This window comes from Boleophthalmus pectinirostris, unplaced genomic scaffold (assembly GCF_026225935.1).
Source record: "Boleophthalmus pectinirostris isolate CB_2022bp ecotype Guang Dong unplaced genomic scaffold, ASM2622593v1 HiC_scaffold_12, whole genome shotgun sequence".
NCBI lineage: Eukaryota > Metazoa > Chordata > Actinopteri > Gobiiformes > Gobiidae > Boleophthalmus > Boleophthalmus pectinirostris.
Window position 1 is genome coordinate 17021593 of NW_026571018.1, and position 144179 is coordinate 17165771.

At 39.2% G+C, this 144179-nt stretch overlaps 2 protein-coding genes and 2 long non-coding RNA genes across 6 annotated transcripts in view; all 4 read right to left on the reverse strand.

Moving 5' to 3' along the window:
- LOC129407472 (uncharacterized) overlaps nt 1-22882 on the reverse strand; it is a 46625-nt gene extending 23743 nt beyond the window's left edge. Inside the window, exon 1 of the long non-coding RNA XR_008631559.1 lies at nt 22410-22882. This is a non-coding gene — a long non-coding RNA (uncharacterized LOC129407472). The remainder of the gene's footprint in view (nt 1-22409) is intronic.
- Nucleotides 22883-39942: 17060 nt separating this feature from the next.
- LOC110169002 (uncharacterized) lies at nt 39943-41902 on the reverse strand. 3 transcript variants are annotated; one of them, XR_008631533.1, is made up of 6 exons: nt 41369-41902; nt 41258-41285; nt 41089-41158; nt 40816-40899; nt 40477-40754; nt 39943-40394 (listed from the first exon to the last, which is right to left on the reverse strand). It is a non-coding gene; the product is annotated as an uncharacterized LOC110169002 (long non-coding RNA). The 3 variants fall into 3 exon arrangements; XR_002319037.2 differs by lacking the exons at nt 41258-41285; nt 41369-41902 and adding an exon at nt 40971-41043 and having other exon boundaries at nt 41133-41242; XR_002319036.2 differs by lacking the exons at nt 41258-41285; nt 41369-41902 and having other exon boundaries at nt 41089-41247.
- A 1305-nt stretch (nt 41903-43207) lies between these two features.
- usp25 (ubiquitin specific peptidase 25) lies at nt 43208-64959 on the reverse strand. The gene is given in 27 exon segments (XM_020934511.2): nt 43208-43993; nt 45022-45096; nt 45099-45210; nt 48207-48330; nt 48748-48827; nt 48921-48999; nt 51533-51711; nt 52318-52413; nt 53053-53220; nt 53390-53529; nt 53648-53914; nt 54000-54228; nt 54312-54382; nt 54462-54691; nt 54823-54987; nt 55088-55183; nt 55257-55384; nt 55544-55695; nt 56212-56285; nt 56388-56464; nt 58129-58266; nt 58532-58618; nt 60009-60171; nt 60620-60743; nt 61439-61586; nt 62029-62106; nt 64764-64959. Coding segments are annotated over 27 exon segments (3495 nt in total). The 5' UTR covers nt 64806-64959; the 3' UTR covers nt 43208-43820.
- A 12776-nt stretch (nt 64960-77735) lies between these two features.
- nrip1b (nuclear receptor interacting protein 1b) lies at nt 77736-118328 on the reverse strand. Its single transcript, XM_020934557.2, has 2 exons — nt 118027-118328; nt 77736-83379 (listed from the first exon to the last, which is right to left on the reverse strand). Exon 2 carries the CDS (start codon nt 82992-82994, stop codon nt 79473-79475), a length of 3522 nt encoding a protein of 1173 aa, XP_020790216.1. The 5' UTR covers nt 82995-83379; nt 118027-118328; the 3' UTR covers nt 77736-79472.
- Nucleotides 118329-144179: the final 25851 nt, after the last annotated feature.

Below are 144179 nucleotides of genomic sequence, written 5' to 3' on the forward strand. Positions count from 1 at the left end.
TGCATAAAGTGAAAATGTTGATATTCTAAAAGAATGAACGATAAAATTAAATTAAACTACTCCACAGAACAGAGGATCCTAAACATGTTTGTCTTAAATACACCCTTAGCTTTATATTACACTCTTAATAGTCCCAAATTCTGATACTATGAAAATAAATCTGCTTGATCTAATGGTATTGTAACTAGCAACTAGTAGTATACTGTAATTTTACCTATTATATTTTATTGTTTTAATGATACTGATCCAAACCCCCAAACCCCCCCCCCCCCCCCCCCCAAAAAAAAAAAGATTCTGCAAAATTCAAATCCCATTCATTCACCTTCTTTGAAATACCAAGAACCGTCGATGAAGTCCCTGTACCTTCGCTTTAGAAACACTGCTCTATAAAAACTCTTACTTGCCATAAATGTATCTGATTGCTAGCCTCAAGGTAAAGAGACATCAATGGAGAGCTCAACATAGTAGTAGTGGATCCATTAAACTAGCAGGCCTGGACTCCCTGACACTCACAGATATATGAGACACGTGTAGACCTGTGCATGTGTGTGTAAGCTTGGATGTACAAGAGGAGTCTGCTCTTTAAATCATATGCAGCTGGCCAGAGCACAATCACAACGTGTGTTTTTAATTTACATCTTCCCAGTCAGCACACTGTCCATCTGCTTTCATTAGACCAGACTTGTGCTCAAATAAGAAAGAAGCAGACCAATGTTTAACGGTGCATTGTGTAACTTTTCTGGAGGAGAGTCCCTCAAATGCTTTTCTTCATGGAGATGCTTAGTCTAGATTGTCTAACAGCATGGCATTAAGCCAGATCTGTGGAGAGACAACTCTGCTCACAGCCAGAATACATGTTTTTCTAGGTATTTTTGAGCTATAAAATCACCTGTAATTTAATAAACGTAAGGTGGATGTGAGCAAGGAGGATGTTTAATGTCATACTGTGGAATGTTCCAGATAGAGCAAAAACATATCAATAGAAAAAAGCAGGTGACAGACCTCCAAACAAAAAGTTACATATGCACCTTTAACTTGTACTGTTATTAAATGCTCTTTTAAAACTGGAGGATTGAGAAGCAGACTATATATATGAAACTGTGTCACTGCTACAATTTATGAATGTGGTACCATGTTATAACACATTTTACTAGTATTTAACTTTAATAAAGTATGAACTGAAAATGAACAAATAGTTTTTAAGAATGATTCAGGCTTCTATGGTTGGGGTATTAATTAAGTGGCTACTAATCTTGAATCATTCTTAATAAACTATTTCTATAGAAAGGAGAGTAGTAACCCAAATGTAAAAAGTTTTAAAAATCTAATACAAATCAATATTAAAACCAGTATCAAAACCATATACTCGTTGAAGCAGGTATTGATATAAAAAATCACACTGAAAGGACAAAATTTGACATTTCCTAAACAGTTTTAAAGTTACCTTGACCTTTACCACAATGAGTGTAAGTTGAAAATGTCTACTGCATCTCTAAAGCATTTTTTATCATCATTGTGGTATTGATATTGAGAATTTATCTTATTAGTATCAAAATTAAGTTGGAAATTTTGGTATCGTAGCAACACTTTTTGAGTCTACATTTTTTCATCATAATTTAAGTCTTTGCTGATGGTTTATCAAGGTAAAAAAAAAAAAAGTGTAGTCATTATAAAGTCTTTGATACTTTGGTTGTGAAAGCCCAAAATAATTCAATATAAAGGCATCTTTTTTCTAATTTATTCAGTAGATTACATTAAAAGAATATTTATGATGCAAATGGTCTTTTTCTCAACATATGACCGTGTTAAATGAGGATTTTTTTTTAATAATGCTCAAAACAGATGTTTACAAATTTGTACATAGAGTATAACAAATTAATTCATGCATTGTATTTTCTATTGTGTAATCTGCCAGGCTGAATCTGTCATGTCATGATCACTGAATTCAAATAATAAGATAGGCCAATCTGTCTCACTGCTGTCATTATAACTGGACAATTTAATAATAATAAAAAAGTATACAGATAACAAGATATTAATTTCACATTTAATTTTTAAGCAATATAATCTGAAAACTGAAACTATCTGCATACATTTTAAAGGCAGGGTTAAACCGGAAACTGTCGCCTCTTGTTCTAATATAAGTCTGTATTTTTCATGTTGACGAAATGAAAACAGAAAGATATTTTTGTTTGTTTTCAGTAAGATAACATCAAACTGGAAATCGTAAATTGGGACTGATCAATGTGAGGTGAAAACTTGTGTTTATTTTTTTTATCATATCACCCAGCCCTATAAGGTAACAGGACCTGTTCAAGTCCCTGTTCAAAAAGTCTCTTATGAACGATTTGCGAAAATATTTAATTATGATTTTTCTGATAAGTATTGCAAATAGATTAGTGATTTCTGTTTTAATAATAGTCTTCTGTTCGAGGTTCATATTTTAAACAGATCCAGAAGAAGAATTGACAAAGAGACAATGTAATTCAAGAAGCACATTTTAGAACATGTTTGGACAGATCTAAATCACAGGGTTAGCCATTTTTATGAAGAATAAGACAAGCTATTTTGTTGTTTGCGGCATTATCATTCTTCAAAAATAGCTGCTTTTGCTGTTTACTAATTATGTCTATTCAAATTCAATTGCGATTAATCTTGCAGCCCTCCTATGGACCAGCCTGTGCTTTGAACAATGCTTAGCTCCAGTGCATGTTCTCTGTGGGCAGGGAAGAACATGTGGTCTATGTGAGTGAACACAGCATGTCCGTCAGCTGCCAGTCTGACCACTGCAAACAGGAACCAGGACCAGGACTGTGGATTAAAAACAGCCCTATGTTTCCACTGGGCTCCCCCCTGCCGGGCTACATGGTCCCTACTCCCTTTGTCTGCTGTTAACCCGTTAAATCCCGCGGAAGAGCCCATTCACAAACGTGTAACACACTCCGGGGGGGCATTTTGTGTAGAATAATGATCTTAAAGGGGTTACACAGCATTGCCACTGATCCCCCACCACCACCTATTGTAACCTCCTCATACACTTTCAATTGTTTCCTGGGGTGTTGGCGTTTTCAATTACTGTCAACTCTTGTTTTTAAGTTCTTAGGAGGACTTCAAAACAACAGGAAGATGCGTAACAATAGGGCTACTTAATGATCTTCTAAATAAACTCCTGAGGCTCTCTAACTGGGCTCTGTTTAAATTGCATATGACATGTTACACTACTCACTTCATTACAGCATAGTTAGCATAATTTACTCAAATTACCTGCCTTGTGTTTTAATTCTGATGAAGTTTATAATTTTACTTACTGGTTAGACATGTGCACAGATATGACATGCAGCCTTATAACTGTTACCTAGCAACTATGTTAACAAGAGCCTTGTCTGACTTGCACAATAGTTATGATTAGACTTGTAAATAATAATAATAATAATAATAATAACATCATGCTATTCTGTTAAATCGATGTTTAAAAATGTCTTCCTTGCACTAAATTGTCTCTTTTTTAGTAAATTTTGATACTAGCTTTCGACAACCCTAATAGAGGTCTAGAGGTATTTTGTTTTAGAATTGGTGCTACTTCCTGAACTTCTTTTCCCCAAGCTGCTTTTAAAGCGATGCAAAAATTATGATAAAAAATATTTACCACTGGTGCTACTCCGCCACCAAACCAAGTTATAATGAGAAAGACATACAAAACCTGACTTTAAGAAGGATATTACTTTAGTTATTATTTCCTGTGGTTTCAAAGTAATATAGCCCGCAGACATTGGCCAATAGCAAGCGTTTAGAGCAGTGTGCAGTGTTAAAGAGCCGGAGCACATGAGCGAGGAGAGCTGCAGGTTCACAGAGAGAAAGTGTAATTAGACTGCAGTAATGCCTTCCATGATTAATGATGTGGGCCTCTGGAACCAAACCATGGGCCAATGGCAAATTACCACTATAAAAATAAACTCTGATGTGAATGGGTCAGCAGGCCGGAGCATACATGCCTCATAGTACTGCGTGTATTTATATGCAGTGTACTACAGAAAGGGGAGTAGTAACCCAATTAAAGCCGAGCCACTGTTACACATATTAGGACTGTCAAAAGTATCAAAACAGATACATCAAATACAAATTAATACTAAAACTAATGTCAAGAGTAGATACTAATTTGAGAAAGCATTATACTAAAAAAAAAAAAAAATCACATAAGAGGATAAAACTAATAAAACTAGAGAAAATAGAACAGTTTTAAAGTTTTTCATCAGAACTAGTATAAGAATACATGGTAACACAAAGACAGTTGTTATTATTATTTTGTGATAAAAATGATCTAAAAAAAGAGTATTTTTCAAAATCAATTCATTATTAAGCCTATTTTTTATCATCAAAGTCAAGCTTGAAATTTTAGTCTTGTGACAACACTATTGGGGGCTTCATGGTGGTAATGCGTTTGTGAAAAGGCTATCATATACTGTATTAAAATTACATAAAACATGTCTCAAATACATTTTAATCAGAAGAAAGAAAACAATTCAAACCAAAACGCCACAAGAAACAAAAATGCAAATTTCTCTTAACATTATACCATCACTGTGAACCTGGAAGGAAATTTATTGCAAATAAATATGTATGCTGTAATCCTTATGGTTTAAATTAATTGTATAAAAAACAATAGTGTAGTGTTTGGCTTGGTCTACAGAGCACAGTGAAGCTATGCCTGGAGAGCTCCATGCAAAATTCCTGGAGGGTCTCAAGAGAGGGCCAGTCAAGTTCACATTTCTTGTCAAATAGTGACTTCACTGCTCTGCACGTAACCACATCTGATTATTTCTCCACTGCACTGAAAAACGCACACACAAACACACACATGCACACACACACACACAAGCATACGCATATACTCTCTCTCACAAACACACACACACCGTTTTCAGATGAAGAGCACTTGACTCAGTCCCAGTTTGAACTCTTATGCACTTTTCTTTTATGACAGATAATACCCTGTAGTAGCCAGACAGCATGAGTTGGAGAGCCAAAATAGCAAGCAATCAGGGAACGGTGTGGTTAGGAATCGCTATAGGAGACGCCGGAGCTGCACGCTGTCAGAAAAGTGACAACTAGACAATTATTTGTCAGTGCATAACTATAGTGTCTCCTGCATATTTATTTTACTTATGCAGTGGGTTCAAATTATGTGACCATATTTTCCATCATCGCCTGAAAAAGGAAGGAAGTCTGTAATCCAGTTGACTGTGATTTGTTTATTATATTCTTTTTTTTTTTTTTTTTTAAGGAAAACATAGGGTTAACAGTGTAACAATTTCAAAATCTTGTACAATCTTTTTAAGTTGTATTACATCTTTGTATACATATGTGAATTTTCTTGTTATGGCTAGCTGTCCAGATTTCATGCTAAACTCAGCCTTTGATCAGTGACAAGTTAGAAGAAGAATATACTTCAACAGTCAACCTAATTAATCAACACAAAATGCCTCCACAACGGGCAGCAAGAAATGAAAAAAACAAAAGTTATAGTTAAAATATATATCTCTTTTTGTTGTACATCCAGACATAAAAATTCACAAGTCATTAAACACGTGGCCTATAGATCTTTACCATTTCGAGTGTGCTATTTTCTGCATTCATCAGACCAAAAACTGACAAACACTTCTTGTTTAAGAGCAATCAAGTGAAACATGCACGACTCCAGATCAGTTATACTAATGTCTCAACTGAAGATTTACTGTTTACACTTAAAACCATGCAGAAATACAAACCCACTCTCCACATCTATTAGACAAAAACAAGTAGCTGTTTAAAAAAATCTTGAATCATGCACGAGAGAGTCCATTTTGTCCTATTTCTCTTCAAGTAAAAACAGCCTCAGCGGTGTGCAGTTCAGTCCCAGTTAGTTTTCATGCGGCACTTCTTTCACTTCTGTTTAATCCAGTCACATCAGCTCCCTAAGCAGGTGAAGTCAGCCACAGACTTTCCCACGGTCTGAGAGCAGATCCAGCGCCCCGAGCCCTTCCTGAGGGCCGGCCATCTGTCCGTTCTGTTTGGAGTGTGTTAGCGGCCAAAGCGTCAGCTGCACCACCACATTCAGCGTTCCAGCACAGACCTCCAAGACTGTAGACAACATGCACACACACACACACACACAGCCTGCAACATGTACACACACACAGCCTGTGTCGAAGCACAAACATATCAACAAACAAACACACATGTGACCGCTGTTACACACGTTTACGACAACTGTGCAGACACTGTTTAAGGCACACAGTACGCAATTATAATATTATAAAACACATCCCTGTCAATGTTTAAGAAGTGTTTAAGAAATAGAAAATCTCCCCTGATTTAACATGAGAGTTTGTAGTGCAGAGAATGGTCATTAAGGCGGCCCCCTCTGCCTCTCCACAGAGCAGTTGACCACATAAACCTTGACCTTTGCTCCCTCAGAGCATAAATCATCTCTGCCTCTGACTCACATACAACAATGACAATCTGCATGCAGCATTATGTGGACACACTCTCAGCACGATGCTGTAAAAATAAAACACAAAAATCTTAGTTTGAATTTGGTTTCGGCGTGATCATGTGACGCACTTCATTCTCAAAACATGCTACCGCCCCCATCCCACCGTCCCACAGCTTCGCCCTCCTCTTTTTGCTTCCCCACACTGAAATCCCATAATTTTAGTTTCCTTCTCAAAGAGCCACTCTGCTGCTCACGGACCTGGTCGTCGGAGCGGCCTGACGCATTTTTAAAATGCGTGACATTGCCTCTGTGGGAGCATGAGAACGGAGCTTCCTCAATAGTAGGGTCCCCATACCCGGCCCGTAACCATGGAAGCAGATGCTTGCCCTCCCGGCCCTCCTTACCTCCTGTCGATCGTGGGCTGTGAGCTGCTCCTCCAGTGAAAAGCCTTTCTCCTGGCTCTGACCGAACTTGCCCCACTCCTCAAAAGGAGCCATTGAGCAGGTCACTGGTCTAGACTTGTTTGCACGGTCCAGGGAGCAGCCTTGATGTAACCCCTGCTCCTCTCTCTCTCCCTGTGTGTGGCTGCCACAGCAGCCGCCCAGCGACTGCAGACTGTGGAGGGGCGCGGGGGGGACATTGGAGACGTGGATTTGAAAAGGAGCCCGTCCGATTTTGCCATTGTGCCTTTTCATTCATCGATCGAATGAATATCGAACCTTCTGTCCCTGCGTGTGTGAAACGGATAGCTTAGCCAGCATTTTTACCCTCTCACTTCTCAGGTCTGTGGCCTAGAGCATTACTCCTCTGTCACAACTTGTAAGAACTTATATTTTATATTTATTAATATTTTAAATTTTTTACACTGTTTAAAAAGTTACACTGGTATTTTGAAGTTCTGTCAGTATTATCACAATTTACTCAAGTAGTACATTAATATAACATCTAGAGACAATATTTTACTTCTGTAAAAATAAACCTTATAATTATTACACCTACAATTAACATGATATACTTTATTATGAAATGTGTTTAATTAATTGAATTAATAGACAGATACAAGATTAAGTCAAATTTAATTAATGACAAAATTACATTTACAAGTTATAAATATATATAAAACAGTGAAAAGGATGAAAGTTAAATCTGGGTTAATTTAAACAAATGCCATACTCTATCAGAATTACAATTTGGCATTTCATATAAATTGTACAGTTCCATAAACACACAGATAAATTTTACGTTCCATGTTGTTATTGTCAAGTGATATTTGAGGACTGAAGTGTCATTTGTGTTGATAAAAATGCTGTGTTTCATGTTGACCCCCCAGATCTGAGCCTAATGCATTTGACTGAGGAGAGGAAGAGGGCAGTGAAGGCTTCAGGCTTTAGCAAAAAGGTGAGACGATCAATGTCAACATATCAATAATGTTCAATCAGACAAGACCATATTTGTTCTGTCTCATACAACAAGCTCAAACTCATTTTTAATCATTGACAAATATACATCTTGAACTTACTGATATTAACATCTGTAATTCAAAAATAACGTTTGTTAACATTTTGTAATAAGAATACTCAAACAATTTTCTCTTACAAAAGACATTAAATCTCAGACAGAAGCATTTCAACAGTGCGTTAAACCACATGCCATAAAACTAAGTAAGCAGAGCCTGATGAGCGGATCTGTTTCCATGCTCCGAGTGACAAGTTGCTATGCAGGGGCCAATCAAAGGGGGCAGTAGGGGGAACAAAACGGGGCAGAAAATGAGCAAATTCAAAGGCAGAGGCAGAAGAGCAAAAGAACCAGTGAAGTAAGAAGGCTAAGGCATTGTATTCACCCCACAATCAAGGCTACACCCTTGCTCTGCTCCCACATGCCCGAACCAATCAGTAATAGGGCAACATGATACTGCAAATAAGCCAGCAATGATAATCTCAATATTCACTTACCAATAATGAAGTATTTAGTCCAAGTATAACTATTCAGTAAGTAGTAATGACATTTTAACATGCTTTTACCATTCACAATCTAAACAGTAAACATTTTTTACTTGTAAACATTTTGGAAACAGTGAAAAAATAGCGTGGTGCATTACAATTGTTTTATTTTTCTATTTTAAATTTGTATAGTAATTTTGTTACAATTGCTAAAACTAGTAAGTCAAGACTAGATACTCCTTTGAAAAGGTATCAACACTGAATGAAATTGCATAAATAAGACTAAATCTGACCTTTCCTGTTTAGTTTTAGTCTTAATCTACAAAAAGAACAAGGGCCTAAGAAACTATTGTGTGATGTGTTGTGTTGAAATTTACATTACAAAGTATAAAAAACAAGTAATTTTTTGAATGATCATTGAGGTATCTAAATCAGCTTTGAGTGTCAAGCCTGTTTCCTTAGTATTGAAAGTAAGCTTGAAATTTGACTATTGTTACACTAAATGCAGCAAAAAAAAAGAAAAAAAAGAAAAGAAAAAAGAGCAGAACTCCGCAAATGCAGGTTCTTATTATAAACCCCATATTGCTGTGACAGAGGTGCCATGGTCAAACATTGGGGGTTGATTTGAACAATAGGGAGGAGGGGTCAGGGGTCTAAGTGCACGGACAGCGCTCTGACAGGGACAAGGCGGCCAAATGAGCCACAAAAGCAGCTCACGTTACAACTTTGCACGAGCCCCCATTTTACACACATCACGTACGCTCCATAAAACACAGGGAGAAAACTCTGGCCCAGTACACCGAGCGACGCAGCTATTCCCAATTACTGTCATGTAAAAATATTTGTATGGCTTAAATTGTACAATATTAAATCAAATGTGTGAGTCTGAATGTAAGAGACAGACTTAAAAGATAATGAAAATAGTTAGAAAATAGTTAGAAATTTGAGTGAGTGACAGGAAATTATGGGAATAATACTATAACAAATGTTTTTGATTACTGAATACTGGCATTAACATGTATTTTGTAACATATTGAAGTACATAGTCCAATCAGAATACTGTTTTCTGACTACTTAGAATAATTTCACAATGAGATGAAGTATATTATAATAACAGAATTGAAACAGATTTATTTGTTTCACAGTTTGTATGGATTTATCATAGAAAAAATAAGAATCACACATGCACTTGCCACAAGAGCAGTATTCTTATAAGCCTATACTGTGTGATCAAGTAGCACAGAGTATTCCTTTGATTTTAGGAGAAGGAAAAAATCACTGTTTTCTGAATGAAAGAGTAACTGTACCAGAATACAGTTTCTCAAAATTAGTATTCTCAATATGTATTTTTTGCGCATGAGTTTAGTTTAATTCCACACTATCAGCAACATCAGTCTCGTAAAACATAGTGGAAACCAAATGCCATACACACACTTTTTTTTTAAGGTGGAACGCAGAATACTACAGCCCCATTTCTCTTCCAAATTCTCCCTCTCCTCCACCCTGATCCACAGCTGTCCTGGTTTTGGGGAAAGCAGAGTGAGCAGGCAGCACAGCGCGTGACTTGTGGCTTAGGAGAGATGTAGCTGGAGAACCGACATCTGGTGTGATGTTACAGACACTGGCAGAAAAGGCAAGGATTTTTGGAGACAGTTAGGGCCAATCCCAATTCTTATTTAAAAAGATAATTGCAGAGTGGAGAAAATTACACAGAAAGAAACACAATCTATAATTATTCAAATTGATGATTATTAATGCGCAATTTTCGAATTTCAGTTCAAGCCAAAATTCACACGTAGAGGCACCATTGGACACAAAGAAATTTTGAAGTCACCAAACTGAAAATCTGTAAAAATCAAACCCTAACCCAATGAAGATGTTTTGTTTTTTTAATTAAATTTGAATGTAATAACAAAATGTATAAAATTGTAGTGCAGTTCATGCCAAAATTACATAAGAGTCAGTAAAGTGCAGAGTGAAATTTTGATATCACCAAACAGAAAATCTGCAAAAATCAAACCCTAACCCAGTGAAAGATGTTTTTTTTTTATTGAAATTTAATGTAATTACACGTATAAAATTGTAGAATGAAAAAATAATAATGTATGCAACAGTGGTTAAAAAGAAATGTTTAAAGGGTTACAAACCGACGTTCAATAATTACAATAAATCCAATCTAGTCCAGCTAACCCAGACAGCCTTGCTCCTCAGGGTCGAAGGGCCATGTGCCTCCTCCCTCAGGTCAAGCCCATTGGCAGCAAAGCAGAGTCTCTCCCATAATCTCCTAAATCGTCCAAGTCACCACCACTGCTCAAAACATCTTCACTGCATTTTGTTTCATGTCTACGTTACAATATTTGCTCAAAAAATGCAACAATTGATTCAAAAAGACAAATTTTTGATAAATGTTGGACCTTTTCACTTTATATTTGGAAGGTTTGGGTTAACGAATGGAACACACTGAAAGATAGTACCCTAGGGAAAAGGACAGACATGGGCAGGTTTTTATTTCAATTTTTGTATTTTAAGTTATCATATTGTTTCAGTGTTACATCTGATTTGGCTCCTTTTTGTTAAAAGGAAGCAAAATGTATAGGTCAATGTCCAAGTTCATAGATGCTTCTCAATAAACAAAAATCTCACCTTTTCAATTAAACATCTAGATTGTGTTCATGCTAGAATAGAGAAGACGAGAGATCACACGTCAGGTTTGTTAATGACTATAGACATACAGTAACATCACGCTCCGTACATTGCATCTCTTATATGGTTGAATCAAAGCCTTGTAGATCACCAATCAACTCCTGCGGAATCCTGCGCTTTGAGAGACAGCGGTGTGTTTACGAACAGCACGTCAGGCTCATAGAAGATTTTACGTTCGCAAGGTGCTTAAGATGGTAACACAAAACAAAAAGCCCTTCGCTCTATAACTACTCCTCAAAGCGCTATTTAATTAGGTGTAGAGCAACAAATCCTCCCCATTGAGAGGCCAGACACTTGCGCTGAGGAGAGAGTGGACTGGTGAGTGAAAGAGTGCCGTCATAACACTAGAGGAGTGTCCCCTCCTGGTGCTCTAATGCGTGTGTGTTAACAAGCCCAGTGTCTACGGCTGGAGCCATTGTTTGGTGAATGGGCTGCTAATGGACAGACAAAACAACACAACGCTCTGAGGCCCCGAGACTGCTGCTCTTTTTATAGACAGGCTTAAACTGAAGCTGCACTCATCGTTATTATTGAGAAAAAATAAACATTGTTATTGTAAAGGTGAGCACATAAAACACACCTAATTTATAATGTGTTATTTTTTATGAGTTATCTCTGAATATATATTTAAAAAAAATATTGCTGGTGTCAAAATGCTGCCTAATTAAAAATAAGTCAAAGAGCTAGCATAGCATTAGCTGCACTCATCGTTAATATTGAGAAAATATGAACATTGCTATTATAAAGGTGAGCACATTATATGAATCTACTTTATAAAGCATTATTTTTTACAAGATACATTTAAATAAATGTGTATATTAAAAAAAATAAATAAATACATATATAAAAAACATATTGCTAGTGTAAAAATGCTCTTTATTTCAGAATAAGTCAAAGACCTAGCATAGCATTAGCTCAACATAATGATGGGTCAAATTAAATTGTTTATTTTGACTTTAATAATAACTAAAAGAAAATGAAGGTAAATGTGTTATCAGTTGAATTACATCATTTTTTTGCAATCTAAAATCAATTCACATTAGTCAGAAAATAAATTGTAATTACATAAAAATTAAATGGACAAAAAGGATGAAAATGAGAAAAGATATAAAAATGTATTAAATCTGGAGAAAAACTTTATCTTACAAAGTGTTAAAGGGAAGAAAGGCTCAGACTGGCAGGAACTGGGAGGTGGACTCTAATCCCACAGAATAAAACGGCACATCCAGCGAGACAAATCTGGTTTGATGGTTCCCCGCGGCTCGACCCAGGCACAGCAGCCCGGTCTGGGAGGGCCTTTGTGCGGAGGCTCCCGGAGAGGAAACACACTCACTTTTTATTAGAAACGGGACTTATCAAATACAATATTAATTCACAGACAGCACGGCAAAAGCAAATTATTCTAATCCAGCATAGAAAAGAAGCAAGGAGAATTGATCTAAATTTTTAGGAATTAATTTACTATTTATAAGTACTTCCAATGCAATTTAACAGTTATTTCATAATTACAAATAAATGTTGTTCTGTTGCTTTGCTGTGAGTAACAACTACAAAATCATATACTCTTAATAGTAGTAATAATTAATAATAGCTCTTCATAATTTTAGTGGATCGTTTTGATTTTTTTCTCCCATCAGTAATTAATAAAAAAATAACTAAACATTAAAAACATTAATTGTCAGTAAGTGGTAGGTTTCAGCTTTCTGATACAAGCAGCATTTTGAGGACTTTTCCCATGCAAAAGATAATATTTTGCCTTAAATTGTTAATCGCTATAGCAACCATCTTAATATTTTATCACTCTGGAACGAACTGATAAAGTAATTCCTCATCCTCGGTGAGTGAGTGTGTGAGACGGAGCTGCTGACAGAAAGTGCTCAGTGTAGCCAGTTGTGTGAATGTAATTATGGCCATCTGCTTGTTTTATCTGTAGTGTAAGGCTATGTAAGAGCGCATGTGCCGCCACTGACAAAGCCTCGTGGTCTGAGGATGGGGCTGGCCACTGCCTTTAAGCCGACTCGGGGTCAGTCCAAACACTGGCAGCTATTCATGACCAGATCAAGTTGATGTGAGATTCTGTCCCTCCTCTGCCCCCCATTTCCATATGAATGCCCAGTATGCTAAGCAAAAAGACAAGCAAGCTCTCGGTCCCACAGCCACTACCGCAGAGAGAAAACACCCATATTATCCGACTATGCTAAGCATCTCCGTTCAGTCTAAATAAAATTAAATCCACATTTTACCACATCTCCCCTAAAAAATAAAAAACGTAGGTATTACAATTTAAACCTATCATCTCCGAACACACTAGTCTCCAACCAAGGTCAGGCTCTGTCGGCCAATCTGCTACTTATGAATCAAAACACACACACGCACACTGCAAAAAATTAACATCGAGGTGAGTTAAAATTTCATATTAAGTTATTTTAAATGATTATTATTAAGTAGATTCAACTTAACAAGTAAAATTATCTACCAACAGAATATATACATATATATTTTAATTTCAAATAAGAGAAGATTTTGTTAGTTACTTAAGTGTAACAAGATGTATTCTCTTAGGGACCAAAAGTCTTGTTCAAGAGGCAGATCATTTTACTTGTTAAGTGAAATTGACTCAAATCAATATTTTTAACTTAGCTAGAATTAACTTTTTGCAGTGTAGTAATGCTTCATCATAATGTTCTGTACACACACACACACACACACACATCTCAGGGCGGGCTACACCTCTGTCTCTCTGCAGTTACACAAAGACTCGCTCCAGAAAGGAAAACAGCAGGGAACGCACAAACGCCAATGAACATGATACAGCCCCGGAGTAAAAGGGAGCGTTCAGGATCAGTCCGATGCTTTCGCAGAAGAGCAGCATGGATGTGCGTACCATGGATGTCCTCTAGTTCACTCTGTCTGATATCTGGCAACAGAGGTGGGACATATATCAAAAACGGATACTATTGCGATTGTTCTGAGATATGCTAAATTAAAGTGTCCATTATATCTTGCATAATTAAAACAATTTGAAATAACAGCAAAAAACACAGAAACTCAGTGTAATGTCCCAAACAAAGGTATAAAGTGATATAACAATAAATTTTTGGTAAATTTTATGGTTCATTCATGGTTTGTGCTAGACATGAAACTCAACCAAGACATTACAAATACATTTAGCATTATCTGAATACTGTTATCAAGGTAATGCAAAAAATAAAGATTGAGATCATTTCTGTCAATCACCTGCCCGAAATGGGGTTCACTATCTGGCAGTTTTGGTTAAAGCATCAACACACCATTGTCACGTGTTCCAACATGTGTCAGATAGATGTGGGCCTCCTAACACACACATGCACACACACACACAGACAATACCACACACTCCTATTGTTTCCTGGTCCAGAGACAGACCCCTATAGTCCCCGATCGAGCTGTTTAAAGGTGGGCTCAAAACCAGAGCAGTGAGGCCATCTATTACCAAGAGGGAAAAGGGGAGAGGGGAGAGGGGCAGACAACACGAAATGGGGAGAGCTTATAACCAGCAATAAACAGCAACCTCAAGTCTAATGCTGACTTCTGAGGATGGTAAGTATTACACCGACATTTTAGTCATAGACATGAAGAGACAGTAAAGCTAGATAATTCTTGCATTCAGAAGTGGGCAAAAACTATCCATTATATTGTGAATGTTGTTTTGAATTTTAACACTGAGTAAACTATTTAGGCCTATAATAAGAAATATTGCAAAAAGAGCTGATTCAAAGTGAAAATGGAAAAAACATATGTTGTAAACTTTCGAGTATCAAGTGATTTTTCTGTTCTGTCTTGGGGAGTTTTACTGTAATTTCTCATTTGTTTGAGATAAACATAAACCAATACATTAAAGATATGTTTGAAAACCTTTTCGTTGAACTGACAAAATATTTAAGTTAATAATCAGAAGTGTTAGTGAAAAGTTTATAAAAAGATCAAGCAAAATTTGCCAAGTTCTCTCTGCTAATGGTTCAATCTGCACGGGTAGTGTGCCGCAATTACATTACAACCAACTCACAATTTGCACAGCTTCTAAGAGCAATTGAATTATAGGCCTTCACTGCTCCGGCTAACAGTGTTAATGTAAATACAGTCAGTAATAATCAGTCAGAGACCTCCTCATCTGTCAGTCTGTCTCCACTTTTCTAACTTTGTCGTCACACTGGGCTCTGATTCTGGGGTTTTTAGGTTCATGAACACAGATCTACTGCCCAGAACTGTCATTATTAGTCTATGGCATTTTGATAGATGCAACAGTGTATGCTTTTATTTTAAAGAGAACCAATCAGACAGTGAATCATGTCTTCACAGTACTAGCACTAGCGCAATCTTATATTTTTATACATAACATGTCATAGGTGGGTCTTTGCCAGAGAGCACTTATCTACAAAAGCTCCTCACTCAGCATGGATCAAAAAATTATAAAAGCAAAGATTGCCGTAACAAAATATTACATCATTTCAAAAGAACACAAATCAAACATACACTTAAAGGGCTGGGTGATATGAAAACATTTGATCAAAATTGTTATCCTCATATTGATTGATGGCCATTTTCAGTTCTATTTGATATTTTTTCTTATTATAAACAAATAAAAATGGCACTGAATGTGGATTTTCTGAACATAAACAAGATGGACTTCAAATGGCATGGTTTTACTGACAAGAGGATTGGCTGTGGAACCCTCGATTAAAAAGACTTATCACTGACAATTGGAAATGACAGTATCTCTATCTGGATTAAAATTTAATTAATTGCACCACCCTACATAGACTAGATGAAAAAAATATGTGAGTTTGGGCCATTGTCAATAGCTCAAAGCAGTGACAACCCGAGCCTCACTGCCAGCTACACAAACAGTGAAGGAGCATGACATCACTCCTTTATCATTTACTAGATACTCTCAAGGCTCCAGTTCACCAAGTTCACATGCTCTATGCAGATGGGGCTAATGCAACTTACTGAAGCAAGATATCTGTCGCATTATAGGCACCTTTTTCAAATCTTTCCCAGCGGGCAGGCCTGCTTAACAGACGCTGCCAGCCATTACAAGAGGATTGGGTTACACTTTGGTCTCTGGATGTTTTTCCAGTACTGTTACTGTTCACCTCAATATTTACAACAGGGAATCCACGAATATATGAGGGGTTCAGTTAGAGCTGCAGGATTTTGGGGAACATTTTTAATCAAGTTTTTTATGATAAGTATTGTGACTGCAATTAGATATGCATTACATGTTTTAAAAGTATGTTTCTAGTCAGAGTGCACATTGTGAACAACGCCAGAAGCATTTTAGGGCTGAAAGACTGAGATATGGACTGATAAACTAATGCAAGAATCATATGCATTTCAGGACATGTTTGTAGAAATCTAAACTACAGGTATAACAAGATTTCTTCTATGAAAAGACAGGATATTTTGTTCCTTGCAGAGGACATACTGTTATCTAAATAATTGCAGTATTTGTGATGTGCTAATAGCTCCAGCTCAAGTTACAAGTTTCATTTTCATTCACCTTACAACATGAAAACCGTCCACTCTGTAGCATTATTTTTATGAGCAGGCCTCAGTCCTTATAACTGACAGTAACTAAAAGGACGTGCAGTCATTTTAAGTCTTAAAATGGGTGTGTCTTCATCAGAAAATAAAATTGTCACAAGCTTAAGTGCTATTTACCAACAGCATAAAAAAGAGCTGTGTCAGACATGAAAATATCTCCTTTTCTGAGTGGGGAGGCACAAAGGCCGACGGAGCAAGTGCAAGGAAAAAACACTGGTCCACCATTTGGGCTGCGATCTATTCATTGCTCCCGTTTAATTTCTTTTGGGTGCATAATCCTTTCAGTTTCAATAGCAAATTTAACAGTCCCCAAGGCCCAAGCACCAGACTGGTCAATACAAAACCAGACAACTAATTACTGAGCGCAGCGCACTCTCTCCTCCCTCGGCCCCTGCCCCCTCCCCTCACCAGCAGCTGTGGGGTTCATGTACACAAGAGCAGCAGTCAGCCAGTATTAGGTTTCCACTTCCCAGATCTCCCTTAAAAGCCTGTCCCATAATGGCCCTTCAGTCACACAAACACGCATAGGGTTTCATACAAAAACGCACACACACTTGGACAACCACATGTGAATATATAGACATTCACTTAAACCGTTTTGATGACTCTTAAAATAGGGCCCCTCTGGTGGGCTAGCAAAGCTCACAGCACTTGGCTTTGTGTATTTTCGCAGGTTCTACTCACAGGTTTACTGTTAAAAATACATTTAATTAATACTTACATTTAAAGACAAAAAGGTGTTGCTGTTGAAAATCCTACATAAAAATATTTTTACTAAACAGTTAATTGTATAATACTATTGTTCTTAAACACCCTAAAACAACAGCTTACAGGTAGGACAATGATATACATGTCCATAAAGCCGAGCTGTTAAGTAGTAGCTTTAAGAGCGTGTAATTACCGTGTAATTGATGCCTTGTTTTTCAAGTCATAAATTACAGCACAACTTGACAGGCTGTTTGCCTAATAAAAAGGGTTAAAAGCTGACCTACATCACAGCACTCAAGTGCTTTGGCCTTTTATCATTCCAGCATCATTTTTCATGGATGGGTCCACTGATGAAAATGAATAATTTCACAAACATGTCTAATATTAATTGCTTTGGACGATAAATAACACAGTGATTAAGAGTATGTTTAGTACTTATTGTGACATGTAGCCTTTTAGTGTTTTTAAACATAGACAAGAATGTGGAGTAGTATTTCAGTACATATATAGATAGCTTGCTCCTGATACATAGAGCCTGTAATGCAGTCATGTTGTGACTGTCTGGGGTCTATAAACAGGACGCTGTGATCATGACCGGCCACACACAAACTCCTAATTTGCTGACGACTTTAAAAGTCCTGCGGTTAAGATCACTTCCCTGAAATAATGGGATGAGTTACCCCCCGGTGACCCGCGTGTGCTGCCCTTTGTCTCACTGATAATGTTTGTCTTTGCCCATTGTGTCTGCATCAGCAGCCCCCAGACCCCCAAAGCCCCCCAACCCCCCCAGCTCACAACGTCGTCACAGGCCCCAAAGAGGAAATGCTAAATGTATGGAAGCCATTTCCCTGGAAGCCCTGTGCTGTGGACCTGTGCACCTGATGGTCTTCTAGTGGATCTCATTTGCTCATTTCACTGATCGCTTAAAATAAAGACACATGAAAAATTATGTATTGTCTAAATGTTACAAACAATAAAACAAACATTAAAACAAGCATTTGTGTTATTTATGGAATTCTACAACATGCTTTAAAACCTTTGGATGTTAATAAGGACTAAAACAGCTTTAGAGGAGTGACACATAAAGAATGGATTAAGTGGACACACTCTCCATCACAGACATGACATCACCCACTTTAAAATCCAGCCCAATGGGGACCACTTCAGCTAAAATACAATGTCTTGGATGTGAGCTTAGAGAAATACGATGTTTGATACCCAATAATTTGTAATACAAAAAAGCTCTAATGCCAGGTGATACTAACTTTTATATAATAAACAAAATCACAAGTTGATTATAAGCGCCTTGTATAAATCTGACTTTGAAAAATTAAACTTATATTTATACAGAATACAGGCATATGTTGCATTATGGCAAACAAGTGAAAATCTGCTAACAAATACAAAATATTAGGCTTGCAACAGTACAAATTTTGCAGAGTCTTGGCCATACCTCATGCATTTCTAGCAATAAATAGGGCATTTGATGATTCAACTAAACAAAAAGCCGTCGGACTAGCATTGAGTTTTCTAGTGAAATATGAATCACTAGTTTTGCCCTCTTTTGCACTTGAACCCTCTACATTTTAACAATTTACAAATAAACAAAATATTCAGTAAAAAAAGTAAAATAATGTTTTATTCAGTAATTCCAATAAGCTCTGCGTGCAATTCATTTGTTTAGTTTAGAGTGAATCTGATGCAACACAAAGGCAATCCAGTTTTAGAGCACCTTTGGGCGCAGGTGGCAATATTACAATATTATGTTTTAACATGTTCTTCAAGAGCTTGTATCAAACAAATGACAACAATCTCTCACATGTACATCCCAGGTTAATTGGAGCATTCAGATAAATCTTTCCCAATTTTTTCTATATTTGAGCAAAATTTGTAAGCACACAAGCAGCTCTTGTGGTGTCAAAAACATCTACTTTCAACTGTCTGCATCTAATTATAAAGCATTTTGTTTGTCTAATAATCAATAAGTGCACTGTTAGCATGCTAGCTGTTAGCTTTACTGTGACAATGAACTCTGCTCTAGACCTCTGAGAGTTGTGAAAAAGCTCTTTTAAGCTCATCATGGGGAATAATTAAGATGTTCTGAATGCATAAGGTAAGCCAGGAATAACTGCAAACTGTTAAAAATGAACTAATTCTGTTTTCGACATTTTTAAGACTGTAAAAATCACACACAGCATCATTAACTTTAGGAGAAATATGCCATCAACAGGTAAATCAGGTCGACAAGTAAGTATCTAACACTTAACACACCACAGGATACCTCTAAAAGCCAACATTTTCTTTGGAGAACACTGTTAAAAGTAATGTTTAAACTTCTCTTCTCGCTGAGTCGCGGAAAAAGAGACCATTTCCTGAAGCCGTCAGTGGTTGCCTACATTTGGGAGTTTTTGTTTTCATCCTCAATGGCACCTCTGTCACTCACATGGCAGCAACAAACTAACAACTAATAAATCACTGCTTTTAAGTGCGCTTTCGCTTTCACTGCTCGCAAACAACTGGACTCATTTATAAGCACGGCTCGTGTAAGGGGGAGGCTAAAAGAGAAGCACGCCGAAGTCACTGAGGTTAACGGACCATGTGTTTTCACCTGGCATTAAGGGCAACAAACAAACCCCAGCTATCATCTATGCGAGGAGGAAGCAGCGCTAGCTAGTCAGGCTAACATACTCCCTGGTTTAACGGAGGAACTATGTGCAAAATTTAACTCTTTAACTGCAGATGAGCTGTTCAAGAATAAGATGAGGGACACAGGTGTAATGTTTTTCTGTTGATAAAATAATCCACACAAGATTACTTCACATTAGTATATTGTGGACAGTCCATGGGTTTCAGAATGATGAAAAATTAGGACCATTGCCATAGCAATTGTCAAATTAAACCAAAATATTATATCTTTAGAACTGAGAAAAGCCCTAACAGGAAACTGGAACTATTTTTACACTCTAAAATACAGTGGTTCCTAGCACTGGTCTTGTCCTTTATTAATGTGATCTACTTCAGAATAAGCTATTTAAAATATAGTCAGTGAAATGTAATGTTTTTTTTGTTGTTGTTGCATGAATCCACACAATATGACTAAGACTCACATGCGCCCTGGTTCAGCTGAAGAACTGTGCAAAATATTTAACTGTTTAACTGCAGATGCTGGGTGATCAATATTTAATGATTTCCATACAAGATTACTTTAAATAAGTACCAGGCCAGTCAACCCTTTTCTAAATGCACCATATTCTTAAAAATGACTAAAAAGACAACACTATTAAACTTCTACGTAGTACAACTCGAATCTGTTGTACTACAAAAAAAGGAAAAAAATCCCACCAGTGCACAGAAAATACATACGTAATAAATACAGAGCCTCAAAAATATAGTTCCAGCTTTTATTTATTGAATAAGTTGAATAATTATTGTGACATACTGTATAGAGATTAGGATATATCTATCTCTTCATATGTAGCCCTACAGTATATGAAACAGCAGCATCTGTAAGCATCAATACTACAGCTACAACTTACATCGAAACTTTGAGTCCTAATAAAAATAGTGGCTACTGGAATAGGCTTTGTTAATGTGACCCACTTGTCAAAAATAAGACGGCTGTTATAACTGTAATGTTTTTGTGTTGACGTATAGGTCCAAAGAAGATGACGCCAGATTCGCATACACAATTACAGTATATGAAACAGCAGCATCTGTAAGCATTTGTAATATGATACCCCTTTTATATATAGAGGCTTCTGGTATGGGTCTTGTGCTTTATTAATGTGACCCACTTGTCAAAATTAGACCTCTACTACGAGCTATTTTAACAAAGGCTACACTGCAAAATACTCTCTAAATAAAACGAAAAAGTAAAAGTTGGACTACTTCAGGCACACTGTACTTTAGCTCCTGCAAAAATCCAGTTTTAATTACATGGCCACATAAGAAAGGAGCGCATTAATGCCAGTGGAGACATTTGATTCCCAAGCTACTAATGAATGCAGGGAACAGGGGAGACACAGCAAGTCCATTTCAGAGAGGAGAGAGAGAGAGGGGTCAAAACCTCACTGAGCAAATGAGCCCATGAGGTGAGACGTAGAAATCGCAGCCCTCGAGTTTTCTAAAAAGAGATCTTAAATTCACTCTGGACAAAAAAGACTTTACAAATACTAATACAACAGCCATCCATAAGCCAGTATCATTTGTAAATGTGAACAATTGAAACTTGTGAAGTGAAGATTTTGAGGGGACAAAAAACAGAAACAAACTGAGATTTTTCTAACATGTACTACAATTAGATTTGAGATATATGTTTAAAAAAAAATTGAAGTGCATGGTGTAAACAACCCAGAAGACAAAACTGAAATACAGACAAACTAATAGAAATAGCCCATGAATTTCAGATGTGTTCGTTGAGGTCTAAACTAGGCATAATAAGATTTTTCTATTAAAATAAACACAATATTGCACGTAGAGGACATTCTATTATCGAACTGCAGGCTTCACAATTTAACAATGATGCCAACTCAATACCCGATTTAAATATCTTGTGCACCCCATCTGAAATAAATAGTTAATACTTACGAAATAAGTTCTATTAACTTATAAACATGTTGTTTTTCAGACCTGAATTCACTCTTGTTTTGCCTGTTCTGGGTAATGCTAAAAAATGTCAGATCCATTGTGCTGTTTGGGCCAAGTGCCAGTCTCTTTGACCCCTCCAGACTCCCTTCCCCCACATGGCCCCAGTTCTACCTTGACCCTCTAAACTTCAAATTCAAAAGCACAAAGCCTTCCCCTGCTTCAAACTGCGAAAAACTTATCAATTGTTACAAATAAAAATCTAAACTAAATATTTTCACAAAGAAACCAACATCAGCGGTTTTAATGAACGGTTACAAAACAAGGAAAGTACAAAACTGAATGCTTACTGTGTGAAATAAGGTGTATCCCAAAGCGAACAGACTAAGTAACAAGAATTTAATTGAAAAACTTACCGCAAAGAGCGCAAAATCTAAGCCCGTGAACTGTCTATCCACTTCCATTTTTTGGAGCTCCCATATGGCGCCCCCACCTCCCAAAAGAGGCAGAGTAACAGGCACACGCAGGGAGGGAGTGAGGGGGACATTGGTCCTGGTGTAGAGATGGAGGGGACGGCTGCAGCTGTGCGTTCGCGTCAGTATCTTCCAAATCCAACTGGCTTTTCCAAGTGCGTCTCCTGCACAAAACATGGGGAAAAGCTGCTGAACAAAGTGGCTCACTGACACCGGAGAAGGAGGAAGGGAGGGAGAAAGTGAGAGTCCTGCGCTCCAAGTAAACGACAGGAAAAGAAAACAAGAAGCTCGCGGAGGACTCGCGGAGGGCCGAGGCAGGCAGCCCCACAAGCGCAGGTTCAAGTTTGTAGCATTTCCTTCACTTGTGTCCAACTTGTGAGCTGTGAAGGAGGAGGGACCCCGGCTGCACGGACGAGGAAATAACACATAATACCTTCCAGCTTCTTTTACCCCCAGCGCTCCCTCCCTCTCTCTTCTCTCACTCTGGATCACTCCTTCCTTTGGTCGCTCGCTCGGTAATAAGCCTGGCTGTACAACCCCCTCCTCCGGGCGCTGGAATGCAAGGCAAGAGTTTCAAGAGGCCCAGTTAGACGAGCTTCGGAGTCAGTGCACCTTGACCCCCGGGTCAGACGCAGTGTGTGCGCGGAGCATTAGTCCTGTCTGTGTGTACTTACATCTGAGGGGCCAGCCAGGGCTCCACAGATCATATAACCATAGAGGGGCAGCCACTTGACCAAGAAGATTGCTGTTGGGCCTTTACAGCACAAAACATGTTGTACATTTAGAGGGTTTTTATATGATGGTGTATGAACAAATTTACAGCAACATCTGCATTCAGGAGAGGTCTCATAGCATTTTCTATAAAGCTATTGTAACGGACAAGCTTTAGTTCTTTGTTAAACCGTCTTTTACCAGATTCCGTGGTGAATGCAGGAAACTGTGATCCATCTTTAAGTGACAGGATGAATTCAAAAGAATTAGATAGAGTTGGTTAATAGAATAATAGAAGTAGAAATGCTTTTTAGATACTAGAAACATTATTTGGCTATTCTAATTAAGTTCCCTTGAAATCAGGATTTATATTTTCTTTAAGGCAAAATATTCACTCATTTGAAGCATGCACTTTAATTATTACTATCATTATTTTTTTTTAATCCACAATTTAATTAAATCCGGGTATCGGTTGGATTTGAAAAATGCGGCGGTTAATGGTACATTGGCGCCTTTGCTTTGTTTGGTTGCTGGCAATAGAAGATTTTAAATCCTTCCAATCAGGCAGGTGTGCGTCATTTGAAACAGAGAGCTGGTACTGTCTGCCAGTCAGAGCTCAGTATTGTGGCTGTTCTGCATGTAAAAACCTATTCTTCAAATTCATTCAAGTGTTCCTGCTAATACGGGTCCCTCCTGCCCTCTGTCTCCAAAAGTACACTCTGTGCTTTTCTACTAAATAGTCGTTTGGGACGGTTATTTTCATGCCAAGCCAAAATACTCAGCTTTACACATTTCATTTGATGCTTTCACAGCCCAAACTAAAATACATAAATCTTATTTACTTACTGATATGGGGAATAATTACGTAGGTAGAACTCCTTGAACCATTCACCGTAATTTTTCATTTCAACATCTCCTAAAAATAATAAGAATAAAAAGCATTAAGCACTTCTTTGCACAATCGAGTCAGGCTTCCAGCGTGCACGTACATGTAACAGATGATAAAAGCTATAAAGTAAAACCAAAATTAACACGCAACACACAAACAATTTTTGTGACAGGCCTACATTATTCCTTATTGTAAATATTTTTTCAGTTTGGTAACAGATGATTGATAAAGTCTATTAAGGGCAATTTAGTCCCAAGTACTAAAGTAATTAAGTAGTAAAGACAAATTAGCCACAGTTTTAGTGGTCATAAGTCTAAACCCAAGAGGGAATACAGCGTGATCTATGGAAGATAGTTAAGACAACTGTAAATGTGTCATGCAATAAATGATAGACAAATGTAGGTTTGTCTTGTAGAACAAACACTGATCATTTTTCTTGACAATGATTACTTTGTTGGGATAATTTATTTAAAGTCATACTAATTGTCTCTAAAATTAACCATAAACACCAAAGTAATGCCCATAGCATAGCAAATTGTGTATATTGCCCTATATATTAACCTATGGTATGTTATCTCATTTATATATCAAATAATATCATATAGTTAATTATCACAATTTTAAGTTTTATTAAATGAATGCATAAAGCAATGACCCTGTGATTCTTCCTCGAGTTCACGTTGACTGTATAACACATACGTTAACAGCCTGCTGCTGCCCCCCAAAGGTGAAACATGGACATACATCAGTATGTATTTATGCTATAGTCAAATTCATCTGTGACATTTACAATTTAAACCTATTTGCGACCGTTGAGTGACTTTATTTTTGCTTTGCTTTAGCCAGTTTTCTATCATTTGTCCATACTGTGCAGAGCCAGAAGCCTCACTTCTCTAATAAAACCCACACGCTGATAAAAAAAAAAAAAAAAAAAAAAAAAAAAAAAGGGAAAAAAAAGAACGAAAAAAGAAATCAATAGCAGCAGGTTCTCAGAGTCCTCGGGGCCTGGGGTTTAAGATTGATAAATTAGTTATTGTGGTACAACAGAGAGCCAGCTCTTTCTGTGAAAAGATTTTAAATGTAATAAAAGTGAATGGCAAGAATTTATATAATAGTGTATGTAATAATATGTATGTAATAGTAGTATGTATGTAATAATAAATAATAGTGTATGATAAGACACTATTAAGACAATGTAGGCCTATCTGATGTGACCTGAAGGTTAAAATAGCCTACTTCATTGTTCTATAAGAAGGCTAAGTCAATGATTCTCAAATATTTTACATTACCACTTAATAAAATATTTAACCATCTGGGTACCACTAGATTTAAGCTAGGTCTAACACAGGACTATTATAGATGTATACTAGGACAAAACCACAAAAACCTGGATTAAATTGACTCTAGAGTAAATTTTGAAGGCGCTTGTGTATCACTGGGCTAAGTAAACAGGTCCAAGAGAAAGTATATACACATTTGTCATCTTTATAAGTTGCCTATTTTGTCATTAGAAACCGGATTTCACTCTATTTATTATTCTATTGTCACTACATTTGTTTTCAACTGCGAGTAACACTGGTACACAGGCCAAACGACATTAATCAATGCACTTCCTACTTACCCAAACTTCATCCAACTTTGACGATAGAATCAAAAGGAGAGTAAAGTTCACCAAGCTGGCTCACTATTTCCCACAGGAACACATGAAGGAAAGACAAAAAAAAAATATTAACACTGACATAATTTAATACAACACAAAAACTGTCACGTGGAAGCACAGCTCACCATTGTGTTGACTGGGACAAGCTGATGGTTTACCGTAGCCAATTAGCGATAATGAGAACTTCAAAACACGCACACAAAAAAATGAATTCATAAGATTACACAACGTATAGGTATTAACTTATTAAGGTATATTCATGTATCTTCGTGTATTTAAACTACACTTTAACTTGTGTAAAGCTAGCATGCTAATAAAGTATCGTATGAACTTGATCAGAAAAGGCTAACAGTGGCTACATTTCCGGACTTGCTTTCCAATTAACCAAAACGAATCAATAACTCAAACTGTTCCCTTTTAAATGAATAGCGGATTAATAATTACACATTTTGTAAATTTTTGCTAATTTGCTTTGTTTTTTGCACTGTAATAAAACTGAACACAGAGCCTGTACCTGCAGCAGCTCCTCCCTGTGCTAGGGTCCCACGTGGATACTGGACCGTAACTTTTACTTGATAACTTTTTCTTTTTTCTTTCTTTTTTTTTTTTTAGGACCAAAAATAAATAAATACAAATAAATAAAATAAATAAATAAATAAATAAATAAATAAATAAATAAATTAGTGGATTACAAATCTAACTGTAAATCTGTAAATTTTAAAGGTGCACTATATAACTTTTAGGTTGGGGGGTCTCTCACCCCCATATGGTCACCCCCTTGTTTCTATGGATATGTCATTGCTCTGCCTGGAATGTTCCACAGCTCTACCTTACTTTTTTTTTTTTTTAATTACATGTAGTTTTATAGCTCAAAAAATGCATTCTGACTCTGAGTGGGGTCGCCTCTCCACAGATCTGATGTGTAACTTGGCCTGGTTTGATCTTTATGATGATAGAAAGTTTAATACCATACTGTATAACATTCCAGACAAAAACTCCATCCAGAGTATTTTACAGGATAATTGGACATGTTTTTAACACTTTTATATCTTTAATCTGCAAATGATTTACTGTCTTATATCTCTATTCACTGTTTCATGTTATAGTTTATGTGTAAGTGTTTTCTGTTTGTGTTTTTGTTTTATATTGCCTCTTGGTCAGGTTGTCATTGTAAATGAGAAAGTGTTCTCAACTGACTTTCCCTGTAAAATATTGAATAAATAAAATAAATAAATTAATTAATTAATTAAATAAAGCAATGACATCTAAATGGAAAAAAGCATTTGATAGACCCTCCACCAGAAAAGTTACACAATGCAACTTTAAGTAATACATAACCATTTCTTTTGTAATTTCAAAACCAAAAATTAGGGGCAAATATAATATAACTAAACCTTTTGCACATTTTGTTTTGTACTGGCCTCAGACACTAAAAAATTGTGACCTATAGAACAAAGTTATAACATAAGACAGAACAAGTCCATTCTTTATAATCTGTGCAGAGCACTAGACGCAGGATTGACTTTCAACCCCACAGGCTTAAGTGAATGGTGGTATATGTCACTTTTTAGGCCCATTTTCCTGGACACAACTCAAACTTTGACAGTGAAAAGTGAAAACCAGCTCAAAGAGGATTTTCAAGGAATGTGAATGCAACTGTAGACAAGTATTAGACTATTTTAAAAACTTTAATGGTAGAATGTCCAAAGAGTATTAAAAAGCAGGTAAGATTAGGGCAAGTTTATTTTTAATAATATGCCTGTGCAGGTTTGGGCGAGCACAGTAAGCCTTTTATCACATGATCAACTTAATAAATCTGTAGCAGTGGTGGAAGAAGTACTCGATTTTTGTTAAGTAAAAGTACAGAAACAAAAAAAATACTCAAGTAAAATAAGTATCTATTTAAGTTAAAGAGTAAGAAGTAAAAAGTATTGTGTGCAGAATCTGAGATAAAGCTTAAAATGTAGGGATTTTTATAGAAATTTGTGCTGAATTTTGATCAGTAGAAACTATGGAATTGATTGTTTTTTCCTACCTATCTTTATTTGTATATGTTTGTTTGCTCAGACTACGAACATTAAAAAATAAATCCAGACTTTTCAGCAGGTCTCAGACAATGATAAAATACTATTACTTTTTGGTCCTGTTCAAAAATGTAGTGTACAGATACCTGCTCTTAAATGTAGTGAAGTAAAAGTAAAAAGTTCTTCTTAGTTACTTTAAAATCTACTAAAAAAGTACTTTAATAAGGTACTTTTCTACTTTTACTTTGTACATCTTCCTTATTAACATTGTATAGACTTTTTCAGAAATCTTAATTTGAATGGATGCATTAACAAATTGCTAAGGCTGCAATTTTTGAAGCACAAACATTTCCTCCACAAACAATAAAATATCCTGTCTTATAAAATGCTAACCCTGTAGTTCTGATCTGTACAAACACGCTCAAAAACATGATTGTTGTAGGCTATTAGTATGTCAGTTCATATTGGGTCTTTTTGTGAATTCTTCTGGAAGCTTTTAAAATGTGAACTTTGAACAGAATCCTAATATTAAAACATAAATCACAAAACATCACTATGATTATCAGAATCACTAATCAAAATAGTAATATCCAGGTAATTTAAAATGACTAAAATTAAGAACATTTTAGTTTATTTGAGCAGATTCAGCTTGACAAGTAAATTATCTACCCATGGAATGCGTGTTTTTCTTAATTTAAGCAACATATGATTTTGTTTCATATTTTAAGTTCAAAGATTTGTTGTTTTCTTATCTTAAATGTAACAAGATGCATTTTCATTTTTAAGTTTAAAAAGTCTTGTTCCATTGGCAGATAATTTTACTTATCAAGAGAAAATTACTCGAATCATGATGAAACTTTCTTAATTTAAGTGATGTTAAAGGTGCACTGTGTAACTTTTCTGGTGCAGAGTCCGTCAAATGCTTTGTCTGGAAAGTTTTCACCATCCCACGTATTAAACCTTTCATGGAGACCAAACTAGACCAAGCTACAGGTTACAGGCTGGATCTGTGGAGAGGCAACCTGCTCACTGTCAGAATGCCTGTTTTTCTAGGTAACTATCTGTATTTTAATAAATGTAAGTTAGAGCTATTTAATGTCATACCATGGTACATTCCAAGCAGAGCAAAGACATATCCAACAAAAAGTTACACAGTGCACTTTTTACTTGCAGTGTACATATTTTTCCCAAATTGTTCAGCAGAGCAATAATCAATAATTAGATGCCATTATATTGATTGATTGAGTTGTGGCGTCATTTCACAAACTTGCGTCTTGAAACTTGGTGTGTCTACTCTTACAAAATGAATGAATATTGGCCCAACAGTGATAGCCACATTAGTCAAGTTGTTCACCAGCTGCCAGCATGGCGTTCACTGTCACATACATTCGTCAAACTGTTGATATAAAGCGAGGCTCTCTGAGGACAAGCCCATAAATGCCTTTAACACCACTTATTCGCTCCTTCTGCCAAAGAGCCCTCAGGTTTGAAATAAAACTAGATATGCCAAGTGAGCTGGCAAAGGGAACAATGCTCTTAAGTTCCTCAGTGAACTATAAGGAGGGGAGGGGAAATTACAGGAGGAGAAATAGAGTGGAGGCTTAAGGTAATGATTTATGTCCTGTTTCAAAGGAAGTTTCTAAATACTAAATTTTTTCTCCTAATGTAATACAAGTCAGTACTCTTTTTGCTGATAAGAGCTTTTCCCCTAACCATTAAACTATAGCAAACTTCCTCAAATCTGGAGCTGGTCTACTTCTTTAGAGTTCATTGATTCTGAATTAAAGTTCCGATATTACATAAAATGGCCTCTTGAGAGCTTTAAGCCATGTTATAAAGTTGTTACTTCATCAAAAACGTATCTGCAGTTGTATTTTGTTTCATTCTCACGTGTTTCTGTAGCTCTTTATTAGTCTGTCTACATCTCCAAGCTCTGTTTCACCTGGTGATGTCATGAAGTTGTAATTTTCAAGTTAAAAGCTACCTTTTATCTTTAGTTCAGCAGAGAATGGCAATTCCAGGGCTGAAATGATCAAAATTATTCTAGTGAAGGTGCATTGACTTTAAAAACACAGTGGAACACCTTCTGTATTATCATGTGACATACGGTGGAACAGAGTGTGTTCGGTCTGAGAGAAGAACTCATCCTAAATATGCAGGGTTTCTGTTTTAAATGTGTGAACGAAACAAAACATAACTCCAAGTCTGTTTGCGATGAGGGAACAGTACAAAGATCCGAAAATAGCGCAACATTGGCCCTTTAAGGATTGTTGGTTCATAAGTCCAATGTGTATTATTGAAAATGTATAGTGTCTGTAGTGTTGACAATGCAAATTTAAAAAACAGATTATTGTTATTGACCCAAATCACCTTTTTAATCAGATTAATTTTTCAGGCCCAGTGTATGGCTCTTTGATGGCATCTGTTGGTGATACTGAAGATTGCATCAACACGTTCCAGACTGTGGTTACCTATGGAAGCCCAGTGCAGCATTGATAAGGGATCATTGGGAATACCAAGCTCTAGTGCAAACTGTTGTTGAGTCCTTGGGCAAGATGCTTCACCAACAATGTCTAGTATGAATGTAGTGTGAGTGAGTGTTGGTGGTGGTTGGAGGGGCTGATAGCAAAAACCGGCAGCCTTGTTTCTGTCAGTTTACTCCGGAACTGAATCCTGAAGTGAATGAATAAAGCAATTTGAAGATCTTTGGGTGTCTTGAAAGATGCTATATAAATCTAATGCATGATTCTTATTAAACACTAGTATTAGTATGTTAGACTCTTTGCATTTTAAAGGTGTGTTGTGTAACTTTTCTGGTGGAGGATCCAACAAATGCTTTTCTCCATGGAGATGTTATTCCTTTGTCTGTAATGTTTCACAGTATGGTATTAAACCTTTCTATCTTCACAGAGACCAAACCAGACCAAGTTACAGGTCAGATTTGTGGAGAGGCAGCCCTGTTTATAGTCAGAATGCCTGTTTTTCTATTTTGGGGCGATAAAAAACACCTGTAATGTAATAAATGTAAGTTAGAGCTGTTTAATGTCATACTTCGGACCATTCTTGGCAGATCCACAGAGGAGGTGACGGGCCCCCCAACTAAAAAGTTACACCTTCAATCATATGTATAAAAATATTGCACACATTTCAGCCTTTATAAATTCTTCATTATATTGTTGATCTTTGCTGAGTAGTGTCCTAAATATCCATAGTTGGCGGTGTTTGCAGCTATACTCCCCTTGACGGTGGCTTGTGTCTGTGATGTCCCGACCCGTCATCCTGTTCAGTCTTATCAGTGCAAACACATGTGGAGCTCACCGGAACGCAGGTCATTTGTCACTCTCTGTCCTAAATACAAAAAAAAAACAAAAAAAAAAAAAAAAAACACATGCTTTTTCAGATACAACATATGAAAAATTGTTAACTTGCTTTTTTCATTTAGCTATTACCGATATCCGGTAGTGTCTTACTGCTGTGTCTGACAACCAGTTTTATTTTTAATTTTTTTTAAGATTTCAATATCCAATTTATCTTGCTGTGTAACTTTGTCCAACAGGGTTCAACACCTACAGTTTCCATTAATCCATGTTTTGCTTTGATTATGCCACTAATGAACTTGGTAATAACAATGGAGACAGGTTAAAGGAGAGATCTACGGAGAAGTAAGCAAAAAATTTACATATTTTAAGGTATTTTTGAGCTATAAAACACCTACAATTGAACACATATAAAAGACCTTTGTTTAATGCCTTACTGTGGAACATTCCAGGCAAAGAAATAAGTAGCTGATCTTGCAACAGAAAAATTACACAGCGCACATTTAAGTTATAGTAAAGTTCACAAATTAACTTATTACAGATATTTTACAGAATTTGCTAATTTATAATATTACCGAATAATTTGTTGCATAATTGGTAAAAATACAGCATTTTTTCTGTTTCTATTTTTACTCATTACTCTGTTTAAAAAGACAAATCTGATACATTGAGAACAAACTGGGAATGACGCATAATGGCGCACAGAGACGGGGGCTGCTTGGAAAAAATATTGCTGCCAAATATCAGCATGATATCCGATATCTTGGAAAACCCTTCAATAACAGCAATAGCAATATTCTAGCTGAAATACCCTCGATCTTAACTAAACCTTAATAAACGCAGTAACAGAGTGAAATTTTCTTCCTTGTTTTTCATGTCATGGACTCAAATCAAGAATGCAAAAGATTTAGGGGGAAAATCAGTGAGGCAAATAAAGTGAAGGAAGGCTGATGTCTGGTGGAGAGAGAGCTGCTTATTTCCACGGCAACTGAGCCGACGGCAACCACCAACAGGAGCGATCCCACGAGAAGAGATTTATGCTTGGTATTGGTCATTACAGGGGGATGTTGATTAGCTGTGCCCGGGCTGTCGGCTCAGAGCAGCACATCTCAGCAGTTCAGTGGCGGGTGCTGGGCTTCCATTAATGAGGCAGTCAGATGGGCTGTCTCACCTTTTGTTTGTCCACTGATGGAAGTCTTGTTTGGCACAGCTGCGTCTCCATGGAAGTGGCACCTTGAGAGCCCCCCCCCCACGCCGCTCTTATTGCAGTGAACCCCCCCTTCTCCTCTCTCTTTTCCTCTCTTACTTACGTTTCCTCTTTCTCCTCTCCAGTCTTCCATCTCCCCTTCTTCCCTCTGTTTCGCTTCTTTTCCCTCTCATTACCCTCCTCTTTTCTCTCGCCTTCTCCTTTCATCTTCTCTCCCCCTCTTCCTTCTCCTCTCTCTCCTTTCTTACCTCTTTTCTCTTCTCTCCCCTTCTCATCTCTTGCATCTCTCCCCTCTCTTCATTCCCCTCTTCTGTTATTCTCTCTTCTCCTCCACTCCTCTATAATCTCCTCTTTGTCTCCGCTCCTCTCTTCTTCCCCCTTTTCCTTCCCCTCTTCCTTCCCCCTTTCTCTCACCCTCTCCTCTTCCTTATCCTCACTCCCCTGGCTGCCCTCGCTGCCCACTTACTCATCCTCTCTCTCCTCTCTCCTCACTCTCTCCTCTACCATCTTTTCCCCACTCCTCTTCTCTCTCTTCTCCCTCTCCTCTCCCCTCCACACTCTCCTCCTCTCTCCTGTCTCCCCTCCTTTCACCCCCTCCCCAGTCCCAGTGTGAGTCGGTATAGCTGCTATTAAACACCAGTCCTTGGCACAAAGCCCAGATGGCATTTCTCCCCGCACAACGTTCCTCTGCCCATAAAACACAGCCTAACAAGGGCAGGGACCTCAGAAAGCACTGTTAAGCGTTGAGGTACCCAGGCGATAATTTGAAATAACTTTTTTCTCATAGACCAGGCCTAATTTTGGGGGATGTTAATTGATATCCATTCTAAAGAGATTAAAGTCTAGAGTGGACAAAGATGCTAAATAATGACTTGAGAATAGCTGGTAAGTTGCCGGGGGCGTACACTGCAGCTGCACATTTTCAAAGTAACTGGACATTCCTGGACAACACAAAAGAGCTGACTCAACTGAACGCTGAGTCATTGAGGTTGAAGAAAATACGGTTTATTGGTAGCGCTGGTAAACCCACATGGTTTCTTCTATGCAATTCCAGATTACATTGTGTAGAGTAGTTTTTAGGGTGCATTCCAGAGACCGTGTAAAGAAGTGAACAAAGGGTGTGTCACGTCACCCATAGCATTTGTCTCCAGTCAAATGAAGCTCAAGAGGCCGACAATTATTGGGCCGAAATTGAAGCCGAGTTCCATATTAGGAATAGGAATAGATTTATGAACAAAATAAATAAAACGGGATCATATAAAGAGGGTTAATATGGACATTTTAAGATCAAAATGAAGAGTCTCACTGCAGCGGTTACAGAGAGAAGTGTGACATTTTTTCAATGTAAAACAAACTGAAGCCAGAGTCGATGGAGCCAGAAGTGCTGCCATGCACACTTCCTATTTGGAACGGCAAATAGGAATCATAAACATACCTGGAGTTGTGTTTTGTTTCATTCACACGTTTAACACACAAACCCTGAATATTTAGACTGAGAAAAGGTAGCTGTTAACTTGAAAACTACCACTACATGACATCACAAGGTGGAACAGAGCATTTTGAGCTTTGGAGATGTAGACAGACTAATAATAAAACATTCCTCTAACATGTGAATGAAAACAGATCTCTGAGTATGCTTTTAATGAGGTAACAACATTCTAACATGGCTTAAATGTCACAGTCGAATTTTGTGCAATGTAGGACTTTTAATGGAAATGGAAACACGTAATTAGGAATGATGGTTTCTATAACTTCAATAAAAGTAGTAAAAAGAAAGTATTATTTGATCTATTTGAATGTGAACGATGCAGTCTGGGAGTTTAGTGGTACGGCTACTTTTTCAGAACACAATTTCCTCGAAATCCAACCACAAGCGCTTGGCACAAAATATATTACGAGCACCCATCATTTCTTCAACAGTACTTAAAAAGACATCATTTATATTTGGATAAACATTTGTGAATGTAATTTAAGCCTGTAGATTTTTTCTCCTGCTAGTCGAAAGCCAGCCAGCACATTCTCACAGCGAGAGGGTGTATGTGAAACGCAGGGCTACAAAAACATATCTCCAGCTTCACAGAGCAGCCATAAAAAGCTTGCATATACATTACAAGACCATTTTACGTTCTCGACCTTTCAACAAATTTACCACCGCCAAATGCAACTGCTTTTTACAATTCTTGCAAGCTTATTGAATTCACGGTAAAATGGAAATTGGCAGTGGTGTGTGCTCTATCTCTGCTGCTTTTCTGCACTGACAATAGCAACAGGGGCGGCGGACTGGGGGGGTAAAAGGTGAGGTTCACCCGGGGCCAGTGCAAGAGGGGCCCCACACAAAGACTGTAATGTGCGTTTTTCATTGGGCAACATGTAGTGAGGCCCCCTCCAACACAATGATTTAGTCCTGGTTTAGACCTGGTTTAGTCTTGATTTAGACCTGGTTGAATCTTGTGTTATTCCTTGTTTAGGCTGGGCTTAGTTTTGGTTTAGACCAGGTTAAGTCTTGTGGTAGTCCTCGTTTAGACCTGGTTTAATCTTGAGGTAGTCCTGATTTAGACCCACTTTAGTCCTGTTTTAGACCTGGTTAAATCTTGTGGTAGTTCCAGTTTAGACTGGATTTAGTCTTGGTTTAGACCTGGTTAAATCTTGTGGTAGTTCTGGTTTAGATCTGGTTTAGTCTTGAGGTAGTCCTGGTTTAGACATGGTTAAGTCTTGTGGTAGTCCTGGTTTAAACCTGGTTTAGTCTTGAGGTAGTCCTGGTTTAGATCTGATTTAGTCCTGGTTTAGACCTGGTTAAATCTTGTGTTATTCCTTGTTTAGACTGGGTTTAGTTCTGGTTTAGACCTGGTTAAGTCTTGTGGTAGTCCTGTTTTAGTCCTAGTTTAGACCTGGTTAAAACTTGTGTTATTCCATATTTAGACCTGGTTTAGTCTTATGGTAGTTCTGGTTAAGACCTGGTTAAGTCTTGTGGTAGCCCTGGTTTAGGCTTGGTTTAGACCTGGTTTAGTCTTGCATTAGTCCTGATCCAGCAGTGCGGCCCCATCAACATGATTTGTACCCAGGGCCGAGAATTTGGAGCTAGACCCCTTGAAAGCAGGTCATGAATTGGTTCTGGGGCTCACATTTGGTTCCAATGGGAAAAACAGGTCCAAACCACAAATTAGGCCTGTCCATCAGCATCATGGCTTATATAAACTGCCCAATGTCTGTAGTCTGTAATCATCCCTGAACTTGGCTGCAAAGCGCACTTCAAGTCAATAGAAATAATGAGGAAAATTAAAGGGATAGCACGCCAGTAATGATAATTAATGTCCCGTAAACAAAGCAGGAACGTGTACTTGGAACGTCGATCATATAAGGCCAAGGAAAGGTGGTTTAACAGACAAGCTGCAGACTCGAGATAACTTTGGTCTTTTTGTCAGCGTGAAGGTGAAATCGGGACAAGAGGCAAGCAGATAAATCTTGTTATATTACTTGTGGGTCCCAGACTACTTAGAAAGACAAAGATAGATTGATTTCTACAGAGATACAAATGGTGTTGGTGGAATAAAAGTGTGTTGAATGACAAATATTCTTACACAACCTTCTGAAAAATGTGATAATGGATTACAGTGTCCAAGTGTTTTTGAAAGAACATAATATGAGCCAGGTAGACAGCTCTGCAACAGTATTTGCGGCTAATATTAAAGGGCCCATATTATGTTATTTTCTGATCTATGTTATAATTTTGTTTCCTCATTAAAAACATATCACTGTATTTTTAAAATCCATACAACTTCACTAGAATTATTTGGATAGATTCAGCCATGGAAGTGCCATTCTCTACTGAAGTAAAAGTAAAAGGTAGCTGTTAACTTGAAAACTACCACTTTATGACATCACAAGGTGGAACAGAGAATTTTGAGCTTTGGACATGTAGACAAATAATAAAGGGTTTCTCAAACATGTGTGAGGAGGTAACATTATGTAACACCTGTAATTCACAGGTAGCTTTAATAACAAAGCAAGCCAGTCAGTGTATGGGTCTTACAGCCATACGGCAGCGTTTATTTACAAAAAATATTAAAAGGTGCTTTTAACAAGTGAGGATACTACTGCAGGGGTGCGGCTCCACCCTAAAGCTGGGGTGAAGGAGACATGCTATAATGTGAGAAAACAAACAAGATTAATACAAAGAAAACCATTACCACAACTGAAAACACCCATTTACAAGTGCCACCATCACCAATAACTATAAATAAGGTCACCCTCTATGTGAGCCCCCTCCACACCCAGCGACCTCCAGCCCACACCCACTGCAGAGCTGTAATGAATTAACAATCAAAACTAAAACTCAAAAACGGCAACCAGCACTGAGCCTCTCTCATCTGGACTGTTAAAACCCAGAAATAGCCGTGTGTTAGGCCTGCTCAGGAAGAGGAAGTCACCTAGTTCCCCTCTGACCTTTGTAGTCTCTGCCATGTGACACCTGTGTCACATGGCAGAGACTACATGATCAGCTACCTTGCCACAATTATAACATGGCTTATGGCTGAAAGATGTCAGGTTTGTCTAATATAGGACTGTTAAAACATTTCCAACAGAAATAAGCAGATGTGATTAAACAGATAAAGAAGTAATAGTAATAATATAATAGGCTAATAATAATGTAATCTAAACATTTAAAGCCTCTTATAATTTCCTGCATTACTAATTCATTCTTTACTCAGTGCTAAGCTCCTGCTGCAGGCACAGCGAAGTGCCTTGCCTAAGGACACAACAATAATCTCCAATCCCAGGGCTAACCAGGTCCCACCCTTATGAGATCAGACAGAACTGTATGCAGGCTGGGGCAACCTAGTGCCGCCGCTCAGTTTAATTTCTCTCCAGCGACTACATCAGAATTCGGAACACTAGATGGTTTGCAAGAACCCCGGAAGTTGCAGACCACACACCGCCCAATCAGCGAAGAACTGTGAAGCCATAATGTCAAACTCAAACTGTCTGGGACCCAGACAGGCGTTTGAGGCAGGTGACACAGCACAACAGTAAACAAAGTGGTCAAGATGGATGTAGACTAAGACATACATTCTATGTTGGCAACGACTCCCGAGACCGAGGATTTAAAGCCGGAACAAAGAGAATGTTTGGTGAATTTTATCAAGGGGAAAGATGTTATTGTTCTTCTTCCTGTGGGATTTGGGAAAAGCTTAATATACCAATTAGACCCTTTGGCGGTGCATTACATACGTCACGACCAAATAACATAGGACCGAGCATAGAAAAGGTTGTATGGTAAAGTATAATTCAGTGTGTGAGGATCTAGTATCTAGCCACATACATTACTCGAGTAGTTTTCCACAAGAAACCACTAAAAATAAATGGAAAAATGCCAAGGATGTTTGTAAACTTATGTTGATGGATTTACCTAATAGCTCAAATATATGAGTCAGCAGAAAGAAGATTAAATCAGTTTGTGGATAATTTAATATTCCTCTCAGTCATCTCTGCTGCAGCTCCATCTTAAGACAACAAGAGCAAAGGACAAAAGGTGACTGGAGACACAGGCACCTATCTACAAACATATGTTTAACTTGTCAATAAAGTTGTACAGATTTGTTTTGAAGTTCTGAACACCACTCAATGCTCTTGAAACATGAAGGCCCTGACAAGACTAGCTGTTCGTGTCTTTCTGCACCAGTGAACCACATTGAAGAATGCACGAGCACTTTTTACCTGCCGATACAAGTTCACCCAGGGTCAATGCCAGACAAGAGGAGAATGCTGGAATGAGCAGTGGAATTTACATTTGTGTACAAAGTTAGAAAATCATTAAAAGAATTACAGCTACAGTGAAAACAAGCCAGTCACAATAACGCATTCTGAAGAGTGATATACAGTATTGGTACAGAAAAAATTATTATAATATTGAAACGTTATGCTATGGTCATAAAAACCCTAAAGCAGGACAATCCCAATAAACCCTTTTCTAAATGAGTTGCAGTAACTAAATAGCAGAATAATCCACTTTAGTACGTTGTGTGTATTATTAGCTCATGGATTTATTTATAACACATATTAATAGTGACCATTAAAAAACATTGTTACAACTATTATTCAGTGAACAATAGGTTGATATACTAATTATTGGGATTGGCCTAACTGATAAATATAGCAATTAAATGGCCAAAATTACACAAAAATGACAAGCTTTAATCCATATTAGCATGTTTTACCATATCAAAAATATTCCTAAAGATGTATTTTGATTCATTCACATAAGTTTGAGTAATCCTTCATTATTAGTCTATCTACATCTCCAAATCTTAAAATGCTGTTCCACCTTGTGATGTCATGACACGGTAGTTTTCAAGTCAACAGCTCCTCTAACTTTTAGTTCAGTAGAGATGAGTGATTCCAGAGGTGAATTTATCCAAATGCTTCTCATGAAGGAGTGTGGAGTTTTAAAACACAGTGGAGCATTTACCACATGACATCACAAGGTGGAAGTGTGTGGAGTGTTTTCTGTTTCAGAGACGAAAAACATGTAAATTAAACAAAACACAGCTCAAGAAATGTTTCTGATGAGAAAACATTACAAGATCAGAAAATAGCATAATATGGGCCCTTTAAGTGATCTGGTATAATATAATAATTAAAGTTAAATCAGAAACACACCATGCACTATGAAAGGTTGTATAGTAAAGTCTTAGGCAGGACAATTAAACACATTTTAAATAAATAATATTTTCCTATTTTGACTCCTGTTGTGAGTGATCAGTGTTGCTGGAAATTAGAATTAGTTGAGGAAATGAGTTCAAAAGAGCATGATAAAAACAAAAAGTTGAAAATCACAGTGTGTTTTTCATTAACGGGGCCACATGCTGGAAGCCTTAGACTTTATAGCGACTCTCATTAAAGTCTGATTCAATAAGGGTGCATATTAACGGCTCAATTGTCACTGCAGGGGAGGCTGTTGGATCAAGGTCGCTCTCCTGCTTCAGATCTAAAATTTAATGGATGTGTTACTGGTGCAACTTTACACAGGACACTGAATACTGACTTACGTTAATGCCAGCCCCTCAGGTGGTACAGCCCTAGTCAAGCTTCAGTGTGCTTAAAAATATCACAGGTACAAGAGGTGGGTAGTACTTTATATTTACTGGAATAACTTTTGAGATATATTGTACTTTTCTAGAAGCATACTTTTACTCCTACTTATTAACAGTTTGAGTTTATGTTGCTTTATGTTGACAATATTAAATGATACGAGCATTTAAGTTCCTTGCACTGCTCCTTCTGATATCTTGTTTACCTCATTTTTGTGTCTATCCTTTGGAAATACCAGATTTTGTACATTATCTAATGTTTTGTCCTTCAAATTATAAAACAGGTGTTATATCCCAACAGTTATTAAAGGGCCCATATTATGCTATTTTCTGTTGTTTCGTCATGATTGAATGAAACTAAATACAACTGCAGGTATGTTTTTGATGAGGTAACAGCAATATAACAATTTTGTGTAATATAGGAAAGAAGCGATTCCAGGTAGAGAATTGAAAGAGGCTCTTTATCTGGTATCAGAATAGTGAAGTAGGTGCATGCATGTCTTACAAAGCAGCTTCCCAGTATACATACACTGGGGAAGGTGGACTTAAACTAATTCAGCATACTGTGCATACAAGGTCATAAATGAATATACTTTTAATATATGCCACAGAAAGATTGCTTGAGTTTGCAGAAAAGATTGTTTACAGGGGCCTCTTGTCCCAAGTATATAAATAGTTGCAGTCTGTAACTGAAGGAACTGGGTGCAGTGGAAACAATTACTCTTGTTATTTTACTCTGGAAACAAGTTCATCTCAATATTTGTAATACACAGTAAATAACACAAGTTTAAATAGCAAAGATACTAAATTATAACCAAAATTCATCCTTGCATACACTTTATTGAAAATGGCCTCTGGATAGGGGCCAAAATGTGTTGATCTACTCCACTTCAATAAAATCATCGATGTCCTCCTCTGACGATCTGATCAACATGAGAGCAGCGACATGAGCGTTTTGTTTTTCTCCTGCATCTTCTTCTTCTCCTGTGTCTTCTTTTTCCAAATCTTTTCCTCCTCAATCCCCAAGTTTTTCTGTGTAAAAATAAAAACAGACAATAATGAGTACTGTAAATTCAAAGTTAACATGAATTATTTTTATAGAAAATCATCTTACCCATTTCGTGCTGTAGACAAATAAAATACATTACTATCCGGCACATTCCTCCAAAATCTTCAGAAGATGGTCAGTCGTAACTTGGATGTATGAAGGTGAAATTTTACATGTTCCTGCAGAGCATAAGCAGTCACTTGTGTATCTTTGATTCCCAGCTCTTCTCGAAATTTAAACCATTTCTGGTCCCTGAACGTGGTGAAACCTGTGGGTATCTCAAACGTGTCTGGGTTGATGACTCGTTTTGGCTTTTGGGGGTTTGGAACGCCTCTGGAACTTGTCTAAATCAGGTAAGTGTACAATTAGATATCATAAGTAGACAAATATGCAACAGTGGCTTACGCTGATGTGGGGGCTCGCCTAGCAGAGGGACTGTCGTGAGAAAGGGGCTCGTCTACATACGTCGCTTCCACCAAGTCTCCACAACTAAAGAGAACAATCAAAATCATTAATCAATTAGATAAAATGTTAGACAAAATATGTGAAGGTTTGCCTACCTTGATGTTGACTCTGGAGTCAACATCAAGAATAGGTGGATGAGGAACAATGTCAAAAATTATTTCTCCATCTCTAAAGATGAATAAAATAAATCACCCAATTAGTGGAACAACTCACCTTTGATTAAAAATGCTGAAGATGTTTGCAGTAGCAGTACCTACTCAATGCCACAGGGTCGTAACATGTCCTCAGAGATCAAATGGTAACACAAGCGAGACAAAAAAAAATAACTCATGAGAAAAGAAAACAAACCATATCCATCAAATATAGTCCCATGTTTCCATACCTCTTTTACACGACCACAGGAGTAGTGCCTGGAGGAAATCAATAATCAGAAACCACACAGCCAGATTGAGTCAGAAGAAAAGTTTTTAACAGTTTGTGAAAGTTTGCCTACCTTGATGTTGACTCCGTGGCACAGTCAGTGTTAAGCCTGGGAGCATTACAGTTTGCACAGCGACCCTAGTGGTGCTGGCCCATCATTGGCTGTTGAGGCATCATTGGATGATGATGCTCATTTGCCTGCTGTTTGAAGGTGGGCAGGCAGTGCCCAGGCTGAGAACTTGCTTCTTGGCTGTAGTGTCCATTGGGCATAATCACTTGTTGCCGCCACCCCTCGAGACATCTGAGTGGTGAACCGTACTAAGGTTCAGAGCTGGTCAGATGCCTTTTAAGACTGGACCAAGGAGATTTTGGCCTGTAGTCGTCTGTCTCCTGGTCAACCACTGGTGAGGGGATGCAGTATTCTACAGCATGTGATGGACCAGGTTAAGACTTTCTCATGGGAGGAGAAGACAATGAAGTAGTCTGGCAGTGCCCAGCCTGAGGACTTGGTTGTCTCTGCTCTGTTAGAGGCATCTCAGTGGGTGAACCATTCTGAGGTTCAAAGCTGCTCAGATGCCTTTTGTGGCTGGACCCAGAAGTCTTTGACCTGTAGTCCCATGTGAGCCTCTGTGCAGCCACTGCTGTGGGGATGCTGCACTGTTCAAAGGTGAAAGAACCTAAAATGTCTTCAGGTGTTTGGTTGTCCATGTTGTGCAAAACTACCTGTAACACTGTATTAGTAGATTTAAACACTGGACAGTTACTTATGTGATGTTCGCTTTACATGCATTTGTAGTTGAGGCAGTAAAATGTTTACACTGACAAAGACAGTAGACTACAATACACTCAATTCATATTTCTCAATATTAAATTCAATATTTCTTTGGCGAAGCCAGTAAAACTTGGTAGATTGTATCTCAGTCACATCTCACAGGATGAAAGTGGACTACTACATGTGCTACACAAATCTCTGTTGGATAAAGTGCTCACCAGTTACTCTCAGAGGTGGGCAGATGTTCTGAGCGGAAGTTTGGACTTGTTTGGAGCTAAGTCTATGTAGAGACATGGAGAGGTTGTGAAAAGGTGGCTTTCTGTTTGCTGTTTGCTGAAAAATTGTACAAGTTTCTGTCACCAATATAATGACCCCGCAGTCTCTGATTGGTGGATTTCAGATTCTACAATGTGATACTTCCAGGCATGAAATATTGAAAAGGTAAATTCACAAATGTTAAATCTGTTCATTTCCAGTACGGACAAGACTCAAAAACTCACTGTATTACAACAAAAATCTGGATTCAAATAATATTATTTTTGCTGCCCCTGTATGTATTAAATATTTTGGTCTCTCGAATGTTATAATGTCATCTGAAAACCAACAATGAGAGAAATCCAAATAAGTACATTTAACCTACTCACTCAATAATTTAAACGAATAGGATAAAATATTTAATTAATAAATATTGTGATTGTAGCAGAAAATTATGTTGTGCAAGACTCTTATTCTCTTCGACCTATAAAATGGCATAAAAAAGATGTAATGATATTTCTTTCTTTTCCCTATGTTGTTTAGTTATTTATTAGGCTTGAGTACCACAGGCAACTGACTGTCTTCCCCACTCTTCACCCCAATTTTTACTCTGTATAATCAAACTGAATTAAATCTCAGGTTATTGCAGCACTAACAGTTTCAAAATGTGCAACACTCAAGAGTTTACAACATTCCACGATATTTTTTGTATTTCTTAACTGACCAGTAGTTTTCCCAAATAATTTTTACTCTTACTTGAATAATTTCTTGGACCACTAGTAATTTGAGTAACGTTAGTCTTACTGGACTAGTATTTTTGACTGCTATACCCACCTCTGACCAAATAATATGTCAATGTGTGAAATTCAACAACATACACACATGTTAAGTTGGCCTAAAGAGCCATAAATAAAACTTTATTCTCTCGAGTTATTAACAAGCCACAGGACGTCCATGGCCGTCTACCACAGCACTTAAAACATCTCACTCTGGCACAGTCTAGAGACGTGAGACCCATTTGAGATACTCTGAGCCGCTGACAATCTGAGGGCTCTCTTTTCATACTTGCTTAGAAAAATAAAGCAAAACATGGTAATACTGTACCAAACTGGAGGCAGAGCAGAGGGGTAACTGTTCACAGGGAGAGGGACCATGAACTGGGCTGGGGTAGAAGCTTTAACCAAACAACTACAATGAACTATGAAAAACTTCAACTGATTTTTTGCAAAGCTGTAATAATCTGTGTGGTTTCTTTTACTGTAAAATTGCCACCATTCTGAAATATAGTGTCCCTCAGGTCATTTTCCATCAGTCCATTTCCACCTCTTGTTTAGTTTAAAATAACAGTGAACTCATAACCATAATGATAAAAACTATAGCAGCAAAATAGTAACAGAGGAATAGAGCTAAAAGCAGATCCTGGATACTGGAGGAAGGCGTGAATTAAACAGGTCCATGGATTGGGGCCGTTGTCATTGGGGAAAAATTTCCTCAAAGTTCATCTGCCTTCGCTGGGCACCCTCCCCATGACGGACATTATGCGGCTGAAGCGTTCAAACAGCTCGAGGGCTGAGTAGCTGGGGACCTTCGGGGGGTCATGGAAGCTTTTGATCTCCGTGGAGCAGTCCAGTAACTTGGGGAGGAAGTCTGTGAGCTTCTCCTGGAGGTTCGCTGTAAAAATAAGGACAGACAATGCGGTCAATGTGTGGGCGTTTTGTAACAATGAACAGAGCCTAATCCCCAACTAGAAAAATCAAAGGGCAAATATTTTCACAATGATAGCTGGAGATGTCTGAAAACAAGTAGTATTGTAAAACTGATTCTAAACTAAATAATGTTGTCACAGTATTTGCCAATGCCATGTTTTTGTGGACTAAAACTAAATTAAAAGTAGCATGACCAAAATTATTCACACTTTTGTTGAATAAAACAATGCGTATATTTTTTTGTCAACTAAAAGTACTTATATTGTCGCTAGCTATTCAACATAAACATAGATGAATGAAAGGAAGGAACAACTAGAGGCCAAATCCAAGTTTCCCTTTTTGAACTGAGAGCCCCAATCCATAAACAAACTAAAAGGTCCATGGAACGTCTTTACATGTTCCACAAAGCAAGCCAATAAAATTCTTATGGTTAAAACAAACATATATTTTCTGCTTGACAAAAACTATTACAAGTAAAACTTGTCATTTTCATCGAATAAAACTAGTCAAGAATTAGTTGACTGAATTAAAAAAAATAATAATAATAATCCTTTTAGTTAATAGACTTGGAATAGATACAAAACTTGATACCAATTTCGAAACCACAAAGATGATAAAAACACTGTACTGTCTTTTATATTACTACGTGACCTTATATCTCTGCAATATCCCAGTTGTCCATGTACAGTATGTCCAATAGTTCATGGGCGTATACTAATCTATGTTGTTTGTACTTGTTACAGCTTAAGATCAGTCTAAAGCTATTCAGAAAAGGTTAATTTCTGTCCTGTTAATGTGACTTTTTCGTATTGATAGTTAGATAGAGTATCTGATTTTTGATACTTTGACATCCCTAATACAGACTAGAACTAAATTAAGGTTTCTTGTCAAGATGAACACCGATTCTTCTGTAAAATTTTGTCAAGCTGAATAAAACCATGGTAACAAAAAGTACCACATCTCCAAACCAAACCCATCCACTTGAGGCTTCACCTTCCATCTCCTGGCCCAGGTAAGAGCACCATCGGTTGCGCATGTCCTCCACGGCAAGCAGGTCCCTCTCCGCGTCACCAGGAGCAGAGGAATACAGGGCACCACCAGTTCATTCATGACCCCCAGACCTGTGCTCACGTCAGGCTCCTCTCCAGACTCGAACATGGCCGCCGCTTGCTCGTTTAGTTTCTGTGGAGAAGGATGTGAAATCATTAAAATTTTTCAAGCTGCAGAAAATCTCAAATAAATTGGACAGGAGTTTGCATATGTTCCACTGAAAATCTGTCTCCAGTGGCTTTGGCTTGTCATTATTTTATGAAATAGAATGTAGTGTATCTGAAAAATCTAAAAAAAATTAACACAAATACTATAGTATTTACTGTACTTAATCTGTAACCAGTACTTTTTGGATGAGCAGAGGCAAAAGCTGCCTTTCAGATGAGATCACAACATTCAATAGACCAGTCTGATTTAAAATCCTGTTTTTGTTGTAGTATAGCCAGTTTGAGGGGCTAGTCACTTATAGAAAGGCCAAATTTCCCCATTATATTACACTGTGTCAAAAAAATACGTAAAAGGTAAATTCACAAATGTTGAAGCTGATGAATGACTAGACCAATTAACTCCCCTCATTACAACAAAAACATGCATATTAAATATATTTATTTTAGCTGCCCCCTCCATGTATCTTACTTCATATATTTGATGTCTTCTGAAAGCAGAGGTGGGACCAAGTCGTCTTTTTGCAAGTCTAAAGTAAGTCTCAAGTCAAATACAGGCACGTTCACGTTGAGTCTCGAGTCACTGGCCCATAAGTCCAAGTCGTCTGCTTTGAGCTTCAAGTCATTTCAAGTCTTTAAACCAAAGTACTTACATTTTTGCAATTTATATTTACATAAATTGCAAAGTACTTTAAGATAAATTGTACTTATAAAGTCATGGTATATATATATATATATATATATATATATATATATATATATATATATATATATATATATATATATATATATATGAGTATTTATATAAGAGAGTAGTATATATAAGAGTAGTAGAAATGCAAAAATATCTTGACAAGCTCTTAGTGTGAAAGAATTCAGATTCAGAAGTTTTCTCAAGTCACAGACCTCAAGTTCAGGTCAAGTCCCAAGTCTTAGTCCATTTTATCAAGTCAAGTCAAGTCCTCAAAATTGTGACTCAAGTCTGACTTGAGTCCAAGTCACGACTTGCAAGTCCCCACCTCTGTCTGAAAGTAGTAAAAATATAGAAAAAAAACACTGAATGAGAAGGTGTATCCCAACTTTTGACTGATGTATATAATGTAGTGATGTCATCTGAAACTCAGGAATACACACATCTATACTATACCATGTATAACTTGCATTAAATAAAATGAGTAATAACTGGACCAGTCGTGCCACCAGAGACTAAACTTGTGGGAAACACTAGAACAGGATCTCAGAGACTTCTGGCAATAATTTAAGAAAATATCCTTTAACCAGCCTTTGCACGGCCTATCTTTCTTCTCTTTCAAAGTGAATGTTTTTTGTAAAGTTCTTGGCCAAACCCTTTTTAGCGTCACAGACAAACTCACTGACCTCCCTTTTCTCACCGGAGGGAACACGAAAGAAGGATAGAAGCCCTTTTAAACAAGTTTTGAATTAGTGGCTGCAAGGCTACATTTGCAACGCATCCAAGAGTATTAGCTGTGTCAATGTTGGTAGTGTTTTCAATTAAAACAAGAGTTGAGGTAAACAGCTGAGTGGACAGAGTCGAGGTTCTGGCCCATGCGTTTGTGCTGGGCTGAGGTCTGGGGTTGGATAAGGACAAGTCTCATGCTAATGTGTTTACACTCTATGGGCCTCCTGCTTCCTATTCCCACTCCAATGATTACATTATGAGCACAATGCTGGGGTAAGGTTACCGAGTGCAGCAGCAAAGAGGACAGCCCAAGACCAGTATAAGCCTGATCCGACCAAAATACCCACAGCACTAACCAAAAATACCATAGCAAGGCCCGCAGCTTGGTATTTAGTGGAATCAAAAGATATCACATCACAGTGCTCCAAAAACATCAGACAAAACTTCATAGGAATTCTCCGAGGGCTGTGGGGAAGTCAGTGCGAAATCTGAGCAAATCATTTGATTATTTAACACACTCATCAAGATGATGCAGAAAGTGCCCATGTTCATTTTGCTGAGTCAGTTTTGAAGTTTGAGATGTAAGAAAAGAGAGAGATCACAGAGTTCGGCATAAAAGCTTTCATTTAAGAGTCATTCTCTGCAGGGGACATACTCTGTTTCATGTAATTAAAGACTTAGAGGAAAAACCCTATCTTCTGTAATTTCACTCAGAACAGGAGATGGGAGAGATATTGAAAAATGGATGATATTGCAAATGTTGTTGGGTTACAACTAATACAGAATAACTAACACTATTCTGTATTTTTAAAGCTGTACTTGTAATATCTCAATGTACAAATAAAAGTTGAAATAAGGTGACTGGAGGCTTCTAGATAAAAGTATTTATGAAGTATATTACTGTGGAAAATCTGAAATTGTATATTATTTTAGGAGATTTTGATTTAATAATGCTGCTGTCTTTGTTATAAAAGGTCTTTTGGCATGTGTTTTAGTCTGTATGATCCAAATAACTATAACAACTGTCAAAATACAATGAAGATTATTTAAAAAGTAGACTAGTCAGTCACTTTTATTCAGATTGCAAGTTCAACAGAAGGGCTTTCATTCAAGAATCATTTTCTGCAGGTGAGATACTGTTTGATAATCACTATAATTAAATACTTATGGGAATAACCACACCTTCTGTCATTTCTCTGAGAATGACTAATTATGAGGTATTGGAAATGATCTCATAGTGTAATCTCTCTCTATAAAGTGATATTTCTGCACTTTTGTGGTTAGATTAAGTCTATTCATGTTTTGTGCGATACTTTAACCTAAACCAAGACACTTATAGGCACAGTTTAACACATACCTGATGCACTTTTAAAATATTGTCTAAATATTGACATTGAGATGATGAAAAGAAAATACATATACATATATATATATATATATATATATATATATATATATATATATATATATATATATATATAATATATATATATATATACACATTTTTGTCTTATACTAGCCACTCCACTCAGAACAGAACTCACCAACAAACACTCTCGTCTGTAATGTCCCAGGAGCTCCTCATCATGCCCCCTGTACAGTCCTTTAGTCAGAAGCTCTTTGTTGTACTGGTACGCATATATCAAATACATCAGAGACTCCACATAGCTGAAAAACAAAATACTCACATTAAAATACATAAAACAACACTGTTTAGGGTTAATACGAAAGTATGAGTTGCCTATGACAGCTGCTTTATAAACTCTGTGCTAGTGTTATTAATTGCTGCCCTCTACTGGTCACTTTGAGCTGCAGCAGAATTGATAAAAGCAACGGTATTCCAAGGCACAACTTAAAGCAGTGGTTCTCATAATGGCGGTCGTGAAGCACTGAATTAGGGTGGTATGTTTGGAAGATATAATTTACTTTTTCTGAGTTGAAAACTGAATAGTTGAGTTAAATTTGATCAAATAACACACTAAACTTATAAAAAATATATATATTGCAGGCATAATTTTCATTTTGCTCCAGGCTTAAAAGTTTGCGAAGCACTCACAGGAATAAGCACTGTTTAAGTTAACATACTTTGTCTTTTGAAAAAGCTCCAATCCAATCGTCATTAAGATGGTCGTCTCACGGAAATTTCTGTAGTCCTGATGCCAGATCTACGAGAGTGAAAATAAAATGTTACTACTACTTGAACATTTGATGGTTGAGCACACAAAATTTACATTGTATGCAAAGCAAAGCACAAATACCTCATATTCATCCATGTTGACCTCCTCAGGCTTGATGAGGTCCAGCTTGGCACGTGCCACGTTCATAATGCTCTTACATCTGCAGAGGAACAAGCAGGAATGTAGTTAAAAGAGAATTTGGCAATAGCACTGAGGTGGTGAGTCAGAGCCCTGGTTCCACCCTGGCCCTAAGCTTTAACAGGGCCTCATGACTCTTTCTAGTGCTGAATGAATGAAGAAGAGAACTAAGGTTAAGCTATGTATCGCAAATGAATAGGAATTGCTATTTGACTTGGCACAATTATCAAATCACAAAAGCTGCAATTATTTTTTTTATGATAGAATGTCCTCAGCAAAGAATATCAAAATCTTGTTGAACCAGTAGACCTCTACAAACATGTTCTGAAATCCATGGGATTCTTGATCTAGTTTATCAGTTCCTATTTCAGACTTGTCTCAAATGCTCTGAGTTTTTTTACAATCTGCACTCTGAACAAAAACCTACTTTTTACACATATAAATCAAATGCAATCTATCTAAATCTATCAATCTGTCTAAATTAAATTCACTTCTCATTCAGAAAGATTGATTTCAAAGCTGACCACATACTACAGAAATGATCTATTAGACACAACGATTGAAAGTGAATTAAGAATTTTGTTTTTGTTTAATCATGTTATCAATCTGTGACACATCTTTTCACAATAATCATAAAAATAAAATGTTATACAGCAACATCCCTAGAGAACAACAATTGTAGTTCAGAAGGTAGTATACAGTCCCTGACAAAAGTCTTGTCACTTATCCATTTTGTAGAAACAAAAGCTTATAACCTGACTTTAAATTAATTGATTGGTTTTAGAAATGTCTCATATTAAAGCTAAAACCCTCCCAAATTATGCTCAATATACTAAAATAAATTTGCTTCACTGAAAAAAAGATTGATCATTTAATGAACACAGAAAGGTCAGATTTTGGCAAGACAAAAGTCTTGTCGCCTACAGAAAATTGAACAAATAATTTACTTCAAATACAAAAATATGATGCATAACGTCAGTGAATTAAGTAGTGGTGCTCTGAGATCCATATTTAATATCTTGTATGACTTCCATGAGCTTGAAGGACTGCATCCATGTGGTTCGACAATGATTCATACAATTTGTTGATGAAGTCATCAGGAATAGCAAAGAAAGCGTCTTACATGCCTCCCAGAGTTCATCAAGATTCTTAGGTTTTGCCTTCCATGCTTCCTCTTTCATTCTACCCCAGACATGTTCAATGATGTTCATGTCTGGTGACTGGGCAGGCCAGTCCTGGAGCACCTTGATCTTCTTCGCCTTGAGAAGCTTTGATGTAGAGATGGAAGTATGCGATGGAGCACCATCCTGCTGCAAAATTTGACCCCTTTTATGATTGAGAATGTAAGAGGTAGCTAATACTTCTTGATATTTTAGGTTATTGATATTGCCTTCCACCCTGCAAATGTCTGGCACACCCCCATACTGGATGGAACCCCAGGCCATGATTTTTCTGCCACCAAACTTAAATGTTTTCTGGGTGAATCTTGGATCCATGCGGGCTCCAGTAGGTTTCCTACAATATTTGCGGTGGCTGTGATGTAATTCAACCGAGGATTCATCTGAGAAATCCACCTTCTGCCACTTTTCCAGTGTCCATCCTTTTAGCAGGCTGTGGGCCTTGGCAAATGCCACACGGTTTTTAATTTCCTTTTGTTTAGTGCTGGTTTCTGTGCACTGATTCGACCATGGAGGCCATTTCGAGACAGAATTCTACAAACTGTTGTGGTTGACACAGGGACTTGAGGTGACCAGGCCTGGTGGAGTCTGCTGCAGTGGAAAAGGGGCTGGCCTTGGATTTTCGAATCAACAAACGGTCCTCCCGAGCAGTTGTCTTGCGGGGTCTGCTGGACCTGGGCTTGTCAGAAACATCTCCAGTCATTTCAGATCTTTTTCTTATTCTTTGTACTTCACACTGAGACACATTGAAGGTGTCACCACCTCAGCAGTGGATCTGGTCTTCAGCCTCTTGATAATTAACGCTTTGGTCTCAGGGTGGATCTTAGGCATGTTGTCAGAGGTCAAGTTGCAGTTGATGTGAAGGTCTGGTGTGCTGGGGTTCTTTTTATACACACCCACTAATTGATTTATCAGTAACTGATCACAGATGAGGCTGTAATCTAGGATTGAGTGCATCATATGACAAGGCGACAAGACTTTTGTCTTGCCAAAATCTGACCTTTCTGTGTTCATTAAATGATCAATCTTTCTTCAGTGAAGCAAATTTATTTTAGTATATTGAGCATAATTTGGGAGGGTTTTAGCTTCATATGAGACATTTCTAAAACCAATCGATTAATTTAAAGTCGGGTTATAAGCTTTTGTTTCTACAAAATGGATAAGCGACAAGACTTTTGTCAGGGACTGTATAGTCACAAGCATTACTCACAACGACAAATGAACAATGGGGAAAAGTATTAAGCTAAAATAACTGATGACAATTCAGTAGTTTACAGGGTGAGGGCAAAATACTATAAAAGCTATTCATACCGCAACTCATTTTAGGTCTCTGCTGCCCCCTGTTGGGAACTGCACAAACCTTAAAGTTTTACCAACCTCTCATCAAAAGCCAGGTTCCTGTCTGCAAACTGTGTGAGAAGAGTTCTTTCGAGAATCTTCTTAGGAGCCTGGTTTTGAATGAAGTAGACGATAATGTGCTGTATTCGGTAGTCATTCTCTGGAGAAGTGTCCTCTTGAGCAAACCGCAGAAGTCGAGCGTATTCCAGCTTGATGGCCTATAAGCACAGAGACACAGAAAAAATATAATATATTATTACACAGCCATGTTAGCAAGCGCTCCCCTCTGCTGTAAGAGACAAAAATGCATTGTGTTTATTTTTGAGTAAGTTTTAGTTAAAGTTAAAAGTGCACTGTGCAACTTTCCTGTTGGAGGGTCCGCAACCTACTTGGCTGGAATGTTCCATGATATGACTTTAAACATATCCACTTCATTATACTATTGTGTAATGACAAAGTCTTTCTATTCTATTCTAGGCATTCATTATGGGTGTTTCTATTTCTTAAAAATATAATTATTCCTTCTGTGAATAGGAGCAACTCTCCACAGATCTGAACTGTAATGTAGCGTAGTACTCTAACCTGCTTGTCTCCCTTGTGATAGATAAGTTTAATCTATACTCTGGAACATTCTAGACAGAGCAATAACATTTCCGTGCAGACAAGCAGGTGGCGGACCCTCCACTAGAAATGTTACACCTTTAAGTAAAAAAGTCAGTATTTTAGTTAAAAACTTAGTTTGTAGACCGCTGATATAATAACATATAAAAACAGAGTGTGGGAGGGGATGAGGGTGATAGAGGTGAACAAAAGGTAGGATGTACCTTAAAAAAGGCCGCCTCTGGCCCATTCTTTTCATATACGCTGCCGGATTTGCCAATGGCCATAATTATACCCTGCATGTTCGGGGTCATCATAGCCTGCCCAAGAAGCAGGAACCAAGTTAAACAGAACAACATGGGCATGGTCATCTATGGTCATCTACTGTTACGTGCACAACATGAAGCATACCACAGAAGGGGCATGCCAACCGCACAGCCGTCCATGCAGTAAGTAAGGGTGCCACAACAAGGGCAAAGCCTAAACGATGTGTTAGGACAGTATGGAAATATACCAACACCAGAGCTGGGTACCACAGACAGCAAGAAACTCAAAAATGACCATCTGACTTCCAACCCGAAAATGAAGCCATCTATATAAACCTATACCATAAACCCATTAATTTAGACAGAGTTGACAAAAGTATGGATTTAGTTAATTGAAAAGACCACACAGACCGAAGCGCCCAGCTAAATGTCTACCGCATTAATGCCAAGATGCAGTCTGGCTTGAGGAGAGACGTTCCACACTAGACCCATGCATGAAGACTAGACTAGAGGTCAGTCCATTGTGTGGCATTTCAGACCTCAAACCAAGCTTGGACCCAGCTGGCAAAAGGTGTCACATATTTGAGGTGTGAAAGATCTGAAAGAGCCAGGTGAATGGGGCAACAGTGCTCTCATTCAGTGTGTCAAACAGGCACGGAGGCTGAGCAGAGTTTAGCTTAGACAAAAAGCTACCTCGTCATCATATCCCCCTTCCTCTGCCTGTATGACAAAGGTTCCAACATGAGGGATGGCCACCTCTACTGTGCGCTGGCCAGGGCTCTGATCCTCTTTGACCAGGTCAGGGGAGGGGGCCGAGGGGGGGCTGGCCTCAGGCTGAAGGGAGGAGGGAGAGTGAGGAGACTGTAGAGAGAATGGGACAGGTTTTAAGAATGGATGACTGATGGAAAGGGACAGCAGCATGTTTTAACTTCCTACGTTCCTATAGATAATGATTTGTATTGAATAGGCAGTATATTATTTTTGTTTATTTGTTTAAAATGTACTTGACAGAATGGCTTGTTGTACGTACAGCATTTAGTAATGCTTCAGGGCTTCTTTCTTCCTGCTCAGCTACAGCTTTGGAAATGGCCCTCTCTGTGTCCTCCTGCAGGTGCTTAGAGTCATTGGTAGGCGAAGGCTGTTCCATGTACTCAGGATCCTGTTGAGGAACTACAGGAGAGAGAAGGATCAAATGACCATAAACGTGGCATAAATTAACAATATTTTGTAATTTGCATGATCCAGCAAATGCTCTTCACACAACTATCAAGACAAATACAAAACCCACCTGTGTTGTCTGGGGTGCTGGACTCGATGCTCATTGGCTGAGGGGAGGAAGAGGAGGTGGAGGTGCTGGATGCGGCTGAAGCAGCAGCAGCCGCAGCAGCTGTTGCCAGAGCCAGTTTCTCCTGCTGAGCCTTGCGGGCCTGCAGGGCATCCCACTCCATAATCTCCTTGTCAAACAACTCATTGTCCTCCTTCACGTACTGTTTCAAGTCTGGAGGGAGTTTATCCAAACCACTGAGTATCTGACCTGTTTCTTTATCAAACTCCTCTGAAACACCCCAAAAAATAAAGTTGAACGGACAAGTTAAATTGTATCATGCAACAATAAAGCACCACTCCAAAGTAAAATGAACCTTCTATTAGGAAGGGCTTCTTGTCATTGATGTACATGAGGCAGTAGGCACTGGCATTGCGGTAGCCTCCAAACGAGTCCCTCACAAGCTCTTCCCAGGATGACTTGGTGACAGAAATGTCATTGTACTTCATCCAGCAGCGCTGATGGGGGTCATAGATGTAAGCCCAGTAGTGGCCTGCATTGGCCTGGCCCTCATGCACAAGAACAGCATGGAGCCGGTATGGGACCTGGCACAGAAGGATTACAGAGCAAGTACAAATTAACACATGTATTCTCATGGAGTTTCTAATGTAGCAGCCAATGACCTTACCTGCATCATAGATTTGTCAGAGTACATTAACTCAATGGTTCTGTGGATTCTGGTAATACTGCCCTGCAGATCTGAACACAAGAAAAACAAATATAATTAGTCTGCATTTGGCCATGAGTCATGAATATAAAAATAGGAAGTTAAAAATACCACGAGTGTCATTCTCCACTTCACTCCTCCATCGGTGTAAACAGCTTTCAAGCACCCTCAGCTCCTCCTCTGTGATGTGGCGCGGAGCCGGGTGCATTGGGAGATCCGGAGGTAACCGCGACTGAGTAAAGGGTTTATGAATGGGCACTCTTTGCTGTCCCCCTGTGGAGCCTGATGATGCAGCAGGACACATGCTTTCAAGTGGAGCCACAGAGTCCTGCTCCGTTGTGCTGTATATTAAGAAGACAGGTGAACTTTTACATTACCATTTGATAGTTTCTTTAGATTCTTTCTAGTTGAAGATGTTTTTAATAAAAAGACAAATAGTAAATAATTGTACAATTGACAATTTGTAACTAACCTTGGTGGGGGCAACTGCTGACTAGTTGCACCTCCAGGGGCAGCAGAAGAATCAATGTCGTCCACAGGGGAGGTGCACACGGGCTTACTGGAGGCAAACTCCATGGCGTACTGGAGAACATCTGCCAGAGGAAACCTCTTGGGGCCAGAACCATAACTCAGATACCTTTAACAGGAAAAAGAAATGAAAGAGAACGATGACTATGACAAAGGATTCCTCTACAGGATAAGATGTGGGGAATTATGTTTGTGTTTCTATACAGTACCTCTCTAGTCGTTGTTGGAGTAATGTAAGGTGCTCCTTCAGCCTTCTGATCTCCTCCCTCTTGATTCTGGTTATTTCCCTGTTCCTGTCCATATATCTAAAGAAGAAAATAAGACCTGTTATTGAACCCTCACTCAGATCAGTTTAGGAGAAAGTGAAAGAACACACACCTGTCCATGTACAGCATAGAGGGAAACTCAAGTTTGTTATGAATCTTCTCTGGACGTCCCAGGGCCTGGTTGAACTCAAATCTGGAGAGTTCAAATGTCAAGACCGGTGGGAGTTCTGTGAACCAGTGCTGGAAGGCAAATATAAGGATTAAGAAATAATAATACATATACAACCTAGAATAAGACAAATAATATTTTTTTCAACGTTTGCCAGCAGAATATGTTTGGCTTCAAAAAATATTTCATGTGTACATTTTGCAGTCCTTTTCTCGCTCTTTTTCACTGACCTCTTGTCCAGACCGGGCTGAGTTTTCTGCTGAGTGGAGCGACTCAATCTCCCCCTCTATCATGGCGGCCTCCAGACACTCATGAAGGTCCTTGAACCCATTCACCTGCAGCGGGTACTGCCCAAACATCTCCGTGTTCTCAAACTTTTTGCCTGAGAAATCAATGAACAGATGTGGTCAAACTAGTAGAATTGAACTTGAAGAAGAAAGCATAGACCCAATGTGAATGTGCAAGCCCTGCAATAATTAAATCCATTTCACACTTGTTTGCTTTTGACTTGTTCAGCAGTCACTCACACATTATGATGATTTAAACTGTGCTGAGAATCTCCCCACAGTGGAGCAGGGAGATGCTAGCGGACATGCAGATGAGGCATTAAGGTCATTTTATGAGTAGCAGAGTCCACTGGCCCAGCTTTGTATGGCTCTGGGCCAGTATTGTCATGCATAATAAGCACAATGTCAATCAGCCGTCAAGGTCTTCTACAATCAATGCACCCACCCTGCTCGTTTACATGGACCACATCTCATTAAGGCAAGGTCACCTTTCATTACTGGGGGCAAAGACTTGCTTGCATTCCCGCTACTGCAATCAGAGCGTGCCAGCCCTCCTTCTCTTTGTTATGTCTTGTACTCTTCATGGTTTGTGATTAAACATATGATCTCACCTTCGAGGACACCAACAGCAAGGAACCGTCCATAGAACAGTTCTACCATCGGATTCTTCGGCTTCTCACCCTCCCTGACGCAGTTAAGAGAATATATTTTAATAAACATAAAACTGTATGTACAAGAAAGAAGAAAATCACAGATATGCAGCCCAAAATGGACTGCTTTTGTTTACCTGTCTTCTTCAGCCTTCATCTGAAAGGCATCTTCAAGCCAGTCCAGCAGCTTATGAGTAAACTCGCTCACATCCTGCTAATGATAAAAAAAAAAAGTAAAGAATATTTTTTAAATGACTTGTTGGACTAACCTTGCACAGCAAGATGGATTCTGTGTCAAATATTGAGATTCTCTCTATATTTGTGCAGAATCCAAAGTCAAAAAGCCACAACACACCAAAACAAACACGGCAACACCAACAGACGTATTTCATCCTATGTTAGAGTCAACACTATTTTGTTTGTGAAAATCATGGAGAAAGTAAGCACTGGATGTAACAAAAGTTGTTCTTTTTTTTGGCTTGTTTCTCTGTAGTGGTGCCTCCACCAATCAGATTCAAACAGTCATCATGATGTTCCGTGTTCCAATCGCTTTCAGAGAGGGCCATCCCAGATTGATAATGTGTAACAATCTTGTGTGGTTTGTTTTATTAGGAAAGGCTGGATACCAATTTGAGATGTAGGTCTTGCTGTAGTGGCCAATATTTCCCAACCCGACATTAAGATTTTAGCATAATTTTGAGCATGATTTTGGTTTTGTAAAAAATAATAACAACATCAACAAGTATGTGTTGATGTAAACATACAACCATATTTTTAGCCCAATTGCTCTTCTCTTTCCATTTTTAATTTGTTCTGTTTTAGCCTCAAACAAATCTGATGCACTGAGGACAAACTAGGATGATACATGGGCACACAGAGAAGGGCAGCTAAAAATATTAGTGCCAAATATCTATACAGCTAAAACTAAATAGGTAGATGTTTCATTGTCTGACCAACATTATTATTATTACAATATTACCAGGAATATCATTATTGCAAACCAAAATATTGCCTATCCCTATTTTTTATTGCCAGGACCATCATCGGCTAAGTATGCTGAGCTTTGGATTTGAGGTAGCTGGTCTTGACAAAGGAAAGTGCTGAACTTCAAAGGGAAACTGCAGGTCCTGGGGCCACTTTCGAGAAGACATCAATGGAGACTTGTAATTCAGTTCAATTTCTATCTGACCGGTCTAATACACAAAGAAGTGACATGACGGATGAGAACAGAGGCCATAAGAGGTGACCTAAGATGCCCTCTGCAGACATGGGCTCAGTGCTTTTGCTTATGTAAGGACAAGCTCAGCGCACTTGACAGATGGAAGTTACATTATAGGACATATATGCACCCCAGCTAATTCCTGGTCAATATTATTTGAGCGAGTCCAAAGAGGATAAGAAGGGGCGGTGGACAGATTACTAGCAGAACAGTGAAAGGTTAAGCGTTCTTGAAAGGTTACAAATTAGTGGGATCAGGGGAGTCGCCGATAACTTGGCCTGAAAGAACAAGAGGCAAGACCTACAAAAACAACTGAACACACACATATGCACGTTGGGTTTGCACGTTTTTTTGAGAACATTACACTGACGTAGATCCACATCTTGGAGAAAGATTTTAACCTTAACCATAATTACTACCTTGCCTGCAGCCTTAATCCTAACCTTACCCTATTTTAACACATATATGAATTTAAATGAGGAACAACTTTTTGCTCACATTCAGGAGACACATCCCCAAGAAGTGAATGTGTACAGATTTTGGTCACTGCAATGATTTGATGCACACCCCCCCCAAAAACATACATTGAATTAAATCAAACACAAAACAACAATACAAATACAGTAAAATATAAAAATACAAAATGTAAATTGTCTTACCTGCTGCAACTCACTGGACTTAAAAGCATCTTTCAGGATTTCCACCGCCCGTGAAGGATCTACATATTTCCTCTTAGAGCCCACCATCAGAGAGAAGAGGTTTCTCAACTCTTGCATGAATGGTAGGTTTCTATGTTCCTAGGGAAAAATTAACACAATAGCTTTAAAACTCAAAATGCACTGATAAAACTTTCATCCATAAAACATTCACAAACACTGTAACCTGCTTGTCTCCCTCGTAATTGATAGGCAATCTATACTTTGGAATATTATAAACAAAGCAATAACATTTCCATAGAGACAAACAGGTGGTGAACCCTCCACAAGAAATATTACACAGTGCACTTTCAACATAAGGGACAAAAGGATCTCAAAGCCACAGTTTTTTTCCTAAAACTCTCACCTTCTGGTTGCGAGGCAGGTCTTGGACTCTGGCTGGAGGAGAGTAGTGGAGGACCAGCCTTTGGAACTCCAATAAGTTGAACAAGGACTTGGGGAAAAGAAAATGACATAAAATTAGACCAATATTGTTGTGAAGACATGAATTAAGACATCAGCAAGGGGGTGTGGCAAAAGCTCCTAAAACTATTATGTGTTTCTGTGTATCTGACCCCAATTACACCTGCACAGGAGTCAATGCAAAAATAAAGATCTATGCAGAAAAAAGTACTAGGCAACAAGGCATTTATACAAAGATAACTTGTGAATCATGAGTTTAGTCAGCCTTCTACAGAGAAATACCAAAAATACCAAATTCTGCAAATTCAATCACTGACTTCTCCTTTCTGCTGTTGCCAAAGCAAAAAAAATCCTTATAAATCTGAATAAAATGATTATTCAACTAGTGATTAAAAGCCCTAGTCACAATCTATCTGTACAACAGGAAAACAGCTTTTAATTATTTCATAAAAAAATTGGTTATATCACTTCCAAACTATACTGTAAAGACACAAAAAGTAGATATCAGTTTCCAACAACAAGCACATATGCTACACTTTGCTTGTATAGTGGAATGTTGTTTACTTGAATCTAGCACAGCATGATGAGTTTGAACCTATGCCGACTTCTCATGGGGTGGGGTTATATTACACACAGAAGGCAGACACCATGTGATGCTGTATTCAGAGCTCATCTCTCATATTTGTGCAGCAGTCGATTAGTTTAAAAGGGACTGTGCCATCTTAACAACATGAAAAACAGAAGTAGTTCATTTTAAACAGATTGCAACGGTCCAACATTAATCCCCACTTACCTAACACATAGCATACCAATGATTCATCTCTGCAGTGAGTTTATAAGCGCTTTATAAGGCAAGAAAAGAGTTTTGCTATCAGAGTAATGCTAACAACAACTAGCATGCTAACTGAAGTTCCTGGTTGAGTGTGATGCAAATGCTTTAGACTGAACACAATGGTCTTATATACTGTAGATAACCCTATGTCCTGTCAATCATTATATCATCTTTGCACTGTTTATTCTTTTGACCTCTTCTAGTTAGCTGAGATATATTAGTATTACTATATTTTATTTTTACTTGTACATATATATTTTTATAATTATGTCTTATTTGACACCCATCTTTTGCTACTTATTTAGAAATGCCATGACCAGAATTTACCATTTACATTCTTGCTCTTTGTTATTATAATATATTGTGATGTATGAGCTACTGTCTCCAAATAATTTCCCTTGTGGATCAAAAAAGTTTGTCTAGGTCTAAGCAAGTCTTATCATCACCCTAAAAGCTACTTTTAGAATATGTAAAATATCTGTACTGGGGAAAAACTAATTTGAATTTATTACAGGGAGGAAAAAGGAACTTAAAAGGCAAATGTAAGAAGACATGACATGTTTGATTGATAGGAAGAGCACAGTCTCACCTGTATAACTGCACTGAACCAGCAGGTATTGCCAACATTTTTCAACCCCACGGGGCAGTTGTCGATCCTCTTCCTGTCGTGTGGATTTGGAGAATCACTCCATACCTCTGTGTGGGTGCGCTTCAGGCTTGCCTTGTTTTCTGCAATGCTGGCCTCTAAAACTCTGGAAGAAAAGACATAAGAAAGAATACCATTACTATTATTTACCCTGTGTCACAAGCACATAAAGTACACTGAAGAGCTGGTTAGACAAGTAAAATGTTATTATATTTAAAAGGTGCATTGTGTAACTTTTCTGCTGGAGGGTCAATCAAATGCTTTTTCTCTATGGAGATGTTATTACTTTGTCTGGAATATTTCACAGTATGGGGTTAAACCTTTCTATCTTCATGAAGACCAAATCAGACCAACTTACAAGTCAGATCTGTGGAGAGGCAACCCCACTCACAGTTAGAATGCCTGTTTTTGAACACCTGTAATTTAATAAATCTAAAGTAGAGCTGTTTAATGTCATGCCATGGAACATTCGAGGCAGAGCAATGACGTATCTATAGAAACAAGCAGGTGATGGACCCCAATCAAAAAGTTACATATTGTACCTTTAAACTCACCTGCTTATGGCCTGCTCCTCATCTGTGATGCCCGTCTCCCTGAATGCCCGATTTGACTCCTCCAGGCTGAGCGCGATGGCCCTCTGGAGGTCATCTTTGTCATCCCCAGTGAGATCAATCACATCTACACAGACAAAAGATAAATGTGTCACAAAAGCATAGACATTTAGGATGAAAGGATATTCTTTTCGTACGATCCAATACAAACCTCATACATGGGTCATAATATGATTTTACAGGTCTCCAAATAACAAAAACATATGTTCAGTCTCTTATTTTTACGGCAATTATCAATAAACATACTATTTCAATTACACTATTCACCTTATTTTGTATGGGGCAGTCAAGGACAGCACATAAGTTCAATATGGACTATAAACTTGTTTGAAATACCCCAGAGAATCAGTGCATTGTTGACTTGTTCGTGCACATGAACACTGAAGACTTTACAAAATTAACTTGCTTTATGTCAAATTTAAGTGGCAAAACTTTCCTCAAATTGCCATCGAAATCCCTGTTTAACCAGAACTGCCACCACAAGAAAGCCGTTTAGGAGCATTTAGAGACAAACGTGGGTGGGGCAGAATAAGGTGAATTCTAAAACTAAAACCATCCACATTATTACTATACTATTTCGTTCACTTACACCACCTCTTAACTGTATAAATACAGCAGAGTTAGGCCCTTTCCAGCTGTATCTGTGAAACTATGCACTCAACTACACACTTGTTTTGAATTGTGAGGGTCGTATTGAATAATTTGACATTATAATGAGTACTGTAGCATCCCCATTCATGTTAGTTTAGTTTTGTTGCTTACTTGTGTCTGCTTGGCTTCCCACGCTGATGTACCTGTCACCAGCCACCTGAGACGTCTGGTAGTAGGTCGTCTCATCTTGTTGCTGAGGAACTTTGGCGTTCTTCTCCGTTAGAAAAGCAACGGCCTCCGCAAGGTCTCCATTGCTCACCTGCAACATTTTCATCAGTTATGTTTACAACAGCTCCAGGTAGGTACCATTTTTGAAATGTATATATAAATTGGGGACAGGGTTGACTAAAGTATTAATACCCAGATACTAATTGATAATAAGGATCATACAAATTTTAATATGGAAGAAATCACATAAAGATGCCAAAATTTGAATATTTTAGAATAGAAATGCCCTATACTAGAAGCAGTACAAGATCCCATCCCCAAATTTGAAAGAAAAAACTATTACTATGTGTTGTAAATTGCAGCCTATTGTCTACAGAAATACCAACTTATCATCATTGTGGTACCAAAATGTGTATAGAGTATCAAGCCTTTTCCTTAGTGTCATAATCAAGTTATCAATTTAAGTCACCTGAAATCACTAATTTGCTAAAATGGAAATATGTTACCACTGTTCTTACTTTATTCCTGCATACCTGAAGGGCTTGTTGAAGCAACTGAACATCTGTAGTGCCTGTAACTTCTCTCAACTGGTTTAGTAGCGTCTGCTGATGCTGTTGAAAGAGAAAGTAAAATTCAGCCAACATTTTAAAAACATAATCATCGTAAGGATCTTGATAAATATTTACATAGTTTAAGTGAGGATTTGAAGACTCAGTTCTGTTTGATTTGCTGTTTCCCCCAACTATAAAGTAACCATTCACATCAAAGTAATCCCTAAATAAATGCCTAAAGGTAAATAGAAATCCAAACTTGAAACACAGTTATTACTTGTCAATTCTTGGAAATCTCATAAACCTGTTATTGTTCCAAACATGCCAAAGCCAGATGCCCTAAAGCTGACTTCACACCCCACTTAACCTGCAATCTATACCTTGAATAAAGTTCTATAAATACTGGCCTGGAGGAGTGCACTTAGTGTCAGTGTCGAAAGCAGAAGACCTCAGCTTCTACAGGTGCACTGGGCAACACACATGTTCATTCAAAACAGAATCAGCTAATATGGTTGTTGTTTTTTTTTTTTCCCTTTTTCAGTTAAGATTTTTACTGAGAATATAAGAAGGGTTGCACAATACTTAGAGAACAAGAACTTGGCAAGTAAAAAAAAAAAAATCTGAACCATGAGTCACTTTGAATATGGTTGCTTAAGTAACTGCACATAAAACAGTGAAAGTCACGCCTAGAGATGAAGCATGTTAAGCTGCACTCAATTAAGCATAATTTTATTCCATCTGAAGAGGAATCTTTGTAATCGATCAATTTGTAATCTCATAATTGCAAACGGTTTCAGTTTTGTAATTAATGGCAGATGTAGGCAAAAATGTCTTACAAAATACCTGCAATTGCGTTCTTAGCAGTTCATTTCTCTACATTCCCCAGAGGTCTCAAATGCAAGATTAACATTTGTAATTGAAATATTAAGAATTTTATTAAATAATGCTGTATATAATTATACATTTTCTCTTTATGTGAAGGGAGTGTTACTACATCATAAGGCCAAATGGTAAATGTTGTATACTATTTGTTGACACTTAGACTGCAGGGGCAGTTTAAAGCAGAGGAAAACAGTTCTCTGCAGCAAACCACACAACTGTATGTAACCAGGATACACAGGACTTCTCATCCTCATGTGACCAGCCTGCCTTAGCAGTTTGTCATAGTGGTCATCCGCTTGCGAATAACACCGCTGCATTCTCTGCAAGGCCAGTGTGGGGCAGGTTACAAACAGGGGCATTCCCACTGCATTACAGCTATCGGGTTCTGGCACAGTTTTGCTATGTGCGTTTAAAGGAGTTGCAAAAGAAACACAGACAGACAGTCTGACAGGATTAGGCGTCGTTTTGAACTTGACCTCAGGTGACTATATACAAGTTATTACATGCACAAACATTACACCTTGTTACCATTCTACAAACAACCAAGTCACAAAACACCAAACATCAATTCTAATCACACCTTTTTAAATTGCTGAAATTTGTTCTTGTTTGTCAGTGTGGTAACTTGAATATTATAGTTTTTTATGAAATGCAATGCTATGTGTTGCATTTTGTCTGTGTGAGCCAAGTTGACCAGTTGAGTATATTGTTCTTTTTATTTTTGTATTCAGTTTTTGTCAAGTTGTTTGTTTTACTCCTTTTCTTTTATTACTTTTATGTCTGTATTTTATTCAAGCATTTTTATTTTTGGTTTGGTTTGACTGTTTTCATTTGATTCTGTTTTCATTTTCATTTTTCATTTGGTTTGACTGTTACTCTATGGTGAAATAATAAATTACAAAAATGTCACAATTAAGGTTTGGATTTCCTTTCATATAATACAACATGTCAATTTAAGGCTCCATAATTACACAGACAGCACATGGCAACGCGCCGCTGCATAGTTGTGTTTTACCATCATCACTACTTCAGTTACATAACTAAGCAGAGCTGTCAAAGACTAATCCCAGAGACGAAGCTTAAAAATGAGTCCATCTTGGCAGAGTTCTCATACGTGATCATAACACACCTATAAACGAAACCTAAGAGCATCTCTGTGTTATGAAACGCCCAAAACTAGAACAGCGGGGCTCCAGTGTGCCTCTATGTTTCCCACTGACCATGCGTTGTAAACAAAGATATCACGTATTGAAACCACCTGATCACAACAACAAATCTATATATTCACGCATAACAAGTCTGCAGCATGATGAGAGACTGCAATACCAAACAGAACTAACCTATTAACCCATAAAATAGAGGCATGCCTTTCAAGTTAAAGAAAACTTAACCGATTTATGTTGGCCTTGTTTATTTCTCTTGACGACACTGTGGAGAGCTAACGCGGGCTAACTAAAATAAAGCGTGTTTTGCACATGGAAAACAATGCAATCCAGTTACGAAGATGCACATCTGCACACAGTTGGAAAATGCATATGTCTAGGTGAACTTCCATTCCGCGCAGAGTTGAGCTAACAACATTCCTGAGCATCTTGCAAAACATTGGATAACGGAGTGCTACGCGTTGGAATAACATCGAAGCTAATTTTGATCATGTGGACGTTTCCCGGGCAGTTTATGTGTTGATTTTGCATGTTTCTTTTAGCTGGGTAATAATCTGACATACGGGTTAAGTAACGCCCAAAGGATACTGCATAACCAACTCGGTACGCAGTTTGAGCCCCAGTTAGCATCACTTTAGCTAAAGTTAGCCATAAGTTAGCTTGTGCGCTTACCTTCTGAGAATGCTGCTGGAGGACATTCTGCTCCACGGTCATGGCCGGTTCACGGAATATTTGTATTCAAGGATGAATGTAGGAAACGCACGACACAAACTTCAGAGAATCAAGAAGGTATGCGCTGCTATGATGTCCCCTCCTTCATGAGATACATTACGGACGCCATGGCAGAGAGAGTGGCGCAGGTTGAAAGCATGAAAACACTCCGCTCTGGGGCTGGGATCTGTGCTCGATCACTCAGGCCTGACTCAACTCCATTTACGTCAAGATCCACGCGTGCGTCTGATGCGCGTTCACTTCAGGTGAATTTGAAATATAAAACGTGAATATATGTATTATTTTTGTACATTTGCATTTGCATAATGCAGATATTGAGCATGTTGAGCCCTGTGAATATGAATTCTTGAGCCTCTAGCAATGTTATTGTTTATACCATTGTATATTACATAGTATATTTGGAAAAAAAACTAAAAACAAAAAAACAACAACTTCAGGTTTACTTATAGATCTATGGGTTTACTTCTTCTTGACAATTGATTATCTTTGACTTAAGCCTATTAATCGTGTGTTTAATCATTTTTGCATTATATTAGCCTATGGGTTTCTGAATTTAGTTGTTTGTTTGTAAAACTGTAATTTATTTCTGTTATAGCTTCTTGCTTTTTCCTTTGCATGTTTTCACAGCACTAGAATTTTCTGGTGGAGGGTCCACCACCTGCCTTTCTCATTGGAGGTGTTATTAGTTTGCCTGAAATGTTCCACAGATTTGACATTATCTAGTGACACACCAGGCCACACCAAGTTACAGGTCAGATCTGTGGAGAGGCACTTCCACTGTAACAAAGCATGTTTTTCAAGGTGTTTTAGGTCAATAAAGGCAGCTGTAACTGAACAAATACAATGCAGATCAGGGTGATCAGATATTCAAAATTCAAAACTGGGACACACCCGGGGTTGGGAGGGTTGTTATAAATAAAATTTTGAAAAAAGCCTGTGACATTGTCTATTCTCACTTGTGGGTCAGTAGATAATCTCAGGGATGACTGTTTGTGCATTTCAGAAAAACAAATATGAATAGGCTATATTTATCTCTCTACTGTTGGTATCAAAATGGTAAAAAATGTGGACAGCTGGGTCAGTTCTTGTGTAAAACTGAGACAAATCAATGGTTTTGGATAAATCTGCTGGGACAGGGGACACGGGGCTCAAAACTGGGACTGTCCTGATTAAATAGGGACATTTGGTCACCCTAAGATAGATATTTTAATGCTACTCTGAGAAACATATCTAGGCAGTGCAATAACATATCCACTGAAAACAGGCACAAGGCGTAATGTCCATTAGATCCATTAGTTTTCATAAAGCTGCTTTCTATCACTCATTTCCATTTTCATTCTTCTCTAACACAGCCTATATGTTTTGTGTATAGGTCTATCCTGTATTTTTACTCGACTATGAAGTAAAAGCTAGAGTGACCTTTTTCAGGACCCAGTTTTAAGACCTTTTTGGCTTGAGGAGGTGCAATCAGTATCCATTCCCTATAGACTGCACGTGTTCTTGAAGTAGCTGATAGGAAGCCATCATTCAATGTCGCTAAAATACACATTTGGTTATAGTTCATTTTGGTGTTTTTCAAAATAGGTTAGTAAATAGAGAAAAATAGGCAGATCATGTAGACCTACTTGAATCTAAGATGTAGATTGCACAACTACAACAACGCTTTGGCAACTTTACCAAAGTTAGTAGGCTAAATGAATTATGTAGAATCCTAGAAAAATTCAAAGTGGGATAGAAACAGTGGGCATTCAAATCTGTCAGCTGTTATTAATTCAGAGCAAGATGGAAAAGAAGAGTCCTCAATGGAACTGGGTCAGGCTTTGGATGTTCACGAATAGCATTGTTGTCATAGTTATAACTGAAGCCCTCATCATGCTTTGTTATCATGAACCGTGTCATCTAACTAGAGCATATAAATATTAATAGGTAGGGTAATAATTTGTCCTGATGGGGGATGCATTTTGACAAGCTCAAATTGGAAGTTGTGCGGTAATCTCTCTGTGACTTTTTATACCAATTATTTTAAAAGTATGAATAGAATAAGTATATAAATGACATTACAATAGCTTTATATTATATAGTGTTATGTTTTTGCAGCGTTGTATTGTAATTCAGCGACTGTCCAGCAGATGGCAACATGTCATTTCCATAGGACTTAGGCCTTGAATAATTAAGAGCCAAAGATCTATTAGTTAAGAACCCACAGCATCTGCATGAACGTAGAAAAATGAAATAATTAATGTAAATCGGTCATAACTGCGAGTCAAACAGAATGATGAATCAGGGCTAGATGTTAATCAATATTTTACTTTGCACACATAGTGGCTGCACTGGCTGAAGTTAGAAGAGTAAAGTTTACCTTACGCACACAGAAGGGGACGGACACCTCCTCACCCACAGTTTGACCTCGAGGCAAGAGGTAGAGCTATCAATCAGAGACTGTGGAGCGCTGTCAGGAAACCAATCAGAAAATAAGTTGATGAATCAATTGGCAAAGTCATAGAGTAGTCGGTGTAGATTGGACCAGGCTGACAGGCTGATATAAAGGACTCTGACTTGTTTGTTGAAGATCAAAACGGATCCTGAAATGAAGCCTGCGGGCTGTGTGATAATAGCTTCACTCACACCAGGACACCGAAAATCCCCTCGCTGTCTGTCTAATTCAGTAATCCACCATGAACGGGACACGCCGGATGACATCATAACTTAAAATAGTTGAGTTACACAAATGTCTCTGAATGGAGCTCCGTGGGGTGCCCGTGCATGGTCTAATCTTACCTGCGTGGGCCACTAATTCTAATGTGAGTGTGAAAGGGAAAAATAGATGTAGCCTATAAAGTGGTGCGTGTGAATAGTGGAGTAGGCTATAGCTTTGAGGGCCCTTGATGAAGAGCCGAAGGATCTGCTCTGCGGGGGAGGCTGCCTCATCTTCAGTCTTAACATTCTGGACATGCACAAAACTTAACTTACTTTATCTGCTGTATAAGACTATTTGGTTTGGAAGTCATCCAATTTTTCAAGGGTTCAATTCAACCATTTTAAGGACATTCACTTGAAAGGCGCACCCACCCACTAGGCAGAGGGCATGTGCAAAAAATGTCAATTGAGTGCAATAACTAAATTAGCAATTGGCCTATTTAAAGATGCACTATGTAACTTTTCGGTTGGGTGTCCATCATCTTCTTGTTTTTATGGATATGATGTAATTGCTCTGCTTTGAATTTTCCATAATAATAATAATAATAATGATGCATCAGTTTTATACAACACTTTTCAAAGACACTTTGCTGAGCATTATTCATCCACTCGTTACTCGATGGTGGTAAGCTACTATTGTAGCCACAGCTGCCCTGGGGCGGACTGACGGAAGCAAGGCTGCCAATCTGCACCATTGGTCCCTCTGACCACCACCATCACTCATGCACACACCACTTTCATACTAGGCAATGTAGGTGAAGTGCCTTGCCTAAAGACACAACAACAGTTTTTGCGACTCCCGCCCCACTGTGGCACCTGGTTTTCCCAGAGGTCTGTAGGTGAAGTACTAACCAGGCCTGGCCTTGCTTATCTTCTGAGATCTGACAGGATCAGGCTTTGAAAAGCTGGTGTGGCTGCTGTCACAGTATGACATGAAACAGCTCTTTACAGCTTCTTACATGTATTCAATTAAGGTGGTTTTATTGCTCAAAACTATCTAGAAAAGCAGGAATTACTGTGAGTGGGGATGCCTCTCCACAGATTTAACCAGTAACTTGGCCTGGTTTGGTTTCCATAATAACAGATGATAAAATATATTTTATAATCCTAAAGAAGTAGTAGAAAATATGGTGAGGTAGGCCATACTTTATTGTTACCATAGAAAAGATTGCTATCTACATTTAACCAATTTTTGAACATATCCATATCTTGAAACAAACTTTATTGATCCACAAAGGAAATTATTTGGACACACTCACTCATTACAAATAAACAGCAAAAATAGCAAGGGCTTAAGTGACCTGCTACCATTCACTCAGGCACTCAGGTCAGAGTACAGTTTGGTTAGGACTTGCTAGAGGATTAACAATTTAAATAGATGGATACTTTATTGGCCATGAAGGAAATTCAAACATAAAAATATGTATGCATGTTTTTAGGTTTAAGGGGAAAACTGGAGTAAGATGATGGAAACTCCACATACTGCCACCATCCTGCAAACAGAAGATGCATCCAACATACAACAGCTATGGTAATTTTTAATGCAATAGTAGATGAAAGCTTATAGCATAACAACATTAATTAGTCAATTTATGCAGATGACTTTCGTCTCATTCTGGGATTTCAAAGACTGCCAGTGCCTGGGCTCCAAAGCTTCAACATTGTAGAATCATCATGCATTAAGTGATATATATTTTCTTATTAACCAAGGGCTTCCGGCAATTATATGTCTCTGGATCTGGCTGACAAAGCTTCTTACAGTATTATCTGCAGCGTTGGAGAATGGGCCATTGTGCCGCTCTCTGTATGAAATTGAGTTGTGTCCATTTATATGAGTGTAGTCTATCACATAATGGTTTTAAATCTAAATGACTTGGCAGTGACTGTGAAGTTTGATATATTTGGGCCAATTTGTTCTTAAAGCTCTGAGTGTATGATTTCAGGCGTAAGACAAAGTAAAAGTGTTTCAAATGCAAAGTCAAAATCTACTGGTTTAGTTGTAAAGACACTTCCTGAAAATTAAATCCTGTTTCTAGAGTAAATACTTGTGGTTCTGCATTGAAATGAAGTCACAGTTTATATTATGGGTGCAGTTAGGGTGACCACATGTTCCTCTCTGGCTCCTGTCCCTCATCCAACTTTTCATTTTTCAGTTATCATAGAAATCATGGTAATATTATTTTTTCTTGCAAAGAAACCAAGACTTGGGTGCAGGCCCGGGTCTACAGGGGTACTTTTAAAAGTGATTGCACCCTCATTTTAGGTGTGAAAATTAATGAGACTTCATGGTTAAGCATTGTCTCTACACTCCTTTGAAACCCCAATACATCCCCAGTCAGTTTGCTTGAGGGGGGGGACATTTCTAAGTCCCCCCCTCCAAAATTAGGCCGTACATTTCCTTTATCATCAATTTGCATCAGATTTTATCCCTATTTCTCCCAGTTTGGTAGTCATACCCAAACTATTAACCAGCAGCAGTTGACTACAGATGTAATGTAGAGACCATGATGCAAAGGACCCTAGGTTGAAATGACTCTGAATCTTCCCATTGAATTAGGTTAATTTTGAGAAAAATCATAGAAATGAGGGAACATAGGGCTGTGGGAACATAGGGCTGACCCCGTTTGGTCTCTACCCCTGTCTGCTTGGATACACTGGCATTCAGGGTTGTTATATGTTGATACCCTTTGCTGTTCCCATCTTCCAATCAACTGACAAAAACTAAAAACAATACGGCGTTATTGCAATCTATCCCTTTTATTTGCAATTTAAATTTTGATTTGGTCATCCACACATATTAGATACAGGATATATGCATCTTCACTGACCCCTTGTGGCTGGCATTTAGATTCAGTTGTCTATCTTGCAATAATACAGTCTTTTGTATATTGCTCCTGATATTGTAATTGTAACTAACCAACTCACCATTTTGTTCCTAGACTTTATTGGTCCTTTGGGGAAAATTGTCCTCTGCATTTGACCCATTCTTCAACCAGCACCTTTAGGGCAGCTTGACAAGAGTAGTGGGCAACCGCCATGCAGTCCCCAGGGACCCATCTCCTGATCCTGAAACAAAATCCTGAACAGGAGAACCAAGTTGGAAGATTGGCCTAAAGCTGGTTGAAACCTAGAATGCAAGTAACAATTACACACTGACGAATTCTTTAATCTTATGTAGGGCAAGTTGTAAATTAGACAAAGAGTGTTGCACGCTGGGAGTTGTGTTGCTAACTCGCATTTGATATTAGCACATCTATCACTAATGTTATTATGTTATCCACCTGAGAAACACGAAAAGTGCCTGGCAAACACATATTAATGTATTTTGCTGCAAACAGGCAAGACAGCAACAATACCCAGTTCATTTAATTATAAACAACAGTGATTGTGTCCTTTCCTTTCCCTGGGTTTTTCTCCTCAGAGTGCAATATGAGCATTGATTTTATGACAGGGTGAAGAATGAAGTAGTTAAAGGCTGTCGTAGCTGGATGTAGTGCATCCTGACAAGATCTGTGTTTGTGAGCAGTCTGGCCATTTTGCAGGTTTGTAATTCTTATTATGGAAGACATTTACTCTCGCTGCTCAGGGCTCCAGCAATTACCGCCTGTTCATATTTATCACACACATACTGACGCTTCTTTAATTACTACCCGGTTACAAGCACACTGTCAATTTGGATTCTTCAAAATCCACATGAGAAAATTACCAAGTCAAGCTCCGATTTGTGCACTGTTGTTATTGCAGATGAGGTAAAACTTATATTTACTGCTATTAATTACAATGTACTAATTCTGTACCTTTTTACTGACATATATGACTTTAATAAATGTTACAGATATAGGCCTGAAACATGATATATCACTACAGATAAATATTGTGATAAACGATAATACTGAAACTACTTTATGCCACTGACTCAAAGCAGTACGTGTAAATATACTGTAAATAGCTGAATGAACTAATAATTAGCCTTAAGTTATTTATTCAGCCCTCTACAGCTCTTACGTTATTACATAAACATGGAAAAATCTCCCCATTACAGCAAAGAAATTGTCCACACAATAAATATTCAGCCCTAAAATACATTGTTCCAGCTTTCATACACTGAACAATAAGTTGATATAGTAATTATAGTGACAGGCCTATCCAAATATTGCATTTATTTACATACACGTTCAAAAAATACACATAAAGGTATTATTATTATTAAATTCGTCATTATTAGTAAATCTGTGTTTTGAATGTGGAGAAAGGAGTGGGGTGTGGGAGGTTTTATGTTTTGTTTTTGTTGTGTTAAATTTCCAAAACAGGAAACAAATGTCATTAATAATTATACTTTAATTGATTTTATTTTTGGTAATCATCTTAGTCCACTAGTCTTGAGCTAGATGTTTTTTTATTCATAATTTTTAACTGCTGTGATTTCATTGGATACTGTTTAAATGCCACATGGTTAACCTTTTGTTCCTGTCTCTTTTTTTTCTAAGGTTAAGGTCGTCCGATTACCCAAGAAGACCAAAGCTTCTGTAACTGCTCCACCCTTTCCTCTGGTGAGTATAACAGGGGCACTGTTGCTCTTTGCTGGCCTCACGCTGGGTGGAACATCAGAGCACAAACTCAGAGTTAAATCTGGCGTGCTCTGTCGTAAATGACCCTCAGCTCCCAGCCCAAAGTTCACGTCCCAGGCCGGTCCGAGCGAGACGAGATGACACTGAACTGGCCTTTCTCATTCTACCGGGGATTTCAAGAAATGTTTACTCGGAAAGTTCATGACCTGCAGATCAACCACAATGTCGCTGTTTGTGATGAAACTTAGGGGAAATTAGTGGCTCTGATTTATTCTTCCTCAGAAGCGGGGGCAGGAGCAAAATGATGGATGGGAACAAAGTGAAAGAGAATTAGAGAATTATTGACCAGCTTTATAAATTATTAGAGGGAGCCAATGTTGTAATATGGTGTAGTGTATACAGCCATTAGCAATACCGCCATTCCCCTAAATGAACTCTGAATCAGAAACGTGTTGTGTGCCTTCATCGTTTGTATAACCAAAAATGTCAGAATTTTGATTTTGAGAGAGCCCCACACAACTTGGAAGTGAATTTGACAGGTTTTCATGTTTTGTATTAATCACTTGGTTTGGTGGGATAGTACTTCGTAGTGGTAAACATTTATCATAGTTTAAGATCAGTCAAGTGGTAGTGTGAAGTTTTTGAAGAGACAGGAAAAAGACAGGAAGTAGTGATGTGTTCTGAAAATAAATCTTATTTATCTCATTAGTACACACAGTTCCATCTCAAATTCAGGGACAATTTCCATACAAAGAAAACATTTTTCACATATTCTGAATTTAATAATAATATTAGTCAAGTAATAACTATTGTGTAAATTTGATTATTTTAGTCTTATATAATGTAGTTTCCAGTAATATTTATGGTCTCTGTGTATGTATGTATGTATGTATATATGTATGCTACACTTGAATGTAATCATGTTGACTACACTTTAGTGAAATAACTAGTCTAACCTGTCATATGCACTTTACTTTATGCAGCCATATACTACAGATGCCAGTACTGCTGATGTGGAGGGGCTATACAGACAGCAGATTGACATGGCTAGTTGTCCCCAGCCAGTTTGTAAAACATTTACCCTTGTTCTTATCTGACATAGCAAATATCATCCATGTTCTTTCAGTGTCAGGATCAGGATCTCTCAAACTGACAGGCTCTTCTGGACTTCAGGGACTCCCGCCCGCCATCATGAATATTACATTACATACATGCATTACGCAGACTTTTAAATAACTATAATATTCCTGCACAGATATTAACTACATGTTATAAACAGTGTGGGGAAGTAACTAAATTCATGGGCCAAAAATAGATATTCAGAATAGTTTATTTGAGTAACTGTATTCCAGTACTTTTACTCTTTCTTTTGGTTTTATTCAGAAAAAGTGATATTTATTAGTGATAAATAAATGCATAAAATGTGGTGAATCAGCTGTTTTCACACTATAATATAATGCAACTCAGTGTGAAACCATTTTAAGTATTCAGAATACAGAGCTCATATAAAACTATAACTATATATAAAACAAAAAATATAAAAGCATGCAAAATATCTATTTTAATGCAGGTATTCAGTATTCTATAACTAAATACATTTTCAAAGATTTGAACTCTTTTTAAAGACAAAATAATAAGAGATGCATTTACCTTCAAAACTGTCAGTGGTGTTCCAATGGTGACTCCTATTGTCTTTAAAAGAACCCAGGAAGTTAAAGCAAAACAGAAGACAAAATGAATGTTTTGGATTACATTTTTAAAGTATTCTTCTCAACAGTGCTTATAAACTGTATGTCTTATCCAACGATTGTCAGCACCTCTACTGTATAATGCTTGCATCCAGCTGATTAAAGCTTTTCTATTTGAGTAATTATGCTTTCAAGCTCTCACTGGGAGACTGTGGAGAGTAGCAAGGGCCACGAGACATAATTGAAAAGAGGCACGTGCGATATTTACTCCAAACATTAGAAGAATAGTCTTAAAATTGTCACGCTGGGGGAGGAGAGGACAGGAGAGGGGGGAGGAGGACCACAGCTGCAAGACAACAGTTGATCCCATCCCAGGAAACAGGATCAGCAAGGTCACTGTGAGAAGGGGCGGGCCAAAAGGTCACGACCTGAGGAGAGGGGAGGGGTTAAGGAACAGACTTCACATGAGACAGATCTTCAAAAGGAAAGGGCCCAGTGGGGGGAGCAGCGAGGTTGAGAAAATAAACGGTTTTGACCTGGTTTGTCAAAGCACAGTTTCCCCAGGTGTTTGGCCCTAACCTCTTTATTGTGTGATGGCAGCCGTTCTCGTGAGCTGTGAGGGCGGTTGAATGGGCTAGATTTGTAGTGCTTCTCAAGGCAGCAGAACATCTTGGTATCTTAAAGGTCAAGTGTTCTAAATGTTATTTTTATCTCGTCCTTGTGACCTGTGCATGAGGTGAACTGATTTAAACCGAGATAAACGCTAGTCATGGTTATATACTGTGATCTCTAAATGTTCAAAGATTAATTTGACAAATATTCTGAATAGTTACACTTTTAAATTATTTTTATTTTATTATATCAGGGAAAAGGAACTGTGTAGACACCATGGACTGTATGTTGTTGCAAGTCTTTCTAACTGGCTCAAAAACTTGATTTTTAGTTTTAAACTAAAAATGTGTACGTTTTTTACATAGACATCACTATATGCTACTGGTATTATTAATTCCATTTTCACTATTATTTATTCAAGCCTCTACTTCCTGTGTTTATGTGACAGTAATCGCTATTATTGCCTCTTGTGAAGAAACATTTTTAAACAAAAGGTAAAAGAATTGAAAACTATGACATCACAAGGTGGAACAGAGCATTTTGAGCTTTGGAGATGTAGACAGACTAATAATAAAGGATTATCCAAGTGTGAATGAATGAAACCAAACACAACTCCAGGTATGTTTTTGATGAGATAACAACTTTATAACATGACTTAAAGGTCACAAGAGTAAATTTTGCATAATATAGGACCTTTCACTTATATGTGACAAATACGTCTGATACAACGTCAAAGTCCAGAGTCACTTCATACACGTTGACAGGACGATTTTGATGTTATGGCATGCTTCTGTGAAAGTTTCCCAAATGCCCTGAAAAACTCAAGTGTGTGTTTGTTTACATAACATGTGAGGTCAAAGGTCAGATGGTGGCAGGCGGGAGGGTGATCGAACATCTGTGGGTATTTCTATCACATGTGCTACAATGACCATTGATTATATGTTGTGCTGACTCTTATTTGACCTTGATATAGGAAACAGCAGTGACATATAGATGCAATGAGGTAGAGGTTTTGTATTATAAAAACAGATACAATTATGATTACTCTTTAGAAAACTACTTCCGTATAGTATTTTTAAATATGTAATTTCCACTGTAAATGTCTCTAATAATACTAGACTAATGTTTGAGCAAATAAATGTAACATTAAATATAGCACAGATTCTGTAATTAGACCTGTCACGATAACACATTTTGACACATTGCTACAGAGATATACGGCAGTAATATTTAAACTACTTTATGCCACTGACACAATAATGCAAGATAATCCCAGTAAACCATTTTTAAATATAGTATAATTAAAAAGCTTGAGCTACAACAAATAAACAGTAGAATGACGCAATAATTTCATTCTTCTATAGCTCAAACCTTATCATATTACAACAAAAATACCTCAAATCTTCACACCTTTACAAAGGAATACACATGTACACACGATACATTTTGAGCCTCAAAATATATTGTTCCAGCTTTCATATATTGTGCGATAAGTCAATATACTGTAGTACTTCTCGTGACAGGACCATCTGTAATGTTCAACAGCAATTCACATCTGGATGCAAGGTGTAATAAGTACAAATGTTCAAATAATTTAATATTGTTAACAAAAAGCTATCCCATAGATTTGCAGTGGAAAGAGTAACCAAAGTTTTAACACAAGTAAGAGTACTGTTACTTTAAGAAAATACTTTTACTTCAAGTAGAAGTAAAAGTATGGCATCAGAAAACTGTTGTAACTGAGCACTACCTAGCTCTGTTAACAACGTTTAACTTCTGATCTCAATAAAGCTTCTACTTTGTACTATTTCACAAGTATACCATTTGTCATTGGGTTGTTTGCTTCAGCACTGATACTTTTCAGTGACATCATGCTGGGGGTGTTCTGCATACAGCTCTATTGGCAAAATGTTTTGGAGTTACCATGGTGACTGAATGCACAAATTAGCAAACACAGACAAAAACTGTTTTAAGAAAACTCAAGATGAAATACAAAATGGATTTAAACAGCACATTTCCAGGAGCCTGTGATCAATACGAGCATTCATGGTCCAGTTTTGGGGGTTTGATTTTCAACAAAAAGGTGAGAGTAACTTGTTTAACAGCACAAATCATCTCACCTGTTGAAATTCCAACCAAGTCAGCTCTTTCTGATTAGGTTGTGTTAAAATAAACCTTAGATTAAACTGAACTTGAGTAGCAGCTTTAGACAGAGCAGTGACATCAGCTGCAAAGTACTAATAATAAGCAAGTGCAAAACCATGATTTGTACTATAGTGTACTTCTAAGACCTTCTGACTCTTTGTTGGGAGACCTCATGTGCTCTACCTCTGTGCTCACATCCTCTCTGCCCTGTACACCAGCGGGTCAGAAAATCAAAGAGAAACCAGAGACAAACAGCCGATTGTCAACTTCTTACACCTTGACCCCAGTTTAAACTTGTGACTTTTGCTTTATATTTACCACCGCTTCGGCAATCGCAGGAAATCAGGGGGTTAGCGCTGGTTCAGGCCTTGATAAGAATCTTGAAATGGAGAAGTTCGAGGAGGGTAAAGGTTAGCAGGAGTTTAAAGAGTGTGTAGTCAGTCATGGGGAGGATTAAATAAAAGGGAAGTGGAGGGGGCATGGTTTCAAAAGTGCACCGCAGACAAAAAGCTGTCTGTTCACAGGACTTCATATGCAGACCAAGTGCAAGGGAAGTTTAGCTTGAACTTGTCTTCACCTTTTGGGCAGTACAACAGACCGAGGTGTATAATCCTCAATTACACTACAGTTACATTTAGTCGAGTAACTTTTTGGAGAAATTATACTTTTGTAGTGTAGGTTTTGGACTAATATATATATATATATATATATATATATATATATATATATATACAGTATATATATATATATATATATATATATATATACTACTACCATGTAGTAGTTTCCAAATTATCAGTACTTGTACTTGAGTAACATTATTTTAACATTAATTAAACAACATTATTCTTACTTGAGTACAGTTTGTGTCCACTCTACCCACCTCTAAACAACAGGATAAAATATATATAAAAAAACTATGCTGCATTAATGACGCTTATGTTATTCTTATCTGTGGTGTTTTTTTGAAATGGTGCACATCTGGACTTCTGTCTCCACGTGTCTTTCCTGCCTTTGTGATGGGACCAGAACCAGCCCAAGAGGTACAGGTTTAAGGGAATACAGGACATCCTCCCACTGCACTTTAATAAGACCAGTCTCTTTGAAGTTCTCTTCAATACGAACTACCTCTATTGTTTAAGTCAGGTCATTAGACTCTTATCACCCATTGAACAATAACAAGAAAAATGCAAACACCATCCTGCATTTTAGTACTTTATTTTGGAGATATCAGTGCAAATGAACACCAAAAAGAAACATAAAAAAATGACATTTCAGGGCTTCACATGAGAAAATGAAACGTCTTTTGTTTGTTGCTACAAATGTATTTGTCAGATGCACAATGCAAATCTATGATTGTACGTCAATCCCCCACTAGAGCCCCTAGCTCCTTCACAGAGCTGTTAACCAGTAACAGAAAGGAAAATCACAAAAATATTTAATGCACATTTTTTCACATATTTGTCTTTTTGCTTAACAGTCTGTGGTTATTTGTAGACTGTTCATACTCTAACAAACGCTCTCTGTGATAGAAAAGACCTATATTAAGACTTGACATTGTCCCCAGTCACCAGGAGGGTACACAGGTAGTTCCCATGCGTCTGCATGCAACAGGCAGCAGTGAGGAGTCAGACATTGTTACACAACACAGCGCAGGATAGATTATCATTTACCACATAGACACATGCAAAAAACAAACCAACCAAAAGATGGGCATAACATCCTCTGCCTTTATATGTACACTTGTATGCATATAATTCCTATTTACAGGGCATTAAAAACTAGGATTATATCTTTTCTTAAACATTACAAAATAGTCATCTTCCATACTGAAAGTACTATATACACAAATACAGAATATTTAACCATAGTGAAAATGTATTCATCCAAGAGACATATTCCATATATGTAAATATTAAAAAGATGACAAGACTTTATGGATAAAGTGGTGTGAAATGAACCCATACTAAAAAATACAGTACAATCAAAATGATGAGCCAGATACCCTCAGCACACCTAAACCGGTGATTTTTTTCAGAGGCAGAACTATCCAGCTGGGCCTGTGGTCATCTCTTTGTATCATGCAATTATTTTGACATTTCTGAAGATTAGAGAGCCACAAAAGATAAATCACAATAGAACTGAGTAAGAAGTAATCACAATAGCCAGACCCTCAACAGATAACAATAATGAGAATGTAATAACATGCTATTAAATAATTCTCCAAACGCATGAGTTCTAGTGCAAACTCAGGATGCATCATAACAGTGAGGGGGAATGAACTAAATGAAGCCACATGCTTGAGAGGTGCTAGTTTAACCAGTACAGAAAGAACCTGTCACATGTAGCAGCCTTTAACTGTTGCTCTAGAAACCTGCTTACACAGTTGCACCACACTGTTGACCCATCTGCTCAAAACTGCTCAGTCTGAAAACACAATACCCTGAATTTGCACTGTCGAATATTGCCCTTTAAAATAAGTGTCAAATAAAGCCCATGGCAAGCTGTGACCATGCAAACCTCGATGTGCCCCATGAAGCTACTGCAGCCAATCAAACGTCCTCCTCTGAAACTGTCTCGTGATTGTTCAGATCATTGTAATGCGTTGATAGTTAAAATAAGAGAAACTATGATTTGGACACTAATGTGGTATAAAAATGTGTAATTAGTTAAAAGAGACTGATTTTAAAGGAGGACTTTTGATACTGACGAAGCAATGTTTAACTCACAAGGGTGTAAAAGAGCTTTCAATGAATTAAACAATTGTGGAGGCTTTACTGCAATTTCATGCCTACAATGTATAGAACATAAGAGGCAATGCAAATATGCAATTGCATAAACAAAAACAATTACTGTTGTTTGTCTCATCAAATCAATTTGGCAAGTCATTATAAAAAGAGAAGTACTATATAGTAATGTTTGAACAGTTTATAAAACCTCTATTCAGATGATTGGCTCAGCCCTCGGCTCTTATGGCTGTGCTTGTCGTTGTGGGGAGGTGATTGGGTGCGGGAGCTGTGTTCATAAGCATGCAGGTCACTGATTGGCTCCTCTTTGACTCGGACCACAGACTGAGTGCCCTCCGCCTGGTCCTTCATGTCCTTTCGGAGCTGGAGGCTGCCCTTCTGCAGCATGTAATAGAGGATGGGGTTAGAGCGAGACAGTCGGGGGGAATCAGGGTTAGAGTCACAGTCCTCCTCCTCCTTCTCTGGACCACTCCAGCGGCTTGGGCTCTCAGGCTCCTTTTTAACCAGAGTAGGTGTGTCCCGTTTTTGAGAGATGGGCCATGGGGCCGGTTGGCGCCCCCACTGGGTACGACTGGGTCCATCAGCAACGGGTGGGGTGGACAGAGCTCTGAGATGTCCTGGTGGCCCAGAGCTGAGGGGTCCATGTGGGTGCCAGCTGGGCAGGTTCAGGAAGTTGTGATTGTGAGCAGGCTGACAATGAATGCTGCCATTAGCTTTACCATTGGCCTGCAGCACAGAAGGGCTGGGAGCTCCTCTGGACTGTTGAGACAACTCTTTCAGGCAGTTGTCAGATAAGAGCAGCTGCTTGAGCACATTGAAGCCCCGGCTCTCTTTGCTCAGAGTCTCATTAGGAGTTCTTCTTTGTGGAGCTTCGTCTGCTTTTGGACTCCTCCGCTGGTCCAACTCCTCCTGAACACCAGGAGAAGCAAAAGCCAGGCTGCAATGTTCTACTGCACTGGGAGAGTTGCCATTGTTCAAAGTGTCAGTCAGTTCGGAGCAAAGACGCCTCTTTTTGGGACTGGGGCTCTGATAGTCCCTCTGCTCCTCTTTCACCTGTCTGAGCTGAGGCTCCACCTGCACAGCAGCACTAGTATAGTAAGTGGCAGTCTGTTGTTTCAGCAGCTGGCTGAGAAGGCCATATTTTGCTATGACCTCTGCAGGCCGGGGCTCTGTTTTTAGGTCTGGCTGATAGTCAGACAGAGAGCTATTCTTCTCATAACTTAGTCTTTTCCTGCTACTCAGTTCATCAGATGTGCCAGACAGCTGCACCTTCTCTTCTAAGTTCTCTGTTTTGACCTTTACATCTAAAGCAGGTCCATTGGAGCTGTCACAGATGATGGAGGCACTAGGACTCTTGTCATTATGGCCCCCTGACACCTCAACGCTCCTACGACCACTCACAGAAGGCCTGTCTTTGCGGCTAGGTGTGGAGGCAGCAGAACTGTTCCCAAGGAGCAGCTGCAATACTGTGCGCCGCTCCAAAAGGTTTTCAATCTGGGAAGAAGGGGGAGTGGGCTCTTTGCGGCTAAAGGGTGTGGAGCTGCCAGAGGGTCCTTCTGACAAAGGTGTAGTAGTGGTCCGGTGTACTGGGGCATTGAGTCTTTCTAAAAGTGCAAGGGGTCTGTTATCGAGCTCTGGATTTAGTGGTTTAGCAGGAGGGATGGGGGGAGAAGATGTGCCACACTGAGCCAAATTCTGCAAGAGTTTACTGGCACTAAAGCCGGGCTCAGAGGACTTCTCTACAGGAAATGTTTTGGATTTGCAAAGATCTAATGGACTGGACTGGACATGAGGTGAAGGGTAGGAATACGGGGAAAGGGCACCGCTTTGTTCTCGACTCAGTGGGTAAAGGGGATGAGCAGGAGGGCCTGGCCGATTGGGCGGACTATTTGTACCATTTTCATCCCAGGAAACCAGACCTTTTGACTGACTACGAGACATTGTGGCCATAGTAATATCAAGAGGTAAATCCTCATTACTAACCCCTTTGTTTGCTATCTCATTATTTCTGCGCTCAAGAAGGAGCTGCATAAGGGTGAGTTTAGGGTGGGATTTGAGGTCAGGGCTCATTTCAGGCTCTTTATTCCTAGAGAGCACTGAACTGGTAGGTTCTGGTTTCCACTTGTTTATTAAGGACTCAGTGAGTTTGTCAAGGGAGGAGGTAGAGAAAGACAAGGATGAAGAAGTATTAACAGTGGCAATAGCAGCGGATGTTGGAGAAAGAGCTGTGGAGGACTGAGCAGAGGGTTGAGGTGAGAAAGCAGCTGGAGCAGAGGGGAGCACAGAGGAGGGAGGGGTGTGGGAGCTGGACAGAGGGTTAGTTTTGGGGCTTGTGTCACGGACGCTTATGCGACTTCTCATTGAGAGGTCAATAGGAGAACAGCTCGAGTAGGAACTCTCAGCATCACTGCTGTCTTTAGCCAGGCTACGCTCCTGTGTGGAACACTCACTGTCAGATGTCACAGAGGAAGGGCCACTGGGGGGTAGAACACCACAAGGGTCCTCCAGGTGCCCATTTTTTGTCAGTTGCTTCTGATTGTTGTGATTATTCAGAAGCAGCAGTAGTAAGCTGCTACATGTCTGTGGAGGGCGGGTGGGGCGGGAGTCAAAGCCCCTCTTCTCCCTTGGTGTATGGCTGTAACTTTGAGAGTGAGTGGGCGGGGAGCTTTGGCTATGACTGCGAAGCAGAGAGGGGCTCTGTGGACTCGACAGGCCTGATCGAGGGAGTGTTGTTGTTGATGTCGACATACTGTTTAAGGTTGTTAAGGAGCTTAATGTGTCTGAGGCTCCAGGCAGAGTGCCCCCCACACTAGGTGGTCTTTTGTCAGGACCATGCTGCTGGTTTGCCATAGCTGCCAGGCGTTCACTGGCAGACCTTCCAGAGAGTTGGGCTTTGAGGGCATGCTCTCTGGAGTACTGCTGGAGATGGGCCTCACTGGATAATAAAAGAGCCAGCTGACTACAGGCCACACTGGGCTTTGGGGAAGGTGCGGGACTGGAGCGGATTTTCACCATGTTGGCCACAGCCTTCAGTCGCTCGGCACAGGACTCTGAGGGGGGTGTGGCACTGTGTGCAGAGCGCGGGGACTCTGGGGGGCGGTCTTGGCTGTGCCCTCTGCGACTGTAAGGCGTGTTGCTATGATTTTGCAGTTTGTTTTTTCTCATAAGACCTTTCAAGCGGCTCGAAGCTGTACCATACACAGGGAGTGGCTCCTTTTCTGCAGGGGCCTTAGGGGAAGGAGAGGTTTCCCCCGGGGGTTTAGTAGAGTTCTGGGACATAGCTACACTCTGTAGACGTGAGCTGAAGGACTGCAGCAAGGAGGCTAACAGGGTGCTTTCACCGGCATGAGGGGACCCCTCCAGACCTCCATTTTGTATGGCCCCTCCTTGACCGTTCATTTCAACTGAGGGCGAGCTTATCCGCTGGCTTGCTGAATCATTCCAGGCCCCAGAGCGCAGTAGGCGGGCCTTCTTTAGGTGCTGTGAAGCACCCAGGGAGGGCCCATTGGTTCCAGCGGCTGGAGCAGTGGGTCCATGTGTAGGCGGTCTGCCCCCTTTATCCACCTGCTGCTGGTTGCTATGGGCAGCCTCAGACCTCCCGCCTACCGTGGCCCCAGGCCCGGCCACCACTGGATGCATCAGTAAACCTTCCAGATAAGTTAGAACAGCTGAATCCTTGTGTGTCTCAGGGCCAGGCTCCTCCCCATGAGTCATGTTCAATACTAGGATCCCCTCGTATAGTTCAGTACTGTGAGCGGAAAACAATGTCCACTAGGTCATTTGGGTGACAGAGGTACGTCCCAAATATCAAAAAGAGCGTTTGCTGGGGTTAAACAGCTCAGATTAGATCCTGTGAAGTGGGCCAGTCAGCTCTATGTTGAAACAGCCTTTGTAGGTGAAGGCGGTCTGCTGCAGGTGGGCCTCCCAGGCATTGTTGTATGTCGTTAAACACAGCACGCTCCCAAAAGGCCCAGCCCCAGGCCTAAGAGAGGAGCTGGAGTGGAGAAACCAGGATGTAGATGTTTGGGATGTCTGTCCAAGGCTCGGCTGTGGTTCTGCCAATGGCGCCTTTCAGCTTTGCAGACCTCTCATTTGGGACCTGTGGGAGTGAGCGATAGGCAGAGAAGAGGGAGGGAGAGGTGGATGGAATGGAGAGAGAGAAGAGAAAGTGTGTGAGAAGCTGGGATTTGCACAGCACTATATCACATTCATTTCAGCACCTTGTCTGCCATCTCTGTTACTTAGCAACATTTCAGATTGACTGCACACGGCTCCTTCTCCTCAGCACTCTCCCCTCTCAGCCACCCAGCCGACGACAAATGTAGATTAGAACTGATTGGATCCAAATTGAAAATTCAAGCCCACTACCTTGAAAACATTCAGGTCTTGAGCTATAAGCCCCTCACAGCGATGTCTTTCAAAAGTGAAGGGTCTTATGAGAGCTGTGAATAATTTCTTATGCAGCTTGTCATTTCAGTGGATTATCCCCCCTACCAACACCACCCCCTGCTCCTTATGCACTTGAGATGCAACCTTCAGTATGTATGAAGACGAAGCCTCCCACCCAGTCCCCCACATGTATCTGAACAGGCATTGAAGCATGACTATAATAACTAGTGGCTATTATTACACAGGTTGTATAATATAAACCTATTCTTTTTTTGGATATGAACATACACATTCTTTTTAGAAAAACCTGAAACAATTTGCTGCCTTTGCTTGTTGAACACACTTCCAGCTGCTCATCTCCCAGCAGGTTTAAATGAATCATTTCAAACCTGTTGTATGTAAAAGAACAAAGTGGTTTAATAGACAGCTTTTAAAAGGCAGAGGAATAAACGCAAAAACATCAAAATAGATATCCCCACACTGAATCTTATGTGCATTTTGAAGCTGGGGGAGGACAGAGTGAGAATCTGTTGCACCTGTCACAGCCCACCCCTGTCAGGGCAGAGTCCCTGACACTGGGGTGACCAAGGTGCCAGTTGCCATGACAGTGTCAGTGGTGCTGCCCTGAGCGACCTCTGCTGTGAACCCTGTCAGCGTGGTTTCTGTGGATACAGGACACCGCAGACAGCCCTGGCCGTCTCATAAAGGTTAATTAATACAGAGTTTCCACCTCGCTTCAGCTGCTGTCCGTGTCCTTTCCTGGTGCTGCTCTCACCTTCGGTGTCCACTGAGTGGACCAACATCGCAGGTCACACAACAGGACACTGGACAGCAGTCCTTGATAATGATGAAAGGCTAGGGCAACCCACGCAGTTGCTAGTTTAAATACTTTGAGATAGAGCTGCAGTGAAGCCAGAAAAAGCTGCCTCTTAATCAGGCAGAAATCCAACCTTGTGGTCCAAGTCCACGGGCTGGCTTGACAGTAAGGGCAGTGAGGTGCCACTTTAATGCCACCAGGAAAATGAGCAGGGATTAGAACTCGACTCAACCTTATCTGAGCACAATTATGTCTACTGGGCTGCAGGAAAACAATCAGGTCTTCTTTGTTAGCGCCTCTTCAAAGTCAGTACTACAGACTGAGCAAATGTTTTCAAATGTGAAACATGGCATTGCACACAAAAACTTCACTTAGATTGGCTCATCAGTGTCAATTACCTTTTGAAGGCCACCTTAAACTGTTGACCTACATCTGACAACAACAAAAGCCAACCTGGTCACACTGGGCCATCTGACGTCTGCTGTCATGCTAATCTTAGATGCTCAGGATTAGGGCTATTTTCCCGCCAGTAAGCTTAGTGCAATTATAATAGAAGGCCCTGTAACACTGTGTTTGATCAGCATGGTAAACATGCACATATGTTTACCTTCAACACAGCCTGGAAACCGTAACTGATGTGGCTTGATACAGCCCCCAAGATAGAGCCAGAAAATATAAATGGAAAAAGAAAGACTGACACGGTTTCAACATGGAAAATGCTGTTAATCTCTTTACTGCTGGCAGTGAACCTTTGGAATTACAGTTGACCTTGTCTGTGTTTTTGCCCAAAGAAACTTCAATAGAGCAGACAAGGCTGCACAGGGACACTGCACTGAATTCATTTATATACAGCACAGCTACTGCATACTCCATCTCACATAAACTACAAATAACTCTTTCAACAAAGTGGGGACCTTCAGGCTCTTGAGAGACATGTAACAACACAGCATGTATCTCAAAGCCCTGGCACAGTGCAAGGGCAAGAAGAAATCTGTTCTTTTCAGCGACAGTGCTCTGTTAACAAATAAATGACCTTAATATAGGAAAAGCTGTCCTCTATAGAGAGCCCCTAAAGCACTGGGCCCTCCTCCCTTCCTTTCTCACTATGTGTGATCTGTGCATTACTATTACATTATCTTCCCTGGTGTATACATTGAAAATGACCTTACACATCTGTTAACATGTCATCTCATTGGTGGTGGCACCCAAAAAGCCTGACCTCCACCCCATCCCCCACTGTGGGACACCAGAGGGCCAATGAGCAGCTCCACACTTTCTGTGGTGATTATCCATTATCCTTGACAATGTCAGCCAATGACAGAGCAGGCACAATCCTAACGTGATTTTTACCTCTACAGTGGGCCGTACACATGTGAGGATGTGAGAGGGAGGCCAAGTGACAGGAGAAGGGGAGAGCTTCATCATCCCCTGGCCGCTCCACTCTTCATTTATTACTGTCTGTCTTGCTCTTCTTGTGCTTAAAGACGGGAACAGGAAAGGTCACTGCTCTCTCAGCCACTTTCTGAGATATGAGGCATTACCACAGAGTGACATACAACTGTGCCAATGCAGATGTCATGGATTAGATTTGGACAAGTGACCTTCTCTGGCTCACCAACCTTCAGATTACACACACTATCACCCGCACAGACATTCTCACCAAGCACAGCACTGCTCCCGCTTTATCTATTGAGTTCATAATGACCTTCATTGTCAGGCATTTAAGCCATTTAAAATGTATGAGACCAAACAAAAGAATTAAGGGGGCAGAGCCATAGGAGTGCCAGTTAAAGTCAAGGTCATTCATGCCGCCAAGGCTTTTCCAGTTGATGCAACAGCTGGTGTCCATGCAAAGCTCTGGGCGTTAATAAAAAGTGACAATGCTGCCCAAGTGGTGTGTATTACTAATGTCTGACACCAGCCTGGCAGATGCGTTCTCCGTGCATTTAAGAGGAGTCAAGGTTAAAGGAATTTAAAGGAGAGGCGATGCCTAAACACTATTATATCATGTAATCTGCAGCACACACAATGGGGGAGCTCACTTACACATGCGCCATGACCGCTATTTGTAAATTCAATATGGCCTGACATGATTAAATAAGACAAAACATAAGCTACCTGACCAAAAGCACTCGTTCCAACTCCTCCACCAGTGCCTGAGTGCACCTGAGGAAAGGTGTATTAAAGCTCTTGTTCACCTTGAAAGTGGTAAACAACATGAACAACATGCTATTGAACAGCGGGAGAGCTCCAACAAGAAATTGTTTTTGTAGATAAGTCAATCAGGACAAACTAACACTGAAATGCAAGCCACAGACACAAGCAGATCCACACAAAGAACTAGGGCACTCTGACCCACTTCTTAGGATGCACTGACCAAACAAGTCATGCATAGAGTGCACGCCCCCATGTGCTCCAACACAGAGCTGTGCATGGAGCTCACATAAAGGAAATGCGATCCACCTCTGCTATAGTCAGGCCTCTAGTGCTAATCCACTGAGACAAACCACCCTGCTCAGAGCACTTGAATACGAGGAATAATGTGCATCAAATGAGATGGGACTGGAGCTATAAAGTCCTTGGCCTGCATCTGCCGTGAGATGGCCAACATGGGGGCAGATTTTAACAGGCTTCATCAGTACAGAGAGTTCTCAGAGTGGAGAGAGAGAGAGCATACTCTGATGAGTCATCGGAGCAGTCCAGGCGCAGCTGACTGGTGAAGAGTCTATGTGAGTTGATGATTCTGCCTCCGTACTGTAACTTACATACTTAGACTGCATGGATGTGCTTACAAAAACTGCGTGTGGCCATAGTAAATATTTGTGTGCCTTTTCAAAGACCCACCCAAGGGCCATTTCCTGAGCGACCGAGAATTAGTGCTCCAATTAAACACACACACATTCCTTCTTAATGAGCCGTGGCCACTATCAATCTATACCTGATTCATTTCTATTGGGCTCTGAGGTAATCTTCTAACATCGCCTGTCCAAAATGGTCCTCATTTCCCCTGCCGAAACAACACACAGTTTCCATTTGTAAACACAGAGCTGGAAATAGGAACAGCTGATTGCCCACGGTAAGGGCCAAAAGGCAGAGCAAAGCTTTTGAAGCAGACTGCAGCGGCGAAGTCTGAGGGGAACGGGCTGCTATGCAATCGAGATCAAATGTCCCACTGTCAGGCTGCCCCAAAAACCGGATAAAACCAGCTAAAAACCCTGGCCTTTAATGAATCATTTCCATAATATCCTTGGCATCAGTCCCGAGAAGGCCATTGCAATGAGTCAGCAAGATGTCTGACTTTATTGGGTTAAAAGAGTCCAGTTTTTTTTTTTTTTTTTACAGTGAGTAATTTAAAATGGTTTAGAATAAAATTGTAAGTGACAGAGAGTATAGAAGACAGACATATCATGCATCCACTATTGCTCATATGCATATTTACTTTGCCATGGATTTGAAAGGGTCTTACAATTGTCAATACAGCATAACATGCTCAAGAAGAAGCAAATTATGGACTACTCAGATTTTACTGCATGCAAGCACAGGAACATGCATAAGCACAACTAGGAAACTACATTCACTCAGAGAACCAGCGCATGTCAATGGCACACATAGACATCGCTAAGAGAGGTATTCAACTGGACCTGGCAAAATACATTTCACAACTTTCCCATTTCACAATCTTTCTAAACTTTAATTACTAATCACTTAACTATAGGAATTACAGGAACAAAGTTTTAGCACTAATGTAAACATAGTGAAAGTACCTTTTGTGCTGGCTCTCAGCCCAAAGAATTGTATTGATTCTGCCAGGGCAGATAATAAATGTAACGGCATTATGATTACCAACGTTTCTCCATCCATCTCTGGTTCACCTGAGTCCGAACACAATTTAAAGTTGCCCCATTAAAAGGTACCTGCTACATCTCTTAGATACATTTAACCCAATAAAGTATAAAACAATTATGTGTAACCTTTTCTGGGAAAATCTCCCGAGCCACACCAATCCAGTTGGCACAGCAGCCGAGCTGAACGCATGCCAGCGAACAGGAGACTTCAATAAGATTAGCCGTACACCTGATGTCCAGCCCTGCACTTGTGGAGCAAAAGGTGGTGCAACCTACAATCACAGCTACAGCAGAGTTCTCACTGTCAAACTGGTTAGGGGTTAGAATGCTGTTAATACACAATTGTGACCTACTTATAGGGTAAAGCAGACACCTGTAAAACAGGAAGTCACTCAGTGAGTCAACAACCCAAACTAAACACAGATTCTAAAAATGCCACAAAGGATTATTCTCATAAAAATGTGTCAAACACCAGTGTCTGTAAAACAAGTCACTTTTGTCTAGTACGGCGTCTGTTGTCATCGCACAACTTGGAGAAAACCCAAGAGTCCCTTTGAAGCAAAGCTGCACTGAAAGTAACCAATTATTATTAGACCGGAATACTCGGGACAATTACACAAGAGATTATCAGGAAATATTCACCATTGTACCCACTGGGCAAAGTGTTTCATGCAACAGTCAACATCCAAAATCTCAGATTTCTGTTTTTTATCAGACGTGTCCTAAATAGAACACTAACAAATAGGGCTCAGTCATTTTTGGCATAAAAAGAGAGAGGAGGCAGCATGTAATTACTAGTGTAGTATCTATTTTAAAATGTAAATGGAAAAGAGTAGCTAGTGGGCGGATATGCAGTACATACTTTAGAGAGGATTTCCTATACCACCTGCCAGACAGGCACATTGTCCGGGTTTGTTTAATGTTTTTTGTGGTCACTGAATACATTTTTCAATCTATTATTTTACTATTCATACCACAAGCACAGCTATTGATAATGGCCTATTCCACTTGATGTACAGTTTGACCTGGCCTTAATGGCTGAATAATATTCTAGCAATATTAGTAGTATTATGTCTAAGTCATTGTGGTTGTTAATCCTGGTTGTCATCAGTCAAAGTGCTGCTCTTTATTCCCACACAGAGGTTAATTGCCGTAATTGCCTTCACTTGTCAGCTCAGGTACACAACCCCTTAATCAGTGCTGAAGGACAATATGAGGAATTTGATAATCACGCCTAACGGTCCTTAATTGCAAACTAGGTAACAAAAACGATCCCGGTAGTTTTCCTTTTTGGCCGCGGATTGATCTTAGTTGCGGCCGACTGTAACCACACTAATTGTCATCCCCCTTGCAGACGAGCATAGGGCCAAGGCTCCCAGGAAATGAGCCTGTCTTCCCCAGCCAGGCATTGACTATTAAATCACACGGAAAGCGATAGACAAGGCCAGCGCCCAATTGCAACAACCTATTACTTCTCTGTAATGAAGGTGATCGTGTGGAGTGAGGGAAGTGTCCAGAGGTAAAGACTGGGCCTGTCACGATAACAGATTTTAAAGTACGATATATTGCTGAAGTTAATATAAATGATAATACTGAAACTAATTTATGTCACTGACACAAAAACTCAAAAGCATTTAAACCACAAAAATACTCAAAATCTACAATATTGTTTAAAAATCATTAGCTGCAACAAATAAATATCTGAAAAAATACTTCAGTACTTAGTTTGCAACTGTTATTAATTCAACCTTCTATCACTCAAATCTCATCATATAGCCAAAAAATAACCACAAATTTCCCGTAGTACAAAAATATATTGCTCCAGCTTTCAAATATTGAACGATAAGTCGATATAGTATTTATAGTAACAGGCCTAGTAAACACACTCAAAAAGTTAAAGTTGGAGATGTTCTGCTGTAGCACTAGCATGGGGAGAGACTGAGAGTAGACACACACCGCACTTTGGTCCCTTGTCATCCTTGGCTATGGAGGCTGATACAGGTAAAGTGCAGTAATCAATTTGCTCTACTGGCAGGAGCACTCCCTTAGAATACTAATAAGCCCCCACCTCCATCCTCTACACACTTCCTGGCCAGGTCTCCCTCTCCTCTCCTCCTCCTCCCCTTCTGCTTTTCTCCTTTGGCGTTCACCTTTCTCATGACTTGACACCCCCCCAGTGCCCCAGACCTGACCAAATGCTAAAGGAGGGCGGGCTGTCTTCTGCACAGATAACTGCTGCCACTAATCAAGCCTACGTGCACCGGGCCGTGGGATTAAAAGAGCTTGCACAGCTTGACTCAGGCACTGAATGGTTGTTGGCACACGCACACACACACACACGCACGCACACACACATTTGAGGTCAAAATAAAAAACCTATAGGGTGGCCTGCTGTGTCTCATTCCAGAAAGGTAGACACACATAAAAACTCTGAAGCCACAGACAAGCAAACACTACAACAAGGTCAACTTAAAAGCTAATGTTAGGTGAACATTCTCGGGCTATAAAAGAACACACACGCAAGAAGATTACATCTAAATTTACTCCGTCAGTCAGAACAGCACAGAGCCACCTCCACTTCTATCTCTCAGAACACATGTCACGCAGGAGCCGAGCGTTCAGCATCCAGAGCGAAAAAAGGAGTCAACAGTGAATTGACAAGACCTTAATTCTTGTTCGTTTTTCATTTGCGGAGACGGCTTAAGGGGGGTCTGTGCGGCGTATCAAACACAGTGGAGTTGCCTGGGGGCTGTACTGACGCGTCCTACTCACTGTAACGCTGCATGTTATATACAGCAGAGCGCCAGGGAGACCACGCCACCCTATGCATCAGCAGGGATATTTCATTATGTACATAACGAGTGCCATTAATCGCTCTTAACAAGGGGACAGAGCCTCACCTTGGCAGTCTCACATGCACAGCGGGAAGGTTGAGGGGGCGGGGGCGTGGAAATATCTATAGTGAACACCAGAAATTAAAATTCAACACACTCAAGGATCCGCCAGCGCTGTCGCCTCCCGCCTCCTCTTCCTCTTTGACCGACCACATCGAGGCGGCCTAGGGGTATGTGCGCAGATGGAGGCGAGCCAGCAGTCATATAGAGGAAGATAGACACATAAAAAGTAAGGGGAGAGAGGGCAGAGAGGGGTAAATATATAAATAAATAAGGGAAAATGCCGCAGTGGTGGCAGCCAGCGGGGGTTTGTGCCCTTGACACACTGACACGGGCTATAGAGGGAAGAGAGGGGAGGGGGCGCTGTCATGTGGCACTTGTCATTCGCCTGATCACCCGCCCGTCCACCCGGTCACTGGTCCGCCTGGCCACCTGCCGCCCCCCCCCACGCCCTCCTTTTATTTACCACCGCACCTCAGTACCACCTCAGCACCACCCCATGACCTCATCCTCCCGTGACCTGCGCTGTTCCGCCCCTCCTCTGGCACCGATGCCCGACTATGCCCTGCCTCTATCTCTCTCCGCATTCCCGCCCCACCCCTCAGCGTCTCCCCTCCCCCTCCCACCGCGGTGCAGCAAGGTCAGGCGGGTCACCGTGTCCTCATCTGTAATCCGCTGCCATTCGTCAGCAGCAGCAGCGAGCCCCGGCCCGGGCTGGAGGAGAGGAGAGACAGGGAGGAGAGGGAGGCAGGCGTGCGGACGAGGGGAGAATGCCCAATTAGGCAGCTGTCACACACACACACACACAGAAACTCACACACACACAGACACAGACACAAAGACACACACAGAGGCACATACAGATACATACACACACACAGAGACACAGCAACACGCACAGAGACACACACAGAGACACACACCGACAGAGCAGAGCGGGCTGGAGGAAGAGAGGGAGGGTGAGAGGATGCAGAATCAGCCTACTGTCCACAGACTGTATATAGGGGTGGGACGTGCATGAGGGGGCATATGAACCCTTTCAGCTGGAAGTGTTTTCATGATGGGGGAAAGAGGAGAAAAATAAAACTTTCTATGGCAGCATAACTCAATACAACTGCAATACAAGGAAATAGATCCACCTACAACAATAACTATGGGTAACCAAACTCAACCACAACTGAGAAGTTATTAATTCACAAAAAGCACATTTTGAAGTGATTATATTATTTATAGCTAAACAAATGGTGAGTCAACCCTTTGTTCAAGTAATTATTTGTCACTGATAATACAAAATCCAGACAACTTACTATATTAGACAAGGAAAGAGGCAAAGTTAAAAGGTGCACTGCGTAACATTTCAAGGGGAGGGTTTGCAACCTGCTTGTCTCCCCTGAAAATGCCTTGTCTGGAATGTTCCATAGTTCAGATCTGGGGAGAGTGGCCCTTCTTCACAAAAGGTATTATTGTATTTTTGAGCAATAGAAACACCTCTAATTAATAAGTGCTATACGGATATTTTTCATACCATGGCACATTTTAGGCAAAGCAATAACATCTCCATGAAGACAAGTACATAGCGGATCCTCAGAAAAGTTGTGCAATGCACCTTAAACGTCTTTGTTGGAAAATGAAGACCATATTGAGTATTTTGCTGAGCGCTCCTTTCCACATCAGACAAACATAACAGATTCAAACCAAACCCCAAACTGTCCTCAAGACTTTGACAGACACGAGCAGCGGATCACAGACTGGACACATTCTTTACTGCCCCGGACGAGCAGCAGATATCAAATGGGTGACAAATATCCTATAATTGGATCATTCATCACCGGCAAACACATCTGTTTTGAGTAATGGGAAAACTAATCAGCAAAAATGATACAGAGAAGACTCCACGCCAGGGACTGAGAAGATTTATGCTAGGACGATCCGAGACTCCAGCCTGTATGTATTGATTGTTTAGTCTAAATGCTCCGCCGTTTAATCAAAAAGGAAGAGTTCAAAATGGTGTTTATGCCAGGCTAGTGGGATCCAATGTCCTAGAGTGATACAAAATGACACAATTTTTCCTTCCCCAAGTCTTTTCCAAAAATGTCAAAGGTTATTGGGGTTTAGTGGGGCTTCAAATCCAGCTTTGAGTGGTTGGGTGTTCGGAAGGATTGCGTCAGTGGTGCGAGGGACACTTATCCGGTAAATCCTGTCTGAGAGGAGAGTGCAGTTCATACTGGGCTACATGTCATACGCTATGGATACATATGTTCTTGTACAGCCCAAGGGAGGCTCTCACGTAACTGCAGGTGTCTGGGTTAAATTACGATATCCTCCCCACCATGTGCACAGAATATAGGGGGAAAGACAAGCCTGAGCGCATATAGTGTCCACTGTTACACTTCTATTGTTGCACACTGGAATCCCTTTAAGCAACACTAAGCCAGGTGGATGGATTACTGTACATTACTGTATGAGCCTCGTTATAAAATATGCTGTCTGAGAGGTGAGGCCAAAAAAGATTAAGACTTAACCCTTTTCATATATCACCCACTATCATTGCAACAAGAACAGGTAAGGTATATTTTTCTCACAGTGGAGCAATTTGATAGCCTGAACTTTTAACTTTGCACAACCCATATTTATATTATATTACATAAAGTCTGTATTTGTATTTGTTTGTATTTGTATTTGTAAAATGTTCAATGTTCAGTGGCACCAACAAATAAACTATGCTCCCTTTCTTTGGGTGGCTTTGAGTCTGAACTTTTTTTTTTTCTGCTGTGAAGATTGACAGCTCTTCACAAAATCATAATTAAGAGCAGCGTTCGACTTTGTTAGAACTGGTTTAGTATAAATTATTATGAATTAAATAGTTTATTCTAATATGTGAAGCATTTTCAAATAGCATATAAATACACCAGCTGTTGATTACTGTATCCTTCAAATACACACAGTTTAAATAAATGCCAAGATAATGAGTCGCATTAAAAACTACAACAATGCTACACTAAACAAAATAGTAATATGTGTCACTTCTCCTTATATATCTGTATCCATGTGGCCCCACCCTTCTAAAAGATTGTTATTCTAATGAGTCAGTGGTTTTTGGCTCGCGCTCGCCTTCTTCTTGCCGTGCTGAAAGTACCTAAAGTGCACCCAAAGTCTGCTGATTGTAATCTGTGATGTCATATTGATGCATAGCCTGAAGCTACTCCATTAGCGGCCCACAAGACTGACTTTGGACTCAAACAATGTCTGCTTGTACTTTTACATCTAGGAGGAAATTTAGATGATAGGAGAGCTATTAGTTCTGTTCCAGAAAACACAGCCTTATCGGCGTCCAAAATCCCGGGTACGTTCACCTTGTAGCACTTTTACAATTCACTGTAAGGAGTCAATGATGTAAAATGGTGTAAAAAGCATAGACAAGGACTATTTCAGCACTCAAGAGAGGGATCATAAAACTTTCTTGCTAGCCCTAAAACAAAAACGCATAAAATATTCATCTCACCATAATAATAAATGCACCACTTAGTAAGAAGGTCAAAGTTGAGGGTTACAGAACAGAGCAGGTGTTTCTTCAAGTCCATTCCCAGTAGGGCTGCACGATATACTGCAGTTTGAGTTAGCAAAATTTCAAATCACAAAGGCAGCAATTATTAAGATAACAGAAAAATAGAAAAAATACTTTAGTTTAGAACTCTACAAACATGTTCTGAAATGAATAAACATTCATATTTAGTCATATTTCGGTCTTCTCTCAAATGTTAATGATCCTGGTGTTGTTTGCAATGTGCACTGAACAGAATCCTTCTTAAACGCAAGATCTCTCTACAAACTAGTCCTGAAAGGTGACTCTTCTATTAGTTTGATTTTCAGTTTTTGGTCAGTTCTCCTGTACTCGTGGCAAATGTGAACTTTGAACAGAATGCTATTATTAAAACAAAGCTCATTCTAAAATTGCAATTGCAATGCTTGTAAAAAAAAAAAAAAAATCATAATTTAATATTTTCCCCAAATCATTCCACCCTAATCGCAATAGCTGGATTTCAAATTACATCGTAATATTTTATAGACCTATATTATTTAATACAGATGAAGGTCAGCTAAAATTAATATAGTTGGAATGTAAATTTTTATTGTAATACAGCGAGTTCTTGGGTCTAGTCACTAATAAAAATGATCAGGTTCAACATTTGTGCATTTATGTTTTGTATATTTCATGACAAAGTACTATGTAATCTATAGAGGAAACGTATCTGACATAATCACATTCTAGCATCTAAAAACACCAGTTACATATTTTTTCTAACCTTGTCCAGCGATGTCTCTCAGTCAATCTTGATGAGCATTGCCGTGTGTGAAAAGACATTTGTCCTCGCTATGCAACCACAACGAAACAGGGAGTGCAAGATGACACCCGATTGACCAATGGACATAACATGAGTACAGCGTCAACAAAAGTGAAACGGACAAGTGGGCCCGTGTCTAGTGTACACACAGAACTCCAGTGCGCGCTCTGAGGGAAGCAGGCTGACATTTACAGGCGCCACTTTAGCTCATGTATTTATTATATCACTTGACCTTTCGGTTTGATGAAACGGGCGGTCGTCACATCACTGCAAGGTAGTTAAAGCACGAGATAGTAAAGAACATTCAATTTATAGTCCCTTGTCTTACAGAGCCAGTGTACTGCTCATTAATGGTGAACTTTTAACAAGTCATTTCAGGTCTTGACTGCGCAGCACTGTGTCTTTAAAGGTACTCTCTGGAACTTTTTCAAATGGAGGGTGCAACTGTTTTCTCCATGGAGATTTAATTACATTGCCACATGTTATATTACATGCTCCACAGTGTGGCATTACACTACATGGAGACAAGCAGATGATCCCACCAGTTACAGGTCAGGTCTGTGGAGAGATGTTTTTAAAGATATTCTAAAGCATTAGAAATTAATAATTGAATAAATGTGTGTTAGATTTATGTTTAATACAATACAGTGGAACATTCCAGATAAAGCAGTAATCTCCATGGTGGCGGACCCCCCACTGGAGAGTTGTGTTTTATAATAGGATATTCTATGGTAGCTCCTTTAGACTTCACAAAGAACACATGAAGCAAATTATCTGAAAAAGAAAAATATCTTTGTGTCAATGTGTGACTAAAGTGTGAATATTGTTTAAGTTTGACTCAGCAGTAAAGTCGGTACACTGGATATCATAAGCTTGACAAGTCTCATCTTCTTACTGTAATGTATGGACATGAATAAATGCATGTATCCATTTAGTAAGTGGAGAGTAAAATGTGAACGAATGCAGAACTGTCTATTACAGCTGGCAGGAGCTACCTGCCGCCCCCGCCCTCCACACTCTATTTCTCTAAACTACACTGGTACAGTCTAGTGAAGACTGATTGGTGAAAAAGGTGACATTCACTGGAGCTGAAACCCCTTCAGCCCCAACCCTCAACTCAAGCACATTTGGAGGCAGCCATCGGTTCACTGTCCCTTTAAATAACTTTAAGACCTTTTTTCTCTTCTCTACCTCCCTCCCCAGAGCTTTATCACAGTGACTCCTCTCCTCTCTTCCATCGCTCCCTCTTTCACACACACAGTACAGCCTGTAGTGTATGTGTGGTTGGCAACTACAAAGCAGTTAGCCAAGCATCTCTTGGCTCTGTGTGTAGAGAATAAGACACTCTCATTACTGCCCTTATAAAGCTCTCGCCCTCACAAAATCCACTACACGAGCAGAATGTCACACAAGAAGTAGTGCGGTTACTCTTCACTAGTGCAACCCAACTCCGCATGTTTGTATGTACATGTGTGCGACAGCCTGCCCTCCCCTCACCCCCTTTCCTCCCCCCCTTCCTTTTCCTCTTTAATGTCACAGGACTAGCTCATATGACCTTGAGCACCAGCGTTGGCACGGCAATAGCTAGAGCTGCCTTGCCTGCGGGCGCCCTTGAACTGGATCTGCAAGACAAAAAAAAGCCTTCACGCGGCCTGATAGACATCTCAGCCCCCCACCGCCCCCGCATATCCTCTGCAACCCTCCCTCTCCTCCTCAGCTCTTTTATTCAATCGACGCCACTCCTTATCTGTTACCCTGGTGGGAAGAGATTTATCAGGATGCTGTATCTTTAACCTCTCTATCAGACTTGAGATACAAACAGAATTTCAAAATGTCTGACCGCGCTTGTGCCCATTTATTTTTAAACCTCCAGCACCACCTCCTCCTCCTCCCCCCTGTGCCATTTCAGGAAAGAGCTTCTTGGTAGGAGCACTACAGTCATGAGGAAGTGAAGTCCTCAGTAGAATACACCTGTGTGGAGATGGATCCACCGACAATACAGAGGTGGTGTTTATGAGCGAGGAAATACCAGACTGTTTTTCCTCCCTGATCTGCCCCGAGCTGCTGGCACACACTGACCTGTAGCTTCAAAACAAACATTAACAAAACCGCTTTCCAAGGATGAACACGGTCACAGCAGCCAATCAGATTCCAGGGCTGCGTGAGTGGGCGGGGCTTGAATGAGAAGTGTTTTGACAGGCTGATGGTGACCTGCTATGTCCCTGTTCAGACCTCTGTTTCTCCACAGTAAACACAGTCCACAGAGCAAAGTCTGCAGGCCGGTCCACTGTCCATGTGTGCATGTGTGTTAGTGCACAGTAACAGTACAGGGAGCGGTTATCTCAATACAAATATTATGCAGCACCCTCCCTTCTGCTAAACCAGGCCACTGAGGTTCAAGTAATACAGTCAATATTTGCATTTCCCTCTTAAAAGTGGTGTGCTCTGATACTGGTGAATAATGACGAAAGGGCCTTTCTTTTAGACTTAAATCTTACTCACTAACAAGACTAAGCAGTGTTGAAGAACGGAGTTCACATTCCCCCAACCATCAAATCAAATAACTTATTACCATTAAATATTGTGACATGTCCACATTAAAACATTACTACTGACAATAAACAAGGGATGTGCAATGAATCAACTTTTAACCGAGATCGCAATGAGTCATTTTTTAATTGTCAATGATTAGCTTGGGGTTTTAAGAGGTCAACAGCCAATTTTCTGTAAAAGCATGTGGAAATTCTGAATCATCAATAGAAGTAAAAAAAAAAGCTAACCTTATATACTGCACAACTAAATAAACACTAACTACAACTAAGTTGTTTAACGTTTTAATATAAGCAAATTAGAGCATGTAAGATGTGTGGTCGTACACTGCATCCTGTGGTGCATATATGCAGGGACAAGGACACCGGTCCCATTTAAGGGCCTGTCTGAGCTAAGAGCTCCGTAACTGCTCTTGGAGGTGCTCTGCCCGCAGCAGACAGTTTGGACGCAGAGTGGCCCAGCCCTCCCACGGCTTCCCTTCATGCCTGACCTTTCCAAACTGTAATGTTATCACATGTCATACGCCGGCCTGCTGGAAACCATCTGCTAAAGGCAGCGCTGTGGTGGCTCCCTGTCTCTGCATGAAGAAAGAAAGGAAAAGGAAAACATGCTGTTGGCTGGAGTGGTGCAGTACTGGTCTGGACTGGTCTGTGCCCAGCATGGGTCAGCTACACACACAGACAAGCAAAGACAGAGACACATAAAACCAGGCAGAGACAGAGAGACAGACAGAAGGACTGATATTCAATACAGATTGTGATACCACAATTTTAAATGGACTGTAATTTTCAACTAAAAACAGTGGTAACCACGTGGTCCTATCTACTACCTGGTAAAGCTACAGATCATTCTAAAACTGTTCAGGAAAGGTCAAATTTTGTGTTTATGTGTTTTTAGTACTGTTAGCTGTTCAATTGAGCATCTAGTTTCAATACTAGTTTTAGTTTCTGATTTACTATAGTAGCTGAGACACAAGGAGAAAGAGAGAAAGTTACACATCCATCAGAATCTGCACTACCGAGGGACACCAGCCACGAGCCACTCCTCAATTAACAGTGAGGGGCGTTGGCTACGAGACATCAAGTTCTGGGACTAAGAATAACATGAGCAGGTCTGCAGAGTGCCCAGTCCATGCACTATTGCCCCTGTCTGTGTGTGTATGTGTGTGTTTGTGTGTCTATGTGCTAACTAGAGCTAATCCAATCCCCCAACATGCTTAGCCTCACCTCAGGGTATTATGTTATGTTTGTTAGTCTGACACCTTGGCTAATAGGGCTGTTTCAACACTGAAACCAATATGATTATTATTAGCCTTTTCACCCCTATTATGAATGCTCAGAGTTTTTCCACAGAAGACATCCCTCACATCAAAAAGTCTGGTCAGATTGAAAGTATTAAACATTCATATGGCAACAGCAAGACCCTTCCCCCTATTTCACCCTTCTCTGTGGTACATTAAAACTATGTATTAGCGGAGAAGCAATGGGGAAAAAGGTCTCAGCTTCACTTAAATAAATATTGACAAAAAATTACAAAAATCACTATACAATAACGATATTCAGATGATATTTCAAAACCAACAGAGGTGTCTTTCAACATGTATGTGTAGAAATATCAGACAAATGTGAAATCACTTTTGGAGGATAAATTTACACATCATATCATCAAAAATTCTAATTATTTTCCATTTTTAATTTTTATCTGTTCTATTTGCAGCATTTTTATTATAAACAAGAAACCTGCTGTTCAAATGTTGCATTTCTTCAGGGTTCACCACAATTATTCATGAAGGAAATCCAAAACAAGTGTCTATTCTGATTTATCTACAGGCAAGGCAACAACAGCAAATGCAATACAAAACACTGGAATCCACTAATTTACTACATGTACAAGTGGAAGAAACTGAAAAAAGTAAGACAATGGATGATGGAGTACGTGACTGGTGATACAGTATACTATTCATATAAATAATTCAAATAAACTGAAGTTAAGTGAACAGACACATCAGAGCACCACAACTGGACAGAGCAGGCTGTATAGGTAGTGGAAAGTCAATTGTATTATTTTCAATGTATTAACAATTTGCTGTCGTTGGACTGCATCATATTGTATTTGGCAGAATCATTCTTTTTTGTCAGAACAGCTCCAAAATCACTCACTTCAGTAAAAATAACCTTAAGGACATTCAGTTCTGATACAGCAGAGCGCATGGACAGAAAGGGATAACTTCACATGTCTGGTTTTGGCACAGATGATATGCAAAGAGGTCATTGCAGCTGAATAAGCATCTGTATTGCTCATTTCTAAACCACAGTTGAACTTGGTACAGTAAATAACCTGACCTGAATAAAGTCGAGCAAATCTGGGAGAAAGCGCTCTATATTTAGAAAACAGCTCGCGTGTGTCAGAAAGAGAAATGTGAAAGGATCCTTTACTTAAAAGAGTGCATGGCTCAGGCTTTGAGCTTGTCAGGTCTGACTGCAGTAATCAAACGCTATTACCACAGACTGAGAGGGGAGAGCGGGACTTAAGGGAGGTGGTTGTGCGGTGACGGCTCAGAGCTGCTGCAGCCTTATATGTTCGCACAGGCTGGTGTTTTTGAAGTGTGGCACTGGGGAGTGAGGAGGGACCTCGCTGCTCAGCTTGGGGCGTATAATCTATGGTTCATTTGCAGCTTTTCTCCCCACTATGACAAGCCGTTTACAAGACGTAGCCTCTGCTGCTGACCCAGTTCTGAGTGGCTGCGTTTGGCGACAGGGCCCTGCCTTCCCATCAGGCCCTGCTCCAGTCTAACTGACGATAACACCGCCACCCTCTGCCGCCGTGAACTGTGGGAAAAAAATAGGTCACCCTGACCCACTTTTTATTTTTTTTCTCTTCCTCTCCCTAAGATCGTGTGAGGAGTTCTGCAGAGCGTGATGAAGGGAGACAGTACAAGAAACAAAGGAAGAAAAAAATCTGCATGGGCACATAATTTACTTGTAGCACTAAGGTATTGTATTTGAAACTTGTCTCCATTAGTACTCCACTGCTTACCCATAGACTTCTGGTTTTCCACAATAGACTTCACACATGTCATAGAAAAAATGTTTAGATTGAACTGAACATTGACAGTGAATATGTCCAAAATGCAACGTTTACAGAAATGCATTTGCCAAAATTATAGAGGAAAGTAAACAGAGAAGCTGCGTATCTGTGCCACTACAGCTCTGGTGCTACATGGTGAGTGAATGCCAATTTCAGTAGTTTGCATATTCAAATTTTTAATATTTTTTAATAATTTTTAAGAGTGTACCATTAAAAAACTGTAAAATGTGAAGGCTTCGTCTCATGCAACTGGAAGAACTGAAGACATACAGAATTACAGATGTTAGCACCAAGCGCAAATGTGTGAAAATGAAAGCGTAGTAAAGCCAAGTAGGTATGAGTAAAAAAAAAAAAAAAAAGTAGTATTTCAGTTACACCAAGCATTAGGATCATTGCAATAATATTGGAGTGTATTCGACTTCAGCTCCCTTCTCAATATATCTTTGCATGTTTGTTGCTGGGGTGGTGATCTTGACATGGACTCATTTCGTCTCAGCCATTACTTAGCGCGATCTTGACTCCAGAGCTCCCTCTTAACACTGCAGCCCTGTTTTCTTCAGTGCTTTTATCAGCTGTATGTTTGGCATAAATCCTCCCACGCCTTGATACAACAACTGCTCCCGAGGATACACACACAAACACACACACACACACACAGTAGCCCTCACCACTTCACTGTTTCATATCTGTGGCTTCCTCCCTGAATACTAAAAAGAGACCCCTAGCATTATTCAAACCGACTCCTGCTTTTTGTGGCCATTTAACACCGTCAGGAGGTATGACATGTCAAGCAGTGGGAGAAATGGGAGCGTGTGTAGGCTTGGAGAGATACTGGAGTACGAGCTGCCCTAATGCCTGCTAGCATGACACGAGGGGCGCTCTGTGTGTGGGTTAGCCTATGATGTATCAGATCACGCAGGGGAGGTTGGCATGCAAACCCTTACTTCAATTAAGCTGGTTCATACATCCTCCCAGTAATCCTGTCTATGCATTAACCACAGGCCCTATCCGCCGACACAATTCCCCAAAGAGCTGAATTTTCACAAAACACTTGGAAATATTTAACCGACATACACCTAAGCCTGTTGACTTCAATATATGATAGCTGGGACAGTATATTTTGGGGTTCATTATTCATCACGGGGACTTTTTCTTTGCAATAGTAGAGTCATTTTGATTTTGATATGAGCTGTAGAATACAAAACTCCTATAGCTAATTAGTTCAGTTCATTCTGCCATGTACTTGTTACAGCTCAGGACTTTAATAATACTATTTAAAAATAGTTTTACTGGGATTCTCCTGCTTTAGTCAGTCAGTCAGTGGCATAAAGTAGTCTCAATAGGCATCATTTTTTGCAGTATTTCTCTGTAGCAATATATCGTGCTTCAAAATGTGTTATCGTGACAGTCCTACATACACCTCAGATTACTGCTTTAAATATGATTAAATATTAATGCATTTGCCAAAAATCATCACTCTTCCCCCACTCGCGCCACAGCGTTGCTAAGCAACCTTTGTTTAGAGTAGTCTCAAGACATTTAGGCTAATTATTACCTTTTAAAAACACATTTTGCTCCAGTGTTCTAGCGTTTTAAATATAGAGGTAGTGAGCTACTCAACATTTGCACTGGCACTTAGGTCAATGCTCCTTGTCTGAAGTGGGCCTACTTTGTGACCATTAAGCTACTGAAAGTTTTAAAACTATACTTGAATTTCTAATACACTTAAATTGTGCGATTCAATCATAATAATGGAGGTTCCTGCTTAAATACTGGTGCACAAAGTAAACACTGCAATAATGTATATGAAAATTACTTGGGTTTCTTGTAATGGAAAATAATTATATAATACTTATTTCCATAATATTTATTTCATTTTTCCCCCAATATTAAACAGCCAACATCTGTTTAAATTCTGCGTATGACCAATGACAGCATCCCCAATACATATTTTAAGTCTGATGATCTTCCCAACAGCTTTTTTCAACATTTCAGATCTCAAGGCAAGATAAGTTTATTTGTATAGCACAATTCGTATACAAAGTAATTGAAAGTTCTTTACAGCATAAGAAAGACATTAAAATCAGAATACAAACAAATCAAAACATAAATAATCATAAAATTTACATTTAAAGAGAAGAGAGAAGAGTGAGGAATAAAAACCTATGAGTCATTTACTGTTTAGAGCCTGGATTTAAACATTGTCAAAGTATATTAGTATATAAGAATATTTTGCTTTACAATGTTAAACCTATAATCACACACATTAAAAAGCAAGAGCCTGAAAACTAGTCCTCCCTCACAAGTTGGTGGTACATTAGCAACCCCGTGTTACACACCGCTGGCAGATGCTCCCGACTAACATGTGTTTGCGTGTGGACTCATTTGCATCAGCCCCTGTTTGACACGGCGCTCTAGAAAAACCTGAGGAGGCCTGACCTGCTGCTAAACTCCAACCAGCCTGGTGCTAAGCCACGCTACGCTAACGGTGACCCAGTGCACACAAACATGCTTCTAGCTCGCTCCCCCTCTGCTCTACTTTCTACCTGAAAAGAGTAGTAAATATGATAGGAAGGAGGCTTGTATAAAATAAGGAGGTGGTTTATGGTGGAGACAGTGTTTCCCACAGTTTTACGTGAAGACTATGGCAGCACAAGAGGTCCACATTTAACTCATTTTGTTTAATACAATACTTTGAATGTCACTTATAAAAATGTTTACTTCTATATTTTAATGATAGAGTAACAAGAATAAAGTATATATATTTTTTACCGTTTTTGCTAGGCGGTTTTAGGGGATAAAAACTAAACTAGACTATGGGGGGAACTATAGTCTCCCCTAATATTGGGAAACACTGATGGAGAGATTACTTGCAACTGAACTGAAATCATAATTTGAATGGTTGCAATTAGAAAATCGTAAAGTGTGCCATTTTTTAAGTACCATAATTTCCTCCATGAATAACAAAATATCTGCTTTAATTTTGCATAAAAACTGCTAACCCTGTAGTTTAGATCTGTACAAACATGTCCTGAAAGATGATACCTTTGTTACTTTGTCAGTTCATATTTCAATCTTTTAGTCAATTCTTCTGGATGTGTTTAAAATGCGAACATTGAACAGAATCCAATTTAAAAATCACATTAAAGATGCACTGCGCAACCTTTTTGGTAGAGGGTTCGCTACCTACTTGTCTCCATGGAGATGTTATTGCTTATATATGACCATTCATTTAGCATTTATTCATTACAGGTGTTCTTATTCCTCAAAAATACAATAATTCCTTCTGTGAATGGGGCGACTCTCCACAGATCTGAATTGTAACATAATGTAGTGCTGTAACCTGCTTCTCTCTCGTGATAAATAGGTTTAATCTATACTGTGGAACATTCTAGGCAAAGCAATAACATTTCCATGAAGACAAGCAGGTGACCCACCCTCCACTAGAAATATTACGCAGTGCACCTTTAAATATTCTCTCCAAATTGTTCAGACCTCATTCTATAGTTTGCCCGCCCTCTGCTCCACTTTCTACCTGTGTTAAGAGTAATAATAAATATGATAGGATAGAAAATAGGCCTGTATAAAATAAGGAGGTGTTATAGGGTGTCAGGTCTCAGTGTGTGACTAGAGGGGGCTGGATTTAGGTCAGAAGCAACAAGGTCAGGGCAGCATGGAAAGGGAAGGTGGCTTAGAGCGAGAGAGGCCCTGGATAACGCACTGGTCTGGTGGAGCCTGTGCCAGCGCCAGTCACGTAAACACAGTTACACAAGGCTGCTAACCCAAGGAGCAGTGCGGGTAAAAAGACAAAAACAAGTTCACAAATGTTATACAAGGCATTTTTGTTGTTGTGACCTTTGAATACATGTGCTAAAAATGAACAGCAACAAGTAGGCAAGTGTGTGATTATTTTTCAGTAAGTCAAATGGTCAAAATATTCACATTTTAACTTATTTAGACAAATTTTACTGATCCACAAAGGAAATTATTTGGACACAGCAGCTCACACGTTACACTATATTATCATAAAAAGCTCAACAATATAAATAGTAATAATAAATTCAAAATAAGCAGCAAAAATAGCAAGAGACTAGTGTCAAATAAAACATAACTACACAAATAAAATACAAAAATAGAGTAATACAAAATAAAACCACAGAAAAAGGTTGAAATATGTAAATTTCAAAACTTTCTCAATTCTAATTTTTGATTCTGATTTAATAATACCTTTGTAAAACTACACTCATTATAATAAGATTATTTTAAAAGTAGATTAGCAATGATTATTTTGATTATTTGTTGCAGGCCAAGCAACAAGTGCCATTTTATTTTTATTTTTTATAATTTAGTTTATTTTTTTCCAATCAATTCTTTTTGGTTTTGACCTTTTAAGTATCTAAAATATCATGAAGCTAGCAACAGGTTCTGATCTGTATCTAACTGTTCTATCTGATTGTAAATGTCAAATCTTCACAGGTGATCACTTTTAGCTTCATCCAGTCAGACATTTTGTATCACATCTCTAGCCGCAGGGGAACAACCTAAAAATACCAAACTTTGATTCCCACAAGGCCCTGCCCGTTTAAAAGTACATTTACAACGAAAAACTTTCAACAAAGTCTCGAACCTGTAAACAAGCCTTAAATCTAAATGGGAGTAGGTCAGGCTAAATCCTACAGAATTACATGGCTTCTTTTATGTGACAGATGCATTAAAAGAATAAATATGTTTATGGGCCCAGCTAATCTCCCTTTCAAAAGCTCCTTTGTTAACAGTCCATCACGCTGACATGCGCTGGGCAGATCAGATTTCAGGTTAAAAACAGTCTGCTCGTATCGTAGGGTCTGGCAGACTAACAAATGATCACATCAGATATAAATATTTGTTATAATTTATGTTGGTGCATTAACCTGTCTGACCCAATTCTCCAGGATCATAATGTCACTCATCATACACAATACATTATGACTAAAACTGAGTGAAAGGTGATTAATGGCAAACAAAAATAAACACAAAATTTAAACAAACAAACAAAACAGCTACTAAATTTAATTATCTATATATAGATTTTTAGGCCAATTCCACAATGGCTTAAAGAGTGATTGGAAGGAGTTGCTATCCTGATTTCCTGGGCCATATGGTAACCACATCCGGGGGGCACAAGCATTAGTAGGGCTGATAAGGGCTGATTTATAAATAAAAAATATATATATTGTTTTTGTAATATTTATTGACCAAGATTTTATATTTGCTTTGATTTTTGTTTTTATTTTTTCAGTATAAATTTCCTGAATATGAATAATTACAACCGTAATCATTGCCTTTAGAGTAAAATTTCTTCCTCCAAGGTCTGACCTGTGCTCCAATCCGATTGCTTTTACAGAATTAAAAAGACCCAAACATTATTGACGATGACACGTACCTGAATCTCGATCTCGATTACAAATATGATTTACTGTACAAACCTAAACATTAGGGACGTAACAATCATCGAAATATCGGGATACTGTATCATCAAAAGTCTCACAATAATATCATTGGCTGTCACAATATATCAAATTCTTATATTCATTGTTGTGGTGTAATATGAGTTTAAAAAAAAATTAAGCAAACTACACTGGCCATGATTCTTTGCTCTATTTCAGTGTAGACTACATGAAGAGTTGACTGTTAAACATTTTTAAATCTTAATTGTTGGGATTATGACAGAACCAAAGGGGTGTCTAGCATATTCATAATGTGAAAATATCTTTCAGAGAGATTTGAATATCATTACATCCCTACTAAACATGTCAGCAGACTAATGCTTCACTCATGGACACCAGCATGAATAGCAGTGCTGAAGTGAGCCACTAAGCAAAGGGCAGCTGCAACAACACAAATCCTCCATGAATCAGCGCAGACTCCACCACCCAACCTCCCCATGACATACGCTGGTATCACAGACCCAGAACTCAGCGGATGACTAAACCTGCTCCATTCGTCACGGCCCCCCTCTCCTCAATTTGAGATAAGGTCCTGGGACAAGGATCTGTCTGTGTGACTCGCCCCCGACCCCGTTTGACCTTGGGGGCGATTAGCCAACTGAATGACTGGCCCCTAAAGCCTTGACGTGCTTGACTGCTGCCCGCTACTCTGGCAGACATACAAGGTCAGAGGAAAGAGGACAGAGGAAGGGAGGAGAGGAGGAGAGGAGAGGAGGAGGGTGAAGGAGAGAGAAAGAAGAAGAATAAGGGGGAGGTCAGAGAGAGAGAGAGAAAAGAAGAGGGAGGGGGGAGAAGGAAAGAGTACAGAGAGAGACAGAACAAGGGGAGAGCGAAAGAGAGGAATGGGGTGAGGCCAAAGAGGGAGGAAAAGAGGAGGGAGGCAAGAGTGAGTGAAGGGAAGAGAGAAAGAAATAGGGAGGAGGTCAAAGAGGGAGGGAAGGAAAAAGGGGATTGGAGGGGGTGAAGGGTGTCACATGATTGGATCTGCTTCTGGAGAGTTACTTAAAAAGCCTCCTCAGCAATCAGGTCAAGGTCAGGCCCCAGCGCCCTAATGCCAGAGGAAAGACGAGTCGAAGGGAGGCCGCCAGGATAGGCCAACAATACTGTCACAGTCACTTTACATGCTGATCAATGGGACCACTATTGTTATGAGGGCAGTGTTAAGTATAGCCTCAAATCCAAGCATGTTCAACACTATTATGGAGTCATACAAGAAATGTTTGCCAGCACTTATTTGTCTGGCCACTGAAATGAACCGTGTACCTTTATATGGAAGACAAATGCAACATAGCACAAAGCGCAATGATTTATTTTCTATGTTATATGTTAAGCAGTAATGTTCTTTATCAGAGGAACAAAATAACAAAGTGCATCCAGATTTTGATTCAGTGTTAGCAAAAGTTACACATTATTGCTTAACTTGTGTTATTCACATCAAACTGCATGTTCTTTTGACCCACTTTTTTTTGCGTGGACAGTCAGCGAATCACCCAAAACTTCAATCACATCAGTCTGTCAGTTTTAACATGATATGAAAACCACGGTCACATCAGAAAACCAGCACAGAGGGAGGAGGGAGAAGTCCTAACTGGGCATGTTCAGCCATCCTCAAGTCCTTGATAAGTTGAAAACATAAGCCATGTTTCTATTAGCTGTATTAGTCTTGCTGCTTAGTGGACACTTTTATTCAAAGTCACTTACACCATTATCGCTCTTGCACATCTCTCCCCATTTCTGCAGCTGGATATTTACTGGAGGAATCCAGGTTAATTGCCTTTGCTGAAGGGCAGTGGGTGAGTGGAGTATGAGCCAGCAATCTTCTGGTCACCAGTCCATTCTCCCTAAGTAATAGGTCATATGGGTGCCTCTAGTCATCAGGCCTGCTCCCCACCCTCCTCCTCTTCTTCCTCCTCTTCCTCTCAAATGGCCTCTCCAATACCCAGAGCCTTCGAACACAGTTAGCAGAGAGCTGCACTTCCGCCACACTCTTTCAGTCTATTTACCAGGCTTTGGTGAGGATGCGATGAATAACGGCACCTCACTAATGGATTTACAAGTGGGCTGGAGGTTCACAAAAGGACAGCAGATTTCAGACATTTGCAGAGCACTTTGAGAGAAAGAGGCAGTCTGAGGTTATGCCAAATGTCCTCGCTCTCTGTGCTCTGATGTGGCTCGCCTTTCATATCGTCATTTAGCAACAAGCCACTAATTTGAGTGAAAGTATTCTCTGAAGGTTCACTGATTCACTCGTGTATTCAATTACAGATAAAGCAGGAAGTAGCTGAAAGGTCAGAGCCATGACAACTTTCACAGAAAATGTGGTACTATATACAACAAACTACTTTAAAACACCGTCACAGCTGTACCATAGCGACGAGACTGGGTGACATTCTTCAGAGCATCCAAGCTCACTGCTGTGACTCTCAAGGCCACCAGCACAGGTCCCTTGTTGCCCGGCAACAGTTCGACTCATCACCAGGAACCAAAAAGTTACACAGTAACAGCAGAAACCAAAGGAGGATTTGCACTGTGCAGACAACATAATTCACAGGCACTTCCAACTTGACATAGAAGTGATTGAAAAACACTGAAAATACCAAATTGCATGTTTTTCAGTTTTGAAATTTCATTTCAAAATTGTGAAGGTATTTAAATAGACTACACTCCAGACTCTGAAAGAAATCCATATTGACCCACTGGTAAACTCTGAAAACTGTTGATGTTTATATAGCAGGTACAAAGTTTAAAAATGCCAGGTTTATTCCGCGGCACTTCACCCTAGTCTAAAATGCACCCTCTGGGACCTATAGAGGCATACAGTAGCGCATATGCATCACCCGAGCTCCCCTCACGTACTCTCCCTCTCTGCTCCTTCCTCTCGCTGTCATCCTGTGCAATATATCCATCATTCATTCATAAATTCTGAAAACTCCTCTTTAGTTAATTGCCTGGGAAAATTTAATTTCAAACGAAAGCTTTTAAAAGAGAAAGATATAATTAAGTTGCAGGGATGGTATGGTGCGGGCGTGTGGAGGTGGGAGGGATGGGGGAGTAGGGGATTGGAGGGGGGCATGTGTGTAGCTCTGCAGCACACTTCTCTGTGTCAGAGAAGTCATACAACCATGTGGGAGTGGGCGATATGCCAAACAATTAATATCTCAATTTTCTTGGAGCCAGATCACGATTTCGACTTTACTACGATTCACGTAAACTTAAAAACTTGAAAAAATGTGATATTGCCTTGAAAAGGTAAAGTAATCAGTTTTTTCTGAAAACTCATACTTCACTAGATCCACCTGTCACATCCACCTCACACAGAGCTGACCAGTAAAAGGAATGTGCAAGAAAAAGGTCTTAGGATGAAGATAGAGATGCCTTCAGAGGATGAATTTTTTTTGTCACAATACTAAAATTTCAAACTCGATACTAAGGAATAGACTTCATACTCGATACCAATTTGATACCAAATTGATAATTTTTTGAATAATAGTAATGGTGTATTGTGTCTATTGTGTAGTGGTCTTACACTTCTGACAAAACTCAAGATGAAACTGGTCGGAAAAGATCAAATTTGACATGTGAAAAAAAAAAATATGTGAAAGTTATGTGATTTATTTTCAGTATCGATACTTGCTTCAATGTGTATCTAGTTTTGCTACTAATTTTAGTATCAATTAGTATCTGATTTTTGATACTTTTGGCAACCCTAATGAGATCACTCTTCGATTTTCATCACCATATTCATCACCTACAGCCCTGCGTTACATAAAACACCCCCCTTTCCATACTGCATCAGACACTGTGTCCTTGCCTGGTGCTGCCCAAGGTCCCCCAAAAGGACAGGCTGCTAAGAAGTTGGGAAGGACAGAACCCAAAGAGAGGGGGGAGAAAGCGAGAGAGAGGTGTAGGGGGATGGGGGGGGGCTACAGCTTGTGACAGCCTTGGACTTTGAATTCAGCGCCAGACAGGCTCATGCATCAATCCCTCAACTTCCAAAGACAAGCGGCTAACCTTGACGAGACCAGGGACTCTTCAGGAATGACTGGCATTTTCACTTAGGGCCCCTGCTTCTCTCCTCCCAGCACCTCGCTCGCCCCGCCACATAACCTGGTTAAAATAGGACGCAATAACAAGCTACCTCACTCTCCTTTTGACTTTGTGACTCAATGTTCTGGCCGACAACCCCAGGGCACTTTTACACCTTCGCTGTACATACGCAACTAGAACTGAAAAGTTTTGGGCAAACTGTAAATTTGTTCATTATTTCAATTTTGGGGAGTGCAATGTCTAGTCAAAAAAAAAAAAAAAAACACATTTGGTAAAGTGCAAAGTTATGATTTCATATGCCACACTTCACTAAACTACAGCTGTTAGTTTTTTGGCATTTACATTTAATTGAATGAATAAACTATTAATGTGGGTGGTAAATGAAAAACCTGCCATGTTTATACTTCAAAATCAATCACTGTTAAAAAGGCACATATTATGTTACTTTCTAATATATGAGCTAATATTGTTTCCTCATCACAAACATACCTAGAGTTGTGTTTTATTTCATATGTTTACCACACAAACTCTGTATATTTAGTCAGAGTTCTTCTCTAAAACTGAAAACAAGCTGTTCCACCTTGTAATGTTATGTGCTGATACAGGAAGTGCTCAACTGTATTTTTAAACTCCATACACCTTTATCAGTATCATTTGAATAATTTCATCCTTGGAATTCCCAATCTTTATTGTACATAAGATAAAAAGTCGCTGTTAACTTAAAAACTATTGCTTCATGACATCACAAGGTAGAACAGAGCATTTTGAGCTTTGAAAATGTAGGCAGACAAAATATAACATAATATAAGAGGACTACTCAAACATGTGTGAATGAAATAAAACACAACTCCAGGTATATTTTTGAGGAGGTAACAGCATTCTAACATGGTTTAAAGCTCACAAAAGTACTGTAAGACCTTTAACTTAGAACTTTACAACCACACAGAAGACTAAAATAATTAAAAGTAGTGATTAACAAAAGTGAGCAGTAAGCATAGTAAGCAACACATTTCAAATACCACTTTATATTTTATCATCCCAGTGACAACAGATTCAGATTATATAATGGCACCTCCTCAGATACAATGTATACAAATTTTACTTTAATAGTTTTTGTAGCTATATACTTTACAATGTGCGTCATATATCTCAAACCATTGTTGCTTATCGAATATCAAGTTGCCCTGCTCTGACTTTGTGACTCTTATGTGTATATATAGACACTAGTATGTACAATGACTATATGCAATAATACAACTTAAGTAAATAGAAGTGAAGCAGTCTAGCCTTGTCGGGAGCCTGTCTGTGGGACATTATAAGCTCCTACAAATCCCTGATCCTTGGATTGAAGGTCTGCATTATCATAGACCTAATTATATTCCACCACCGTATCTGCTAAACAATTCCCCGAAAAGCTATCAGCATTGTTGCACTTAAAACAAGGTTGTCTACGAAAAGGCTACGCGCTGAACTCCACTCAGTCACACCCCTGACATTGGCCTGTTTGTGGCACAGAGGAGGAAAACCTGGACCTGGGTACAGATGCAGCGGCCTGGCATGGCTCTAACCACATCGGTGTCAGCTGAACCTCAGAGGCCCCGGGGCAGAGAAGAAGGGATAGAGGAGAGGAAAGGAAAGGAAAGAAAAGATAGAAAGAGAGTGCCACAGCGGACTGGCCATGGGAGTAGTCAGTTTCACTCATATCAGCAAGTCAGGGTTACATGGGTACACAGTTTGGGTACAAGATATTTTTGTGCAAGCAAACCTAGCATAAATATAAATATCTGTTTAGTTGATTTTCACACATAATATTACAGAATTGTTCACCATATTAATTTATTTTAATTTATACATGAAAAATGATCCTAAAATAGTAAGTAGCTTTGACCATGAGGCTGTGCGTATGACAAATCAACTCACCTATCTCCCCCCTTTTTTTTTTTTTTTAAGTTTTAGCAATTCAACAATAGAAAACATAGTATTTATATATGGATTAACTGTAAACTAGCATGCAAAATGTGTCAAAAAAGAACCACATCAAAAGAAAACATAAAAGTTGTAGGAGTGTGCTTGGTATTCTCTTAACTTAGACAAAAATAATGCAAATTCAACACTGTGACTGAATACCGCAATGTTAATAATATGACTCATTTAATCTTATGTAAACAAAAAGCTAACCTTTCTAGGCACAGCTTTCATACGTACACATTCATTTATTGTTTCCAAGCAGCCCTTCATTCCACATGGGTTATTTATTTGTCCCACAATATCTTTTCTGTTTCCCTCCCATTTCGCGGTTCAATTTTCGGCAAAGTCTAAATAATTCACAGCAATTGCAATCAGCAGCGATCAATCGGTGGTGGATAATTGAGGGCCCCTGTCATTGCGGCCAAGGCCAAGGTGAAGCGCGAGCAGGCGTGTACAGGGGGCGGAGGGCTGGAGGTGAGGGTGAGATGGGAGGACCACTCATTCCATTCAACAGATGAGCTCCGACCAGTATCAGTCTCTGGGGTTTGCTAGCGTTTCGTCATCCCCCCACCGCCCCCAGAAGCGATGGCTGTAAAGACGCATTTAGCGGTTCCTGCTTTGTCATCAGAATGAGCCCCATTGACTTTGGTTGCCTTCTGTTGGCGACGGAGGAACCAACAGGAGCCCGAGTGATTGTCTCTGAGCGAGATAGTGCACAGCCATTACAGAGCAGCACTTACCAAAGCCCATCTCCAGAACAGTGCACATGGGGAATACTCCCAAACTGCCCACACTATCATCGGCCTTCAGAAAGCTAGCATTTGTCTCCACTAGTTATTAAAGCGCGATTTAACATTTACAGTCAGAGTTCAGTTTGATTCTAGGTGAAAATCTACTACTCAGTTAATTTGTACTTGAATCACAATTGTGCCAACTCAAATTGTAATTATCAAGTAATAAAATATCTAGGCCTGTCATGATAATTACTATACTGACTTGATACAAAAGTTGGTACCATATAATTTGGGTTCAGTATTTATTGTGTGTACATTTTTTTTTGTAAAAGTGGGGAGATTTTGGGGTATTTTTATGTCAAAATGTTGGGATTATTCTGCTTTTTTGTTATTGTGTCAATTGTATAAAGTAATTTCAGTATTATCATTTATCGCAGTACATAGTTTACCCATTGAACCTGAAATATAGTGGATTCTTGTATTAGTTTATTAGTTCATATTTCAGTCTTCCATCAAATGTTAATACTCCTGGCGTCGTTTGCACTGTGCACACTGAACAGAATCCTGCTTTTTAAAACATAAATTGCAAATCTAATATAATTTTTTCCCTCAAATTGTGCAGTCCTATTTTGCACTAATCAAATCTGTTTTCCTTTTGTCAAATAATAAAAGCAGGCAATTGCTTTTGGTATTGACTTTAGTGCTTCATAATGATGACTGTCTGTGGTATATTATTACGAAACAAACAGACTGGCGGGGTGTGGAGCAGCAGGAGGAAGCTAGTGTCAAAGTACAGACAATACTAGTTCAAAAATAAGCCAAAATGTATATTTTTAGATGGCTGACCAAAGAGATATAATGTTTTGTACAGTTACTGATATCAGTATGAAGCAAATGCATTGTTACGTGGTTCTGGTCAATGTGCACAGTACTCTGGCTTTGTAGTGTACAGACAATGATATGAATTCAAAGCTCAACCAAATTGTATTTATGACTTGAGCTAAGCCTGTCGCAATAAATACTATATAGACCTATTCTTCAGTCTATGTTAGATGGAACAATAAGTTTTGGGGTAATTTTACGGTTGAATGTATTTATCGTGGATACTTTCTTTTTGTAAAAGTAAGGACCATTTTTTCAATTTTTTCCTGTTCTTCAATTAGATTTCAGCTGTCAAGGGTTGAATAAATAATCACTCATTATACATACAAACTAGCGCCCAGTGTTTCAGACATTTATTTATTGCAGTTTGTGTTTTTAACTATACTGTAGATTTAGAATAGTTTTTGGGGAGAATACCGATTTCGGGTTTTTGTGTCAGTGGCATAAATTAGTTTCCATTTCATCATTGATCTATATTATCTTCATAAATATAATGTACTTTAAATGTGTTATTCTGACAGGCCTAGACATGACAAACTGATAAATGCACAAACCAGCCATCTCAGACCATATATGAGCATATAGAGTTATATAGAGAGAAAATTGTTACCTCTGCCAAGATTTTATTTGTTTTAGCTTGCCTGTGTCATGTGTTTCCATTAATATTATCATTTTAGAGGCCAACAGATTAGGGAGTGGATCTAGCACACAGTGTCAAGTAAGGATAGTTTAAATGTTTTTATGATTGTGCCTTTACGGCCACAAGGGGGCCTTAACAAAAAAATAAATAAAAAATTGTGATATATTTGCTGGAACAAGTCTAAGGTCACAAAAAGTCCATGTTCAGGCATTATATCTTTATCACGATCACTCCTTTAGTGGAGGTATTCTTGACTGATTGCCACTAAATCTTTCAGTATTGTATCTCAAAATAATTACTACAAAGTAACTACACACTGTTTAAACCCTGTAGTTTATAACATTAATTCTTCTTCCATGGCCAGATGTTGTTTTGACTTATTAGAGAGTGTCTTTAGAATCAACAAACAATAAAAAATGAGCCATAAAATCATTTAGCTTCATGCTGTATACAGAGATTATATAGAGCCCTGGACAATTAGAGAAATGTGCTGGTGGCAAAGGTCTCTGGTTTGAATCCCGAGCAGGCCTGACAGAGTGCAGGCCTCTAAGTAGATGAGAAATGCACTTCTATTCCTCCATCTACTGTCAAAGTGCCCTTGAACAATGTTCGGCAGCCAACAACACAAGTTCTGGGCAGCACCCAGGTCTATAATAAATCAAAAACTCCGCAGTAAATGCATGACACTTGTTCTGGTAGATTGCACATTAGTTTGTTTTTTTGCCAACTATCCGAGGCGATCAGAAAGCCCGGTGCCACCCTCAATTTTGTCTGTAGCTACACTGAGTGACAGATTGACAAACAGTAGGTTTTGAGGCTGGCTCAGTGGAAGTAGTCAGTGAGGCTGTTAGTTGAGATAAGTGGATGGCTGTGTGCTGTGGAGCTATAGGGACAAAAACAGGCAACAGAGGGCATTTCCAAAAAAGGGGAAGGGACCAGTGCATACTATGGGTAAATACACTGAATACAATGTCTGAACAAGTCTCCACAGAAGGTGTATAATTGCATAAATACAGGATAAATACATTTAAAAATCATTAAAAAGAAAAAATTGTGATGAAGCAACAAAGTCTCCAAACAACTGAAAAAAAAAAACTGTTGCACTGGCATTTTAACAATATTAACAATATTAACAAATTTTAACAATTTAACAATGACCAAACATGGCCAATGGCTATGTTTGTCCTCATTATTAAACGCATGGCATGTCAAGATGCTGTAGTGAAAGTTAAAGCTACACCTTTCAAACTGTAATCCTCAAAAGAACATTGTGTAATCATTTGGTTCTATTAAGCCCTATTTATTTTCTATTACTTCGGAGGTTAATATTAAGTCAAGAATATATCCCACACAGGTATAGAGACCTTAAATTCCTCATGTTAACTATACTGTAATAAAACTGCAAGAAAATCCAACAGCATTCAGCTAAACAGACCACATGGGACAGCAGTTGTTGTTATGAAAGACAAGCCATAGTGGATCATGGAGTCAAGTGCAGAGTCCAACCTTGTGACTGCATAGGCCAGCCTTCACATCATTTGCATGGGGTTATTTGAATGTCCCCCCGCTCCTGTCGCAGCCTAGTGCACTTCACTCAACAGTACAGCAGCTCCCCAGACAGAGGCCCTATACCAGAATGCTTTGACTTACTGTATAGAGACCACTACATCTAGAATTAACAGGAAAATTGCAATAAAATGAGCAGTGTTTTTGTTATCTATAGCAACAGCGGACACTGGGTGAACTACCTTGAACATCCTGTGTAAGTTCAGGTCAAATAATTAAGCAGCTTAAATACTCAACAAAGGCAAGGCTAAAGAGACAGCCCCCCAGACACTGACAATGCAAGAAGTCGAATTTGGGAAACTTTAAGCACAATAGAAAAGCCAAACTGGTTTTATCTGTCCTTAAAAGCTCTGGATTTGACCCCATTAAAAGGTTGACTGCTGCTTGTCAGTAACTTCCAGCCAACTCTCTCTACTCTGTGACCTTTGGATCTAAACTGATCCAAAGTCCAGTGAACTATACTGAGTAAGACAGTGGAGGAATCGGAGAGGGAAGCACAAAAGGCTACTCAAAAAGGCTTACGGAGAAATGTCAGCGAGTTTCATTGGGAACATATCTGACTCAACTAGACAAGTGAAGTGATAGACAACAAGAAGGCAACTGTACTTGTGCTCACTGACAAAACTGATACACTACAGTGGGGAAAATGTTTTAAAATACAATTAAAGTGAATACACAACAGACTATCTGCTCTCTATTCTATGTCAATTATTATACAAGTACATTTTGAGTCGATTTTTAAGCGGCTGGTTTTCATATAAACACAAGATGAATCAGTAGCCTATGTTTTGCCATTGCAGGGTCTTGCATGTTGTATTGTGAAGCAAATTGAGCATACTGTGCCAGGCCTTGCTAATACTGTTTTACATAACACTACAACTGTGAAGTGGTAGTCTTTAGTGGTGCTAAAAGTGCTTCGTACCAAAATATCACACCGTGTGCAGTTTGACCCAGTATTAAGTGTATGCGTAAAAGCCATTCTATCGAAACTCTCATAACGGTGCTGCTGCTGGTAGAGGTAAAGACGAGGGTACGTGTCATGGGGATGGGGTGATCTGGTGAGGCTATGAATGAACCAAAAGGGGCATCCATTCACACCATACAGTCAGTGTGACAGTGGCGCTACAGTAAGCTGAAGCCAAAAGCAGAATTTCGCGTCTAAATAACAGCGGTCTAATATGTTGACTTTGCACTCCGTGTTCTACTTTACTGTGCCTAAAGCGTTAGTCATAATGAAGCCGTGGAGATAGGCAAATGCCAGTAAGCACTCGCTGAGCTAATACAGAAGCCTGTGTCACCGCACGCACGCAGCCAGGTCCATTCCCCACTTCTTTATGCAGCGTTTTCAGCGCTATCCATATGCGCCTCGGCTCGCCTCGCGTCACACAAACAACCCTCCCAATAGCCCGCTAGTTCCCAAACCTAAGCCTCGACACCGCGACCCGAAATACAATGTTTTAAGCCCCCCGGGTGTTCAAATGACAGTGCGTTTCCTTACCTGCGTTTGTCCACCGCACAGTCAGCCGGAGAGGCGCATCGTTGGTATTCGGCACAGGCAAATCCCAAAGACAAGCGTCGCATCTGTCTTGACACTTTTACGGAGGGGAAAATGGCGGGTCAGTGAATAAAACACAAAACGTTTAGTCCTAAAAACGTGTCGTCGTTTCAAAAAGGAGGGCTCTGCCGTGTGCGAGCCGGGAGAGCGTGTAGCGTGCAGTTAGAGGGGATTGTTTATTGTCGGAGTCCCCTCGCTGTAGAGAAGTGAGTGGAGACAGCCACACTCCTCCTCCTCTGCCTGCGCTGACACCACCCTTAAAGAAGCAGGCTCACCCACGGCACGGGCACGCGGAGCGCACGCACGCAGCGCACCACACGACATATGTCATCATCATATAGCACTACTCGTAAGTGGTAATATTAGTCCAGTCTATTTTTTATATTTGTCAACACATCAAGCTGGATACCGGTAGTTAGTGATGTTATTCAGAGCTGCGGGTTGCGCATCTAGGTCAGACTGCATCACAAGTAGGCCTATGGGCTAACAGAAGGGTTAAAGGGCCAATGGGAAATGTAGGCTACATCCTCACCCCATTCAGTAGCCTACTTTTTAATTCATTCACTTGTTTTGGTTATGGCTAGGTCAACCTTTAAGATAGTAGCTATCACTTACAATATCAACGTTGAAGCCTACATACTGAAATACATAGACCAATTTACAAATACCAGAAGCTACCTCTCTGACCTATTCCAGGCCCTAAACCTCACTTTAAAAAAATGTACACCTACTGAAAACTTTATATGAAGTTGAAATTTGAGGAAAAAAATAATAATAAAATAAAATGATCACCATATCATTTTGTGACGAGAACTACTGAGTACAAAGTGTTACTGGAAGTCAACTGATAAAGTTCAAGGATACACATTTTTACAAATAGGTCGGTGTGCACGCACACACACACACACACACACACACACACACACACACACACGGTTCACACACACACACACACACACATATAATGAACACGCAGCACACACATTTGTCTCAAACTACAGCACAAAGTATCTAAATAAGTGACTAAATCTGGAGTCTTGAATCAGCATTAGTCTAAAATGATGCAAAATGACAGTACCAAGCAAACAACCTTGTACCAGTACCCTTGCATAGTAAATTTAAACATGCAATTGGCTGTAATTTGATCCCCATCCCAGTCATATAACTGATGTCCTATTAACAAAAGCGGGTCAATAAAAATGGCCTTTCAGTAAAATGAAGAATTAAATAAGGAGTAGCCACACAACCTTTTAGTCAGCATCTCTAAACAAATCATTAGCGTACTTCTGGCCCTGCTCCAAAATCCCAGAGTTAAAAGAATATATCTGCCAGTGAGCTGGAGATTTACGACTGCCCTGTGCTCACTGACCAAGTGGGGAAAATGAACAACATAAATGCAACAGAGGTGCCCTTGAACGCACCACAGAAACAGTTTCAGGTGTGAAAGGGTGACAGCAAAGTGTGAAGAAGAGCATCAGTCATTAACAGCAAAGTTTCATATGTCACCTGTGTAAGATTACTTCTGACAGCTCATTATTTGTGTAGAAAATATTCTAGAGTAGTGTTTTATGTGGTGGAAAAACATTAACAACTATAGCTATAAAGAAACAGTTTCTCTTGTAGTTTTAAGGCCCTATATTATACAAAATTGACACTCAGGAGCTTTTAGCTATGTGTTACTTCCTCAAAAACACAGCTGAAGTTGTGTTTTGCTTTCATTCAGGCATGTTTGAGTAACCCTTATTGTTAGTCTGCCAACATCTTCACAGCTCAGAATGCTCTCTTCCACCTTGTGATGTTATGTAATGGTATTTTTCAAGTTATCAGCTACATTTTACTTTTTGTTAAATAGAAATGATCAATTCCAGGGCTGAAATGATCCAAATTATTATAGTGAAGGTGTATGGAGTTTAAAAACACAGCGGAGCTCTGACTTCTTCAGTTCTTTTTAAAGACAATGCAGTAGGAGGTGTATTTACCTTGTTGACATGTTTTGGCTGTTAGCTGCAAGCCATCTTCAGAATTGTCAATAAGGTAATACACCTCCTAGCGCATTGTCCTTAAAAAGAACCCAAGAAGTTAATGTACAAAAGAAGACAAAATAAACGTTTTTGGACAGTGAAGCTCTGCATTACCACATAAAACCCCAATGTTTTTAGTTTGAGAGAAGACCTCAACCTAAATTGTAGGGTTTGTATGTTAAACATGTGGAAATGAAACAAAACACAACACCAAGTATATTTGTGATGAGGAAACAACATTATAATATATCATAAAATTGTCTAATATGGGCCATTTACAAAGACTTAGACAAGATAACCTTTACTCTTTTGTTACTGTTGTTTAGTTACTTCAAATTACAATAAAAATGTACAGTTAAATACACATATCCATTCTTCAATTCATTCTTTCCTCTCTCCTAGTCGCTTTTCCCTTCCAGGATAATGTTTTTTTTGGATGGCATTCAAGATTGGAACAATTTCCAGTTATCGAAGCTCGGGGCAGACCTAAATCTTTGATACACTTGTATACACTATTGATATTGACATTAGAAGTATAACTGGAATTACTACAATGCATGCCCAAATAATTTCCCTTGTGGATCAATAAAGTTTGTCTAAGTCTGTAACTTGTGTACACTATGCCACTTTGTACTTCTTTAATTAAATATAAAGTCAGTGCTTTAATACATCAAGCCTCTAGTATCATTCCTATCTGTTTGGTTGGCCTGTGGCTGATATCTTAACATGGCCTTGAACAAAATGTCTCTAAGGACCTGGGGAACATCAGCATTCTCATGAACTAGAACACAACAACATAACCTACTTTTTGAGTGTCCCTCTCCGTGTTTCACTTTTCTCATGTGGGAGTGGGAGTGCGGGGGAGGTTTGTGACTGCCTCCTCCCCCTCCTCCCCTCCTCCCCGTGTGGTATCACATCACACTGTGTTATGGGCCGCTTGGATACAGTGCGGCTAACCTGCTGTAACCCTGCTGTGGTGTTTAAACAGTAATTCACTTCATAGGCGGTAGTATAAACACAGGCTGCACTCAACGTGTCAGTCAGCTAAATTGGATAGTTTTCTTTTACAGGGCTGTTGTTCACACTAGGTGTTACCTGCCATTTGCATTTTGAGTACAAGAGCTGTTAAAAGTCTGATCAAAGTCCCCTCCAAAGTGCTGTTCATAAAAACTTAATGTTGCTGCTTTATTGTTGTTCTTTGATTGCGCCACAAATTCACCCTCTGTCTTTCTGCTGCAGATTTGGATGAGCAAACCAGTTCAGTCATTTGGAAGGTATCTCACCTTGTAACCTTTAACCCCTGCGACCTTTCAACTCTGACCTCTGCCCTGGACCACTGCATAAATGGAAATACACCAACCTGCCCCCCACCTCTCCTCACACACACCCGCCCAAACAGAAACCGCTCAACTTTGACCCCTGAAACTTTTCACAGAAAAGTGCTTCAGAGCTTCGACCTTTGACCTCGCATGCAGGGACAGATTGTGGCCAACAAAACCTGCTTTTAGAAACGTTTTCATCAAAAATAATTTATTCTTGTTATATACTGCTTTCTGTCTGGATCACAGTAATATAGCAAAGCTGCAGATGTTAACCAGCTGTTCGAAAAGGAAACACAGAAATGTTAACAACTGTCTTAAAAGTTAATAGGATGTAGGCCATTTACAATCTTGTTAACACAGTTCCATAAAGTATTGCCTACTATACCACTGTGACAAAGTACTGTAATCAAAACAGCTTTACTGTTCACACTAAACAGGAAGATTTAACCTGGTTTGAACCATGTTACACAATATGCTTTAGAATGATATGGAAAACATTTATTTGCAGTTTCGGAAAAAATGAATTGTACAAAAATCACTGCTACAAAAAAGAGAAATAGTAGATCTATTTATATTTATAGTCATAATATTTAAATGTTGATCTCTTTTCTTTTTTGTTTTGTGTAAAGCATAGGGTGACTACCTGTCTCTTATTTGATTGACTTGCCTTGCTGTCTTAGCTCCTTAGACACTGTCTCCGTGAATGATTTAAAATAGTGAGTTTACACACCAAACACATAAAAAAACATCACTTTTGGGAGGTCCTGTCTTTCTGGCTTGTAATATGATTTGATCTATTGTCATTTCAAACTCTCTAACTGTGTTTTAAGGGATAAACATTGAAAATCATACACTTTTATAGTCATCTGTAGTTATAAGGCTACATTTTTCATTCACCATGCCACACCACGTGGTCCAATTAGCCACACTTTTAACACTAGTTGAGTCTACTTACTTTGTCAGGCCAAACTTCACTGGATTCTGAGCTGAACTACAGTGAATGCAAACTTACACTTAACATTTACATAGCTTAAAGCCATAACAATGGAGTTATACAGCCTATTCAACTGAAACTCACTTTTCATATCAGGCAGAGTTCACACGACGGTTACTAGAACACATTATCATTCATATCTTTGAATGGCATATACAGATTGGATTTGTTCCTTCTACTTTATTTGACCTCATCCATTGCAAAAGCTTTTTGCGTATTTCTCAGATTCATGGAAAACACAGGCAAAGGTTTCTCATGTGGCTGTACAAACAGTTAAGACTTCAGTTTCTGACGCCTGATTGTCTCTGAGGGAGGGGGCCGTGGAGTCAGCAGACATTAACCTTCGACCTTTGAACTTTGACCCCCCAAAGAGTCATCGGCAGGGTCTCCTAAGGTTGGCTGTTGTTTGGTGGCAGGGTGCTGGGCAGGGGCAGGGGCAGGGGCAGGTGCGGTTGGAGGGAGGGCCCAGTGGAAGTCACACCATACTGTCACCTTTGAACTAGAATGAGTAAGGCAGGATTGTGACATTCCCCACGTATACAGCTGTAGCATTACAAAATCATGTGACGCAGCAAAAAACCTACATGGGAAATAGGGCCTTTAAGAGATGTATTGTAACTGATTTGCAAAAACATATTAAAAGGATCTTGATTACGAGAAACTGATTCGTGTGAACTTTAAACCATGTTAGAATGTTGTTACCTCATCAAAACAAACAAAAAAACTGGATTTGTGTTTTGTTTCATTCATTCATTTAGTCATTCAACATTTGTGAATGTTGCCAAACCTCAAAATGCGATGTCATGTACGGGAAGTTCTCAAGTTAACAGCTTCCTCTTATTTTAGTATAGTAGAGAAAGGCTATTCTGAGGCTAAAATTATCCAAATTATTCTAGTGAAAGTATATGGAGTTTAAAAACACGGTGGAGCACTTTGTGTGTTCAATGTGAATGAAACAAAACACAACTCCAGGTATGTATTTGATGAGAAAACAACATTATAACTTAGATAGTATAGTGCAATATGGGCTGTTTAAGTGGCAAAATTTCCTCTGAAAACAACAAAAACAGGTTGTCAGATAAAAGCTGCTCGTTTTGTAGTTTTAACTTCTGCAAACATGTTCTGAAAGGCATGGGATTCTTGGATTACTCGCTTAGCATTTAAGTCTTCTATCAAATGTTAAGGGTCCTGGACAAGTTTAAAATGTGAACTTTTAACAGAACTTTTAAATGCAAATCTAATTGCAAAGGGCAGATTTATGAGAAATCAAAAATAATTATGGTCTTTTGATGGTGTTCATTTTTCTTTCTTAGAAGATTCTCACACAAATTCAAAGTGGTCTTCTAATATTTAGCCTTGAATAAAAACATCAGCATGACCAGGTTAATGTACTAACTAGCCAGAATTTTTCAAGTGTCATAATCAAAACAACGCAAATTGAGAAATAATCTGAATTCAAGCCTTTTTAGCAGATTTTTTTTTTTTAATAGTGTAATATGCTTGGCTTATGACATGGTTAAGTTGTTCATGTGACTTGCAGATTCTTTCACACAAACACAGGTGCACTTATTCATAAATGAAAACAATTACCTGACCATTTAATATTATAATTCCGATTTGACATTTTGGTATTTTTCTGTTTTATGAAAAGATCTAAGCTCAAGAGTGTTGAATCCTTAATTTCTATGATTCTTTATAGATACAAACTAAGTACTTAAGTAGTTCAGCTATTTATTTATTTATTCATTTATCTTCAAAAAAAAAAAAAAAAAAAAAAGCAACATAATATGCAGTCTTGACACTTTCTAAGTTCCTTGATCCTCAAAGTTTCCACCCATCTACAGTATTAGGGTCCTGCATTGCAAAACTGATCTAATCAAAGCACCCACTCATAAAAGATCTGAATGTTCTTAAATGCAAACAAAATGGCCACATCTCATCTTGGCCAGTTGTGAATGTAGCGCCAATACGACCCAACCCCTCATTTAGATTCCTACACAGTTCGTCTACTTACCGGGGCTGTGTATTTAATGCGGCAAAACAAACAATGTGATAAGTGGATAAATCTTCCCCAAGTTTCAAAGTCATCTCTCCAAGGTCACGGGCCGCTCCTGTACAAAAACAGTTAAACAATAAGTGGCGTTCTTCCTGACCTTGTGATGAGTGGATTACACATTAACCACTGGAACTGTCTTCTTTATTGGCGTCGAAATTTCCTGACCTCCGTTCAAAACAAACACAGGAGGAGTGATTATGACTGGATTACGGCAGACATGCTAAACAGCCAGTCCGCGTATAGGCTCGGTAAATATTCCACTTTTGTCCTTGAGGAGTGTCAGAGGAGATGGAGTTGTGTGTGATAGACAAGACGGATAATGCTACGTAGGAGAGAGGAGAGGGGAGAGGAGGGAAAGCTCAAAGTCACCGCTAACGAAAAGGTGAAGCACATTACTGATGCAGAATGATCACCTTTTCTCCAGAGCCACATTATTTTCTCATCAGGCAGACAATGTCACACGGAGTAGCTTTACAAGACATTATGGGACAGAGGAAAATGAGTTATTGTGGAGACGGATGAAACCAAACTGAAATATGCATATAGATCTATTATGTCTTTACATGATTTGAACTTTGAAGTGTGCTTATTCTAACAATCAGTGCTAACAGCTGACTTATTTTTTTCTCTTCACAGACAACAACACAGACTTGTAGATTTTAGTACGTCATTACTTATAAACAAATTAATCTAAACATATATACATTTCAGCAAGCGAGCCCTAAGACAGCCTCAAATGAATCTTTTTGAAATGGAAAACAATAAAATATGTAAACTCTACAAAAAACAACTGTATTATGCAGTGTCTCTCAAACCTTTAACATCAGGTACCACTAAAGAAAAGATCTGACTTTCCAACTACAACATTAACTATTCCAGATCTAATCAAGGGCTGAAAAAACTACATCATTCCCAAAGTAGTTTGCTACTACTTCTACTAGTAGAACTGCCATGAGTACCTCTCTGACATGTAAGTGACATATGAACCATCTCACACCCTGAGGACCTCAAGGACCAACCTCCTGCTGGTGCCAAGAGTCAGGACTAAATATGGGGAGTCAGCATTTCAGTTTTATACAACTAAAATCTTCCTGAACATGTGAGACTTGTTTCTGTAACTGTGCATATGTCTGGAAGTTTTTTTTCCTGCACTATTTTAATGTTGATGATAACTGATTATAATAATAAATTATTATAATTTGATAATTACTTATCATAATTACTTTGTGTTGTGATTCTTGTCTTTATTACTCTGTAAAGCACTTTGTTTATGAATTCTGCTATGCAAGTAATATACACGTAATATCTACATTTTGATTTGAAATCAGAATGTGTATGCTATTTGAATTTCCCCCAAAAAGTCCCCCCCCCCCCCCCCCCCCCCCCAAACACTAGCTTTCGCTGAGGTCATGGTGGGATTTTCTGGCTGGTCCTGTCTGTGTGTCCAGGTATGTCAGTTGTTACTTGGTTCATCTTTCTCGGCTTGAGTTTCCGACTGAAAGGCCCACGCTCCCCTTAGCACTGGGGGAATATCACAACGTTAGCTCCACAATAGCAATGGTATCTAATTCCCTTTTCACCTACACAGAAGAATAGGCTTCATAAACACCCCTGCTCCCGAAAAAAGGCGAAGACAAGTCGCTAACGCCACCCCGCCTGGAGTTGTTTTGTGAAGGTGTGACTGTTATTCAATAGTCCCTGGATGACCTGACCTGAACTCCTGGGACTACTTTACATCTCACCTAAAAAGCGATGGAAAAGAGGCCACTCTTATTTATGTTTTGCTTATGTCCTACAAATTCTTGGGAATCAATTGTTCACTATCCTCACAGCGCTGGGGATCCTTACATCTCTATCCTTGTCCTCGTATTTGATGCTTAACCCACACCCACTCGCTCTACAAAAAAAAAAAAATCAAGTGGAATTTTGGAGTTGTTTTTGGATAGCTGTCAAAAAATACGAGTGGGGGGAAAAACAGGTCATCGCGTAACTGTGTCTAGCATTTGTGCGTTTTTGTGTGTGTGTGAATAGGAATGCAGACTAGGCCAACTCCTGTGTGGTTGTATGGGTGCACCCCCCCTCCTGTAACATGGGCCCGGGTTGACTGCATCTTGTTGACCTAGTTGGTGCTCTTTGACTAATCCCTAGCGGTTCTGCGGGTGGTCTGGGAGGAGCTCTGCCATCTGATATTCAAATACAGGGTAAAATGAGGAAAAGGGGCAGGGCTTCACTGTGGATAAAAAAAAAATGCCAGGGGATTTGAGTGGAATTGCTGCCAACTCGACACGCAATGTTTGTATTTAACACGCTCCAAAGAGATGGTTACGCCTTTATCCTCTTGTCCACCATGTTTTTTGCCGATTGACCCTGCGCTAGCTGTGTGAGTGACACTGATACTTTCAGTGATCAGATCTGCTCCTCTCTCAGCTTACACGTGTAACAGGAGTTTTGCCACTGTCACAGCTCTAACATGCTGTCCCCTTGTATGAGGTTTTATTACTTATGTTGAGGTGATCCTGTTACTCTTTCACCTTGTGGTTTACAGCTCAGCTAACCCGCTCCTACACTAAGTATGGGCCATTAGCAAGCATAACGATACACTGGTGTGGATGGGATGACAGGAAAGCCACCGTACTGGAATAGGTCATGTACATTGTATTTGGAAAGACATTCCTACATACACACAGTGACGGGAAGAATACTTTGAAAATGTATTTAGTTACAGCATACTGAATACCTGTAATAAATGTATTTTGTACCATATTTGAATACATGGGCCAGTACTGTATTGTGAATACTTTGAATGTAAGTAAGTAACCTTTTATTTATATAGCGCTTTTCACTGACTTATATATCACAAAGACGCTTTACAGGTCATTATTCATTCACTCCATACCCAGAGGCGGTAAGCTACTGTTGTAGCCACAGCTGCCCTGCGGCAAACTGGCAGATGCGTGACTGCCAGTCTGCACCATCGGCTCCCCCGACCACCACCATCACTCATGCACACACACACCACTTTCATACTAGGCAATGTGGGTGAAGTGCCTTGCCGAAGGACACAACAACAGTTTTTGTGACTGGCGCCCCACTATGGCACCTGATTTTCCCAGTGGTTTCCCATCCAAGTACTAACCAGGCCGGCCTTGCTTAGCTTCTGAGATCTGAGGGGATCAGGCTTTGACAAGCCGGAATGCTTTCAGAGTAATTAAACTATTGTGTAAAAACGCAACATAGGATTAATAACAGCTTTATATTTGTTTCACCATTTCACCAAAATCACACAAGCACTCTCCACAAGAGCAGTGTTTAATATTTTTCTCATTGATTTTGTGCTCTTTGAAGCCTGAATTGACTTATCAAGTACCACAATGTACTCCTTTGATTTTAGAAAAAATTCTATAAAAATTACTGAAATGATTAAAAGTCCTACATTACGCACAATTGAATCTTGTGGGCTTTAAACCATGTTTAAATCATATTATAATGTTGTTACCTCCTCAAAACCATACCTGGAGATGTGTTTCGTTTCATTCACACGTGTTTGACTAATCATTGATTATTAGTTTGTCTACATCTACAAAGCTCAAAATGCTCTGTTCCACCTTCTGAGTTAACAGCTACCTTTACCTTTTGTTCAGTAGAGATGAACAATTCTAGGGCTGAAATGATCCAAATTATTCTAGTGAAGCTGTATGGAGTTTAAAAACGCAGTGGAGCACTTCATGTATTACCAAATGACATCTCAAGGTGGTTTTCTGTTTCCAGCCTAAATATGCAGGGTTTGTGTGTTAAACATGTGTCAATAAAAGAAAACAACTCCAGGTATGTTTGTGATGAGGAAACAACATTATAACATAGATAAGAAAATGGTGCAATATGGACCCTTTAATTGTAAAATATTTGTATTTAACCTTCGTACCTTTCACACCTTCACACTGTTCCCATGTGCCACAGCCCGGTCTGACATTGTCCAACTTTAATATTGCACTGTGAACTGCTCAAAGTCAAAGCTGCAGCAGTGTTGATTTTACACTAGACTAGCTGTTTTGTTTGACCGGGGCTTTGGTGGGTGGACACAGCATGGGTTGGGCTAAAGAGTCAGATATCAGGGACACAGGCACCTTCAATGTCCCCATACACACAGTACATACACAGAGAGGACAGAGGAACTATATGTCCCCACATGGGCCCTTGTATGTCCTCCACCCAGTCCCACCGGGGCCCCTGCATCCTTCTGACCGCTGCTCATTATCAGATCAGCACCAAACATTTTAACCTGTGCTCTGGCCCTCTCTATACTCAGCTGTAGAGTTTAGTGAGGCTTAACCCTGAGTTTAAATAACAGCCCAAAATGTTGAGTAGTCTAATGTAATAATATTGCCTTGTTATATTATTTAAACTCATCAAGGTTATTTTGTTTGTTGTATGGGCAATGCCATTAAATTTTACTTCTTTGTTTGGATTTTAGGAACAAAGAAAGATGAGGAATTTATATACTGATATATGGAAGCTGCTGGGTACTGGTAAGAAATTATTTTGCCATTTCTTTGGACCTCCCCAATAATAATAATGAATTTTATATTGTTTGACTAAATGTTCAAATATGCCCAAAATGTCTTGATGATGTTGAGGTTCACAAAATGTAAATATTATTATCCTGATTATACAGCAAGATCTTTCTTTTGCAGTTTTTTGACAGATTTCAATTATCGACAATGTACATGATATACTAATTTTGCATACCTTCAAAACATCACTTTCAGTATTATCTTGTAGACAGCTTTAAGCCCACTTCTAATGTACAGCACAAAAATACACATAGTTGTAGCTTCCTATTCAGCTCAACTTTAATTCCAATGATAAACATCTATCTAAAAAGGTTTGTGTGTGTGTGTTTTATCTGGTAAGTACAGTAATTTTACAATTATTTTAAGTTTATTATTTTAGAATAGTCCAAGACAGGCCCAATGTTGCTCAATCATGTACCTTTGAACAAGCGCTTTAAGATAACAGATTTTCATTTGTTTCAATCTGTAGTTCATTTCATTTATCCATATGCGTGTGCCTTGTTCTCATCAGTAGCAATAGCTGAAATAATTGCACCATTTTGTCAGAATGCATGTTGCAGATTGTTGATTCTTTGTATTTCCATTTCTGAATCCACAGGAGCACTGAACTGATAACTATTAGGTAAATTCACAAAAGTTTAACCTGATCATTTCTCTTAGTTAGTATTAGTAAGACTTTAGAATTATTGATACTTTGCAATGACATTGTGCTTTGGGTTGCCTTGTCACGATTTGCATGTCAGTCTGCCATATACAGTTCTACAGACTATTTAGTTCCAGTATTGCTGGTTCAATTGAATGCTGAAAAGAAAAAGAGACGGGCTATTTTTAATGTCCAAACAGGCGACTTATGGAGCCCTTTTATTGCTGGTTATACTACTGTTGTTCGTTGTTTAAAACTTGAGTAATACTACTTGTTCAGAGAGGCAACAATAAATTATCCTCATTAATGTTCAATAAAGGTCAAATCCATATTTATTTTGTGATTTATGAATAATGTCTATTGACTTGGGTTGTGAAGGTTAGTGACTTGTAAAATATGGGTCCCCAGAAAAAAAAGTTTGGGAAACAGTTTTCTATAATGTACAGTATCTCTATTGGTGGAATATTCAGCAGTTTCCATGGTGACGATGCACACATTTGCAAAAACGTTTTAAGATCAAATTGTCAAAATAATTTCACATGTTGTAGTTCCAACCAAATCAACTCTTTCTGGTCAGACTGTGTTAAAATAAAACTCAGATTATGTCTAACTTGGGTAACAGAGCTTCTGACAGAGTAGTGCTTTTAGTTAGCATCAGAGCTCCAGGTAATGTTGATGACAGCTGCAAAGTATCAAAACTCCAGACAGTAGAATTATGGGCCTATAGAATGCATATGTAACTGTGTATCTGTTCCCTCTGGATCTCCACACCCTGAACATCTCGTCCACAGATGCTTCACCTCCCTGGAGACCCCCCCGCCCCCTCCCCTCCCTTGCTGATTGTCAGTAAACGTGTTGACATAAATGTAGTGTGGCTACTAATGAGCTGCCAGGGAAGCGCCACTGTCAGCTCCTTAAGACCTGTCAATACGAGACAGGGGCCGGCACGAGCTCATTACTCCGTTACACTAACACGTCTCGCGTTAGATTAAAGCACGCCGTGCACACTTTTTCATTTATTTGAAGGCCAGATCATCAGCAGGGGAAAACACGCGGAGACATTAAGATGCAGTGTGGACATGTGTGAACTGTGACAGGCCTTGTGCAATTGAAATTCACGACAGGTCTGAAGCTCTGTGGTACTCGGCTAGGCACAAAGCTGCACGTGTTTATGGATATCGAAACCTACATGGGCAGTTATTATGATTTCAGTGCGGTATGGCAATTTTGCTATTTGTCGACTGATTCCTGCATTAGTCTTGCTTTATTTTGAATTTTAGTTTCATCTCTAAACTTGATTTTTAGTATCTTAAAACATGAAAAACAGAACTAGCTCATTTTTTTTACTGTTTGCAGAGGTCCAAAAGTCATTCCTCCTTCAATGTATGCATTCCAAGCATTCTAATTATTCACTGTGATGAGTTTATGAGCACTTCTCAGAATTCTCAGAAATCCTTTGACGTCCAGCAAAGCAACTAACTTGATTATCAAACAATAAAATGCTTTATATGCAGACAGCATGCGATAGACATATTTTGACCTCAAGAGCTGCTTATACAATTTATCTAAACTGGGCCAAGACAGATTTTGCTCAAACACATAAAATCCAACACAGGGGCTTCAAGTAATTTTGTTTAAGCCATGTTTAGCCCTGGTGTAGACTTTTGTAGTTTTGTTCAGGTTTATATCAACTCTTTTAATTAGATTTTACTTAGTTAGACCTGGTTTTGTTTTGGTTTAGTCCTGTATTGTAGACTACTTTTCTGCATAATTTAGAATTTTTGTTTAGTTTCATTTTTAAGTAAAAAAGTTTGACTCATGTTTAGCCTCAATTCAGTTCAAGTTTAAATCAACCCTAGCTTTATTTTAGATAGGTTGGGTTTGGTTTTGATATTATAATTGAAATTCATGACAGGTCTGAAGCAGTGTGGTATAGGCACAAATCTACACATGTTTATGGCAAGAAAAATCTCCATAGGCTGTTATGATTTCAGCACGGTGTTGACAGCTTAGTTTCAGAGTGTGTACTGTATGCGTACAGGGCTGCGGTGTTTGTTTGTGTCACACCAAAAACAGATTAGTGAAAACACGGAGGTAAAATAAGCAGCCTGACCTTGCTCTGAAACTGAAAGGCAATCCTCTGAATGATCCGCGGGTCAGTAGCTTTGTCCTTCAGACAGTTAAAGTCTATCCCTCTCATCCGCCCTCCCCCACCAACTGCTCGCGCTGTCCTCCCCTGCCTCTGTACATGTCGTCTACACTACTTATCTCACATTAAGGCTTCATTTCCAACAAGGACTACAGTTGAGCATTAGTCCACTTCATTACAGACAGTTTGGGTGATTTGAACCCTCTCTCCGGCGAGGGGCTCTCAGGGGAGTGTGTGTAACATTGCAGCAATGTGACATCACTATAGCAACATGCACTACCATTTGCACCTCATTGGCACAAGTGAAATAGTTACTGCTACTTCTGTCTGTTTGAACTGCCCAGTGCACTTCAGGACTATGTAGTTGAGTTAAAATAACATTACCGTACTATGACATTATATAACGTCATGTGAATCACCACTGGTACAGTACAATTAAGTCACTTTACCTGCATTTTATTGCTATATTGCTATATATATCGTGATATCGTATTGTCAAAAGTCTTGCAAAAATATTGTGGGCTCTCAAAATAGATTGAATTACAAGTTTCTTTGCTTAAATGCAAGGTTTAACAGCAGCAACGGCTTATGAACATTGGAAACTACATATCCCATGATTCAGTTCAGTGCAGACAACATGAAGAGATGTTTTTTTTTCTTAATTTCTTAGGATAATGACAGAAATAATTCACAACAAAATCTTGTCAAGATATTTTAAAAGCAAAAAAGTGTCCTATCTACAATAATATTAGCCTCTCCAAAATATCGCACTAAATATTGCACCGTGAGATGCATATCATGATAATATCGTACCGAGAGATTTGGATATTGTTACATCCCTATCATAACCATAGAGTCACATAAAGGTGCACTGTATAAACTTTTATGTCTTGTCCCCATGGAGATGTTGCTTTGGCGTTAAATGTATCCATCATGCATTTACTCAATAATGTTTTTTTATTGACTTAAAAACTTCCATTCTTAAAGTGAGTGAGCTCACCTCTCCACTGATCTGACTTGTAACTTGGGCCTATGGCATCACCTCCTGTGTCTGTAGAGATAAATAAGTTTCATTCCAGGCAACATCTACACGGAGAGAAGCTGGCGACGGATCCTCTACAACAGTGTTTCCTAACTTTTTTTTCTGGGGACCCATATTTTATAAGTCACAAATCTTTGCAATCCAAGTCAATAGTCATTATTCGTAAATCACAAATTAATGAGGATATTTTATTGTTGACTGAGTGATCGTGTCTCTCTGAACAATTAGTATCATTCAAGTTATAACAATGAAAAACAATCATTGAACAAAACAGTCAATAAAATAATTACAAAAAGATTAGAAATGATAAAAAACATGTCTTAACATTTCAATCTACACAGATCATGACAAGGCAATCCCCCAAAAAAATCTCTACCAGTCTCTGGGAAACAATGTTCGACAAGAAACGCTACACAGTGCACTTTTGATGTACATAATCTATCTATCTTAATGTTTATCAAAGAATATTTTAATATTCGAGATAAATGGTTAGATCTGTTTTTTAAATAGTTTATCTTGATTTTTGACTGTCCCAGCTGAGACCCAGTTTAGTCCCAGTTTAGGTTGCGTTCACACCTTTTGGGCCCAGCTTGAGTCCAAATGTAGATTTGATCCAGTACTAGTCCTGTTCTAGTCTTGTATGTAGTTTTTGAATTGTAAAAAGGCCTATTAAACCAACACAAAAAGCACAAATGGGTCCAAAAGCATCTTAAACGTCTCTTTCTGTATGCCTTATGTAAAACCACTCTCTCGGTCTCATTCTGTTTCTCTCAAATCTGTCTCGTCTCCACGCGGCGTTGGTCTGCACGCACCAAAACACACTCGCGAGTCTTCAAATGGATGTCATCTTTTCATGTCTGCTCTTTGAACGTGGCTGTTTGTGTTATTTCAAGACGTGATTGTTCCTGATGACAAGGCGTGATGGCACTGATGTCTCTGATCTGAGGAAGACGAGCTGAGATTCTACCCGCCATATTAAAGACTTCCCCCGCAAGAACTCTTTGAGCTGTGAAAGACTTGACGCTTTGAGAACGTGAACGGAAGAGCGGGTTGCCAGGTGAGTATGCACGCTGGCAACGGCCCCCCTTCTTCCATATTCCTCCAGGTATAGTATAGGATGTCATGGGAGTTGGTGTATTCACTGTAAATTGCAAGTGTGTCAGCAAGTTCCATATGTCAGTTATGAAATGGCTAATTACAGTTAGAGGACAGACCTGGTGGGGGTTCTGTATTCGTATATTTTTTTTTAAACTCTTGACGTTTTTTTGCCAGAGCACCATCAACACTCGCACGCACACACCACATGCATACTAGGAAATGTGGACGAAGTATCTTGCCTAAGGACACAACATCTTATAAGCATGTGTAGATTTGTGATTATACTATACTGCTTCAAACATGTCATGAATTTCCAATTGCAAGACTTGGAGTTAGAAAATCCAACATGGCTGTTCCTGTGTATGGATAAACTGTTATCTGCCAGTTAAAATACTGATAGTACTTGTGTTAGTTTCCCTTTAACTGTCCCCTGCTTTCCTCCTTATGTGAATCAGCTCCTGTGCAGCCTCTGAGCCTCTGCAGGATGGAAGTATAATAAGATCCCTGCTCTACAGTTAGAAATATGCTTCTATGATCTGTTATGCTTGATAAAATGTATACGGTACAAAAGTCAACAGCACACATTCGCTCTCAGACGTTGATTTGAAAGCAACAAATTTAAAATCAATGTCCGGGTTAATAAATGGGCCTAAACTGACCAGCATTTTGGCATATTTCAGCACTTTCCTCATTTTTACTGCTACTTTTAAGTCATTACTGTAGGCCCTACATAAACTCTAATGTACTGGTCATACTTTTTCCGTCTTGACCACTGGAACACAGACTTGGACAGTACTGGTAAATGGAAAGCAGCATATGTTCCCACAGCTCTGTTTATTTACATTAATAGTTATTTTTGAAAGTAAATACAAAACCCTCACTTTTTTCCTTGCCCTAATCTTAACCATAACCCCAAAACTCCACAAACGTGGGAAGAAAGAGCTGACAGTCTCTGCCTGTTATGAATCTTTGAAGAAAAAAAAAACCCTTTGATAGATCTTGTTCTGTTTCACATCAACTTTAGACTTGAATCAACTAGATTTGTCCTTATTAGACCCCGTTCACTGTAATCTATGGATTAGTCCCTTTGCCCTTGTGAAGACCTGATTTTGACCAGGTGTAGCCTTGTCTTAATTCTGGATTAACCATGGTTTAAATCTGTTTTTTCTTTAGATTAGTCTTCTGTACTTCTAGATAGCAATGGTTTAGTTTACATGTAATCCGCTGATGAATGGGATGAAATAAAGACAAGAAATATTGGAAAGCACAGGTAGTCACTGAGAAATGTTTACAAACCACATTTAGCGGCAGAATCTATTTAAAAGTAGGTTACATGAAAGAACACCCCCTCACACCAAATAAAGAACTCTGTAACTTTATTTTCTGGAAACCCCCCAACATGGCCTACATTTGGCTTCAATCTGGGTTATCACTGCTAATCTCACTTTTTTAAGAGCAGTAAAACAAGCAGATTGCAAAGCTAGTGCATTTCTCCTGCGCGCTGAGCTACTGAATAACTAGATTAAAGTCAAACACATGGGACATACACTGGCAGAAGCTTTAGGACGCATATGGGGTTAACCAGGGTGAACAAATCATTCAAAGGTTAATCTCCAGATCATGCAGGAATGCTAGCACACCTACATGCCACCGACACACGTTCAATGTCAACTTGCACAATATTTTCCTGGAAGGCCAAGTGCGGTTTTCACTAGCTAAAGATAACCAGACAAATGTGTGCCACTGCTCTACGCGCACTGAGAGAGATGTCTAGGTATTCCACTCCTCCTTAGTATTTCTAGGGTGGTCTGTGGTGAGCTTTATAAACACGATTGCAATGGAGTGAGACAAGATTACACTACCTCATATAATCTTTTGGTTACATTTTTGAAATGTGAGTAGTAATAATTTTGTGGTTCAAAAGGTGGTATGAGTGAACTGCTATTGAATTGTACTGGACTCAGTCTGGATTTTAAGAGAAAAATATTAGTATTAAAGGGGTTATATTGCATTGTTTTCTGGTCCGTGCTATAGTATTGTCTCCTCGCAACAAACATACCTGGAGTTGTGTTTTTGTTTCATTCACACGTTTAACACACAAACACATCATATTCAGGCTTTTTTATTGAGTTCTTCTCTCAAACAGAAAATACTTTTAACACTTTAAACTCCATACACCTTCCCTAGAAATATTTTGGACGACTTTAGACCTGGAATTGACAATCCCTTCTGAACTAGGTCACAAGGTGGAACAGAGCATTTTGAGCTTTGGAGATGTAGACAGACTAATAATAAAAGGATTATTCAAAATGTGTGAATGAAACAAATCTCCAGGTATGTTTTTCATGAGGTAACAACATTCTAACATGACAAGAATTAATTTTGTGTAATATCTGAAATATAATATAACTATAAAAGCTGATAATCTAACAAAAACACACCTCATCTGCACTGTCAGGGGGATATGGTTGATTTCTACTGCATGGACCACGGTAGAAAAACACATTGTGAAGCCATTTACTTGTGGTATTTGTCAAGCCTCTAAGGTACCTCAGTACATATGCTGAATGTGAAATGTGGCTCTGGTTGCGTTTCATGGCCTTCGTTGTCTGCATTTGATCCCATAGGCTGTTGCTTCTGTATGGACAGGCTTGGTTTGGCTAATCCATGAAGAGGCTTACATTTCTATTGCTGTGTCCTGGATATCAGAGTCAGCTGTATAAATAATCATGTCGTGCAAGCGCTGTGCATGTGTAAAGAAATATTTAAATAATATGTCATTCTAAAAGGAAAAAAGAACTATATACTGCCATAATGGGGGCCTGTTTAAAGCAGTGCAGGGGGTCTGAAAAGTTAAATAAAGTTACGGTAAAATGTGGCTGTGGCTGTGACATATTTACAGCTTTTTAAACTGTAGTTTTGAGAGATTAACCACCAAAAAGATACGCAAAAAAAATCGACATTTGCCCTTTATAGTGTATTAGCTATCGGCCAAAAATCTTTTGCAGAGGGCCGATATTTTTGGCCCGATCAGCAGCCAAAATAAGCATGACAAAAATATGCATAAAGCTTTGTTTGAACACTTTAGTCCAAAGTGGGTGCTGCAAAAATTTGACTACTCTACACTCTACAGAAGGTTGTGGATGAGTTTGTACTAAATTTTAATTTGATAATTAGGGGAATATGACCTAAATCGGCTCTAAATACCAAAAATATCAGCAGAGAAACTCATTGGTCATGAAAAAATACATATTGGTCGAGCTCTTGTTTTGAAACAATGAACAGAATATTTATACAGAATTTTCAATAGTTATAGTTATATCATAGACTGCTGTCATCTAAAATAATAGCATCAAATTCATGAATATCAAGGACGGAACCAACTTTATTGATCATTATGCCAAGAAAATTTACATCAAGTTTATACAAGTTTACATTGCCAGCATGACTACACCCACAACATAAACCCAACTCTAAACAAAGACGACACAACGTATTAATTCTGTGAGCTGTAAGAGATTTTTATAACTCCAGACATCTAGTGAAAGGTTACGCCGCTGCCACAAACTCCAACCGCTAATTGCTGCCAAATTCTAATGCGAGAATGGGACAGCCCCCAAAACATAAAGATTTTACATTCCACAGACTAAAATACATTTACAGTAATTAGCCCGGACACTGCTGACTTCATCTGAGAATAAATGAGCGTCTCCCCCCGCTTTATGTCGCCGTGGCGATGACTCAGAGGTCTGGTGTCTCAATCGGAGTTGACCTTTGGATGTGACAGGTCTGGCTGGACAAGAATGGCCCAATGTGAAGACAGGGAGAAAGCATCCATCACGCTGAAATTTATAAAATGGTTATAATTTAGGTTTTTATGTGCAAAAGAGCTGATGGAGGTAAGGGTCAGCTAACAAATCAAACAATGAGGTCACACAGGTACAGTAAAAAGTGTTGCTAAATGTGCAGTAAAATGACCTGTGACATGCAACACTTCAGTAACACACAGTTGTCAATGTTCAAGATCAAGAAGATGAAATATTGTTAGTATAAGCATTAATAATTTCACAACTACACTTTATAATACACCTTCATTGACACTAAAGGTCCTATATTACACAAAATTGATTCTTGTCAGCTTTAAGCCATGTTATAATGTTGTTACATCATCAAAAACGTACCCAGAGTTGTGTTTTGTTTCATTCACGTTTGAGTAATCCTGCATTATTAGTCTGTATTCCCAAAGCTCAAAATACCCTGTTCCACCTTGTAATGTCATAAAGAGATAGTCTTTAAGTTAACAGGTGCCTTTTACCTTTTGTTGAGTAGAAATTGTCAATCCCAGGTCTAAAATGACCCAAATGATTCTAGTGAAGGTGTATGGAATTTAAAAACAAGTAGAGCACTTCCTGTATTAGCACATTACAGCACAAGGTGGACTAGAGTGTTTTCTGTTTGAGAAAAGAACATGACCCATAAATATTCAGGATATGTTATGTTGTGTGTTACCATACCAACTTTAAAAACTTTACAGGTGGCCAAAGTGCTGTACATAAACACTGAATACAGTACAAGAAAACACAAACAATACAACAACAAGAAATTTACATGTCACTTGCTAAAAGCCAGTGTAAAAAGGTGCGTTTTTAAGAGTGTTGTATTTTGTTGTGTGTTAAACATGTGGAGCGAAACAAAACAACTCCAGGTATGTTTTAATGGGGAAACAACATTATAACATACTGGTAGATCAGAAAATAGTGCAATTTGCACAAAGAAATACTTGATTCATAGCAGCTGAAGAATAGTTTATTAAGAATGATTCAGGCTTAGCAAATAAGGTTCGAGTTAGGACTTTATAACTATGAGAGATTCATTAGTTTTGAAGCAAATATCCAAAAAGAAAATCCCAAAATGTTGAATCTTGTCATTATTTGTTAGGAAATAGATCCACAAACGTGCTATAGAACACTAAAATGTCATATGAGTGCCAACTATTGGGGGCATATTTTGCACTTTAATAGCTGTTTTTGAGTTGTTTAACACACCTAATAATACATTTGTAATCCATCACTATTGGAAACAATCAGATAAGCCGCATCTAAGCTTCAGAAACCCCTACAGTGTTATTAGCATGTACTGACCCCAGGCCCTTCCCCCTCCCCTCTCTGCACTGGGATGAGAGATCGATAGAAGAGTGACAGCGGGTGAGGAAATAGAGAGAGATCCAGGATTTACATCGTCCCGTGACACGCTCATATAAAACGGCCTGCCATGATCTCCACGGTGACAAGGACACTCGGATTCCGCTGCTCACAACTTCCAACACATTTGCTGTCTCACTGTCTTTTTTCCCCCCCTCCCCTCTTTAGCGGATTTCAGCGCAAAGCGTATAACCTTTGTGAATTATTTAGTTTATTGACCTCTGCGGGGATTTAATATGAAGGTCATTTCCTGCTGGCAGAGTGAAAGCCGGCGGGGTCCTCAGGTGACACGGCCAAGGTCGCCCGTCTCCCTCCAGTTAATAATATATTTGTCACACGTACACCCACAACGCCATCGCCTTCCACTTGATTAGTGCGACCAATAAGGACTGCCAAAGATAATAAAGTAGACATTGGCTTAAGGAGATGTGTCAAATGTCCACAGCACACTCCCTCCACTCTTCCTCCCCTCCTCCTCCTCCCATCTTGTTCTTGCTTTATTGTTTCCTATAGATGAAGGTTAAAGGGAGATGCTGAACAGACAGAATAGCCCTAGGGTTGTGAAGTGGTCTGGCTCGGAAAAACGCCAGCACTGTGGGTATACATACAAGTCCAGAGTCAAGAGGTGGGATAGTGGTCATAGGGGGCAAGCATCCATACAGTACCGAGGCATCTGGGTTACAGAATCTGATGCGCAGTAAAGGCCAGGAGGGGAGCTGACCGCAAGCGCCATGGATAAAAAGCTACAGGGCCTTATTAGCACTCCCCGACAAAATGGCGCCCCATAGGTGAAAGCCAGGTGAATTATGGTACAGACAACCCGAGGTATTACAGTAGAAGGTGAACAAGAGGTGAATATTTCCTAACACAGAGCTGCTATAAGGATTTAAAGTGAGCAAGTTTAATCATACATGGCTTTTACCTGGCGAGCCAAAACCACACACTTGGACAAAACTGTACAGTAGGCCTGTCACTATATCGACTTATCATTCAATTTATGAAAACTGAAACAATATATTTTGGGCCTTAATATTTATTGTGTATTTATTTTCTGAATATGGGGTATTTATGTTGTAAGATGAAAAAAAAAATTGAGCTGCTATACATTTGTTGCAGTTCAGGCTTTTTAATGATGTTGTATATTTGAACATTAAATTATTGGGATTTGGGATTTTCCTGGTGTATTGTTATAGTGTCAGATCCATAAACGAGTTTCAGTATGATCATTTATCACAGTACATCTCTGTAGTGATATATCATGCTTCAAAATGTGTTATTGTCACAGGCCTACTATACAAAGACATGTGGATCTGGAACCATATCTCTCCCATTTCAGATAGGTGTGATTGACAGATGGATTAACCAATCAGAGAGACAGATGGTCCAGATGGCAGCTTACATGTATAAAACAGACTGAGAAACAGATTTATGCAGAATCAACAACAGAAGTTCTATATTTGGTTCAAAAATAATATGAGAATTTTCAAGAGGAGATGTCTTCCACATTTGGGAGACACGTGCTACAAATTAGTGGCTGTAGTTGGACCATCCTAAATTAGGACAGTGGTCACACAGACCCACAATCCAATTCCAGACCCTTTTGGATTTGAACAGAATGTAGAAGGGACTGGCTGGTCACGGAAACATGGCTTAATGTATGCCACGTCGCCTATTTCTACCACAGTAAAATCGCAAACCCTTTCAAAACAAACATGCCGAACATGAACAAATAAATAATCCCAGATGAGGGTTAATAGAGCATAATAAGAATACTTAACAACTGAATAGCACTTTTCAAGAGACTCAAAGACGCTTAACATGAAGAAACAAACTAAGAGAAAGAGGAGAAATAAGAAAGTATGGAAGCAAAATGGTGCAGGTGTCTTGCTCATAAGGTAAAAGCAGCTATTGAGCTCAACTCTACATATTTAGGCTGATTTCTTCTCTCAAACTGAAAACCCACCTTGTGCTGTCATGTGGTAACACAGGAAGCCCTCCACAGTTTTTAAACTCCATACACCTTCACTAGAATCATATGAATGATTTCAGCCGTGAAGGTGCCAATTCCTACTAAACAAAAAGAAAAAGGTAGCTGTTAACTTGAAAACTACCATTTCATGATATCGCAAACAGAGCAGAACAGCTTTGGAGATGGAGACAGACTAACAATAAAGAATTACCAAAAAAACATGTGCGATTAAAACACGAATTCACATATGTTTTTGATGAGGTAACAGAATTATAACATGACTTAAAGCTCTCAAGAGTCAGTTTTGCGTAATACATGACCTTTAAAATAAATGAGTTCTGTATTTCATGTTTTTCAGACGGTAAAAATCGGGTTTAGTACCTTTAAGTTCTTTCAAGTGACAATAATGGCTTGAATATTTTCTGAAGCGGTGGTTGCTATGAGGATATAAAGTGAGCAGGTTTAAATCGTTGAGGGGTGAACAAGACTTAAGTGCAACATTATTGATTTCATTGTACGGGAGCTGGTGATAATGGAGAATTCTAGGAGGCCAGCGGTGACAGGCGCAAGGAGGCTGGTGTGAAAAGGGAAGGTGGCACAGGGAGCATTGGGTGGTGTGTGTCTCCTCCACTGTTCCTGGAATAGTTTGCATGGGGAGGTCAATGTGACTCGCATATGCAAACCACATCTGTGAGATACAAAAGGTGGAGGTGACCGTGTGAGCAGCTAATGCATGCAGAGCTAGAATAAACAACTGTAACAAAGTACATAATATAACTACATAACAGTAACTATCTATACAGTATAAATGGATACGTGGGTTTCCTTTAGAAGAAGCACAAACAAAAAGTAAATGTAAAAAACTGCACCATGTGCCCTTTCCGACCTCCTCAACACTCACGTGCACATCTTATTCATAACAGTATGAGTGAAGTGTGCCTTGACTAAGGGCACAACAACAGTTTCCACTAGAACTACTGCTGCCCCATTCTGGTCCCTGGTATTCCCAGTGGTCTCCCATCCATGTACTAAACAGATCCGGTCTTGTTTAGCTTCCAAGATCAGATAAGATCAAGTATGGCCACGAGGAAATCTGTCAACTGGAATTCATAAATTAAACAACATATATATTGCTGACTAATTGGGGGTCATTTTGTTCATTTTATGGTGAGCATGTTAGTGTTAATAATAACTAAATGTGAATAACTGGTGTTCAGCAAGTTACTTCAAAACCGTAATGCGTTATTTATTACTTGCTACTGCAATTTCAAAGTAATTTGTTACATTACAATATTACTGCATTTAAAATGTAAGGCATTACACTACTATCGCATTACTTTTATGTTACTCTCACCAAAATAACTGGAAATATGGATTTGGCAATGTAAATGTAGTAGAGTCACTATCGCTAATCTGCAGCTTCACCTCAATCCATGCGCTGCGTGGATGTACACAGACACGTGAGGAACTACTCTTATGATACATGACAGAGTCACGGTGACACCAGACACATCAAAATCACACACAAAGACAAAAGTCAGGTCATGCTAATCACAGCCAAACTCAGGCAAATTCTCCTGTAGTGCCTTTAAAAATACATGTGACATGATTCACAATGAAGTTATGTATCTGTTCTGCTGATCGGATGTTTCACCGTTTGCTGATCTCATGGTGATTTTAGCAAATTTGTATAAAGAAAAACAAAAAACCCAACAATTAAATCCAGGTTAAAATACATTGTAATGTGCATTACTGACATTTGTACCAAGTAAAATATTTTAAAAAAATGTTTTTTTCAGTAATGCCTTACATTACTGCGTTACAGCAAAAAGCAATGCATTACAGTAATTTGTTACATTTGTAACGACTTACTCCCAACACTGTGAGTAACAGCATTGCACTGCAGCAGAAGTTGGTCAAATTTGGGAAGTAAAAACACAATGACACCTCTGATATAAAGAAAACAATAAGACCAATTTACGCCAATGTATCCTACATGACATAAACGTAATAGTAGTTTTTCTCATTGAAAATCCAAGCGAGCTAGGCATTTGCTAAGTGCCATTTCTCAGAACGAAAGAAGACACCCATTTTAAAATCAAGCAAATTCAGCCCTTACTCTTCCTGCGAGACCATAAGAGTGTGTCAGAGGGCGTGATGAAGCCGATACGAGTCTGAAATAAACATTAGGAGCCAGTGGAGATGGGAGGCCACACCTGCCACAGTATTAGCATGATGTATGATTTGACTAGAGCAGCGACGCACTACATTCTCCCTGAATGAATAGATTTGTTGAGTCTATTAATGACCTTCTATTCTAGACCTTTTTCTCTATTATCTGAACTGCCCGGTGCCATCCATAACATGGGCTTCTCCTATCTTATAAATCATTGTTCCTGGCCCATCTCTGCTCTATCATGACAATTAAGCTCAATGCTAGGATTCGTGTTTGCTAAATCCAGATTAACATGTCCCACCTCTATATCTATAGAACATATGAAGAGGATTAATGGACAATGCGCTCCCTTCTATTTGAGATGGTCCTGTGACAGTGGGAATTAACATTAAGGAGACCCTAATCACTGCAGCTCGTCCTAATGCACCAAGGTGACATTTTACGCTCACACTAAAAATGGACCTTATGAAGAATGGCCACAAACTGTTATACTCAATTCAATTAAGATCATATATCACAAGTACATTTTTATAGTGATGCTACAGTGTATGTAAATTCAATTATGGTATGGTTTGGTTATTTTATTTCCAGAGAAAAGCACAGGTTGCAAAAGCACAAAAATACTGAGGCAGTTATAAAATGTGTCAGTTGGAATGACTTTGCACTAACAGTACTTCAGCCCTGTTCTAGTTTTTACAGTTACAGGTTTAATCCAGGTATTACTGTACTACAGCTTGGGCCCTGTTTAGTGTTGGTTAAATCCATTGAGATGATATTGTTTTGTCTAAAAGGTTCCACAGTATAGCATTGAATTTATCCATTTTACAAGTTTGTATATTGCTCAAAATGAATTT

Coding starts and splice junctions, on each gene's coding strand:
- nrip1b (XM_020934557.2), bottom strand. CDS start 82,994: ATGACTCATGGGGAGGAGCCTGGCCCTGAGACACACAAGGATTCAGCT.